This window comes from Anas platyrhynchos, chromosome 8, assembly GCF_047663525.1.
Source record: "Anas platyrhynchos isolate ZD024472 breed Pekin duck chromosome 8, IASCAAS_PekinDuck_T2T, whole genome shotgun sequence".
Lineage (NCBI taxonomy): Eukaryota > Metazoa > Chordata > Aves > Anseriformes > Anatidae > Anas > Anas platyrhynchos.
In genome coordinates, this window is record NC_092594.1 from 39,657,064 (window position 1) to 39,801,242 (window position 144,179).

The 144,179-nt window shown below is 38.7% G+C and overlaps 3 protein-coding genes and 2 non-coding genes across 23 annotated transcripts in view; 4 read left to right on the forward strand and 1 right to left on the reverse strand.

Moving 5' to 3' along the window:
- Nucleotides 1–2,587: 2,587 nt before the first annotated feature.
- SLC44A5 (solute carrier family 44 member 5) lies at nt 2,588–93,001 on the reverse strand. 2 transcript variants are annotated; one of them, XM_027462789.3, is made up of 22 exons: nt 92,238–93,001; nt 51,411–51,459; nt 47,873–47,946; nt 43,186–43,270; nt 39,439–39,523; nt 35,560–35,688; nt 34,712–34,772; nt 32,960–33,083; nt 31,674–31,757; nt 29,689–29,801; nt 29,094–29,225; nt 27,273–27,372; nt 21,670–21,762; nt 20,617–20,704; nt 19,136–19,398; nt 16,234–16,328; nt 15,732–15,835; nt 14,367–14,440; nt 12,385–12,455; nt 10,621–10,709; nt 9,884–9,968; nt 2,588–7,544 (listed from the first exon to the last, which is right to left on the reverse strand). In XM_027462789.3, the coding sequence occupies exons 1-22, from the start codon at nt 92,272–92,274 to the stop codon at nt 7,432–7,434; spliced, it is 2,148 nt and encodes a 715-aa protein (XP_027318590.1). In that variant the 5' UTR covers nt 92,275–93,001; the 3' UTR covers nt 2,588–7,431. The 2 variants fall into 2 exon arrangements, with proteins under 2 accessions (XP_027318590.1, XP_027318591.1); XM_027462790.3 differs by lacking the exon at nt 92,238–93,001 and adding an exon at nt 58,722–58,979.
- Nucleotides 93,002–102,198: 9,197 nt separating this feature from the next.
- On the forward strand, nt 102,199–113,854 carry RABGGTB (Rab geranylgeranyltransferase subunit beta). 4 transcript variants are annotated; one of them, XM_027462371.3, is made up of 9 exons: nt 102,199–102,334; nt 102,958–103,065; nt 104,095–104,292; nt 105,967–106,072; nt 107,399–107,451; nt 107,570–107,680; nt 108,034–108,159; nt 108,939–109,088; nt 112,906–113,854. In XM_027462371.3, exons 1-9 carry the CDS (start codon nt 102,332–102,334, stop codon nt 113,044–113,046), a joined length of 996 nt encoding a protein of 331 aa, XP_027318172.1. In that variant the 5' UTR covers nt 102,199–102,331; the 3' UTR covers nt 113,047–113,854. The 4 variants fall into 4 exon arrangements, with proteins under 4 accessions (XP_027318172.1, XP_071898050.1, XP_071898049.1 ...); XM_072041949.1 differs by lacking the exons at nt 102,199–102,334; nt 112,906–113,854 and adding exons at nt 102,404–102,839; nt 111,255–111,323; XM_072041948.1 differs by lacking the exon at nt 102,199–102,334 and adding an exon at nt 102,815–102,839.
- Nucleotides 103,225–103,307, forward strand: LOC113844411 (small nucleolar RNA SNORD45). Its single transcript, XR_003498996.1, has one exon. It is a non-coding gene; the product is annotated as a small nucleolar RNA SNORD45 (small nucleolar RNA).
- On the forward strand, nt 105,286–105,370 carry LOC113844410 (small nucleolar RNA SNORD45). The gene has a single exon (XR_003498995.1). It is a non-coding gene; the product is annotated as a small nucleolar RNA SNORD45 (small nucleolar RNA).
- A 1,346-nt stretch (nt 113,855–115,200) lies between the features above and the next one.
- MSH4 (mutS homolog 4) overlaps nt 115,201–144,179 on the forward strand; it is a 30,795-nt gene continuing 1,816 nt past the window's right edge. For 3 of the 15 annotated variants that reach the window (XR_011811118.1, XR_011811119.1, XM_072041945.1), the window contains exons 1-18: nt 115,201–116,563; nt 118,635–118,796; nt 121,981–122,144; nt 123,244–123,351; nt 124,470–124,585; nt 125,194–125,367; nt 127,302–127,474; nt 127,927–127,994; nt 132,833–132,907; nt 133,225–133,289; nt 133,761–133,930; nt 135,340–135,476; nt 135,913–136,016; nt 136,811–136,935; nt 138,750–138,974; nt 141,269–141,387; nt 141,920–142,048; nt 143,531–143,757. Coding sequence is in view for 10 of the 15 variants with exons in the window: in XM_072041945.1 (XP_071898046.1) it covers nt 116,047–116,563; nt 118,635–118,796; nt 121,981–122,144; nt 123,244–123,351; nt 124,470–124,585; nt 125,194–125,367; nt 127,302–127,474; nt 127,927–127,994; nt 132,833–132,907; nt 133,225–133,289; nt 133,761–133,930; nt 135,340–135,476; nt 135,913–136,016; nt 136,811–136,935; nt 138,750–138,974; nt 141,269–141,387; nt 141,920–142,048; nt 143,531–143,731 (2,832 nt within the window). In the remaining 5 variants the exon portion in view is untranslated. Of the gene's footprint in view, nt 116,564–117,512; nt 117,559–118,634; nt 118,797–121,980; nt 122,145–123,243; nt 123,352–124,469; nt 124,586–125,193; nt 125,368–127,301; nt 127,475–127,926; nt 127,995–132,832; nt 132,908–133,224; nt 133,290–133,760; nt 133,931–135,339; nt 135,477–135,912; nt 136,017–136,810; nt 136,936–138,749; nt 138,975–141,268; nt 141,388–141,919; nt 142,049–143,530 lie in introns of all 15 variants that reach the window. The other 12 variants (XR_011811116.1, XR_011811117.1, XM_072041939.1 and 9 more) reach the window with 10 other exon arrangements.

A 144,179-nucleotide genomic window follows, 5' to 3' on the forward strand; every position in this document is an offset into this window, starting at 1 on the left:
GCTATACATGATTACCTGAACCCAAAAGATGATGTTGTACTTGAGCATACACAGTGCTTTACTATTATTGATGTTGTTGTTATTTATCACTATGGTCAGAAGTGAGCTTGAAGCTTTACAGAACAAAAAGCATGGAATGAATATATATATTTGCTATATTTGCATCTGATCAAAGTGTTAAAAAAATAATATGCATGCTTTCATGAAGATTTACTGTAAAGCAAAAGTGTCTTTTAGCTCTTCCAAGCAATAAGGAGGTCACTCTTCTCTGCAGGGCTTGCTCCTCCTTTGGTGTTACGTGGCCTTTGTCAGCCCAGTTGCTGAATCATGTTCAGGAAACACTAGTATCCTTTTGAAGAAAGTTTTTACAGTTCTATTATGTAGTTTATAGTATCATAGAATATCTCAAGTTGGAAGGGACCCACAAGGATCATCAAGTCCAACTCCTGGTTCCACACAAGCCTACACAAAAATTCAGATCATATGACTAAGAGCACAGTCCAAATGCTTCTTAAACTCCGACAGCCTTGGTGCCATGACTACATCCCTGGGGAGGTTATTCCAGTGCGTGACCACCCTCTTGATGAGGAACCTCTCCCTGATACCCAGCCTGAACCTCTCCTGCCTCAGCTTGACGCCATTCCCTTGGGTCCTATCACTGGTCACTAAAGAGAACAGATCAGCACCCGTCCCTCCACTCCTCCTCGTGAGGAAGCTGTAGACCTCGATGAGGTCTCCCCTCAGCCTCCTCTTTTCCAGGCTGAACAGACCAAGGGACCTCAGCCACTCCTCAGCCACTTCCCCTCTAGGCCCTTCACCATCTTCGTTGCCCTTCTCTGGATACTCTCCAACAGTTTCAAGTCCTTTTTGTACTGTGATGCCCAGAACTGCACACAGTACTCGAGGTGAGGCCGCACCAGCACAGAGTAGAGCGGGACAATCACCTCCCTCGACTGACTAGCAACGCCATGCTTTCAGTCCCTAGTTGAGACTAAACTTGACCACATCCAAACCTGCAGGGCTGATCCATTTGCCTCTCTGTATGCTATTTACCTTGTCACCACTTAAATTTTACTTTTCCAGCAGCTGTCACTGGTAAACATCCACTTCCTGAGGCACAGAAAACTTGAGACTCGTGCACAGCAAAACATTGCAGTGCTGCTGCAAGCTGTGCTGTACGAGAAGCACTGCTCTCCTGCTGTGGCCACTGATCAACGAGATTGCCGACTGCACAACACAAACCTACCAACTTTACCAACAAAAATGCCAGCGTTTAACTTTCTCTAAGCAATAGCATCCTCCGGTGTAAGCCTGATACATTGATTGTTTAGCCTTAAATGACATGCTGCAACTCTGAAATAAAACCTTCTTGTGTACCCCATGAATCTGCTGAATGTATCTATTTGCCATTTAGTCACTGAATCCCAAACAGATTGCCATGCTTTCTCCACTGAGGCATCTCTGTCTCCTACCACAGCAGTTGCCACTCTGAACGAGATGACAGCCATGCCCAGTTGTCCATCATATCTTTTTTTGTACTAATTCAAAAACTTCATCTTGCAATTTCATTGCACTGATAGCTCAGGGCCAGAAGCATCCTCAGAAAAGACTCCACACATATGGAATGACTTACCATCCATACCTTAATTATTAACCTTGAGCTCAAGTTCTGCTTTTGTCCTGGCTCCAAATAACTGCTCCAGTGCTGCTGTGCTGCCTCTGCTGAAATCCATCCTCATCTCTGAAATGCTATTACATTTTATTATTTCATTTCATTTCATTTTTTCATTTCATTTTTTTCCTGTCAGACAGAAAAATGTACTGCAGGCAGAGAGACACTGCCCCTTTTCCCCTATTTGTGGCACTGGGCCACTGGTGAGACTAGCACTTCTGGCTTGCTACAGCTACATCTGTGATTTCAACACCTACGGCAGTATTTCCTGTGAAAGCTAAGGGGCTCAGTCAACGCATTGCACGTGATAAAAGTTTTGAGGACATCACACAATGACAGCAGAAAAACATGGCTTTCAGCGAGTCTGCTAAACCCCCCCAAAAAAAGAGTTCTATCAAATTACAAGGTATGAATTTGGCTGATTTAAACTTTGTCTTGTCTGGTAAAACAAGATTTCAAAACAGGTACAGCTAAAAAGTCATGTATTATTCTTCTGCCGTTCAAAAAAATGTAAATCATAAAGAACAAACGATCCCCAAGCCTTTACAAATAGCATTAAGAATTTCCACACCTTAAGGCGCGGCGGAGTGTGGCCTCTCCACGCCGCAGGACGCGACTCCCACCCTCAGAGGCAGTCCCCGCAGCGCCGAGCCTGCCCAGCGCCCCGAGGCGGCTCCCTGCGGTGCCTCCGCTTCGCCGGTCGCTTGTGGCCGCCCCCCCGCCCCCCCGCCCCGGGCTGCCCGCTACGCGCTCGCAGCGCAGCCCATCCGTATAACACCCCGCTCCGCTCCGCGCCGGGCCGGGCCGGGCCGGGCTCTGCCGCCGCTGCTCTGCGGGCTGGCGATACCCTGCTGGCGGCTGAAGCGGGACCAGCGCCCTGCCTTGCACAGCGCTTCTCATAAAACAGGCGTACTCTGCTTTGTATCTAAATCTTTATTAGAACAATCCCCAAGAGCTGTAAAACAGTGAGTAACAACAAAATTAAATATTAAACGCTTTAGTTACCAAAGGTATTTAAACAATAGGTTCCTATTTCTGCATAGCAGAAGCAAACAGGTTTTAGAGCTCAAACTGTCATGTGCTCATGTTAATTTGGTTTTGGCAAGATAATAATATAACCTTAACAATCACATTAATTAGTGAAACACACAGTAACCTCCCTTCCATTTCTTAAACCTTAAATAGACTTTTTGTGATTTTACAACTCTATATGTGGGACAAATGCTTGTGGACTTTCTGTAACAAACAATTTTAATAGTAGTAGTAGTAATCATATACACGAAGAAACATTTATATTTCTTATTTGATTACAGCACAGTACAAATTACTTATTACCTCAAAAATCGACTGTATAAAAAGTTAAAAAAATTGGAATAATTTATAAAACGCTTCCAGAACAACAAATTATCATTCTTAAAATGGAGAATGAATTTTATGCTTGGGAACATACAAATAGATGTATTACAGTAGGATAGTATTTGCTAGCTTTTTTATTCATCTAAGTAGCAACAGCCCAGTTCTCCCTGCAGTTACACAGGTACAATGAGTAAGATCATTGTAACTGAAAGCAGAATGGGCCATACCCAGAAGTTCGTTATACCATAAATTAAAGGTATAAAAAATCTACTACTAAAACTGGAACAGTCTTACATTGTTTCTAATTAATTATTTGCAACACCACAATTGTCATATACTTTCTCCTGGACCACACAGTATACTTCCATGATCCGATGACAGCAACAGGAAAATTGCGTATGCTGCATTATGCAGGCTAAATATGCCTCATATTTTTTTCTGCAATTAAATTTTTTTATCAGTTAAATTCAAATAAAGAGAGCATCTGTTTTCTAGCTAGCCTTTTCTGTTGTGTAGTTTATGTGATGTGAATAGACCTAAAAATATAAGCCAGGTAAAATAATAGCCAGTTAAGGCACTTTGTCAAAGAGGATACAGTTGTCCAGGCTGAGAGACCTGAAATTGGTCAAAAGGAGACATTCTACATTACAGAAGACAGTCTCTTCCTCCTAGTTACTTCTGTGATAACCAATCTTTAGACTACTTATTGACTGTTCCAAAATAAGCTTGATATTGTGTCTGCCAATTCAGTTTACTGTTCTACTACAGAACAGGCAATAACAAAATATTTCATACTTTTCAATAGTAATGTTTGAAAGACTATTCAGCATCCTTATAACACCCAATTCACAATAATCAACTGCTGAATAATACTTGGAAAAAAAAAACCTCAGTATGAAAAATAATTCCATTTTACTTTTTTCTTTACTTTTTTTTTGAGTTGCATTTTTGTTGTTTTTGTTTGTTTGTTTTTTACAAAATTTGAAGGCTTGACATTAAAACTTTGGTATAATACATGCAAATAAAAGCCATCCATTAATGCGTCACAAGGAGACACAGTGAATCAAACCATAACTAAAGCAAACATGATTGCGTGGATATGACAGTGGGTATTTTCTCCTGTCTCTTGGTTTCTACATTCTGCTTGTTCAAGAGCCACAAAAAAAAAAAAAAATATTAATGTAAAAGGGTCTTTCTGAAGAGCCATCCTGTCTTTGTAACTCTTTCCCTAGGAGGAGAATCACCCAGTCAATAGCTGGGCAGGACCGCAGAAGACCCACCACCACCTGCTGAGGCCCTTGCAAACCACAGGACCACGAGATCCAGGCTGTCAGTTCCTTAAATTTTGCCACTTACTGGACTGTACACACAGAATAATAACCAGCCTCACTGTACAAGGCTGGCCCATGCCTTGTAGAAATTTTATCACTGACTTCCATGGGCTGAGGATCAAAGACTATATAACATACTTTACTGTGTTGTATGTAGCCACGTGTTCCACTTTAAAGTGAAGAACGGAATTCTAAAGTTTATACTAAAAAGGTAAATGTCCAAAAACATGGCCACCAGTCTACTAGTACCCATGGTGGAAGTCTTCAGACACTGTCCCACAGGATTCGTTAGGAACCATTATTATAACCTCTTCTTAAAACTTTTTTTTTTTTCCAAGTAAATACTTGCATTATTTTCTACTTAATTCATTAATAGCATTTTATTTTAAGAAGCCAATTTTACTATTGAATTATTATGATTTATTTACTCAGTTTATTGATTACAAAATTTGCATGGTATTGCTTTGTATTTTCACAGTTCTCTTAACTATATCATTAAGAAAATGGCTTTTAAATTTTATTCTCATAAATGATGATCATTTACATTCTAAATAATTAATTTTCACAAAATAGTGAGTGGAACAATTTATACACACACATATATTTACTGTATATAAATAATAATGCAATTTAAAACTTTCACTTTTAGAAATTCCTTTAGTAAATGCATAGGTTTGTTACAAAAGTCTTCTAATTAAATAACTGTACACTATTTCTGTTATGTTTTATTCCTAATAAACTCTATGGTTACATTCATATGATAAAAAAGCATACTGTATTCAGAAATACACTTTTTCAGCTGAGATCCCAGTAAGACATTGGAGTCCAGTAGAGAAATATAGATCACTTAATGCAGCCGCTTCAGCTGCAAACTAATTACATGGTAGGTCAAAAATGATAATAATTAGTGCATGGACCATAATCACAGACCAGCAGCTTATCTAATCATGGACTGGTGACACATGCCTCATAAAGTTATTGATTTAATTCTCAGACAAGATTAGAACAATAGGGGGTTGTATATTCATTGCCACACATGTGATGAGAAAGGAATGATAATGTCAGTGAAAACCACTAGTCTATTTTCTGAAGTTATGTTTCTCAGCCGTTTCTGTAAGTTTATGGTATCTCAAGTGGGGTTCTCAAAAACTGAAGGTTCCTACAGTCATTAGCTGTGTTTGAAACTATGTCTTTAGTTTACGTTATTTAAGTTCAAAAATTAAACACTCATTTCTGCTTCAGGGGAAAGAGCTACAGTGGCAGCTGGATAAGAGAATGCATAGATGCATCCTGTCACTTTTACCTCCATTCACAGGATTTCAAGATTCTATCATGCCCATGACTTCAAGAAGATGGGTGGTAATCATTTGTACATTAATTTAACCTCAAGCCTGTTGCATGAAGGACAGTTGGAGCCATAAGTCAGGGAGCAAAATCATTTTGGAATGTGTATTGTTGATAAATTTCCCCAGAAATTTGAATTCAAATAATCTGGAAAAGAATTTGCCTTTCTCTTTATGACACCAAAGGACTCCTTGGGCTGGAAAACTATTTCCAGCAGCTGAATTTCTGTCATAGATTTAGGAGAAGTATGCCACATGACAGTCCTGGTAAGTGGACTGTTATGGAATACCTTATTCAGTACTGGGGAAACCATGAAAACTAGGAGCACACCTGAATATAGTTGTTTCCTTGGGTAGTTACGAGATTAAGTTAGAACATTTCCAGCTCAGCTCATGGCAGTAACAAAGTCGAAAAGTATTCAGAGAGAGCGTAAGACTAATTCTGTGAACAAAGATGTTACTAACCTCAGTGATAGTTCTACTAAAGGGAGGTTCATAGACCTGAACAGAATGTTAATGTGATTTTTTGGAAAAGATTTTGTTCTAATAACCAATAATCTTCTGGAGCACTGAATCTTTTGGAGCATCTTTTGGTAGCTAATTAATCCTGTATCATATAAGACTCAAGTTCAATGTCTTATCTTCACATCTTACTGAGTGAGCCACCGAAAGCTTAGAGAAAAGTGTGCAGAAAGAGCACACTTGGCTCTTAGAATCCACATGGTCATTGCAATGTCTACAAAGAAGCCTTTGTCAGCTGGGCAAATGCAATGAAGTTCCTCGTGTACATACAGAGCTAAGACTTTCCTTCAAGGAAAAAAAAAAAAAAAAAAAGCCTGAATTTGGTTTTCCTTTCAGTGCAGCTCAATGTCGTCATAATGTAGAACATAATCAGAGTTCAATTAAAGATAGGGGATAGTACAAGCACCTCCCTCTTACACATCAGCTAGAAATGATACATTCACTACCTGGGACCAGATGAAATCCCTTTTCTGTGAACCACAATTCACTTTTTTTAAGCACTAAAAGACCATTTCTCAATTATATCATCTTTTAAGTACTACTCATAGAAAACTTCACTTAAATCAGTACCAACTGTAGTCTTCTCCAATTTCCTTTGGTGGGACTACATGATACTATCATTTCTTAAAATAGTCATGGATATGACTAAAATATTACTACATATTTCAGTGTAGGGCATCATTAATGCATGTATAATCACAGTTTAAATAGCTGAAAACCAGCATGTACAAAAAAATACAATCATAGCACCATATTTACAAATTTAGTAGCATCTCCTGGTTAACCAGAGAGTCTCAAACTATCTTTTTATGGCTAATTAGGTTACATTGTAGTGCTTTCAAAAAATTGCCTGAATATCTTTTACAAATATACACTTATAAAAAGAAATCTTATCAAAACTGCTGTCATCTAAGGCAGCAACTTGTGTTACAAAAGTTATTAAAACATTATTATAGACTTAGAAAAGCTTCAAATTTACATTTTCCTTTTCATAGGCACTCTATAAACTAAAACGTGGCCTTGTTTCACAAGCTTAAGTGTTTAAATTAGTTAAATATTACCAATGTTGCTGATTTTTTTTAGATGTAAGCAAAAGGAAAAAAGAATCACCCATTAACCAGAAGCATCATGTACTGTTTTTACTTGTGCCTTTTATACATATTTTGATTAAAATTGATACTGTTTTGATGTTGAGGTTTACTGTATGTTATCCTACTGCCTTCTTAGGGCTCAGTTCCTTCTTCCCTAGAATTCGGTGAAGGCTAGCTGACATGAAGTAGGGTTTTGCTGTAGATCCATCATTTCTTTCCAGGTCTTCACCTGAATTTACACAGCAAAAGCAGCCAAAGCAGCAAACAGCAGTGCAAACAAATGCAAACACACACACAAGAGAGAGAGAGAGTTGAAGGGAGACAGCAAAAGAACCAACATTTAAAAAAAATCTCAAGGCAATTTAGTTGTAGTGCTAAATTGCTGAAGGACACCAAAAAAATTCTGTTTTCTCAAGGCAGAATTTATTTTACACAAAGCAAAGACACACACATTTAACCATTTTTAAATGACAGCAATAAATCCTTTTTATTCTCCATTTCTTTGTTTTGGCATTATAAGTGGAAATTTTCAGGAACACTCATGTTTACACACTGGTGGCCAGTTTTCCTAAAGCAGCTTGACATTTTGTCCTAAAGGGAAACTTGGATTTAAGCACTTTTTAAAATCGGACCCTTCTTCATTAAGATGAAATTTGTTTGAAAACCTGATGCCGTGAGTGCACAATATCATATAGGATTTCCTACTGTCCAGTACAAAACGGAAGCATGGGAAGTAAAACAGAATATGAAATTAAAATAATGAGATGGGCACATAACTACTTTTAAGGGACCTTTTTATTTTTTAAAGGACCTTGAAGATCATCTAGTTCCAACCCCTCCCTGCCATGAGCAGGGATGCCACCCACTGGATCAGGTTGCCCAGAGACCCATTCAACCTGACCTTGAACAACTTCAGGGACTAGGCATCCACAGATTCTGTGTGCAACCTGTTTCAGTGTGTGGTGGAGCAGATCTCCACACTGCAGCCCATGGAGGAGCTCATGATGGAGCAAATGGATCTGGTCTGAAGGAGGCTGTGGCCCAGTGAGAGCCAACATAGGAGCAGATGATCTCATGGGCGCTGTGTTGGAGCAGTTTGCTCCTGAATGATGGACCCTGTAGTATAGATCCATTTTGGAGCAGTTCTTGAAGAGCTGCTGTCTGTAGGAAGCCCATGCAGGATCAGTATGGGAAGGCTGGCATCCCATGGGAGGGACTCCACATTGGAGCCTGAGAAGAGAACTGCACCTTGACAGTTCAGTATATGACAAAGTATTATTTCAGCCTGACCACAATCCCCATTCCCCATTCTCCTGCACCACCTGGGGGGAAGAGGTAGAAGAATGAATAGTGAAGCTGAGCCAGGGAAGAAGGAGAGGGGTGGAGGAAGATGCTTTTATTTCACTTTTAATTCTTACTGCTCTACTCTGTTATTCAGTGATGATATACTCCATCTTTCACAAGTCAAGCCTGTTTTTGCCTGTGACGGTACTTGGTGAGTGATCTCCCTGTCCTTATCTCAACCCATTAGCTTTTTTCATCATATTTTATTAGTTTCTTTTCATCATATTTTTTCATCGTATTTTCCACCCCTGTCTCTGTCCTCCATTGGAGTGGTGCTTAGCTACCTATTGATGTGAAATCAACAATGTGACTGAATTATTTGGCTCTGATTCCTTCAGAAAATGCAGCCATTACTACAACTCTACAGAAGTCAAGACTGAGACTCAGGTGCCATTGTAGCACTCAAACATAATCCATTTGTATCTTCATTCTTAACACCCAAGTATAATTGTCAGTATCCTGCACAGATGGCAATACATGAACACACGTGTCCAGATTTCTCACTTGCCTTGCAATTGATGTAACCACCTTATTGACTAGAAAAAATCATCATGATTCCTTGCTTTGTTTGGTGGGAACACTTCTAAATTTTCACAGAGGTAAGAAGTGAAATACGGATACTCTACAGTAGGCTATTCTTTCTACTTATAGCAGTAAAGCTGCATATGAGGATGCCAAAAAAATGTTTCTGACTGATTTTGTTCCTGTGATTGACACCCCGGTATCTCCAGAATTTATCCTAACTTTAGTTCCTAGAGAAGCAGAGTTAAGAAGGTGAGTGTTTAAATATGGTTATGATTCAGAGGAATATATGCTACTGTAAGAGGAGAATCAGTGTTATCATGTTTATTTTACCTCAGTGATCGCTGTGGATATGATAAGACTGTTACTATTTCAGTATTCCCTTAGTACATAATAATTTGTCAGTTGTGAGAACAATCACTGTCACGTAACTTTCACTTGGACCTACCAGAATGACTTTCATCACATAAATTAGTATGTTTATTTCTTTAATCCTCTAAGTCTAGAAAATTGAATGTGTTCTGTAAGAAGTATATCCTCTTCTTATAATTACATCCTAATTTGAGATCAACTGATTTCTTTTAAGATGATTCTGTGATTCTATGATTTTAGTATTCTCTGACTGGAAAAATTGAACAGTAGTCCCTTTGAGAGTGCCACAGAACGCTTTCAGATATTAGTGAAACAAAACTCAGTACTTACAAAAGCAGAGGAAAAGCGTATCGACACACATTGCATAGACGCTGAAGAACCCGTGTGCAACAAGGTAGGAGCCAATAATGACAGTCTACAAAAAAAAAAACAAAGCACAATAAAACCCCAAATGTTAGTTTGTCATCAATATGGCAGTATTAACACAAATTAGAAGCCTAGTCTGCTAAGCAAATTTTGGTAGAATTAATTGCAGCTCCATAATTCTATCAGATGTTACTACTGATGTGAAAAGGTATTACAGGTTCAAGACGCTGTATCCTAACATGCAGTAGCCACCACTTTTTCAGCTGCCAAATTGGAGCCATTTCAACTCCAACAGAAATTATATGCCAAGAACATTCTGAACTCCTTCAAGATATTATTCTAAAGAATGACTCATCCTGGAGCTGTTCCAGAGTTTGTGAGGGCTACAAGGAGAAAGAGATGCATCACAGACCTTTTTCATTATAATACCCCCCTGTCATTGGTGCCTCATCACCAGCCTTTGCTATCTGGAAAGTCTGAGCAAAGCAGATGTGAAAACTAATTTCTCTGAAGGTGCACAGTCATTGCAGTGATACTACTGCCTGAAGGACCCGCAGGAGTAGAGTATAGCAGTTCACTCCTCACTTCAGTGGGTAGTATGTCACTGAGAGCATGACAGGAGCTGTTACCAGAACATGCCCTGTCTCGTCTGAGCACCTCAGGTTGCCTGCAGTGTTCAGAGGATTAGACAGTTGTCTTACCAACAATGGTACCCAGTAGTAATTTAATGCTGGTGCTTCCTGTGCAAAGATCGGTATTCTCTGTGTGAAGAAAAAGAATGCAAGAACACCTGAAAGAAGCACAAAAGGTTAGTGATTCCTAGGGCTACTCTGATTTTCTAACAGCTAAAGAATGGATGAGAAAAAAACAACAGACAGTAGATCCAAGGCTGGTTTTTACAAGAGCTTGTCAACAATTTATTCCTCCATACTAACGATCTCCTGGATCTGTATTCTGAACAGGAGAGAGATAGATGTAAATTAATCAATTACTTTAAAGATATCCATGGGCCCAAAATGACTTTAATCAATTGGTTTATTTCATCGTTCTACTGGATTTAATAAATAATGATGAAAAAGACAATAGAATGGAATAATAACTAAGACCACCAGGTGGATTTTTCTAAAATAAGGAAGAAAGAGAGCAAAATCCTGCTGCTTTAGATTTCATTGCTTGAAGAAATACTTAACTATTTCAGATTAAAAAGAGAAATGACAATGCTATTGATAAACAGAATAATAAATTTAGAAGAGAACAATGCATTTAAAACAGAAACAGACAAAAAGATTTAAATCCACTACATCTTAAAGAGAAAGAAGACATGAATGAATTTCAGTATTTTATGGCTAGCATTTCAGAAAATATGTTTCGAATCAAATTTGCTGCCCCATCTTGAAAGTCACACAACAGTAATGACAAAAAAAAAAAAAAAAAAAGATGTGGTCCTGGCATTAATTTTCCATTTCTAGTAAAAATATCGTTCATTAGTAATTTTTTAAAGTATACAGAATACAAAATATGTATATTAGTGTAACAATATTTTGAAACTGCTGTCACACTTTAGAAAAGCTGTAATTAAATACTGCCAACTTGAATTTCTGAAAGTGCTTAAATTTTTTAAAAATCTGTTTTTTATCATAGCAATTTTCAAAATTTTCAAAACATATTTTTTGATATTTTGTGGTAACAAAGAAAACTCTATGAAGATGTTAGAAATATTCTATTTCATTCCTATAGCTTGGACATTCTTTTGAATGGGCTTTTATACAGCAGAGCTTCAGGCCCATCTCCCGCACATCTGTACCATCGCCTCTTGTATGTGTACTGTCTGGTACCAGCTGAATGTCATGTGCAAGTTGGCTTAGTTCTCACGGAGGGAGAACAGATTATGACTGACTTACTGGATGTGAATTTGATTTGATCCAGCTATGATGCTTTGTCTGCAGAAGTCCTTGTGCTACTAACCCATGCAAACACAGTAAAAGCAATTACAGAAATCACAGGATCATAGAATGGTTTGGGTTGGAAGGGACCTTAAAGATCTTCTAGTTCCAACCTCCCTGCCATGGGCAGGGACACTAAAACCCTCCCACTAAACAAGATTGCTCAAAGCCCCATCCAGCCTGGCCTTGAACACTTCCACAGAAGGGGTATCCACAACTTCTCTGGGCTACCTGTCCCAGTGCCTCACCACCCTCATAGTAAAGAATTTCCTCCGTATATGTAATCTAATCCTACGCTCTTCATCTAATTGATATTATTATGACCATACAGAGAAAAAAATGGGAAAAAATATATTTGTTTCAGTTCAATCTTGCAAATCTTTGGATATGGGAACAACTTCCCAAATAGTCAGACCAAGGAGAACCTCCAACTGTTGACTAAGCATATATGAATATGGGAGGCATACTTGTAGGTAGCAGAAAATAAGAACATACAATTTGGAAAAAAAACTATTAGCTTACCTACACCACCAGCAACGAGAATTTTCCCCAGGAATAAAAGAAAGTCTGTGACTTTGTCCAGAACTGCGACTCTGTTCAGCAAAAGACAAATGATATATAACCATCATAAACTGGACATTTGTATTCTTTTTCCTTACAACTATGGGTAATTGATGAAATGTGGCCAAGAAGCTGTTTACTGCTGATTTAACAGACTGACAGGATAACAATGCAGAAGAGCAACACTGATATGGACTTTGTTATAACCTAATGCTGTGAGGCAAAAAAAACACTGAGCCTTTTGTTGAATTAGGCCTTAGTGCAGCAACACTGCCACAGCACTTGGAAACTGTTCATTGCTCTTGATGATAAAAAAATAAAAATAAAAATAAAAATAAAAATAAAAATAAAAATAAAAATAAAAATAAAAATAAAAATAAAAATAAAAATAAAAATAAAAATAAAAATAAAAATAAAAATGTATCTTTATTTCAATCTTTTTTTTTGGGTCACAGATAAACCAGCCCAGAAGAGGCAAAGTACACACCATAACAAAAAACAATGTTTGTGTAGATTGCTGGTATGTCCTCTTTTCACTTGGTCCCATCTGGCCACATTTCATCACTCCAGATCATGCCAAATCTACAGAAATATCTTAAGATATGGTACAACACTGAAGGTAGGAGGCTGCAAAGCAGAGGGACAGTCACAGATGAATGAATGGAGGTAGACAGAAAAATTGACAGTAAATCTGCAGCCTTCACTGAAAGCAACAGCAGGGAGTTTCTGCCTGAAATCCTGCCAGCCTGTCTTACCTTAAACTTTAGGTAAATAACGGAATGGAAAATGAGCTTTGCATACTCAGTCTCATGACTACACTGAATGCTATGCAGATTGCAGTATACAGTACTGACTACCGTGAAAAATAAACATTGTTACTATTAAAAAGAACAAATCATAATTAGCCTGTCAGAGTTCAACAATAGAAGCAAAATACACAAGATAAAAAAAAATCTATTCAAAACCATAAAATTATATCCCTATATTTTAGTTGTTGCTTTTACTGATTAGAACAGAAGCACAAAGGACAGTGAAGCAGTAGTTCTGTGAGGAAACAAATGCAGCTTCTCTTTCCTATTGCACAAGCACTACACAATGTGGCCAGCACTGTTCTGATATGTACTCAATTCTCACATCTCCAATCCTTTCCTCCTTTTTCTTAAGCATTGTTTCCATTTTGCTGTCTTTCAGCATCCCCTTCCATTCCTCTCCTCCTCCCAGTTCTTCACTAAATAAACTACCTAACCTTTTTTACTGCGACTCTTCCTTAGATTGTCTGCTACGACATCAATATGGCCTGCTCCCAAGTTCTTCTCCCATTCTTTTTTGATCCCACAGTATTACAGGAACAGCCAAGAACAATGAAGAAAAGTACTGGTGAGAACAGGGAGTTTGGCAGCAGTCTTGATAGTGGGGAAACAGACCTGGGGAGTTCCCAGCATCAGGGAAGATCTGGTTATGTTAAATACACTGTTTTTGAGTCCCTCTTCTTTCTTGCCACATTTTAACACCCCAGGCTTTCTGGAGCAATCTATAGACTTTGATCTTTCAGTTTTCCTTTTTGAGAGAAAGCAAGCGGACAAACACTCAAGAAACACACAAACAACAGATTATGAGTATTGCATTGCTGTATACCCATAGATCTCCTCTCAGCGACTCCATTAGTTCCTTGGAGGCACTATTACAATCTATTGGGTGCTTAGGATTTTAAACAAGCAATCAAAAAAAACTGCTGTATTAGATCAACTTTGTAAAGGTTACTGTGCCAGAGAGCTTGCTCTTACACACTGGCTTTTAGAAGTGATGGTCGTGTCATGGGACAGAACCAGCTTACATTAATAATTGGAGTAGAGGTGGGAGAGGAAGTAGGCTGTGTTGCTGTGTCTTCAGCATGCAATACAGAGAATCCTGACATTTCCAAGGACTGAGAGATGGCCCCTTACCTCACCACATTTCGCATGAGCAGAAAGAATGCCTCCTTCGCTGAGGTGCAGAAGTTTTTACCATATATGGCAATCTGCAAAACAATAGTAGTTGTTAAGTGTTTTAAATAATCAGAATACCTTTTTGTATTTAAGAATCATGTTACATGTAATGCATACTTCTTTTTAATCTGTGGCCATGGAACACTTAGGAACATAAAGGAACAATCCCCCAATCACCTGCTATCTATCAATGCTTCCCATCAAGCTGCAACAGAATATCATCCATCTTTTCCCTCCAAATCACCTGTTTGTGAGCATGCTACCCCTTGCGATCTTGCAGGCAGCAGATTCAGTACTTAGTTTTCCAAGCGGAGTAAAGATGCTACTTGCTGAGTGATTCTTCTCACTTAGCTAGTTACCCATGTAAGATTTATAGCCAGCGGAAAGGAACAGGTGCTTGTAGAGCAAAAGTGAGTTGACCCATTTAGATATTGACTTAAACCTGACTCTGTTCTTGAGAATACATCAGCAACGCCAGTATCAAAGTCAGTAGATTTACATCAGCATAAAGCACAGCAGCTAAAGCTAGACAGGAACAAAAACATTTTTTCTTTCTGGAATAGTGTCCACAAGGGTGAGATATTCTAGAAAACTTCTTCTGGTTCTAGTACAGTCAGTTTGCCGACTGTAAAAAAGATACTCAAAAAGAATACTTCTTCTTCAAGACAGCATTAATTTGAAATATCTTTTATTAGAACAGTGGTTTATAATAGATTCATTACAGCCACTTCCTTTGAGATAACATCTGTGACTGTCATTTTCAATCACTTAAATTGTTTCAGGTCAGAACATCCTAGGGTTAAATCTGTGTATGTCTATTTAGGTGAAAATCTGGAATTTGTCTTCAGGAAGCTGAAATAACAAGGGTTATTTCAGAGTAACATCACTGCTGCTGCTAGTAGACTTTGTGCTTTTGACTTCCAGGAGCAAATACAGATACCACGTGCCTTCTGACTTCCTTATTCAAATCCTGCCACCACAAAGAAGTGTCCAACATGCAATAAAAAACAAGATAACATTCTTGTTGAAATCAGGATTTCACCCACTGATTCAGAGAGGAAGTTAACCAGTTATGCCATCCTTTTCCACTTACTTTGTGAGGTATGGAGTATGGAAAAAGACAGTCAAGAAAAGGCTGAGCTTAGAAGAAGGAAAAAAAATCTTACTTTTTCATGGTAGTACCACATGCATTTCCTGAAAATGCCTATAAGTGCCATTATTTATTCAGCATATTCTAGTACTGCTGGCTGTTGACCAACTAGAAGTAACTAGGTTATTCTACCATCCCAGACAGGGGAGACCACATGCAAAGACAACACATACCATGATGTAGGCATTTCTGTTTATAAATTTTAAGAATTTTTCCAAACACCAGAAACAGCATTTGAGGCAGCAGAGTAGAAATCTAGTGAAGGAGTTCTGTGTACCTGAAAAAAGGAGAGAGTACATCATAGAATTCGCAAACAGTCTTCAGAACAAAGAAATCTATTCAGAAGAAATTCTTACATTGTGGCAAAACCAGAAATATTTCTTTTCTTCTATGTTCTAATATTTTCTTTCTTCTATGGACTCTCTTTCCTAACCTATTTAGCTCACTAGCTTTCTGTTAGATCATATTCACGTCCTGAATGAATTCTGCATTAAACTCCCAATTTACTCAATTTGAGTAAATCAGCACACATTCATTGATTTTGAATTGAACTAAAATGGCTAGTGCTAATGTGGAATTCATCTCTTTTAATTGCTCAGATAACATCTTGGGAAAGTCATGAAATCATTTACAAAAGGAGTTCTTAATAAGCTAGAGCAGATTCATAAATCTTACCTTTCAGTTTGTGATCCAAGTATTCCAGTATTACTCTAATAAGCTGGACAATTGCAAGAATTAAGGCTCCAAATGCCAGTGAACCTGTATGGTATCTGAAACAAATTAAACGTTATTTAATGGCTTGTATTCACAGCAGTTGCCTCTAATTATACTTTATGTCTTAATCACAATGACATTGCTAAACATTCCCTACCATCACAAGCTATCAGCTAAAAAGGTAAGTACAAAGCCTGTGTTAAGCTGTAATCACAAAATCACGGAATTGTAGGGATTGGAAGGGACCTCCAGAGATCACCAGGTCCAACTCCTCTGCCAAAGTAGTAATGACTCCTTTATCTCAGGTTGCTTAGAGCGTGCGGTGCAACTTAGATCACTACAATTCATTCACTTTTACTCAATCCCTTTGAGCAGTTTTGGAAAATAAATTATTCTAGAATAAAGTCAATCCTAGTCTGGACAGAGTATCCATGGCAGATAACTATAGGAGCCTAATTATAAGGTAGATTGTGAATCAATTATCTCATAATGTCAAGATAGGCGTTACATATCAAAAGATTATTATGACTATGTAAATCTTATACCTATGTTTTAAAAGTGTTTGTTCCTTAATTGTTATTAGTAAACTAGGCACTTCATGAATCAGGCCATCCTTCTTTAGGTGGACAGGAAGCACCAAACATTTAATAATCATGGAATCATTAAGGTTGGAAAAGACCTTCAAGATCATCTGGTCCAACCGTCACCCTACTACCAATGTCACCCACTAAACCATTTCCCTAAGCACCATGTCCAACCTTTCCTTGAATACCCCCCCCAGGGACAGTGACTCCACCACCTCCCCGGGCAATGCATTCCAACTACTCTTGCTCAACTGCTCTTTCTGAGGAGAAATGTCTCCTAATTTCCAACCTAAACCTCCCTTAGTGCACCTTGAGGCCATTCCCTCCAGTCCTATCACTAGTTACCTGCGAGAAGAAGCTGATCCCCAGCTCCCCACAACTTCTTTTCAGGGAACTGTAGAAAGCAATAATGTCACCCCTGAGCCTCTTCTTCTCCAAACTAAACAACTCCAGTTCCCTCAGCTACTCCTCATAAGACTTGTGTCCCAGGCCCTTCACCAGCTTCATAGCCCTTATCTGGACACATTCCAGGGTCTCGATGTCCTTCTTGTAGTGAGGGGCCCAAAACTGAACACAGTACTTCAGATGTGGTCTCACCAGGGCAGAGTACAGGGGGATGATCCTCCCTGGTCCTGCTGGCCTCTAATGACCATTAGGTTAGGGCACGGAGAGGGGGGAGCACAGCAAAAATAGCGGAGTGTGCATCCTGAATAATGCACTGCCTTGCTCCTCCCATGCCAGTCACAGGAGATGGACTGTCCCATGAAAGGCTCATCTCCACAAGCACAGGGGCACAATGTCAGGTGGGGGAACCCAAACGATGCACTCAAAAGATGGCCTGTCCCAGAAGAGCCATCAGCCCCATGGCTGAGGTGTGAAAACCATCAAGATGAATCAATGGAATTGAATTCTTTGAGCACTTTTTGGACTGGGCAGTGTTAATGACTAGGGATATTGGACAAACTATGGGATACAGGGGAAGAGAATTAGAAGATTTTGGGATAGCACAAGACTTACTATGGGATATTTAGAGGAGGAATCAAAGGCAGGTTAAGAGGGGAATCATTGTAGTTTGAGGAGGAATAAATGTGGGAAAAAATTAGGAATAAGGGGATAAAATGTTGCATGTAAACAGCTACACATTAGTACGCCTTCTGTGGCCATGCACTGCACCTGATCAGCACAGTCTGATCCACCTTATTAAATTGCATTTCTGTTTTCATGGGTGAGGGAAACTTTCTGTGTGGATGTGTGTGGGGATGGATTTTTAAGTGCAAGCAGCTTGACACAGACCACACATCAGAGGGCCAGTGGAGCTGTGATGCCAGCACCTGAAGCAAGTAATAGTATGTGAGTGTGATTGCTAGTGGATATTAAGGTTGATTAACAAGTGAGTAGCTTAAGTAGCTTGGGAGCCAAATATGTTTGTCTCTCTCTGAAGGTGAGACCACAGGAGGAGTTGGCTGCCAGAGGTACCTGAAGGTCCTGGTCAACTGCTGGAGAGACCATTGGGTCTGCATGTTAACTGAGACCTGTTTGTGTGTCTGTCTCTAAGAGAAAGTCACCTGGAGAGGCTGACTACAGGAGGAACCAGGAGTCCCAGACAACTTCCAGAGAGACCATAACGTCTGGGGGTTATAGAGAGTGGTGTGTGTGTTTCTGTGTCTGTGTATCTTTGTGTCTGTCCGTGAAGGGTGGAGTCTGTAACAGCAACTGGAGTGGGGCCATGGGCCTCAGGGTCACATAGACAGCTGCCAGCAACTCGGGAATTAGGGGATCCAGGAGCCAGCTACTGGATAGATCAAGTGTCTGAGCCAGGCTACTGGTGGTATATGCACCTTATATTATATATATATACAATTGGGTAGAAGTCCATCAGTGGGAATTACATATACTAACAGACCATCATCCTTAACAGTCAGGAGTCCTGATCAGAAGGGAACAGGATGAAGCTACTGGGGCTAGTGCTGCTTGTGCAAGTGCTCTGTGTGCAAGTCTGCTGATTTGCACGGTCAGCTGTGTATATATTTGTTGTATACATGTGTCTGGGTGTCTGCACCTACTGGGAATAACTGCTCTGCCTTGTAACTGGTTGAACTGAGGGAAAGCAAGCTGCAGCTGCCTTGCCTCTACTGGGCTAATGGATTTGGCATTCCCCTAGAAATTACATTTTCCTGACTAAACATTTTCATTTGATATTCTCCATTTGGCTTACCAAATTGTAAAAACAGCACTTGTTGAACACATAACAAGGATGACATCCAGCTTCATGGTCTTACCTTATTGCCCGTCCAAAGGAAGAGAAGAGTGGCCACAGTGGAATATCAGCTGGTTTTCGAGAGGCCCAGTAATAAGAGGCAAAGGCACCAGCAAGGGTACACTGACCCAGTGCAATTGCAAAGTTTACCAGCCAGAGAAAAACAAAGGCATTAGCTAACTGAAAGATGAAGATGTACTTATGGTACAGACTTTCTCCTCCATAAAATGCAAAAGTACACTGAGCACCTGGACATAATTTGGTAACGTTGGTTGTGTTAAAAGTCTGTATGGAAAGAAAAACAGAAACCAGAATGATAAGCAACGATTTCCATGTAGAAAGTCTCTGAAATTTAGTGACTTAATAAAAATCACATCATTCTGTTTGATGTTTCATTAGCTTATTCAACACTGCACTCCAACAGTATGCAACCTGTTTACATATTTAGGGGGTTATATTAATGTCTTATTCAGGTGCTTAACTTTAAACTAAGGAGTTAGCAAACAGACCTGTTCACCACGTCTGAAACCAACAAAAATGGAACATGAATTTCAGAAATCTACTTTTAAGACAAATACAGAATCATAGAATATAGCAGCATAGAATCACAGAATGGCTTGGGTTGGAAAGGATCTTAAAGATCATCTAACTCCAGCCTCCCCTGCCATAGGCAGGTATGCCTCCCACTATATTGGGTTGGCCAAGGCCTCGTCCAACCTGGCCTTGAATACCTCCAAGGATGGGGCATCCACAACTTCTCTTGGCAACCTGTGCCAGTGCCTCACTACCCTTACAGTGAAGAATTTCCTCCAAATGTCTAATCTATATCTATTCTCTTTTAGTTTAAGACCATTCCCCCTTGTCCGATCATTATCTACCCAAGTAAAGAGTTCTTCTCCACCCTCTTCCTAAGATCCCTTTAAGTACTGAACGGTCACAAAAAGGTGTGCCTGGACCCTTCACTTCTCCATGCTGAACACACCCAGCTCTCTCAGTCTTTCTACATAGAAGAGGTGCTCCAGCCCTCTGATCATCTTCGTGGCCCTAATATGCTTCAGTTTCATTAAGGAAAACCTGCTCAGCTTAAAAAAATATATATATATTATTCATTTGAAAACTAGAGGCCAAATCTACATCTTGGTAAATTACCACATTTGAATTAAAATGAGCAAAGGACAATGAAATAGAAGCCTCGCAAATTTGAGAACACCTATCAAAAAAATCTGTATTTCTGTGTCTCCCTCCCTCACCCTGTAAACTATTAATACCTCCCTGTCTCATGAGACAGTTTAGAAGAAAAAATAGTTTATATCTGTAAATTGCTTTGAACAAAGAAGTGTTAACCTGAAGAACTATTTGCAGATTTAACATGAGGAAACATTATTTAAAATAAGCATGTTTTCTACTAGCATTGCATCTAATAGGAATTAAGAAATGCAATTAGTATAACATTTATTATAAATAATAAATAAATAAATAAAAGTAAATATTAGTTACACTTACCTCTGGGTCACAAGTCATGTTTGCATACTTGCACAGTGTTTGATTAGCCATTACTTTATACACAGGTTCTCCTGATGTAGCTAAAAAACTTAATTAAATGTTTTAAGGAGGAATCACACAACTGTAGGCTTTGAGCAACTTAAGACTCTGAAGTGGGGAACCACTAGCTCTAAAGAATATGTGCAGATAACAGAAAAATTGCTTTTGCTGTGCAGATATGTACATGAAGGGCTGAAAGGTATGATGCAATATTCTGATTACTCAGAGAACTAAGGCAAACTCCAATCCTGAACTATGATAATTCCTGGCCAGAATGGGCAAGGAGAATAACCTTGAAGGTTGTGTTAGTCTCTCTTGCACACCTACTTATGGTAAGGCAGATTATACAGTGTGTATTTGATGGTTCATACTTTGGTGGAAGTAGACACAGAGCAGAAGAATAAATTAACATTGTCCTGAACAGCAAAATCTGGCATTCTTAGCACGTGAAAGAAGAAAAAAAATGTTTTAAAAAAGCAATTTTCTCCCTCTCTGATTTCTTGCCAAACCCTTGCTGTTCCAGGAACAAACAGTTATTGCTGTTCTGCAGTTTAGAGAGGACTAAATGCATGATATATTCTCATTCCTTTCCTATACTTTTCTGAACAAAAAACACCAGCAGCCTCCCCAGCTAAGAGACCATTAACATTGGGCCTGTAGAGCATGCAGCACATTAATGGCCATATTTCCTCTTTGCTGAGGGCTTTTTTTCACCTTTTTTTCACCTGTAATACACTACATACACCTTATGTAGTGTACTAAGGCCTTGCATGATCCTCTATGACTTGGCAAGAATTTTAGTCCAGTTCTTTTTAATGAAATTAAGTCTACTGTCTGATTTGTACATCAATCCCAAATTTGCAGTGAGGAACAATCCTGCATCAGTGGAGCAAGTGCTAAGTGACCAAATAGCCCTATTGACATGGGTTTGGTTAAGGTGATATCACAGAGAATGATTTTTTTCTTGCAGAGCAGAAGACTGTTCTCCAGAGATGTATACAGACAGAAGGATACACAGCTGTCACAGCCCAGTAGGAAATGCAAATTGCAATGAGTATGAAGGTGACAATTGGGTAGAACAATGTAGACATTATATAGCCAATAGCCCTATGAAAGAAAGAAAACGTCACGTAAGCTATAACAAGATAAGCAAAAAAAAGCTTTTTATCAGCTTCTAACATCATCCTTTTTACTTTGAGCTACTTGTTGATAATGGTAGCATAATCTAGTGCTGGGATCTCAAAACACTGCAGGTACTGCCTTCATATATCTTCACTTCAATATTTCTACCACTCTATTGGCAGCAGTACAGATGACTTCACTTATTTGCCATGTTTGAGCCTGTCTTCTACTTTCTCCTCCTCCATTACCGCTTCACAGATCCTGCTCTTTCCTGGTCATAAACCCATTTCAATCACATCTCCTTGCTGACTGCTGCAGACATTATCCTTTATTTCCATGTCCCACTCTGATCAGATCCTATGCTCTCCCTTCAGCCCCTACATAGCCTGAAATTACCCCTTACTGCTTCGTATTTCGGGATATTGGTCCCATTGTTCCTTTCCTGTCTTAAGTATTATTTAGTCTGGGTAAAGGCACTGAACTTCTCTTCAGAATTCCAGGACATTCCGACACCTTCCCATGACTGTGACTTTCCTCATGCTGAGTTTACGTGGTAAGGGCTTGGTAGCAGGAGGGCTGCAGGCATGGCCTCTGTGAGAAGAGTCCAGAAGCTGCCCGATGTTATGCACCAAAAGGGACCTGCCGCTGACCAGAGTTGAGCCAATAAGCAACATTGATTGCACCTCTGTGAGAGCATATTTAAGAAAGGAAAAAACTGCTGAGCAACAGCAGCTGGGAAAGCAAGGAGTGAGCAACAGCCCTGCAGACACCAAGGTCAGTGAAGAAGGAGAGGAAGGAAGAGCTCCAGGCACCTGAGCAGAAGTTCCCCTGTGGCCTGTGGAGAGGCCCTTGGTGGAGCAAGCTGTTCACCTGCAGCCCATGGGTCTCACATGGAGCAGATCTCCACGCAGCAGTCCGTGGAGGAGCCCATGGCGGAGCAGGTGGATGTGGCCTTAAGAAGGTTGCAGCCCATGGAGAGCCCCTGCAGGAGCAGGCTCTGGGCTGGAGCTGCAGCCTGTGCAGAGGAGCCCATGTATGAGCCCATACTCTGACAGGAGCTGCCACCCATGTTGAAACAGTTAGTTCTTGATGGATGAACCCTGTGGTACAGACCCATACTGGCGCAGTTCTTGAAGAGCTGCTATCTGTGAAAAGCCATGCAGGATCAGTTTGGGAAGGATGGCATCCCATGGGAGGGACCCTATGCTGGAGCTGGGGCAGAGAGTGACTGTGAAGGAGTGGCAGAGATGAAGCATTAGGGATTGACTGCAGTCCCTGTTCCCCTGTGTTGTTCAGGGGAAAGAGGTAGAAGAAGGTGGATGGAGGAGAAGGTGTTTTTAGTTTGCTTTTAGTTTCTTACTGTTCTAGTCCAGTAGTGATAGGCAAAAAATTATATTAATCTCCCTATGCTGAATCTTTTTCCTTTGAAAATAATTGGTGAGTGATCTCCCTGTCCTTATCTCAACAATTGAGCCCTTCCCATCACATTTTCTCCCCTTTTTTCTTTGAGGAGAGGGAGTGAGGAAGTGGATGTGGTGGAGTTTAACAGCGTGACCAGCAGGGCTAGGGAGGTGATCGTCCCCCTGTACTCGGCTCTGGTGAGGCCGCACCTCGAGTACTGTGTTCAGTTTTGGGCCCCTCGCTACAAGAAGGACATCGAGGTGCTTGAGCGGGTCCAAAGAAGGGCGACGAAGCTGGTGAGGGGTCTGGAGAACAAGTCCTACGAGGAGCGGCTGAGGGAGCTGGGCTTGTTCAGCCTGGAGAAAAGGAGGCTCAGGGGTGACCTTATCGCTCTCTACAGGGACCTTAAAGGAGGCTGTAGCGAGGTGGGGGTTGGCCTGTTCTCCCATGTGCCTGGTGACAGGACGAGGGGGAATGGGCTAAAGTTGCGCCAGGGGAGTTTTAGGTTAGATGTTAGGGAGAACTTCTTTACTGAAAGGGTTGTTAGGCACTGGAACAGGCTGCCCAGGGAAGTGGTGGAGTCACCATCCCTGGAAGTCTTTAAAAGATGTTTAGATGTAGAGCTTAGGGATATGGTTTAGTGGGGACTGTTAGTGTTAGGTCAGAGGTTGGACTCGATGATCTTGAGGTCTCTTCCAACCTAGAAATTCTGTGATTTTCTGTGAGTTCAGCTGCTCAGCAGGGTAAAAACACCATTCTTGTATGTGCCATAAATGAGTGGTGCTGGTGTTTGGCTGTTGGAAATCAGAAAGAATAATAAGCCTTGCAGTGTTTACAGCTTAAGGAACCCCTTTGTACATCGTCTGATGTCAGACGATGTACAAAGGTAGACTGAGTCATCGTCAGTCTACTAGTACTTTTTGTGGCTAGAATGTAAATAGTGAGCAGGAACTTAAGCATACTAATTGCTACTCCACCAGGGACTGTTCCTCTGGGTACCATGGTGTCTCACAGGCTAATACCTTTACCTTGGTATCTCACTGGATGTGATGGTGGAGTGCATGTTTTTTGTTCACTGAAGCTTACAGGTTGGTTCCCTTTACACTCATGTACCTCTTCCCACTTGTCTAAGTTTTCTTTCCAGTGACCCCATAAGCTTATAACAAGCTTTTTCATCTCTTACTATTGCTCACGGTTTTTCCTCTTATAACTTGTGGTACTTCTGATGCCATTTGCTTTATAAGAGGCAGTTTCCAAAATACAAAAGGAGACAAACTTACTCAGCTTCTGCTGCTAAACTAGTAAGTAAATGCAGGGGGTGAGTGAACGTGGGGAATACAAGGGAACTGTCACATGCAATCAAGATGTTAAGATCCTGAACATGTCAAATTCCATCCTAGTCTATGCATGTAAAAGTACATTAAGAGTCACAAAGGAAGACATAGCTTTTATGCTTTCTGAGAAATAATCACAACATATTAGCAGTGTTCAGCATTTAATAGGCCTGTTTGTTGCTACTAAAACCACAGGCTGTTACTTCAGCAAACTGACTGTTAATTGTTTCTAACTTTGGATTTCAAGTCAATTATTTGTATTATAATTGCAACATTTTTAAAAGAATAGTTAAACAGTATTGAGAAACATAATTTGATTTCCAGTCATTAGCAACTTATTTTTCGTCTTCCTGAATACAGAGCATGGTTTCTTAGGCTTACAGTAATTAAATAGTTTTTCTTAGAATCACAGAATATCCTGAGTTGAAGAGACCCACAAGGATCATTGAGTCCAACTCCTGGCTCCATACAGTAACACCCAAAAATCAGACCCTGTGTCTGAGAGCATTGTCCAAACACTTCTTGAACTCCACCAGGCTCACTGCCATGACCAAGGGGTCCTTGGGGAGCCGGTTCCAGTGCCTAACCGCCCTCTCAGTGAAGAATCTTTTCCTAACACCTACCCTGACCCTCCCCTGTCCAAGCTCCACGCTGTTCCCTCAGGTCCTGTCACCATCCCCAGTGAGCAGAGCTCAGTGCCCGTCTTTCCACTCCCCTCATGGGGGAACAGCAGGTCACGAGGCCTCTGCTCAGCCTGCTCTGCTCTGGGATGAACACACCAGGGGCCTCAGCTGCTCTTCACACCTTGCCCCCTAGACCCTTCACCATCTTTGTAGCCCTCCTTGGGATGTTCTCTCATAATGTCTTATGTCCTTCTTAAATTGTGGTGCACAAAACTGTATACAGTATTCAAGGTGAGGGCTGCACCAATGCTGAGTAGAGCAGGACAAGCACTCCCCTTAACCAGCTAGCTCAACTGTGCATAATGCAGTCCAGGATACACTCGACTCTTTTGGATGCCAGTGTGCACTGCTGACTCATATTCAACTTGACATCAACCAGAACCCCCAGATCCCCTTCCTTGGGGCTGTTATCCAACCTCTTGTCCCTCAGTCTGTACATACAGCCAGGGTTGCCCCCTCTCAGGTGCAGAATCCAGCACTTGCTCTTGTTAAACTTCATACTGATGGTGATTGTTCAGCCCTCTAATTAGTCAAGATCCCTCTGTAAGGCCTGTTTCACCTCATCTGTATTCACGAGTATAAAAATATCATCTTCAAGTGACCGTTCTATGCTGCTGAAAAACTATAGAATGTTACTACTTCTCAGCAGGAAGTTTATAAAATTTCTGAAATCCTCCTACCTGTCAAGACTACAAACAAAAAATGTTGCAGGGTATTGAAAGTGTTCCCAGGTTTTAATGAACAAGAATTAAAGTACATAGTTTAGTGCTGTCCAGTTTAACTGTTATGCCCTAATTGCATAGTAGCATAAGAAATCAATATCTGACTGCATACAGAAATTCATTATTTGTTAATCCTGTCATAAAAATCCCAGATCCTGATTCCTGAAGACCACAGTGCCAATGGAGATGGCAGAAAACTGTAAGCAAGTGCACATAGATAAACTCAGAGTTAAGTCAATGTACTCTAACGACAGAGCTCTACTGCTAAGGAAGATGCTTTCAGTAGTTGCCAATCAGACCTTTGCCTATTTGAAATGAAATTCAAGGGCCTGATCTTTCAAGTCCTTTTCCCTTTGTTACAAACAGTTTTAAAAATAACTAAGCATATCCCCAGGGAAATGGTCACAGTGCCAAGCCTGATGGAGTTCAAAAAGAGTTTGGACAATGCTCTCAGACACATGATCTGAACTGATTTATTTATTTATGCATGTATTGATTTATTTATTTAGGGAGGTCCTTTGGGGACCCAGGAATTGGACTTGATGATCCTTGAGGGTCCCTCCCAACTCAATTCTATGATTGGCACTGTATAACATAGGAACTACTGCAAAGTCTGTAATGATTTCAGGAAAAATAAAATGAAGGGGTCTCCTAAGCCTTCAGGTTAAAAATAAATAAATAAATAAATGCTCTGATTTCCTATTTGCTCAGAGCTGAAAAGAAGTATCTTGGACTGAGCTGTTTTGCAATGTCTGGTAATGGAAGTCTCCTTTTCCCTCTGCAGATTTATGCATGTCTGCACAGTGTGAAAGCCAGGATCTGGACTCAGTGATCCTTGTGGGTCCCTTCTAACTCAGGATATTCTGTGGTTCTCTGGTTCTATGGATTGGAGACAGAAGAAGACAGTCTTTTCTAAATAAAAATCACTGTAAAAAAAAAAAAAAGCACCAAAACTCCACCACCTGTATGTCATTTTGGAGACAGTCCAGTTACAGAGCGAAGTTGGCAGCAAGAGGTCCCCAGGCTCCTCCTATTATAATGTACTGCATTTAACATTTCAGCTGATACACCTGTTTGTACTCAGGATACATGGTACCACTCGCTGTATATGTGCTCTTACGGCATGAAACTGAGAGCTAAGAAATGTCTTACTGCAAAACAGAAAGCTCTTACAAACACAACCTCTTTAAGAGAGAACCAGCATTCCATATACTGCCTAATGTTCTCAACATACCCAGTGTTGCGCTTTTACTCTCAGCTTTCTGCTCTTTGTAGTGCAAGATGAAACTCAAGAAGAATATACCCTAGAGATCGTTTAATAAAGTTAAAAGTATTTTAAGATCAGACAAACATACCTACTACCTTCCTTCAACAGTGCAATAGCAATCCGAATCCTATTCCTTAGGAAGATCAGCATCAGTATTATTATGACCTCAACAACACAAAGTATTATCACTGTAAATAAAGAAAAATAATAATTTATCAAGAATTGTAAATTGCTTTTTTTCCTGCCTTGCATTTTACGCTACTGCTCATGAACTCCACTAGATGCTCTGCTACAGCAGTTCTCCCTATCATTCACTGCAGCTGCAAATCTTCAATTCTATTTCACAATTTTGTAAGTGCCAGTGTAGGGCAATTCTACATGCAGGGAATTAAAATGTATAAGACCCTGACATCAGCATTTGTAATTTTAGATGAAAATGGAAGATAGCATTCTCAGGCAAAGATAAACATGCACTGTAATATGACCGTACCATTTGCCCTTAAATACAGCTTACCCATAACAAACCATATTTTTCATAAACAAGCATTTTCCATGTTAATACTTGACTGCAGCTAATTTGTAGTGTCTAAATACAGTAAATAAAATAAAAAGGAGACGATGAGTTAACTCTCATGAAGAGTGTGTTTCTTTCATGCTTTTTTTTTTTTTTTTATCTCCCTGAAAAATTTTATATCTCCCAGACAGAGATATACACAGATACTCTTAAAACATGATTACAAATATTATCAGCATTCCTGGCCATCAGAACTGCAGGTGGCAAGTAACCACTGTGATGCTCAGAGCCACAGATTTTGTTCTGAACGAAGTTTTTATAACATGCACTTTAGCACCTATTTTGATGAAGTTCCTCATGAAGGAAAACACAATGAGTTTTCTTTAAAGTTGGTCTCATTTCATTTCAATTAAGTTAGTGTGATTTCTCCCCTAGTGAAAAAATGAAACATGATGAGTTCTAGACTAGGACTGAGAGGACCTATATTTTCATCAAGGATATTTAACTGGTTTGCTGGGTGATTTTGGACAAATCATTTGGACAGTTCCTGAGTACCTCATTTTGTATGTCTGAAAGTGACACTGACCTCTAGATAAACTACACATTGGCTGCTAAGAATCAGGCAGCAGAAGAGACTGGAGACTTACAAGGAAAAAACATAATACAGTCCAAAGGCCCTCTAGAGATAGAATACTAAAAAGATTTGCCTCAACAGTACATAGGAAAATGCCTCACAAGCTCAATGATCCAACAAAAACACAAAGCAAAGAAAGGAGATTTAAGCAATATACGGTTCTATTAATTCAGATAACAGTTTTTATCTAGGCTATGTCCCATTCACCATCCCAGTTACACTGTCCATGTGCCTTCTAATAGAGTTGTAACTGCAGTGCAATTAATATTTGCCACATATTTGTTCTCTCTTCTGCCCCTCCTTTCCTGGGGAGGAATGTGCACGCTTTCTTCTTCCAGTAGAATTTTATTTTAAAAAGAGATGTGTATGACCCTGTAAGAGAAGGCAATGAAGCACTCTTGAAAATAAAGATGATGAAATTTGTGAAGGGTCGTTCCACAGTCTAAGTGCAGCCTCCAAAAAAAAGCAGTGATCTGATCATAAGGAGTTCCACAAAGATGTGCATAGTTACTAATCTAATTTCTGTGTCTCTCCCAGAATCATTATTCACTGCCATCACCAGTGTGATTGCAGTATTTCCCTTTCCAAATACACTACTATCCTTTCTAAAACCAGGTATTTTGCACAATACAAAGAAAAAGAATTCTTACCTGTCTGAATGACATGTTTGAAGGAGCTTTAACAAGGCAAACACTGCAAAAAGACAGTGATTGATTCTCCTGAATATCCATTAATTGATACAGGTTTTAAAGGGCACTTACTAAATGCTAGCCATGTTTGCCTCAATTGTAGGTACACTCTGAAGTCTGTCTGGAATCCAATATCGTAAACAGTGAGGTCAGATCCAGGTATGCCTTTGAGATGATCATACTCCCAGTAACAATGCCAGATGCCTTTTAAGAAGCAATTAACACAAAAAGTGTGCTTCTGAAGAGCGCAAAGACAAGTTTTTAAATATATATACATATATTTAATATTTAAAATTAATTTAAAAAATATTTTTACAAGCCAAGTGTTATGTCCTCAACATGTCAGTAAACAAAAATCAAAAATGCATTACCGAGAAATTAGTGAATTATAAAATCACATGTACAAAAAGAAATATCAGTGCAAATGAATATACATTAAGCTTACCGTAGGTAAATAATTCAGGTTACTATATCTGGTGCTAAGTGTCAGCACAGCTGAATTCTTACTACGTTTCACTGTCATTTAAGCATTTCTCACTAAACTGTGTCCAAAACTGAGCATTACTTATCTCAGTTGTACCGTTTAATTGATATAATTACTGGTTTTCCTTGCTCAGATTTAAGCAATAAGGAAAAATAGCCTCAGAAACTAGAAGATTATACCTACCATAACCTATAATTCCAATCACACCAAAGATGAAAATCCAGAAGAGAACCCCAGCTGTGAACCTCAACAGCACAAGGAAGAGCAGACTCACAATCATTGCAATGAACAACCCACTGGAGAGATAGGAGACAGAAACATGGGGGAAAAAAAGTGTTAGAATCTTCCCTTTCTTCCATGCCCGTTACTCCAAGTGAAGGTCACTTTGTGTCACATGAGAACGACTTTTAAAACTGTATTTCAAAATCTTTGTTATGAAATACATCCTCTTGGATATCATCTGCTATTAGAAACCAGTAGCTTAGATATGATGATCTCACAGGGCACAGCCAAAAATATTTGTATACACTAGGTTCTCAGCTCAGCTGAATGGGACTAGCACCAAAAATGACTTTTTAGTCATTTACACCAGCTGAACAACTCACTGCCTTTCTCAGGACATGGTGTAGTCTACAGCATAGAAAGTTGAAGTAGAGGACTACCTGTGTGGGAGGACGTTACTGTTTTTTGTCTTCCATTAAAAATCCCTACTTGGAAACGAACACTTTTAATAAAGTGACATTCTAGGAGCTTTCCTAAACAAAGATAATTAAGGTTAGGAAGAAAAACAGTGACTATTTACCCATCAGAACAGGGAACGATCAGGATATTGTGATGCATAAAAAGAAACTTGTAAGAGCTGACTTATATGACCTATTAATGGATCCCCTATGAAACATATCTACAGACTGTTTTCTTTTTCCCAAGTCTGCACTAGGGAAATATTTATTCTCATTACACTCCCAGAAGGCAAGTCAAAAAGGAAAAAACAACTGTAAAAAGTCTTTTTACTTTTAGGTGAGGCATTCTAAAGCAATGTGAATAGTAATTCCCCTTCAACAAAAATCCAGCTTAGATGATTTAGAGAACATTTAATTTTTCAGAATTTTTGTAGGTGTTGTATCAGAATTTTGTATTGAGTACATACTCATAAAAATTTAAAACATCTTGCCTGTGTTTGATAACTTCCCTTCTGAATATTCCCAGTATTATTAGCCAGTTACCAAAGACAGGATGTGGGACAGCATGATAATACAGAGTCAAAAACGCTGAGATGTTTTGGGCCAACTAAGCCAGATGGGCAGAGGGACAAGAAATCACCTTATATTTTAAGTCTTTGTAAGCTAGTGTTACATCCTTGCCCCTAAAGTCTCCCTAGTGTGAAATGGCTTGTGGTGACTGTTTTGTTTAAAACTCAGAACATGTTCCTCAAAACAAGTTGTAGTTTTGGAGCTTATGGTTCTATTCTTGAAAGCAGTAGGCTACCTGTGCAAGTACTGACAGTACCCTGCTTAAATCTCTTTAGAAATACATGAGTCCTAGTAACACCAAAACTGAGAGCATGGTAACAACTCTCCTCAACAGACAGTTTGCCTTAAACTGAAGCTTGAAGTAGTAGAAGTAGCTCACCACTACTTCTGTTTCAGTGCTGTATTTATATTGACTGGTGATTAGTGAATATTAATTGCAAGACAAAGTTAATGTTATTCCATACCTTTTGTTCTTGACGTTGCTTTGCCCACTTAATTGGCACTAGCAGATTTATAATAGATTTAACTATACATTGAATTGGCAGTATGAATTTAGAAATTGTGTTTTATATAAATACCAATGACACTTGACACTTCAAATTGGTTTGAAAGTCTGTAAGAGTTTCAGTTTTGGAGTTACCACACAGATGGGTCCTGTAACATACCACCTCCCACTTTTCCTCATAGGATATTAAAACCTACTCCACATCAATTGACATTCTATGTATATATGCTGTGCTATCCTTACCTTATGTATGAAATCATAACATTACCATCATGTGATGACAGGAAGTTACAGTTGCTCCTTGAGTTTAAAAGTAGGATTGGTAACAAACACATACATGATCCATATTTTTTCATTTCCTGTACAGTCCAAAGGGTGTTTGGAAGAATTACAAATTCCCATTAAAAACTTACATTAGTATCCAATACCAAGAAATGGCATAGTCTTCAAAAATTTTCATTCCAACTGATCGTGCATCCAAGACATTATTGATGCCGCTGAGAAAAGATAAACCAAAAAAAAGGTTGCTTTGGGTAAAATAGCAGAATTTATTTTAACAACAAATAGGCCCAGTGAAAGAATTTGAAATATTGCTAGTAAGATCATATTACTATTCTCCTGCTTCATTTCTCTAACTATACCAACATCAATCAGAATCATGCCAAAGAAAATTCTTCTGAAGTTAAGAATCCTCAATAAATAAAAAAAACTGCATTAAAAAGTCTATACTGTTCCTGATAGAGCTTTACTAGAAAAGCTCTATGAGTGCTGATTATCACCACCTTTATCACCATAATTGCTTATTATGTCACAAGAAAATCATGTATTACTAAGATCTGCATTGTGCTACAAGCCACACAGTTGTGACTCCAGGACTGCTAATAGCAGAGAAGCAGAAGAGAGTGCAGTGAAGATAAAGGTTGAATTTATGGAATTGTTTTCCTATCTCACAAAGTGCTTAGCCACATTCATGTTTTCCTAAAAGGAAATTAAAGATTTGGTAAGACTAGACAAAGTGGTTGTACATGCCAGAAGAAGGGAACTTTACAGGTGTGGGTGTTATCAGGGTTGGTAAGGTGCTGGAGTTTGGCAGTTTTGGATTGAGAGGCATGAAGAGGTACCCCTGTTCTTCAGACAAGATGAGGACTCACAGAAGCTGGAAAAGTTCAGCTGTTCAGTATTTTTTTCTCATCCTGGTTAATACCCAGGATTGGAAGTGCTAGCTTTCCATCTGCAAGGGAGGTGTTACCATGCATCAGAGCACAGTACATCACTTTTTGACCATTAGACATATTATTAAAAACTGGGGGCACCCTTAAGAGGTGAAATGCCCATAGTAAAAACCATCATTGGAAGGAATAGCCAAGACCAAGAGGGTTTAACTTTATGCCTTCTTTAGCTTTCTTTAACACAAATTTTTGTTAGGAAAAACAAGAAAAGTGACTTAAAAACTGAAAACCAATCACTTTGAGACAATCAAACTAAAACTTTTAGCTCCCTGCTCATTTTTTATAACACAATGATGGTTTCCCTTACTAGAACTATGCAGCTGCCCAGGCATAGAGACCATTTACTAGTAAATCTTGCCAGGTTACCTTCAGCCATTTGCTACAACAGATTCCAATTATTTTTTCAATTCCTAAATTATTTTACAACCTTGTAATGCAGCAAATTAGAGGTAAAGAACAGTAAAACCTACTTTGCAGCTTCCCTGAGATCAGTTACATTTCTTGTTTTCCCTCTTCCATCTCTGAACGTAGTCTGATTTGCCACAGTTAGCACGCCATTCTTTGTTGAAAAGTCTGGGAAGCATCTCTTAAGAACTATTCAAAATATCAAAGCAAAGGATGCATATTACATTTCATGATGAGCTCCACTTTCATCACCTGTTTTTTGCAACAAATTCTAACATATTTAAATAATTTCAGATTCATAGTCAATTGTTTTACACTTCATGATCTATTGACGCATTGCATTTGACAAATATTGGAAGAACCATTATATTCAAGATAATGTTTTAATGCTCTGGGGCTTTTTGTCCTATGTTTGTATAAGTTCAGGTATGATGGGAGCATAGCTTTCAACTGGCAATTCTATGTGCTACTAAATAACAGTAACAATATCTGTAGCACTTTAAGAATTTGTAATAAATACAGAACTTACTCTCTGCCGGTATCTAGGCAGCTTACAAAAACTGCTGCTTCTCAAATATGTCATTTACACAGCAATAATCAAACCAGCCCCTGGGGACAGACTCAGCATAACTGGTCACAAATGGTACTAGCACCCAAACCAAGACATAGCAGCAAGCGTCAGTGCTTCATGTGCCAGATGACCTGCCGTACCAAATATTATCACTAGACATCCTTGGAGAGGAGAAAATGGAAAAGGCAAACTAGGTGGTGATTGTAAAAGAGAGAAAAGGAGAGATGGTTACATACTTTCTTTATGTTGCCTTGGTCTTTGGTGCAAGAAGTCCTGGTTTTCATTTTTGAAAGGAAGAGCGGGTCACTCCTTCTACACAGCTGAACTTAAACTTTATATAAGAATTCTGTGCTTTCTTTATTTAGTTCTAATATAAACTGATGTCAGAGTTCAATATTCAGTCTAGACTATCTATTCTACCAATTACTGTGAGGATATAATTAAGTAACATGCCTCTCCTGTAATCTTTGCCCCCTATTGTCATCTAAAAGAAGCTAATAGCTTTGCAAATTAATTTTCTGCCTTTTGGGTGAGCACATCAGTTTCAATAAAAATTCTTATTTTTATTAAAGAGAATCCATGTTTCCTCTTGTTGATAACCTGCCCCCAATTTACATGATGTCTACTTTAAAGCATGGAAAAATAAACAGCAATTTCTTATTTGCATGAGTTTCTGGGTCAGTGGCAGATACTCTTGATATTACACTTCTGTAGCTGAGATCTACTCTGAGATCTGTGGTTATCTACTCAGAAATACCTGCTGACCAGAGTGACCAAAACATCTTTTGGCTCCTCCGTTACTGATCTGTATGCCATGCAGAGCCAGCATCATAACAAATAATTGTGCTGCATTGTAATTGTGCTCAAGTATCATTTGAACTTTAATAGCTGGCCATATGATCCTTCTTACATTCATGATACTTTCTTGATGCCAGTGGGGTTGCTTGCTCACATATTTTAAAAGACACAATTTGAAGTGTAGATCTTTTTCTATTAGTGATGATTCATGAACAAAAAAGAGCTCATCTTGACCTGATCACATGCTGAATGTTCACAGACAGCAGTAAGAAAAAAAAAAAATATTTATACTTTCAAGCTGTTTAAAATTGAATAATACATGTAGTCACTATCAGATAACAGACAGCTCTTAGGGAGCTTGCCACAGACTACTTTTCAGATCAGAGTTGTGCTTTAATGTGAACGCTAATACTCTGCTAAGATGTGTGTAAGAAGTAGAACCACTCACAAGGCCTGCTTGGAATGATCATCGAAGGACAATCTTCATCACGTAGAACTTGAGCAACAGACTAAAAGAGGAAAAATAGGAATGCTGAATACATAACAGAATAACTAAATGCTTTTCATTTCTCACCCAGTCTGAGAAAATGTCCCAAACTGGGTTTTGTAGCTTCCTCCCTGAACTTGACTGGTGGAGCTGCAATACACATTCATGATGTGAGAATCTAAACTGTCAGTGTGATTTGGCAAAAGACTATTTTCCTTGCCTTTTCTGGTGACAAAAAGAAGAAAAGACCTGCTCATTTTATATCTTTATCTAGGTCCAAGGTGACTGGGCAGTTGTTCCTTGCCTCCTCTTCACTTTTTCTCTTAAAGTAGAGTAAAAAGCTAATACAATTTTGTTGATTCACAAGGTTTTTTAAAGACGGAAGAAATACGGCAGTATGCTTCAGTGCAAAATCAGTTATATCAAGGATAGATTAAATTTTCCTAGCTAAAAAACATTGACTATGCAGCTGTAGATGATGTAGCAGCCTTAAGAACTCAGCTGAGACATATTCTCTACTGCCGTGGAGTACCTAACTACTGGAGACTTCCTTGCCACAGTACTGCACCTACATGGGTAGCTGCAAATATTCTTGCAAGCAAACAGTATCCACTGAAAGAGTGGGGAATTTGGTATGCATACAATACCTAAGCCTTGATTAAATCAGTATCAAACCATATATACAGGACAACTCCTTATATGGTGAAACAGAAATAATTCAAAGCTCTGATGTAGCCCAGTAAAATCATGCATATTACATATTGCTTGAAGAAAAAAATGTATTCCATCACCTTTGTATACATACACACCTTGCGAGGATTGTTAAAACCAGGTTTGCAGAACTGCTTGAAATAATTCCACTGATCTGGTTTATATCTGTAGGAAGCCTGAACATCAATATAGGTTGCAAACCTGTCTGGGCACTTTGAGACACAAAGCTACAAGAAAAGAAAAAAAAATGAGTAAAGATGCACTGGGAGCAGAGAAAGGTAATAAAAGTCAATGTAATTAAAAAGAAAGAAAAAGGTCACCTATAAAAGTGCACGGTTTTATGCAATTGTCTGAAGCAATACTGTAGCATGTAGGAAGGGACACGAGTTTTGCTTTTGAATCCCCAGATGAATAATTCTAAAACTGTTTGATAGAATACATTTCAAAGTCTCTCCACATATCTGGCAAATCAAGCCGCTCTCCATATCTTCTTAGGTTCTACACATTCTGGTACATACACAGAGCTTTAAGTCTAATCAAAACAAAATTTCTGTTTGAGCACAAGGAAAAAATTGGGGGCCCTCCTCTGGTGCCATCAGTAGTAGCATATATAGAATAATTGAATCAGAATATTCTGAGTTGGAAGGGACCCACAAGGATCACTGAATCCAACTCCTGGCTCCATACAGAAGCACCCCAAAATCAGACCCTGTGTGAGAGCATTGTCCAAATGCTTCTTGAACTTCACCAGGCTCAGTGTTGTGACCACTGCCCTGGGGAGCCTGTTCCAGCACCCAAACCACCCCCTCAGTAAAGAACCTTTTCCTAACACCTAGCCTGACCCTCCCCTGTCACAGTTCCATGCTGTTCCCTTGGCTTCTGTCACTGTAACCAGAGAACAAAGATCAGTACCTGCCCCTCTGCACTGAGGCCTCCCATCAGCCTCCTCCTCTCTACGCTGAGCCAACCAAGGGACCACAGCTGCTCCTCATCTGTCTTGTTCTCTAGGCCCCTCAGCATCTTCATAACCTTTTTTAGACCTTCTATAATAATTGGTTATATGAGCCAGGTGGTGCAGCAGCTATTTTCACAGGATATATGGCATTTCTTTCCATTACATTTATAAGGAGAACTTCACTTTTTTTTTTTTTTTTTAAAAAAAAGTCTAATGCAGCTGAAACTAAACTACCCTTCTACACAATTTCTTCAGTCTAATACATCTCCACAAATAACGTTCAATTAGGTGTGTATCACTCAAATAAAGGTAACATTTTATGACTGACTAATGACAAATCTCTAATTACAAAGCAAGTGAGGTTAACATTCCAGGAATGAAATTCACAGTGCAGCAGGTACAGCCAGTATAAATAGGATTTATATGTGAAACTTAGGGAAGGCTGGGGTTTGATGAATGTATCCACTCAAGAGATTCTGATTAGGTAATGGAGAAGCAGCTGCCCTAGAACACAGGCTCTAAAGGCTTTCCTGGTCACTAGAATCATGCAAGTGTACAGCTATGCTGACCTCTTCAGTGTTGCTTATTGCCGTAAGTCAGTTTGAAGTCCATCTTCTTAGGAAATTTCAGCCTTTTCCAGAAGGCTGTTCTCTGTTTCCAAAGCTGTGCTGTCCAAACACCCTTTGCAAAGCTTTGCTACCCAAGAACCAGAGAGACGACATTTGCAGTTATATTTCATCTCAAGGGCATTCTGCCACATACAGTTCATCTAAAGGAACATTGGGAAAATATCTTGGGTTAATCCTTAGATTAACAGGCTAATCCTTGGAAAAGGCTAGAGGCTAGATGCTGTAAGAGGATCTTTCTTGATGAGTACTATGGTCCTGTGGACTACCCAGAAGGCAAGGAACAAAGAAAGAAGAGCTTTTTCCTTGTTGGACCAACAGGTGACTATGAGTATACACTTTACCATAACCTCAGTTTCCCACCTATGAAACAGGCTATGAAATGTGTTGTTTGTGGGTCCAGTGAACTGTAATAACAGTTTGCAAATCCAGTCTTACTCTAGAACTGAAGCTCTTCCCATGTCAGTTCTTGTTTGTTTTGTTTGTTTGTTTGTTTTTGTTTGTTTGTTTTTATCCTGAACTATTTGATGAGAAAGGGACAGGAATGAAAGATCTCTGCAGTTCAAAAGAGGTATTATCAAAGAAAAGTTTCTTCAGCATTTTCGCAAAAGACCAGGGTATTAAACCTCTGCAGCACCAAACAGCATTCAAGAACATTCTCAGCTTTGGAGATATATGTCTGAAAATAAACATAGTAACTATTTTCCCTCCCTCAAACTCTGTTTCAAGAAGTATTCCACCTTTCTTAACTCACAACCACCACCAACTTGACCACAGTACTAGCCAATTCCCACACAATGACTCAGTATTTCTAGACAGCCTGAATTATTCCAGTAACAGAAGAGTCCACAGGCTGCAGGGTAATAGTGCTGGTGTCTGATTGTGGGTAGGTGGGGAATCCCGAAACAAATCTGATGATGATAAAATTTCCACTCTGTCAGCACCTGAATAGTGTTAAGAGGGTTCTTGCTCTCCCTTCCTGGAGATATCCATCTCTTCAGCTGTATTAAATAGTCCATACAGTCACACTAACTGATCGGCCAGAAAGATCTAGCAAGGACTAGGATCAGGAGTAAGGACAAGCTGGAATTTAACCACTTCAAAATGACAGTGAAATAAAAAGATAATTAACATATGTAAATTGGTTACTATCTAACAGCCCTCATCCAAAGTAGCACTGGATTTCACTGAATGTTGTCAAGCTGACTGAGACCAAATTCTATCACCTAGTTCATTTATATACTACAATTTCTTTGGCAGTGAGGGTGGATCAGAACAGTCCTGCTCCTAACTCCCAACTTAATCCCACGACATAATTTGTTGCTTTCCAAAATGAACCAATATAACTGTTTGTACAATTGAATTATTGAAACATAGAATCACAGAATATCCCAAGTTGGAAGGCACCCACAAGGATCACCCAGGCCAAATCCTGAGTCCCCAAAGAACCACCCAAAAAATCAGAGCACATTTCTGAGAGCGCTGACCAAACGCTTCTTGAACTCTGGCAGGCTCAGTGCCATGACCACTTCCCCAGCAAGCCTGTTCCAGTACCTGACCACCTTCTCAGTGAAGAACCGTCTCCTAACACCCAGCCTGACCCTCCCATGTCCCAGCTCCAGGCTGTCCCCTCGGGTCCTATCACACGTCACTAGAGAGCAGAGATCAATGCCCGTCTCTCTGCTCGCCTTGTGAGGGAGCTGCAGGCTGCCATGAGGCCTCCCCTAAGTCTTTTCTTCTCCAGGATGAACAATCCAAGTGATTTCTGCTGTTCCTCATACATCTTGCCCTCCGGACCCTTCAATTGCTCAGCAAAATAGGTCAATAAAATGGTCTAATTTTAAAAAGATCAGAAGAACAATTTTAACCCACATGAGGTCAGTGACAGGGATTATTTCACAGCTTCACAGTAATTTGCAGCACAGTTAAAAGAGTACAAACTGTGGCATTAGCCAAAAATAATCTTTTTTCAATTTTGAAAGCACCATAAGATCTAACTATACCCAGAAACTGCTCTCACTGGGGATATGTACATTTTCTTGTACACATCCAGTTTGGAAAATCCTTGATGTTAATCAAAATTATTTTTTGCATACACTTACTACTACTGAACAGCTGCCTGTGATAAATTTATGAATAACAAGTTACTTTATCCAGCTAGACAGACTTTTATTCAATGCTGATCCAAAATAGCCAATCTTGTACATTCCTATTTATTTTCTTCTGACCATCACAGGTGACAGATACTGTATGCTATACATGTCATCTGTAAAACAATCATATAATGTTTCACAGGACATGAAAAGCAATTTTAAAATCCATACAAATGTATGTCTAGTTCCTAAGCACCACAACTAAGAGGCAGGGAAAATATCTTAGCTCTGTATTTCACTCACCTGTGTTGTAGGGCACTGTAGATTTATTAACACTACTGGGCTGGCACATTTCAGAATGTTAAAGTAAAACAGAATGGTCTTGTTCCTATGAAGAGGATACAAGATAATTAATTTTATAAATATGGGTGCTTACAAATCCTACCACACCAAAATTCATAGCATAAATTAGTATTTTAATTCCTTTATTCAGAATGCACATATTGCAAACACAAGACAAAAAACAAATCACAAACAGATACTGAATGTTCTTTTAAACCAGAATCTTTTTTTTAATAAAGAATTTTAATTTTGAACAGTTTTTCCACGGCATGAGTTTAAGCTGAAACAACCCTAGGTACTACAAGAGTTAGAAGGTGTCTGCAGTTCTGCATCTAAAAAGGGAAAGACTGTTTGGTAAAACACCTCTGCAAAACTCTGTGGTTCCTTTGCTTGTGCTGAATATATTGTGTATGTACTGCATATTAGAAATGTTAAATTGTAAAAGCTGATTATATTGCTGAGCAGAAGGTGGCACCAAGATCAATGAAACTGCATATTAAAAACATTACATTGTGAAAGTTGATTACTTTGCTGAGCAGAAGGTGGCACCAAAATCAATCAAAAGCTTTTATGGTTGGATACTGAAAGCAGATAGCCAGGAAACGGAATGATTGTAGAATCTCAAAACAATGCTCATAAACCTTTTTTTTGATATAAATACAGGACAGCCTGAGGGTTTTGCACCCCACAGTCCCCACACTTGACAATTTCTGGAAACTGGGGCCTTGAGGTAGCTGTCACCTCAGTTTGGATTTATTGAAAACTGGTGACTCCAGGGCCTCGATTTCTTTCTTGTAGTGAGAGGCCCAAAACTGAACACAATACTCAAAGGACTTGCCTTTCATGAACCCATCCTGGCTGGGCCTGATCCCTCGGTGTTCCCGCATACATTGCATGATTGCATTCAAGATGACCTGTTCTGTCACCTTTTCTGGCTCCAAGGTCAGGCTGACAGGCCTGTAGTTCCCTGGGTCCTCCTGATGACCCTTCTTATAGATGGGCATCACATTAGAAAGTCTCCAGTCATCCAGGACCTCTCCGGTTGACCAAGATCACTGATAGATGATGTAAAGCAGCCCAGCAATCATATCCACCAACTTCCTCATCTCCCTTGGGTGGATCCCATCTGGTCCCATGGACTTGTGACAGTCCAGGTCTCTAACTGTTTCCACCTGAACTGTGCAGGGGGCTTCTGCTTCTTATGCTCCCAGACTTCCAGGTCGGGAGGATGAGTACCCTGAGGATAAGTAGTCTGGCTAGTAATGCATATACTCCCCTGTAGCCTGTGATGTGCAAGAAAACACAATACAACACTGTCTGAGCCAACACTGATGCAAACCGAGGCAATGCAACACAGAAAGAGCTCTGCCTTGGGAATAGGATGGATATATTAATAATGAAGTGCTTTTGGGGTAATCCCCATTCTAGGACATATACAGTGAGCTGCTGAATATGGTTATGTCTACAAAGCCATTATATAGCAAGTTTTGTATATATAGCAATCATACATTCAAGCTCCTTTTAAAACTGAGATTAGGTCAACTGCCTGACATTTTAGATGCTTAATTTGTTTTTAGTGCAGTATGTTCTATTATGTACTGTTTAACAAAACATGTACGTTAGCAAATACAATTCACTAGTTTTTATTTCTTCAAATCAAAATAATAAAATTTTGGACTGAAATGTCATTTTTCTCTGATAGTTTCTTGTGAGTATTTACAGTCTGTAAACTTCTCTAAGCCATTAATGAAATCTTTTTTTTTTTTTCCAGATGTGTTAGCCCACTTGCTGATATTACCAGCAGAAAACAAAGATTAAGCATATAGGTAACAAAAGGAAACAGCCACTGAAAACTAGGTCTGAGTCCATTGCAGTGAAACACTATTGTATTCCATGTTTACACTATGCTCTGTAGAAGGCAAAACAAGCTTCCAGATTCCATGAAGATTAATGGATGGTTTACAGTGGAGTATGAAGAGGCCTAAAAGATACTCTCATGATAAAGTTCCACACAAAGATTCTATACAAAGTAGAATTAACTTGAATACATGGAATTCATTAGAGTTCAGCTCTGTTTTTCTTTTTTTTTCCTTTTTTTTTTCTTTTTTCACGAACTGTGAGTGTTGGCTTATCGGCTCCTCTTTTCTACTGCTCAGTGAGATTGCTGGGGATGCCTGTTCCAAGCAAAAAATTCAAATCACAGAGACTGTCATCACTTCACAATTCAGAGATCTCAGATTAAGCCTTCAGGGACTTTGGAAAACCATAGTTATGGGTTAGCCTTTCTCACTTCTTATGGTATCCATAAAGGACTGACAAGCACATCCCACACCTCCACTTTTGGGAACCAGAGGGACTTGTTCAGAGGAGCCTCCTGGCAGGCCCTAATGCTAATATTGTCATAACACTCCTCCTTTTCTAGTAAATTATATTGTGTAACTTTTGGCTTAATTTTTTATAAAGAACTCCTCCATGTGGCAAATAAAATACAGACTGGAAATCATGGTGTAAGAAATAAATGAAGACTTGAATAACAAAAAGAAAGAGGCAATGAGAATGGGTAATCAGAATTAAATCTGGCTACATATCACACACAGTGCATGGATGCTGTATACCCCAGACCACCAAACCTATTTAGCTGCTGCTGCTTCCCATAGACCAGAGAGGGGGCAAAGACAGAGCAAAGAACAGAAGAAGGGGAACACTTTTACTCCTACTTCTTTCTCTTCATAGAGGAAGAGGACTCTTCTGGCCACTCGCCAACAGCTGTTAGAAAGAATCTTAGTCAGAGAGTGCAACAGGTCTTGTCCTCTTACAGTCCCTAGCATTTGTGTTTCCTCTCTAAAAAGAGCTTGAGAGGATACAAAGTACTAGCTCTTCCTCTCTCCTGCTTGCACTTCCTCTCTACTGCTCCCCCCCTTTTGCATTTGCCTTTGGGCAGTGCCTTCATCAGCCTCTTTTTTTTTTTTAAAAAAAAAAAAAAAAAAACTCTTAAATTTTGTTTCATAAAAAAGTTTTAGATTTTCAGAGGAAACAATAATGTGATATCCTTCTTTCCCGAGCAGCTATTTTCATGCAGAAACACTCTGTTGATATTAACTAATAAATTTAATTCTTGTAATTTCAAATCTAAGAGATTAGGAAATTGAGACAATTAAACAGAGCTGTTTGGCTGGTATATCCGAGAAAGGTATGGCTACAGCTGCCTGACCATACATTCTGCTCTCCACTATCCCCAGATAAGCAGTAGCAGAAAACAAGACCTTTACCATATGCTCTTTTATGGTATTTGGAGCTTATTGAGAGAAACTGAGAACCTGGCTACAATGCTTTAAGGACTACTCTTATCCAAATGTGGACAGAAGAATTTCTCATATGGTTATTAAATATCCTAAACTTCACAGCCAGAAGCTGAGCCAGCTAGTCACTTTCAATGCAATCAGTGATGCAATCAGCTATATTTATACTTTACCAAAAATATTCTTTGAATGAGAACAACAGCACTGCAGTAATAACTCGTGTCTAGATTTGCACCGAAGGATTAATCTATTTATGAATTTTATTTGGAATAAATACAATAAGAGGAAATCAAGTGCAGTTGTCTCTTCAGCTTTGCACAAGAACCAATTGCACAGAGAGGATTTGAAACCTCACTTTTTGTTTGTAGTGTGTAAGTCATAAAGATAGGTATTTGGATTTAGTACTCACTCATTGAAGGTGTCTTTTTGACCACAGAACTGCCCATAGCTGTCAGTTGGATAAATCACTTTCCTAGGATCACCGTGCACCCAAGCTGCAAATACACATATATCTTTTAACATTACAGTAAAGTGTATAGCAATAACTTGATAGTAGTTGAAATTTACTAGCATGAAAACGTCACCTCTCATGTATCATTTTAATTTTTGATGATTGCCTCTGAAGAGTATTGATTTGTAGATTTCCTAGCAAAAAAAAATAAATAAATAAAAACAGAACAAAACAAAAAAAAGCTTCCTTAATGGCTAGCCAATGACTAGTCTTTGAACTACTGACTACCAATTGCTGATCTGCCTTTAAGTCACAGAAATTTCATTTTTCTAAAGCATCATCTGAAAGTAAACTATAGTTCCAGAATATAATTCCTTATCAGTACCCTGAGCTAACACACTAGAATCAGGTTGCTAGAGAACACTAAAAAAATCCTCTTAACAACCATTTCCTTGTGTCTGTATTATTTGTAAAAGATTGCAGTTATTACGAAGTTTTCAGTCCCAGCTTTCCCTCTCTTGTGCTAATACATTACTGAATGCCAGAAGCCAAACTTTATGTTTTGACCTATGTATACTACCTTGAATTTGCTTCTCTGTAATTACACCATTTTCTCTCCACTTTGTGGCATTAAATTTAGCCAACTGTGAAACTGTCATTTTCCTCAAGGTCACTTTGGTGAGAATAATAGCGCTTATTATAACAATTATTATATGTGCAGTAGAGACAGAACCTATACAAGATCTCAGAGCAGCAAATTACAAATCTAATGGAATGTTTGGAACAGATACGCAACATAGTTTTGTTGACTTTTGCAAATAGTTATAATAACGTCCACCAAAAGAGAATCTGTAATGTTACTTTTCACCTTGAATGGTTTTAAATTACCAAAATAAATCCCCTAGTTTATTTTAACATATCTCATTTTGCTTGTGTTCCAGAATTTGTAAACTTGTTGCCTGGTAACAACCAACTTCTGAACTTCCAGACTGATCGCATTTCAGATTAACTGTGGTATTCTGATGCTCACAGAAAGCTGAAGTGCTTCACTGGTGTTAAACCCCATTTATTTTTTTCTTTGTTAAACCCCACTTACTTATTTCATTAACACTAGCTAATGGGAACATTCAGGAGACATGAACTATCAGCTCTCACCTGTAGGCAACTGAAAACTCAATTACACATATGTATGCATGACATCACACAGCTCTCTGGTGATTGCACTGTTGTCTGTTGGTTATGCCATGTACACTTTCTTCCATTGTGACTCAGACAATAAGTAGTGTTTCCTTATACTTTAGTAAGACCTTACTTTTCAGAAACTTAAAAATCTGGGCTCAAATGAATCAAGCTCCTATACAGATCTGAAAAGCCTTTCAGACCTTATTTGTATGATGTTAAATGACTCTTCTACATCAGTGTTTTCCTAGGCTAAAAATTAGTGTTTTAAATTATTATTTTATTTGACATTTTATGAAACAGGAACCAGTGGAGATAAACCCCACCATGCCAGTTCCAAAGTACTGATGAGAATTTAGTAGCAAGACTTAAAGATCCTTTGTACATATAATTTGGAAGTAGCTGCTACAGCCAATAATACCCCTTACTAAGGTAGCATTTTAAACCTGGAATTATTTTTCATTCCTCAGACAAACTTGGGAAAAAGGAGATAAGCAATGTAAAATAATTGTTTGCTGTCTCAGTGTATTGCTTATATACACAGCAATCTTTTCCTAAGGATCTTTCCATTAGAAGGGTCAATGTGATTCAGGCTTACTTCCTTCAGTCTGTTTCAATGGACTAATATAGCCATCAGGAATAAAACTGCTCATTAAATTAGCAGGGCAGTGTATCATCCTCTCACTCTTCAGTTGTAACAGAAGCTCTGCTGAAATCTTTCAAAAGTCTCTTTTTCACAGGGTTTGTGTCAATCCTTGGTCTCAGGTTTCATCACTCATTGTTTTCAGTGTATTCTCGATTACTAATAGAAAATAGTAGAATATAAATGATGGAGCATACTACTCACTTCAATAGAATTTCTGTACAGACTGTTCCTGCTTTGCCATCACCAAATTTTCTAAAACTTCTCTTACTTGGCAGTAGCTGTCCTGTATGCCTGAGGATTCAGTCATGTTTTTAATAAAACAATATCTAAACTAATTTGATTTAAAAGATAGATTTAGCACACTTTTCTTTATGAAATTCCACCACTGGAATCAGCTGCTGGGTCAACAGAGGAAGACGCTTCTCAGCTAAATTCCAAAGTGAAACAAAAAAGAATTAGTCTGCTTTACAACATAAACATTTAGCATTTGATTAACTCAGCAGCAGAAGGAGAAGAGAAATGACCAGAAGCGAAAATATGTGCTTCTTTCACTGGCTGTGCCAGGCCTTAAACATCAAGATTAATAAACTTATTTCTCTGTCACTTTTTTTTGCAAACTGAGGACAATGACAGTGAAAAAATCCATGTCATAAATACACCATTTTTTTTCTGGCATAAGCAGTGCAGAATAAGTATCTAATTCAACAATTCTGACTGAGGGAAGAAGGCTATTATAAGAACTAGTTTGACAGAGCAGCATGTTTTGTGTGTTTTGCCGTACTATTGGTGACCCACTATCAAGCACTAAATGAAACAGAATCCAGTCATTCGGATTTTTTTTCCGAGCACATTCTAATAGTTATAAGGCTGTGGTCTGAGTGCTGGCACAAACAAAAATAAGATGAAAAAAGAAAATTAAAGAACAGCTGAACCATATTACACAGTTGAGCCAACCCCCAGAGCAGCAGGATGACATTCTATGATAGCACCATTTCATTGTCAGGAGGTTTGCAGTTATGTCAGCACTTTTACTGATGTGGAGCCAACACACATGGACAGTATCAAAAATACCTATTGCCTGTCAATCTGAATGTCTATCAGGTGTACTCCTCTTTTTCTGTGCTCTAGGGCTATGTTGTTGGTTCTAAAGGATGGAAAGCTCCCTGTCAAGGAAAAAATGTGATTAGAACAGTGGCATCTTTTGATACTTAAAAAATAACCACAAATCTGTTTATACTATCTGCTTCATTTCCTCTACTATGTACTTTCAAAAGGGCAGTCTTTCATATTATTAATTTGCTTCTCTTAAATGTATTTTTTAATGTTTTAATGTGTGCAGAACCTAACCTGAAAATTGAGAAATTGTTCTTACAGATTTTTAACACAAGCAATTTAGTAATGCTTTGAAGCAGGTAATGGCACACATGATGCAGAATTTGTAAATCCATGCTGAATACACTGAAGTTGTATAAACATCCTTTTGAGCAATACAACAAAAGCAATTACTTCAAATTAATCTGTCCTTTGGAACATGAGGCTCGTTTCCAATAGAACTTATTTGTTGCCTTTTATGTATATCTTTCTGAATCAAAATCATCATCAATTAAGAGGCTAACTTCTGTAAAATATCACCCAGATAAACCCATGGTCTCAGAAATATGTATGTAGTGTTAAGCCAGTTCCATAGGAAATAAAATTACATTGTTAAATTGGCACTATTAGCTCATCTGTGAAGTTAACAGAATGATACAAAGAGTAAATCATGGAATAAATATTTCTATTCAGTAAAGTCATTTAACAGCAGCCATCATTGAAGCAGGACCAAGAAAGACCAGTATCAAAAATTATCATGTTTCATCTTTCAAGGAGATTTAACTACCTTTTACTTAGACTACATTTAACTCTTCTTGAAACATATACCTAAACAAATTCTACTCCATTGTTGCACAGATGTGCATACAGCTAAAACCTATGTGCTGTATACAACGTTGAGAGCAAAACTGGACTCAGATTTTCAGTCACAGCAGCTGTGTGATAAAGCTACATTTATTTATTGCTTATTCCTCAAGGTAAATTTAATAGGAATCCAGACGGGTATTCACACAAGAAAATACAGAAATGTACTTTTTATTGTTTCTGTAATAACACATAAGGCACAATTCATGACTAATGAGTTGTACTGAAGATGACCTCTTATTTTGAAATAAATTAGAGTTCAGCAAAACATACAGATACACGGCAAGTACACTTTCACAATATTATTTGTGTTTTCACATACAGGCATTTATACAATTCTCTCACACAAAATAAAATGGGTATTACTAATGAATATCCTAATATGCAAACAACTCTGGATCTCATAGTAAATGAAGTTACCTCTTTTACTTCCCCATTCACTGCTCATATAGGTTCTTTTGGTAATCTACAGAACAAAAAGCCTCTGAAAACTAAAGTGTTTATCTCTATCTTTTGCTTTCAGCTTAATGACAAATGAAAGGCTTTTTCCACCACAGTTACTTTATGTTACCAAAATTATCAAACAATGTCATTTTTCTTGAATATACTTCATTTTTAATTTTTTATCATAAATACATGGATTTGAGTGTCTCCCTAACAGACACTGAATGTTAATGTTAATTCATGATTTGCTTCTAATGTAAATTCACGATTTGCTTCTAAGCAAGGTATTACTTATTGAACTGAATGCTTTATGTAGATATAAGCAAAAGGGACATGTCAGTTAAAAGCACTGATGTTCACAAAGCTGCTTCTCCTGGGTATGAGAAAGCACTACTACATACTATACCTGTTTTTACTTACCCACAATTCCTAATGCAATGTAACCCAGAATGACGACTATGAAGATTACACAGCAAATAATGTCTGTACAATGCCTAGGGACAGAAAGGAACACTTTTTAAAAAATAAGGTGTCTAATATGACCCTTTGAAAACAATGAGTGCCATAGGGTATTCTCACATCGTAATATACTACATAAGCATGTTTGCATCTGCACTTACTATTTTCTGAAGTCTTACTCACAAAATCACATGTGAGGTGTAAGGTCCTGCTTTCACTGCAAGACCATCAAATAAATATATACGTCTTTTGAATTGTAGACAGAAATAAAAACATATGGAAGAACAGGCTTAAACATTCTTAAAACAAATGGTATGTTAAAACACTGAAAACGTGAGATCACTTCTGGTTAAACAATATGTTGAGATGATGATCCAGCACAGCTTACCTGCATTATAAATAGGTTATGATTGGGAAAATAACAGTGGAAAAAAAAAAAAGCCGATATCTAACTACCTACCCTGATCTCTGCACAAATTTCTGACTTTTCTGACTTGTTTGTTTGACCTCATTTAGTGCAACCAAAACATTCTCTACAATAAATAAATAAATAAATAAATAGATAGATAAATAAATAGATAAAATCTTTTGGAGCGCCATACCTCTATTTACAGACAAGCTAAAAAACACATTCTCCAGTCTGAAAACTAAGAAGTCAGTATTCAATTCAATTGCTGTTTTTAATTTTTTGGTCTACATATCAAGCTCATTCAGGCAGAGGAGTGGAGATATGGATCACTACAATCATTTTTTTCCAGCATCTGACCCTGATCAGAGTCATTCTAGAGATGTAATTTATATGACACATGAACACTTAAGCAGGTAGGAGAAGGGCAAGTATGCACTTACAGAGACAACAAATTCTGAGGTCTCCAGTTACAGTGACCAATTTTCTCTTTCACAAGCTAACTTCACAAGTTTTTACTTCTGAAGATGTGTGGCAGCAGGCCTCACTAGCTAAGAAATATTTGCAACTAATGGTCTCACCAGTCAGCACAATTTCATTAACAAAAGAGTAAATTATTTGTAGAAGGATGTACTGTCTTGACCTTATTCATCTGAAGTATTTCAATCACTGTTACTTACCATATTCTGTTTACCTGACACAGTTTTGGTCAAGAGCAGGTTGTATAACCTAAAGGTACGTAAAATCTGTAGCTGCCTTGCCTGGGCAGAGTTTGCATAGGCAGAAGACTTCAGTGTTGCTCTCTACTCTCTCTTACAGCTGTAGCAATAAGCTGCTTCTGTTCTGACCTGATCAAAGCTGTATCCTGTTTTTTTGTTGTTTTTTTCTTGATATAAGAGTGAGCAATAATCACTCCAGGAAGTCTAACGTGTTCTTCATGTTAAAGAGTGTCTTCATAAACTGAGCAATATTTAGTTCTGCTTGAGAGTCTATGTAAGGAGCCAAGTGGATGAGAGCTGAAGACTGCAAATAAGAAAGTATTTTTGTGATGCCAGCTATTGCTTTCACAAATCTTTTCTGTCTCATATGATTTCAGTTAAACTTATCATAGATCTGGTGTGAGGAAGGAATACATCTCCAGCTGGGGGTCAGCCTCTTCTCACAGGTAACTCGTGATAGGACTAGAAGGAATGGCCTCAAGTTGTGCCAGGGAAGGTTTAGGTTAGAAAATATGAGACATTTTCAGAAAGAGTAGTCAGGCATTGGAACGGGTTGCCCAGGGAAGTAGCGGCATAACGATCCCTGGAGGTGTTCAAGGAAAGGTTGGACGTGGCAGTTAGGAACATGGTTTAGTGGGTGACATTGGTAGTAAGGTCACGGTTGAACCAGATGATCTTGAAGGTCTTTTCCAACATTAATGATTCTATGAATCTGTGATTGGCAATCCCAAGTGACCAGAGGGATATCCTATACTATATGACGTTGTGCTCAGCAATAGAAGCTGGCGAGAAAGAAAGAGAAGGAGGGGACGTTCATAGTGGTTGCCTTTGTCTTTCCAAGAAACCGCTACAGATGATGAGCCCTGCCTTCCTGGAATTGGCTGAACACTTGTCTGCTGATAAGTAGTGATTGAATTCCTTGTTTTGCTTTGCTTGTGTGCACGACTTCTGCATTACTTAGTAAACTGTCTTTATCTTAAACTATGAGTTCCTGCATTCATACCTTTCCACTGCTCTCCCCCATACCACTGGAGGAGTGGCTGAGCAGCTGTGTTTATCTGCCTGCCAGGATTAAATGACATCAGTTTCTCTCCTACAGAAAAGTGGGAAGTCCCAAAGTCAGGAGCAAATTCAGGGCAAAATCCTACTTTCCTCCTATTGAACTCAGGAATATATTCTGAGAAGGCATTTTCTTCACAGGAATTAGCTAATCCTTATTTGCTCAAAAGATTGTCATTTGTTAATCACTTCATCTCAGTAACTGGAAAAAAAATGAAATTAAAAAAAAAAAACATAAACATTCATTGTCTTAAAAAGACAAACTACTTAAAGGGTATGTCTACAATGCTACATGTCTACTGCACAGTTCTGCACTGATGACCCTACACAGTCAGTCAAGTCTTTTGGGTGTCTTGCAAAAGCAATATGTTGAATCTAAACCCAGATGCACCTCATTGCAAAGTAAGCTAAGTATGTACCAATTTAGGAATCACTGCCTTATGGTCTACTGTACAATGAGGTCATACCCTCACTGTATAGGGAACTGACCTATTTTGTAGCGTTTCCAGTAATATCATCTCACCAGGGAATTTATGATAGGCACTGAATAAATGTGGCATATCAGTTATGGGATGGTTTTATGTGATTTTGTTTTTTAAAAACTGCTTTGGAATGGTAGAAAGTGATGAAATGGTAGAATAGCACATATATATCTCTAAAATTGCAGAAAATGTCATGGCAACTGCACATTCATAATAGCAAGGAAAAAAATATAATTTTTACTAGCTGTATCATGCAGTAGAGAACCATTGAATGGTTTGGGACCTCTAAAAATCATCTAGTTCCAACCCCTGTGACATTGGCAGGGACACCTTTCACTAGATCAGAATATAGTAACAGTAAAAATGTTAAGCTGTCCAGGCCTATGATCACAGAGTTTCATCCCTCTGTTCAGGAAAACCAGCTGCAAACTGAAGAATAGAGTATGTCTGGTTTCCAGTCCCATACTATATGGAAACAAGACAGACTGCATTATCCAGCCAAGGGACCACAGAATATAACAACACTGCAGACTGCACAGATACAGATTGTGCCACCAGTTCCTGCAGGCTTAGTAGTATTTGATAACTAACAGTTCTGCTTACATCAGCTCAAGTTAAGACAGTAGGTACTAGACAACACAAAGCATAGAGAATTGGCATTTAGGTTTAAAGAACTAAAAGCATACATATAATATTCCTTAAGTGTGGTAAGGATAGTCTTCTGGATTAAAAAGAACTGCAGAATCAAATTCACAAGTTTTGTAAATTAAATGTTTATGCTCTGTTCACCACAAACCCAACTAAATGAAAATAGAATGACTTAAGATATTTACCTGTTATGAATAGGTCCTCTGAACTTTGGGTCAAATTTCCTTGGTTCACCTGCATTTAAAATAAAACAACATAAAAGCATGTCCTTATTAAAAATAAAACTTACATAGAGGGGGGAGTTAATAGCAGTCTTTGAAGAACGTCTTCTATGTATTCCTATTTACTCAGTTCTATTAAAATAATTTCATGTCAGCATTATCAGTAATTCACCAATATGATTACCTAATTTTGGTAGAGAAGATCAAAGCTTATTTTCTTCTAGCATAAAAAAATGAGGGCCTTTCATTTACCATATGATAAGTTATTTCCAATGTACATCCTATCACTACACCTATGCATAGAGTTCACAATATAAAGTTGCTGATATTTGAGAGACAACAGTTGTATCTCACAGCTGCACACAAAGTGTGTTTGGCAGCAAGTAAATGAACCTACCTCTCTGGAGCTGCAGGCTACGCCCTTCTGATTTTTCTCTAAAAATCTAATGACAGTCTGGAGTCACTTCTGTACTTAAGAACTAGATGATCTTAAATGTCTCTTCTATGATTCTGCATTATACTTCCACTTTTGCAGTTATTCTTATTTCCTACTTCTTTGGTTACAGGACTTTATTTTAGATACCAGCATCACAGGTTTGCCCTTGTTGCATTGGGCTCACCAGATGACAAGAATCAGGCTGGAGATTGCAGAAATTCAGTGCTGACTCTGCTCCAAGCAGGATGTCAGACTAGAGACCTCCCAATTACCTCAATGATTCTGTGGTTATAAGTAATACAGGAAGATGGATCAGATTTTTTGTTGTCCAGCATCTTGCTGTTGTGGTTTAACCCAGCCGGCAACTAAGCACTACACAGCCGTTCGTTCACCCTCCCTCCTCCCTCTCTGGGATGGGGGAGAGAAACAGGAAAATGAAGCCTGTGGGTTGAGATAGGGACAGTTTATTAAGATAGAAAAATAATAATAATGATAACAGTACTACTAATAATAATGTGTACGAAACAAGCGATGCACAATGTAATTGCTCACCGCCTGCCGACCGATGCCCAGCCTATTCCTGAGCAGCCGGCCCCCCATCCTGGCTAGCCACCCCTATATATTGTTTAGCATGACATCAGATGGGATGGAATACCCCTTTGGTCAGTTTGGGTCAGCTGTCCTGGGTCTGTCCCCTCCCAGCTCCTGCTGCACCCCCAGCCTGCCCACTGGCAGGACAGAGTGAGAAGCTGAAATGTCCTTGGCTTGGTGTAAGCACTGCAACAATTAAAATATCAGCGTGTTATCAGCACTCTTCTCATCCTACGCCAAAACACAGCACCCTACCAGCTAGTAGGAGGAAAATTAACTCTATCCTAGCTGAAAACAGGACACTTGCCAACATTACTATAACGTCTTGTATTCTCTACTGCTATTTTGATCAAGAAATATTACATTCAGTAGCTTCAACAAATAACATTTGTTTGCTACAAGCTCTTGGTGTTGAACATCCTGGGGAAGAAATGCATACGTTCCTGAATATGTTTGTTGCTTTGTATGAACCTCAGAAGGTCATATTTGACAAGACGGTCAAGTCAGGACCTTCCTAGAAACAGGTGGTAACATCTAGCCTGAGTTTACAGGTGAAAGGAATCAACTGTGATACATTTCTATGGATGGCTATCCCAGTTAGCATAGTTCCAATTGATCTTCTCTACAAATAAGCAAACCTTACTGAGAAACTACGAAATACTAGCTCCAATCTGTGTTTCAATTGTGGACTTGAATACAAAGGCTTACAGTGTGATTTCACTTCGGAAATAGTAACAAAAATTTATGGCAGAGTTTAAATTTTCCTTTTCAAGTTCCTTCTTTTGTTGTGGGTTGGAGTTTAAGCATATTACTTGGTTGTCTTTACTCACAGATCCTGAGAGATGAAAAAATTGCCCTGCATGGAGTAACACCATCTTCCGTTTTAGTTTTTAATTACTAGCAATGTTCTAGTTTCAAAAATATTTGCTGTACATTGGCTACTGAAAGGAAGTTGTGGGGACCTGGGGGTCGTCCTCTTCTTGCAGATAACTAGCGATAGGATAAGAGGGTATGGCCTCAAATCACTCTAGGGGAGGTTCAGGTTAGAAATTAAGAGAAATTTCTTCTCAGAAAGAGTGGTTAGGCATTGGAAGAGGTTGCCCAGGGAGGTGGTGGAGTTGCTGTCCCTGCGGGTGTTCAAGGAAAGGTTGGACGTGGTGCTTAGGGACATGGTCTAGTGGGTGACATTGGTAGTAGGGGGACAGCTAGGCTAGATGACCTTGGAGGTCTTTTCCAAACTTAATGATTCTATGATTCTACTTCATTTAAAAGACCATGATTTTAAAGCTATTCAGACTTCCAGGGTATTTTGAAATTCAATAATTATAAGGATTTACCAAACCAAATTATGTGCAGTGAAAAATCACTTCTTCGTTAGGATATCATTGCTACAATACAAATGGCTGAGTACTGTCTCGCTGCCTACTTAAGGATCTCTTCTTCAGAATACAATTAGTGTTAAAGGGTGTTGTTACCAGCCTAAGCTTTTCCTAGTCTACCAACAAAATACTTGGTTTTGTTCAATTAGAGAAGAATTCAGAAACTTATTAGAAGCAAAATTTACTTACTAACTCTAGACTTTGTTCTTGGTTTATATCAGAAAACCTTATCAAAATACTGGCAGACCAGCACAACAAACAAAGCAGATCTTGCAATTCTATTTGCTCTTTATCTGAGCTGTTCAGCTCCACCTCACTAAGCTTCTAAAACAAATACATTTTAACAAAGAGGTTGGGAAAGCTAAAACTTTGGAGGAGCCAAGTATGACAGAAATGCTGGAGAGTGGATGATTTAAGTTATTCTGTTACTCAGGGACAATGGAAATCCACCACGCTCCAGAAAACAAATGTTCCACACAATAGCTTATGCTGGGCCAAAGCCTGTATTTTCAAGAATCTATTCATATAACATTTTCTACAAATTAAGCATGTAAAAAATAACTTCTCTACAGAACAATTCAGAATCTGTTATAATACTTCCTACTGATAAATTCTAGGCATAAGGCATACTGAAGTGAGCCTTTGTACATAGCTCATATAGGACCCAAGTTTAACCTGTAAGAACACCAACACCAGATCACAAGTTCCATCAAACCTGTGACCTGTATTTATCAAGGGGCCATAGTGAACACCCGAGGAGAAATGCAAAATCAAGACTAACAGTGGTATTTCCCTAAAATTCTCTCTAAGATTATAGAGATTTGCAACTCAGCACTTTTCTGAACCAAAGACTCTGAACAGACTTTGTATTTAGTAGTTGTTGGTGAATTTCTTTTTATCTCATAAATCTCTTTAACTCACACACACTTTCAGAATCTGCAATGCCCTATTACAGATTAATGAAATATTGAAGTACTATCTCCTTTTGTTTGTTTTAAGCTTGCCACCAGTCAGCTCATACCTGTAGCATAGTATGCTACTGATAATTTTACAGGTTCTTACTATATTCCTCTTTATTAATCTGTCCTCCAGAGTCAAGAGTCCTAGTCTGTTTAGCTGTTTCTCATACATAAGTTGTTCCACACTTTTGGTCATGCTGATATTCTTTTTCTGGACCTTTTTCAGTGCTACTGTATATCACTGGAAAAGGAAGGACCAGAACTTCACAGGATATTCACAGTACATATTGGCTGTTATTTATAAAATATATAATGAGTTTTCCCATTTGATCTCAGTTCACTCCCAATAATTCTGTCTTACAATCTGTTTGCTTTTGAGGACAAACACTTACCAAACCATTCACTGACTCCAAAATCTCACTCTTGAGTGTCAGTAGCTAGCACAACCTCACTACTGGAGCAACCTGTTTTCCAGGGCTATTATATTTTCCGTAACAATTTGAACAACAACAACAAAAAATTAGAATGAACACTTAGAAATCGTGCAGGTGATAAGTGTTAATATGCTTCTGGAGACAGAATCAAAATTATTTTGATAAACATTTTAACAATTCAGTGTGATTTTCATAAACTGAAGGAAGTTATAAAGATGAACTCAGGTTACAAATCCATATAGAATAATTGCCTTTAACAACATCAATAAGAACAACCCTGAACAATTATGGCAGACTACAAAGAGAGAATGAGTCAGTAAAACAATGCTTTTGTAAAAAAAAAATTGCACAACTGATTCAAGAAGGGTGATCGTGACTGGTGAAGTCATTGTTCCTTCTGCTCGGGACATGTAAGACCTCAGCTGAAAAACTGTATCTAGAACACGGCACTAGAATTTCAAAAGATACGAACAAACTGGAAAGAGTAGAAGGACTGACTGAAAAGCAAGATACTAAGAAGTTTACAAAAAGAAGTAAATGAATGTAAATTTCAATGACTGTGATTAAGGGAGAGAGGACAAAACAATGGTCCTCAAATACTGTATAAAAATTACAGTGATCATTTATTTTCAGCTTCCTCTATCAGAGAAAGAGGAGGAAACAACTTCATTTATAGCAAAGATGGTTTAGATTAGGCATTAAGAAACCTTTCAGAGCACACAGGCAGTTAAATACTGGAATAAGTTTTCAAGCATACTTCTGATTTTCCTCACCATAAGCTTAAAGAACAGATTAGATAAACACCCATTGGGAACAGAATAGCAAAATGTACCATGTGTCAGCACGGAGATGGCCAAATGGATCTCTTGAGATACATACAGCCCCACATTGCTCTAATTATGATTACAGCCAGCCAAGACCTAGCACATCACAAACCTATTTGAACATACTTCTTCATCTTTATCTTTTCTAATGTGTTACATATTATTTACTTTTCAGATAGATACCTGATCCTCTTGACATTGGAACAAGCTAGATTTTTAAAAATATGATAGGCTTTCAGCAGGGAAACCCATACTTTTATTTTGCTTATAGATGTTTCTCCAGTCAGTCGGTGCTGTTGAAAGCCTGTTGACAAATCAATCTCCTGAGTTTCCAGAATGTCTCCATTAAATAGAATGGTTTTATAACATAACAAGTTGGGCAAGATACAAGTTTATTGCAGTGTCCTTCTCACTGTAATAAAATCATTACTAACAGAGTGTCTAACATTGTAACTAGTTCAAGTTTTGTTATTTATATCATACCTGATTCTGAAATGGAAACAAGAAAATCCATGTCAAAAGATGTATATATTTGTGGAACATATACAAGTGTAGGTGAACTTCATAATACTGATACAATAAAAACTAGTATCTCTAATTCATAGGCAAGAAAATAAAAACAGACAAAGCATTCCTGATAATGAGCTGTGATTCAAATGGAAACTTTCTTGTCCATCAAGAAAGCAGAGGGATGCTGTAACATAGTATTATTCACTAACAGCAGTATAATTATTGCAGCAAGGCAAACTTCTTCCAAGAACTGTTCTTCATTGTCAGAAGTCAATATGTTTATCATGGCACATTGCTGTGCAATGATACTTAAACTGTGCCCCTCTGTAATGCAACTCTTGACATTAATCCATTAAAGAATGTGGCAGTTTACACAGGAAAGAGTAACTATACACAAATTCTAAAGTACATTAAAATTCACTGACCAAAGTAGTCTGTAACATCACTGGAATATTCCTTACCAAAACATAAGCAGAATCACAGAACCACAAAATCATCTAGGTTGGAAGAGACCTTCAAAATCACCGAGTCCAACCTCTGACCTAACACTAACCAGTCCTCCACTAAACCATATCCCTAAGCTCTACATCTAAATGTCTTTTAAAGACCTCCAGGGATGGTGACTCAACCACTTCCCTGGGCAGCCCATTCCAATGTCTAACAACCCTTTCAGTAAAGAAGTTCTTTCTAATATCCAACCTAAACCTGCCCTCTAAACCTGCCCTGGCACAACTTTCACCCATTCCCACTCGACCTGTCAGCAGGCACGTGGAAGAATAGACCAACCCCCACCTCGCTACGGCCTCCTTTAAGGTAAATACATAGAGTCATAAGGTCACCCCTGAGCCTCCTTTTCTCCAGGCTGAACAACCCCAGTTCCCTCAGCTGCTCCTCATAGGACTTGCTCTCCAGGCCCCTCACCAGCTTCATCGCCCTTCTCTGGACTCTCTCAAGCACCTCGATGTCCTTCTTGTAGCGAGGGGCCCAAAACTGAACACAGTACTCGAGGTGCGGCCTCACCAGAGCCGAGTACAGGGGGACGATCACCTCCCTAGCCCTGCTGGTCACACTGTTTCTGATACAAGCCAGGATGCTGTTGGCCTTTTTGGCCACCTGAGCACACTGCTGGCTCATATTCAGCTGACTATCAACCAGTACTCCCAGGTTCTTCTCTCCCTGGCAGCTTTCTAACCACTTATCTCCCATTCTGTAGCACTGCTTGGGGTTGTTGTGCCCCAGGTGCAGGAACTGGGATTTAAATGCAGGAACTTTAAATCTTGGATTTAAACATAGAAACTGGGAATATACTTTCATGCAAAACAATAATAATAAATAAATCAATATGTTGTTTGCTTCATTCTCATTTTTTCTAAATTAGGAATAAAATCCCATACTTTTTTTTTTTTTAATTAATATCGTTCTTTTAAAAATGGAGAAGATTCTTCAGGGGTTGGGATAAATTATTTTATGTTATTTTAAAATAACATAATATAATAATAATAACATAAAATAATAAAATAACATTTATTTTATGTTATTAATAGTTATCTCCTGTTAAAAGTAAATCACTTCCTTAACTATAAAAGCCCAAAGATCACATTTAGAAAGCAAATTCCAAGCTTCAGGAGTTTGGAAGGTGTAAGGAAAGAAAGCAGTGATGTGGCATAACTACTGTAATTTTTTTGCTAGTATTAAAAACTGAGATTACAGTCTTTGCAGACGAGGCAGATCTATTTCACGGGCTGCTTAATAGGATACTTTTGTATTTTGAATTATAATGCCATTAATATAAATATTTCACAGGATATTTGATCTACCAATTCTGACTCCAAACAGCAAATTAAATTAAACATTGCACTTTATTACTGCATTAATTTGATAATTAAAAAAAGACTAATAATTACCTGTCTTAAATAAAAATTGGCAAACATATACTGTCTACCTTTGATCTGCAATTTAAATAAACTTTCAAATGTTATGCTGGAAAAAATAAGGATATTGCTAATAATTGAGGAAGTTATAAAAACAAACATTTGGGGCTGTATCCCAGTCTATTAAAGTTTATAGAAATAACCCAGTTGAATTAAATGAGATTTAGATCAGGCCCTTATGAATTGTTTTCTAAGAAAGCACATAAATTACCATGTTTTCCATAGTAGTTTTCTTCATCCCCATTCATGATCACTTTAGCAGGTTGTCTGTGTGAGATATTAACTGTGTTCTCCTGTGTTGGTGGCACGTTCTCCCCAGCAAGCACAAATACACAAAATTACTATTTAAATACAATTTAAAGTAAAGCTGATTGTCACAGAGTTCTCCGATCACAATGGAAATTCACAAAGGAGGCAGGCATTTCCTTAAGGAGAAAGATATGACTCAGTGCCTTGCCCACCTACTTCAAGCCAGTCTGATAGTGTGATTAAAGAGGAATGACTCTTACTAGCTCTTATTAACCTACACTATGTACATAGAAAGGGAAGTGTCTGCACTTGGAAACCACTTATAAAATGTCACATAAATAAATTTTCGGATTTTGACTTTTTGTAACAGCTAAAATCTCTTTTTTTTCTTTTTTCTTTTTTTTTTTTTTCTTTTTTTTCTGCTAGAACATTTTTTGTCTGTCAGATAATCATAGCCCATTATTTGACTGCAAGTATTTCTATAGTGAATGTCAATTTCAGCCATCAATGGATGAAGTTTCTATTTCTATCAGTTTGAGAAGTATACTAGCTATGGTAATTAATACCACAGCAAATGCAAATGAGAAATAGAGAGAGTGATTAGGTGTCTCTGCTGTATTTTTGCCTTTATGGGTAGACATCAGGCATTTGTGTATAGATTGCAGCCCTATGCATCTCATAACAAAGATAATTCATATTAATACATTTCTTTTTCACTGATGAAACTTCAGAAATTTCACAGAAACTAATTCTACCTTAGTCTACATCTATTAGCATTAGAGCATTTTGCAGCTACCTCTTCTAGCAACATTTTGGTTGTGAACCAATACTGGTTCAACAACGTGAGCCAGCAGTGTGCACTGGCAGCCAGAAGTGCAAACTGCATTTTGTGGTGCATTAAACACAGCACTGCCAGCTGGTCAAGAAGTGATTCTCCTGCTACATTTAGCATTAGTGTGGCCTCACCTTGAATACTGCATGCAGTTCTGGGCTCAGCAACATAAAAAGGATGCCAAGGTCCTTGAAACCATCCAGCAGAGGGCAATGGAGCTGGTCACAGGGCAGAAAAGCATGTCCTATGATGACAGACTTGCCTTGAGGACACTTGCCTTGTCTACTCTGGAGAAAAGAAGGCCAAAAGGCAGCTTCACTACTCTCTGCAACTCCCTGAGGGGAGTGGAGAGGGAGGTGCTGAACTCTGTTCTCTGGAAACTGATGGCAGGATGCATGGGAACAGCACAAAATGCAATGCGGAGGTTCAGACTGGGCATTAGGAAAATTTCTTTACCATGAGGGTGGTCAGACACCAGAACAGGCTTCCTAGATATGTAGTTGATATTCCATGCCTATCAGTGTTCAACAGGCATTTGGATAATGCTCTTAACGGTACACTTTAACTTCTGGCTAGGCAGCTATAATTAAACTGCATGTTTTAAATCAGTGTTTTCAAACTGTTACATTGGTAGATCTCAGAGAGAACTGAAACGTGGCATGGAATAAAATGTCTGAATGTTACTTCTGCAAGCACCATATTCAGTTTTCTGTGCAATATGCTGATGATTCACTAACCAAGGATAAGGTATCACACTGTCATCAATTATTGTGCTTTTGGAGCCTGTGCTATTGTAACAGAAAATACTCCTTAAATTTCACAGCTGACCCAATCTTTCCTCCTCTATACACGTGACTAGCTCCCCCAAAGTACAAGTCATGCAAGGAGATTTAAAAAAAAAGATTTACTCTGCCACATCTTAGTCTAAAATATAAACTGTTTGCTGCATATTCATTGTTGTCAACCATATCTGTAGAAGGTGTCATCATTCACTGAATTATTTTCTTATTGGAATATACATTTCATATTTCTGCATAGCACAGGAGTATAGAACAGATGAGTTAGAGCTAGAAAGTCTTAGCATTGTTGTATTAGATACTGTAATGCGTATATACTAAAATGAAATACAAGGCATTGTATTCACTATGTAAAACCAAAACATTTTTTCTTAATGAGCTAGCCAGCTCTTCTTTTAGTTACAAGCAAGCAGAATCCCAATGTGGTGATCCTGACCAGTGTGAAATTTCCACTTTCTGTGAAATATGATTAAAACACCAATTGTAAATTCTATAAAGTGAAATGCATACTGTTATATACTCATTCCTATATTAATTTTACAAATCAGGAATGGACTACATGCTGAAATAGCAAACATAAATTTTTTCAACCACATACTACACATTGACAAAATCTAATTCACAAAATCTAGTTCACAAAATATGCATGTGATATGCAGACAGCCAATTTTGCTATTATAAAACATCACAGCAATGTTCTAATGTTTACCGAATGAGATATTTAGCATAACCAGTATTAGTAACAGAGTATGGTAAGGATGTAATTGATCTTTTCTAAAATATTAACCATTGGTTGTATTCTCATGCTGAACTACCTCCCAAGGCTAGGCTTCCTGCTACTTTGCTGTTAGGGAAATGCCAAAACAAAAAAAAAACAAAAAACAAACAAACAAACAAAAAACAAAACAAAAAAAAAAAAAAAAAAAAAAAAAAAAAAAAAACACAAGGGGGAGAGAGAGCAGGGAGCAAAAAAAAAGCAAATGACTACAGCTCTGTGGTTCTACTGTTCTCCTACTCATTTGCACCTCTGTCAAAGGCTATTTCAGTTAATCTCATTATAACATTGTAATACAGTAACAGAAGGCCCTGAACAGACAACAGACACTGCTAAATACTAACATGTCAGTTTGCCAGTAATATATTACTCAACTCTGATAAAATGCTACTCCTGTTTAAATAACTATTAGTATCTTCAGGTTTCTTCCTTGGCGTTGGTCAACAATTACATGTGCATGTGGCTAGAATAAGCATGGCTTTTTAAGAGTATTTTTTTAGAAAGCTGTTGGGCTCTACTTGTGCGTGTTGCTTCCCCCTAGTGGAGTAAATAGATATGTTCAAGTAATTAAAAATCACGTAAAAAGTCCTGGTGAAATGATGCCACACAATGAAATGTGAGTTAGCAATATCACTGCATTAAATAATTGTACTAGAGTTTTAATGTCTTGATCCTATCTTACATGGTAGGGTAGATTATGCATCTGTCTTGTTTGTTGGAGACCCTGAACAGCAGGAGAGACCCCTTGCTCATTTCTTCATATAGCCACAGATGCATATGAACACTAGTAGCTTGAGTATTATAAATCAATGTAGTAGGAATCTGAAAATAAGTTAAAAAATTGCCTGCACATATGAAACATTTATTTAGGTTGAACAAAATGGTACAAGGAGAAGCTGAAGGGGTTGGGGAGGGTGTAAAATAATAAGAAATGCCAATATTAGGTCATTAAATTCAGGGCTAAAAAGGGACTCCGGGCTCTAGCAGTGGAATCCACAGCTCAGTGTCATTTAGGCCATCTAATTTGAAACAGAGGTCTGAGAACAAGGCAGAGGTATCCAGCATACTGAAGCACACAATGACCAACTAGCTAACAGAAAAACCCTGAATAAATAAGCACATTTTCGGCTCAATCCTCCATAGGGGTATTGGGTATTTCTGGGCAAAATCCACAGCGACTCTTTGCTGGAGTGTCTATCATAGACAAACAAGGCATTCTTTCCCTAAGTACGCAAATGCCAAAAGAGATGATGGTGTCTGTCTCCTACTGTACAAACGCACTCCTCCCACTCAGGATGCAAGAGTTCTAACTTGAGCCCCACTCTGCAGAACAGTGGGATGGAAGACATTCCCTTAAGTGGGAAAAGCACTCTACACAGCTGCAAGTGTCACTGTGTCAGAAAATGCAATTATGTATACATTCAGGTAGCTCATAGTGCTATGAGAACCCAAGAATCCTTCCCCTACTCCAATACCTGACACTTAACACACAGTCAAAACAGTAAGTTATTTCTTTCAGAGAGAAAAAAATATTTCCCCTTCCTTCCTTTTAATGTTTTAGCATCAACAAAAACAAAAAATCTTATAAAGCCATTACACAGCAGTAATTTTTTTCATGGTAGATGCCAAAAGTACTCATAATTCTTCTTACTAGAAATTCTCAAAATACAAAGCTTCAAAAAGATCTAACTGGTGGCTTGGCTTGCACTGATAGTAATAATGTAAGGGGAAAACTATTAACAGTAATGAAAAAACATTTCCTCTACCATATGACAACAGTAACTCATCCAGATTTCTAAGCAAAATATTTTTAACTTTTTTTTTTTTTCAACTTACAAAATCAGAACTGCAGAAATGAGCAATAAAAACCAGAACAGGCAAATTTTTATTAATGTACAGTCCAATACATTCTTAAATAAGCTACAGCCAAGGGAATGACTCTTCATGGTGCTATACATTTGCTACTGCATTAGACTAGCATAAATTCATTCCCTCTCTGGAATTTTCAGAAAGATTAACACATAAGGAAAAAAAAAAGTTGTGGTTCAACAGCAGAACAAATGACATTAGTTGAAATGTCTCCTACATTTTCTAACCACTCCCACACAGTTCTTGCACTTCATTTCCAGATTCCCATGCTCCTTTCCTCCTATAGTTGTCCATCAGCTTTCCACTACATCTTTTTTTTTTTTTTTTTTTTGAATTTTGGAATTTCATTTTTATCACTGCCTGACCACTACACCCCAGCCATTTGTCCATGGACAGCCACCATTGCGTGTTTTAGGGACTGCTTAGGGAGGCAAGAATCATTCAGGGTGTATTCATTAACTAGGTAGGCTGTGTTGAAAGCCAAATGATACTTGAATCCAGTACTACTTTGTAAGATCTTGCAGATACCAGTTCATGACTTATGAAAAATTGAGGGGTGCAGAGGGAAGAGGAGGTGGCAGATGGGGAGACAAACAGGCCACCTCATCACCTAGGTGTCCTTTTCTTTATACAGTTGCAAGGATGCAAGTCTTCACATGCAAACACCAGAAGTAACAGTTCTCCACCCAGATTCAGTCTAAGTTTCAAAAAGTGACTGCCACTGACTACAGTGGAGCTGAGGGCATTCAGCACTGCTCACAAAACAAGTATCACCTACTGAAGGCCATGATAAAAGAGAGGAAAAGAGGGAAGTTGGAGGGGTGGTGAGGGAATGAAAGACAATTGTTTAAGGGCCAAACTACTGTGCCAGTTTTACCCATCATACAGTCTCCTTTACTTCCCAAACAGCCCAGGCCCTAAGCGCTATATGCATACATACCATGGACAGAATCACCTGGGAGTCCTAAGGTCAGTGACAGCCCAATGGGGAATGCAGACAGTGTAGTTTTTCCAGTGTAGTAACAAAATCAAGAAATATGTTAGGCATAAAAAATGCAAAACTTCAAACAATGTTATAGCATTGTCCTAATTAGTCAAATATCTAAAGAAGTATGATGTTCTCCAGTTCATAGCCACAAGACAGACTGAATGACAACACATCGTATACCTAGTACATCAGTTCATCCATGAATATGACATTTTCCCTGAGGTAGCACTTGTACAATTGACATGTTGCCCATTTGACTAGCCTGATGTGATCACATTTCAAAGGTCCATATCTCACATTCTTCTGATACAAATGACACCATGGGATACTGGGCAGGTTTTGAAATATGCCAGTTGTCATGTTACTACCCACAGAAAGTAGGCTTGAAAATTTAGGCGTTTAATGTACTATTACTTAATCGATCACTCATCTGCAGTACTGCCAGGCCATCGAGAACAGTGATAGCAGGTGGGGGGTTTACAATATATCTCTAAACATCGGAAGTGTTTGCAGGCAGTTTGGATCACCTCCAGGACTTAATTAATGTTTGTATTTCAATGTGCTTTTTAGCTGTTCCCTCAAATTCTTCTGTAGAGATGAAACTTTGTTCTTTTGCCTCCTAACTTCCATTCTTCATTCTTGTCCTGGAACTACTGCAGCTACAAGTTCCATGGAATTTCCAAGCAAAGACAGCTATTATGCTCCCAAAATGGAGTCAAGTGTGTGTGAAGAGTACTTCAGCACATTCCGTGCTCACCTCAGACCAAACTTCATAATCTGTATGTGAACAAAGTTCTCGCTGAAGTCAAAATTTAACTACATCACAAAACAGGATAGAGCAGTTGCAAGGGCTGAGAGAAGTCATACTGTTTAGCCTTGAAAAGGAAAGGCTCAGAGGGTATCTTATTGCTTGATGGGAAGGAGTAAGGAAAACAGAGACAAACTCTTCTCAGTGGTTCCAATAAAAGGACAAGAGACAATGAACACAAACATAGACACAAGAAACATAAGAAAAACGTTTTTATTGTTACAGTGACTGAACACTGGAACAGGTTGCTCAGAGAAGTTGTGAAATTTGTGGATGCTCAAAAGCTGGCTGTGGAAAGCCCTGAGTAACCTGTTCAAGCTTTAAGCAGTGGAGTTGAGCTAGACAATCTCCAGAGGTCCCTTCCAACCTCAACTATTCCGTGACTCTGTAAGACATTTTGTCCAAGTGAGATTGGGCACAGAAGACTGGTTTAACTGTAGAAAAATGCAAGCTAATATCATACCGTTTTTTTTTTTTTTTTTATGTTACTGTTTTGGTAAATATCTCCTTTTATCAACATGTTTATTAATTAAGCAAGCTAGGAAGGGTATTTGGCCTTGAAATGCTCTCTCGTGCTTTAGTAAAACTGCATCTAAAACATAAAGCCTTTGATGATGCTTTAACTGAAAAAAAAAAAAAAAAAAAAAAAGTTTAGAAATAAGAATCAAATGCTTTCTACCAAGGATCAGGAAACAACAGAGGTTTCAGCTTCCAGGCTACTTCATTCCAGTTGATCGGGGTTGACAGACTGATTTTTTTCTCATAGCTGATTCTCTAGCCCTAAATGCACTATAACATTACACATCATTACAACCTTTTCTAGTTTGCCTTATGATGTAAAACGCTATACCAGCTGAGGCTTTTTCTATTCATCTTTAAAATAACGCTTTAATTACATGAAAATAGGTTTCATAACCTCAGAAGGAGGATATTACAACAGTCTTTACTTAATAATAATTACATTACATTACTATCTACATTATGTATCTTACATTAATAATTACACCACTTTACTGTTTCTACTGGGAAATGAAATACAATTATACACATTTTTCAGATAGAAAAATGTCAGATGAAGGAAACAAAAGCTAGATTATTCTGGACCTTGTGTACATCGTCTATCTGCCACTATTTCATTTGTATGAAACACATTCACTAAATTTGCAAGAACAGTCAGACCTACAACCTTCTGAATAAACCAGTGTCTAATTCACAAAAGCCATTCTGAAATTGCACTAATCAGAGCCTAAACAGTAATGCATAGTTTTGATGATCTGTCCTCCTCTGTATAACCAGCCATTTCTAATAGTAGTGATATAAACTAATAGCCAGCACTTGCCTGTTTTTGGCTAGCTGTATTTGTCCAGTGAACTAATATTTTGTGAAAATTAGACGTCATGAATGTTGTTAAAATGCTCAACACATTAAAAAAAATATATAAAAAAATCATTCATTTCTCATTTTGTTCCATAATTCAGAAATGTAACTATTGTTTCATTTTTCAGTCATAATTACATATCCAGCTCTCAGAAGACAAAAGCTGTAGATAAGGTTCTAATGTTTTAGATTTTAAGTGTGTCTTGAAAGAAAGTTTTCAGAAGTCCCAATTTTCAAGCCAGCTAACCTCTCTTTTTCTTATTTTTTTATTTTTTTTCCTTTTCTTGCTCCTTGTGTCTTTGTGACTCTATTCCTGGCCTTACACAAACATGTACTGCTCTTTCATTTCAGCAGTCCTCTGGGAATGTGTCTGTTGAGCATGTTTAGTTACTGATGAGTTCACAATTACAACCAAGACCCCAAAACAACCCTCAGCTCTATAGAAAGTTGTAATTTATTGTTAAGGAGAGATTAGACTTGTAATACTCCTCCACAATACACTTTTAGGACTAACAAAATCTAATCCACTTAATAATTAGCACTTCGGTGCATTTTGACCTTTGATAATGACTATAATTTCCTGTTCACAAAAATAACTGGTTATGCTTTAGACCAATTACCATGTTAGGCAAAAATAGATTTGTCCAGAAAATGAATGACTCGCTGATAAGATTAAAAAGTCTTATCATTAGACATGTGCTAATTCCCTTTCTATTCTGTATACAGATATACACACCTTGTAGCAGTACTCTTTTCTCTTTTTTTTTTTTTTTTAATAATAAATAATTATATACAAAAATATTCAAATAGAGATTTGGTGTCTCATGGCTATTGTTGCTTTTGTTGAAATTTGTATAACACTGTACATAAGATGATCATGAATGTCTGCCTTTCAGAACAAAATCTACAGACAGCACAATGTCTGGTATAATGAACAGAACACCAGCTCTCCATAGTTGTTTTCGAACCATTAGATATGTAGTTACAAGTGGAGTTTTTAAGATTATGTTAATTAGATCCAGTATTTTAATGGAAAGCCACATTTTCATTGTTTTTGCCTTCATCTCTGACACTACTGCCATTTACTGTAGGATGTGTTCTGCAGTGCTAACAATGGCTCTATGTATATGGAACAGTGAAGGCATTCACAAAATGATAACACAGGCAGATTCACTTTAAGAATTTATTTGAGCAAATAATCACTTGCAGTTGCTCAGAAATGGTCAAAAGTGACCCTTTGTTCCAAGTTTTTTCTGCTTATTAATAAAGAACAGACTTCCACTATTTTCTCTATTTTGTCTTTATAAAAATTCCTCTGGAATCAAAAGCTTGAGTTTAAACAAAGCCAAATGTGTTCTTAGACAAAAGGCAGCAATTGTAACTACTGATTTTTCTGTCCCTGTAGACCCTTAAATGCATAAATTATGCCAAGTTGGTCTGCATCCATTGAGCCAGGTTCTATTCCTAGGTAATAAGACTAAAAATTATTAAAGTAAAACAATTTTCTTTCTTAAACGTAATTTCTCAGTATTTCCAATATACATGATTAATGAGATAGTTACAATGAAGCAGAAAATAATGTCTCCATACAACTAATTATTAGGTGCTACAATAAATAATAATTATGATTTGAATAATGAGCGGAATAGTATTTGAATGATTTTGAATGTAAGAGGATAAAGTCTGAAAAACTGCATGTTAGCTAGTCTACTGAAGTACCAATTGGTGAGTCTTTAACCTGTACATAGGCTGACTTGCAGTCACATGCTGCAGAGATGTACACCCAACCCTCTACACAGAGTGCTGTGCATTTTGATAGAAGTCCCTATAAAAATAATCTCCCTTTCCAGATGCAGGTGTCAAGTTACTTTATAAAGCACCTAGAGCTAGCTCACATTCCACCTTCAGTTTCAACAGCAAAATACACAAAACTCAATTTATTATAACTGGTTTTAATGGATTTAATGAGGCAATTAAGTACATGTAGGTATTAGGTATATTAGGTACAATGAAGCTGATGAATGGACTAGAAAACAAGACATATTAGGATCAGCTGAGGCAACTAGGATTGTTTAGTCTTGAGAAAAGAAGGCTGAGGGGGGACCACATCGCTATCTTCAACTTGGTAGGAGGTTGTAGTGAGGTGGGTGTCAGTCTTTTCTCAGATGACAAAGGATAGGACACAAGAAAACGGCCTCAACTTGCCCCAGGGGAGGTTTAGATTGGATGTCAGGAAGAATTTCTTCACAGAAAGGGTGGTTGGGCATTGGAATGGGCCACCCAGGGCAGTGGTGGAGTTGCCATCCCTAAAGGTATTTAAAAGACGTGTAGATGTAGCACTTAGGGATAGAGTTTAGTGGTGGATTTGGTAATGATAGGTGATGGCTGGATTTTATGATTTTAAGGGTCTTTTCCAGCCTAAATGATTCTATGATTCTGTTTTCTCATACTATTGGCATACCAGTTTAGAATGAAAACATCTGAATGTAAATTCATGGACACAGTGGCATAAATAAATCAGTCCTGAATGCTCAGTCTAGACTGGAATGATTAAAGAAGTAAAATCCAATATTAAGAATTATTTATTACATGTGGATCAACCATAAGGTATGTAGAATTAGTGAAAATGTAATTAGACAAGATAAGTCATGCAGTACCATTTCTACAATACGTTGTACCATCTAAACAACATGCTGTTCAAAAGAAAGGTTCCTCAATGCTAACCCAACCCAAGGTCCATTTCTGTTACAGGAATGGTAGCATGGGCTTTAGTAATATCTTAAGAAGAGAAGGATCCAAAAGCTGGGCAGTATGTCAAACACAAATGCTGGTTCAGATCATCACACAGCTAATATTCAGCAATGAAGATGCTTCTAACACACTTCACTACATTAAAGTTTATAGAAGTAAGGCAGGCTTCTGTGGCCAGTACCTCTATTACTGGTGCAATGAAGAATTATACTTTGTCTTTCCCACTGGTACACTTACAAAGTGCTGTGAGGACATATTTACTTACAGAAAGGGCAGGTCCTAGCACTCTTTCCATGTCCTCTAACTACCATGATTAAATTAGAATTGAGCTTACAGAATAGCTTTGTACATGAACCTAACCTCTTGAGATCTTGAGGGAACTGCACACCAACATAAATTTCATAGCCTGCAATCTGAATTTGCCTTCGATGCTGACCACCACACTGTAGCATTAATTTTGATAATCCTCTGGTTGAGAGTAACAAAAGGTATTGCAACTCTAAAATGTCAGTGTGTGAAGGGAAGATTTTACAGTATGTAATTATAGCAAACTTTTTTCATTAGTATTCTATTTATCCACTAATCTCTTAAAAAAAAAAAAAAAAAAAAAGTAATCAAAGAGAAAGATACTACTATATCTATACTATATATGTGAAATACGTTAATTAAAATTTATTCTTAACTCTCACTAAATATTCCAAATCTGCAAAGAAAAACAAAAACTACTACTAGCAATTTTATAATGATTGTATTTTACCTATTTTATTTGTTTCCATGTGTCTGTGTGCATACACATATGTATAGTTAAGTAATTTTTGTTAATTATTAACAATTAAATAATGTAATTGGAGAGATTTTCTTCACTGTGATTCTGATATGCAAGATTTTAACACTCCAAGGTGACATGTATCCATGTATCATTGCACGATACATGGCAACACTTGCATCACCTACACTTAGCTAGCAGACAAAACACTTCCTTTCTACCAGAAAGGACTGTTCTGTTAAGACAGCAATCATATACATATGTTTGCTGGGAGAGGCTCAGTTTCTGATCTGAGACATAATTGACTTAAGAACAGGTTGAGAGATGATTGACTTAAGAAGTAGGACTCAAGGGTCTTGCACCCTAGCCACCCCACTCCAGATCTCTTTCCTTGTGCTAATGGTAGTGTTCTTGCAGGTCAATGGGAAGTAACAGCCAGGTTTGATCAGAGTGAGAAATACCTCAAAACGAACAGGTTCGGTTAGCAGCTGGCTCAACTTTCACCGCAAGGCCTCACAGAGCTGTTCCAGGACATGAGGAAACAGGTGCATACAAGCATGAATAATAGCACCTCAGGTGATGTATGGCAGCCATGTAAGCAAGTCTGGAGATTAATGGATACACTTTATGGGCTGATGATGACAGAAATACATAGACATACTCCTACATCCTTTGTGTTTCACTGAACAGATTTGCTTCAGAAATCATTATGATGCAAACTTCTCATTGCCATTGTGTTAGGGGAAATATACAGTATCTGGGGCCTGATTCTGGAACCATTTGATCAGGAAAGTAACTCTGAAGGTAACTGGAAGAAGTTCATACTTCTATCCAGTTCCCAGGTAAATTACTGCCCCCAAAATATATTCTAGGGGTTTGGCTTGTTTTTAAAGAAAGTGAATACATACTCCCCAAAATTCTCTTTTTTTTTCCTTTTTTTTTTTTTTTCCACCGGGACTATGGTATTGCAGAATTCGGTTTCTATTTCCAAAACCCACATGTAGTCAAACACTACTTCAGTTACAACTACAACAAATAAAGAGAAACAAAGAAAAAATATGTTGTAATACTGTAAAGTAGCTCAAGATAGCACATATTCTATGGCAACTATAATCCTTTACTATTGTATTTGTACCTGATTTCTTTTTCTCTTTTTTTTTTCTCTATCATTTATGTTCATTCACATCCAGTTAATAAAGACACATAAAATAATGCTGAAATTGTATATTTGCTTTAATATAGCTTAGTTTCTTTTTACAGGTATTAAACTTAGAATTTAGCAAAATCTCCTTTATGTGAACTTACAATGCCAGTGATCTCTAGTCTAGATCTGAAGTCCCTAGGCACATTCCTGATAGAAACTTTATTGTAAAACACAACTCTCCTTTAAGAAGGTCAGTCATTTATCAAAGTAAAAGACATGTTAAATAATAGTCACTTGTCACTTGTTGCCTCAGTCAGATGCCTCAGGTTCTAAGAAATGGCTGACTCCAATATGTCCATCTGGTTGTATCTGGAGTGACAAATAAAATAAGAATTACTACTAACAAAAAAATATATATTTTTTCGGTTAATATTTATACATTACATGGGTAGACATGCATCAATAGCACAAACCATGTAAGCTAAAGGCTACAGCAGCCCCTGAAAATACACACGGTTAATGCTAAAAGATCTAAAAGGTTAATAAATGTTAGAATTAATGGTACCTACTTAAACTTGATCAGGCCTCTCAGTGTAAATGTAAGTGCAACTCTTAATAGTTATACTGTGATATTCATATTCCATCTGAGGAAATATTTCTTCTATCCTCTTAATTATAGCCTAACTCAAGAAAGTATTTAGAAATGGGTTTAATTTTAAGTATACGCTTTCCTTTTAGCATACAATTACCTGTTATTCCAAATTCATGACATTTGTCAGAGTCTCAAACCTGGTTTACCATGATATCTTAAATTCACACTGACCTTATAATTTTCATATGAAATTTCTATAACCTTTATTTGACTCTTTGAGTGCTTGACAAACGATTCCAAATTTATCAACTACCTACAAGAGTACAGTGGTCCTGTCACTATTTTACTGATATGAAGCAGATACTTACAGATTTCTGGTTGATCTACCTTTTTTTGAACATCATAGTGGCAAACTGGCCTACTTGAGATATTCAGGTATTTATTATTTATTACTGCAATTTTAATTTGCACTACAGAGGAGAAAATGGGAAGAAAAGAAGTCTGAAGTTTACTGATATCAATGACAGTTTTTTCATAGCATAAGTGAAACTCTACTCAAAAGTTAATCTGGGTCTAAAAAGTTGTGTTCCGTATTTTGGAGTCCACTGAGTAAAAATGGTTCATGATGTCAGTGATCTTAGGGAAAAAGACTTCAAGGAGAAAAACAGTGGCCTAAAAACTAGTTTGGAGAACCCACCACTGAGCATCAGCTGATGCAGTCAGAAAGACAGATATAGAACCAAGAAAAGCCTTCATGGGAACACAAATAAGAATAAACTAAATGATGGTTATTCATATATCTATGCATAATTCAACATGAGAAAACTAATAAAGATTTTTAATAGCTAAAAGGATCATTTCAAAAGCAGTGTTCGACATTTGATAGAGATCACACTGGAGGTGCTTGAGGCACTGGGACAGGTTGCCCAGAGAAGCTGTGGGTGCCCCATCCCTGGAAGTGTTCAAGGCCAGGTTGGATGAGGCTTTGAGCAATCTGGTCTAGTGGAAAGTGTCCCTGCCCATGGCAGGTAAGTTGGAACTAGATGATCTTTTAGGTCCTTTCCAACCCAAACCATTCTATGATTGCAAAAATAGATATGCAAGCAGAATCCATGCCCTGAAGAGCTTAAAAGAAAAAATGATTCTACATGCCATCATTTTGTTCCTCCATGAAGCTGTGTTAAGAACCATAACCATGGTAGAACAGAAACTCAGCAAAATTATTTACAATATTCTCTGTAATCTAATAAACTGATAAGAAAAATACAATAATACAGACTTTTTAAAAGCAATATGAAAAAGTACTACAGCAGAGGTACCATAATATTAAAAGGGATAATTCTAACTTTGTATCTTATTGAATTCAGTAAGAACTGTGTGAGAATGCATGTGTCGAATTTAGGAAGAAAACTAAGGATGAAACTGATAGTTCATGTATAAAAAAAAAAAAAGTGGCTGGAGTAGCTAATCTTGGAAAACATTTCCAGACACATGAAGAACAAGAAAATCATCAGGAGCAGTCAGCATGGATTCACCAAGGGAAAGTCATATTCAACCAGTTTCCTAACCTTTTATGATGCAATGACTGGCCTGATAGATGAGTGTAGAGCACTGTCTCCCATAAGATCTTCATAGACAAACTGTTAAGTATGGGATGGATAAGCAGACAGTGAGGTGGACTGAAAACAGGCCGAAAAGCCAGGCCTTGGAAATAATCAAAAGCCATCTGGTCCAGGGCAGCCTGCTCTGTCTGGGTGGCCCTGCCCGAGCGGGGGGATCAGACCCGATGATCCTCAGAGGTCCCTGCTAACATCAACCAGTCTGGGATTTTGTGACTTTTTAACAGATCTTTTCTGCATATCTTTCCCTTTGCTCTTTCCCTCAGTTTTTCTTGCTTCCTCTTCCTTTTTTTCCTCCTTACCTGAAGTCCCTTAAGGTCTTCCATATATTTGGTTATTTCTTACACTGTATTATTACTTTATTTTCATTGTTTGGTTCATCATTGTACCTTTAATATCATGACTAGTGCCATTGTCTTTGGCAATAATACATTATCTTTGAACAATTTCCTCTTGCCTTTTAATGCTCTCTGTTCAATCTCATGTGAAATTGCTTTTTCCTTTCCACACACTCCTTATCTGTTCACAATATTTTGAGTCAAAGTTTGCTGGTAAAAATGTCCCTGTTACTAAGGTTGGTCTCTTCATTCACATAAACAGGACAGACAGTCCCAAAGGAGAGTGAGGAGCAAGACAGGTTTGCTTACTTAAGCTTAATCCTTGTCTGTGTTACCAATTTTTGAGGACAAATTTGCTGATTAACGTAAAAGATTCTCATCAATGAGCGATGTTAGGCCACATCCTGGGAAGCAGGGCCTCAATACGCATAGTGGTTGTTTAGGAGGACAGACACTTCCACAACAAGAGCCCCCCCTCTCCCCCCTTTCCCACCTTTTATTGCTGAATATGACATCATTTGGCATGGAATATCCATTTGTTCAGTTTAGGTCAGCTGCCCTGGTGATGTCTCCTCCCCATCACTTGCCCACCCCCAGCCTGCTGGCTCTTGGCTTGGAAGGGAGTCCTGATGCGATGCCAGTGCTACGCAGCAATAGACACAACACCGGTGTGATACCAGTGCTGTTCCAGCTACAAGTGCAGACCACAGCACCGTATGGGCTGTTGCAGGGAAAGTTAACTCCATCCCACACAGACCCAGCACAGTGTGTCAGAGTCCACTAGTGTCAGAGTTTAATACTCCCTGATCAAAATATTCTAGATATTCCCCAATAGTAGAACTTTAGGATCACCTCTTTGTCTTGAATGTGCCTCAACATTGCTTCCAGGAGGATCTTTTCCATTATCTTGCCAAGTACAGAGGTAAGGCTCACTGGTCTGTAGTTCCCTGGGTCCTCCTTTCCACCCTTTTTAAAGAAGGGTAGAATTTTGTATATTTATTGTATATTTCAATATACAGTTGGAATAATGTTACAAATATGATTCCTATTACCAGTGTCCATACATTCCACCAACAGGATGCCAAGCATCCCCAGTCACTAGGAAAGAATATGTGGGTCAAAGCCAGCTCAAGCATGATGGTTTCTTCAAATCTCTTTTGTTGGGTGGTCAGTTTTTATACTTGATAATGGGCTGAGACACATATACATTTTCCCATGTTGCATGCTGGTCTGGCTAGCTCAGAAAGATATTACTGTCTATGATTTATCTCAGAAAAGGCCACTTAAACAACTCTGTGACCCACTGTATATCAAAAACAAAGGTTACCCCAGAGTCCTCTTTGTTGAGGCAAGATCAGCTTTTCTAGTGACAAGTTATGCTCATTCTTTTTGTTCTTCCCTGAATTCACTCTTGCCCATCTTTTCTGAAATATCTTCATCTGTTGGGGTCTGTTGATTGGTCACATGGGATTCTACAAGTCTGAATCAGAAGAGCATTATCTACACAGAAGATTACTCAAGTAATACACATTCATCTGTTGTGAGACAATGGAAAGTTGGTAGATTCATCAGCCATTTCACAATCTGTAGTGTTTTCCATTAACAGATGACAAAACTCACAACAGCTGACCTCCAGTGTAAGCGTTCACACTAGAGCTAATTAGCATCAGAACACTCTCACCATTATAAATTCCCTAATTTTAAACCACTGTGTTTGATGACTTAGAGGTCATTTATGTGCCATTACACATTGTGAAAAGACAAAAATATGGTTAATATAGTTACAGAATCACAGAATCACAGAATTTCTAGGTTGGAAGAGACCTCAAGATCATCGAGTCCAACCTCTGACCTAACACTAACAGTCCCCACTAAACCATATCACTAAGCTCTACATCTAAATGTCTTGTAAAGGTTTCCAGGGATGGTGACTCCACCACTTCCCTGGGCAGCCCATTCCAATGTCTAACAACCCTTTCGGTAAAGAAGTTCTTCCTAAGATCCAACCTAAAACTCCCCTGGCGCAACTTGAGCCCATTCCCCCTCGTCCTGTCACCAGGCACATGGAAGAATAGACCAACCCCCACCTCGCTACAGCCTCATTTGAGGTATCTGTAGAGAGCGATAAGGTCGCCCCTGAGCCTCCTTTTCTCCAGGCTGAACAAGCCCAGCTCCCTCAGCTGCTCCTCATAGGACTTGTTCTCCAGGCCCCTCACCAGCTTCGTCGCCCTTCTCTGGACCCACTCAAGCACCTCGATGTCCTTCTTGTAGCGAGGGGCCCAAAACTGAACACAGTACTCGAGGTGCGGCCTCACCAGAGCCGAGTACAGGGGGACGATCACCTCCCTAGCCCTGCTGGTCACACTGTTTCTTATGCAAGCCAGGATGCTGTTGGCCTTCTTGGCCACCTGAGCACACTGCTGGCTCATATTCAGCTGACTATCAACCATCACTCCCAGGTCCTTCTCTGCCTGGCAGCTCTCCAACCACTCATCTCCCAGCCTGTAGCTCTGCTTGGGGTTATTGTACCCCAGGTGGAGGACCCAGCACTTGGCCTTGTTGAACTTCATGCAGTTGACCTCAGCCCATCGGTGCAGCCTATCCAGATCCTCCTGCAGAGCCTTCCTACCCTCGAGCAGATCGACACACGCACCTAACTTGGTGTCATCTGCGAACTTACTGAGGGTGCACTCAATGCCCTCGTCCAGATCATCGATGAAGATATTAAAGAGGACCAGCCCCAGCACCAAGCCCTGGGGAACACCACTAGTGACTGGCCTCCAACTGGATTTGACTCCATTTACCACGACCCTTTGGGCCCGGCTATCCAGCCAGTTTCTAACCCAATGAAGCGTGCACCAGTCCAAGGCAAGAGCAGCCAGTTTCTTGAGGAGAATGCTGTGGGAGACGGTGTCAAAAGCCCTGCTGAAGTCAAGTTAGACCACATCCACAGCCTTTCCCTCATCCACCCAGCGCGTCACTTTGTCATAGAAGAAGATCAGGTTCATCAAGCAGGACCTGCCTTTCATAAACCCATGCTGACTGGGCCTGATCACCTGCTTGTCCTGCAAGTGCTGCGTGATGACTCTCAAGATAATCTGCTCCATGAACTTCCCTGGCACTGAGGTCAAACTGACAGGCCTGTAGTTTCCCAGGTCAGTCCTCCAGCCCTTCTTGTAGATGGGCGTCACGTTTGCTAGCCGCCAGTCAGCTGGGACCTCCCCCGATAGCCAGGACTGTTGATAAATGATGGTAAGCTGCTTGGCCAGCTCCTCTGCCAGTCCTCTCAGTACCCTTGGGTGGATCCCATCCGGCCCCATCGACTTGTGCACATCCAAGTGCCGTACCAGGTCACCAACCAGTTCTTCGTGGATAGTGAGGGCCACATCCTGCTCCCCATCCCCTTCCAGCAGCTCAGGGTACTGGGTATCCAGAGAACAACCAGTATTGCCGCTAAAGACTGAGGCGAAGAAGGCATTAAGCACCTCCACCTTTTCCTCGTCTTTTGTAACTAAGTTTCCCCCCGCATCCAGTAAAGGATGGAGATTCTCCTTAGTCCTCCTTTTTGTGTTGATGTATTTATAAAAACATTTTTTGTTATCTTTAACAGCAGTAGCCAGATTGAGCTCCAGATGAGCTTTGGCCTTTCTAATTTTGTCCCTGCACAGCCTTGCAACATCCTTATAGTCCTCCCTAGTGGCCTGCCCACTTTTCCAAAGATTATAAACCCTCTTTTTCTCCTAAGCTCAAGCCACAATTCTCTGTTCAGCCGGGCTGGTCTTCTTCCCCACCAGCTCGTCTTTGGGCACATGGGGACAGACCGTTCCTGTGCCATTAAGATTTCCCTCTTGAAGAGCGCCCAGCCTTCCTGGACTCCTCTGCCCTTCAGAACCGCCTCCCAAGGGACTCTAACCAGTGTCCTCAGCAGCACAAAGTCAGCCCTCCGGAAGTCCAATACAGCGGTTTTACTGGTCTCCTTCCTGGCCTCGCCAAGAATAGAGAACTCCACCATTTCATGGTCACTCTGCCCAAGACAGCTCCCAACAATCACATCCTCCACCAGTCCTTCTATGTTTGTGAAGAGAAGGTCTAGCGGGGCGCCACCCCTGGTAGGTTCACTAACCAGCTGCGTCAGGAAGCTATCTTCCACACCCTTCAGAAACCTCCTAAACTGCTTTCTCTGGGCTGTGTTGTGTTTCCAGGATATGTCAGGGAAGTTGAAATCCCCCATGAGAACAAGCGCTGAAGATTTTGCAACTTCTGTCAGCTGCCTGTAGAACTCCTCATCTGTCTCCTCATCCTGGTTCAGCGGTCTATAACAGACCCCGACCAGGACACTAGCCTTGTTGGCCCTGCCGATCCTAACCTAAAGGGACTCGACCTTGTCATTCCCTAGTTCTCACTATAGGCTCTGGCTTCCAGTTACTTACCATTTTAAACATATTTTAAACATTTTCAGCTTGACCAGTTAGAATTTGGTATGCCAGTTCGGTTCCTCCCACCAAGACTTTCAGGAAAATCTCTAGCTAAACTATCCAAACATTTCCAAAAAAGATCTGAAAAAAATATCATTTTAATCACATTGAAATGTATTTTCTTTGTAAATCTGTAGCACTCATCATCATTGAAGTTTAAAATTTCCAGGAAATATGTATTATGTCAAGGATACATCTGTTTGTATCCCAGAACATCCCCAAGCCTTTAGAAGGAAAATACTGTATTTCACATGCTCAACAGACAGCATGCAATCATGTAATGAAAGACTATATAACTGTGCATATGCATTAGGGTGATACTTTTGGAATACGAAGGAAACCTTAATTCCAGTACTTTCTATCTTTTGAATATTTGATTTCACTGGTGTTAATGTAGTAGTAATGTGGTAGTCTTTCACTTCAGTTTTTGTGTAAATGTGTTTCTCTTCAACAATGAACATTTCAGGACCCATTTACAGATGACCAGACTCAATAATCAGTTGCTATACAATCTGTATCTTAATACTGAGAACATAACACTCCCACCCTGCTTCCTGGCAACCAATCTGTTGGTTGACTGTCTTCATTGACTGTCAATGACTGTCTTAATTTGTCAATGACTGTCTTCAATGACTGTCTTCATTTTGACAGCTGAGCAATGGAACAAGCTATTCCAAAATCCATCTATGGACTAAAATACTGAATCTAAAGCATAGCAATTCTGTAAATTCTTGACAAGCTATAACATGACTTAATCTTAACTATTAATTCCGGCTAAAGAAAATAGACGCACTCAAGTACTCTCTAACTGAAGAGTACATTCCCATCAACTGAACCCAAATGAATAAAACTATAACCCTAGAAAATAGTACAAATGAGTACTTGGTAGTTATAATGCATTATTACTTGGCTTTGATTTTCAGAGAAAAGACTAATTAAATAATTCCTGAATGCCTACAAAGAAATAGAATAAGCCCCACTTGATTTCTTGACAGAACCATGTAGATAATGAGCAGGTATCAGCAAAATGAAGTTTAAGATGATAATACATATACCATGAATGCTTTAAAAAATGTAATAATGAACTTGTTTGAAGAAAAAAAATGTTACCTAAACCACAACAATTTCTTCTTACTAACAGACAAAATGAATTGTCTGATATTGTTTGATAACAATGGTTATCAAGTATGGAAGTCAATACTTATCAGTCCTGTTTGTCAATTATTTTACATCAAGATATAGTCTCTGTCTCTCTCACTATGATTTTGTTCCCTACCCTGCTAATCCCTACTTTAGTCATTACCCAGTTTCTGCTGGAACAGCAAAACAATTCTGTGTTTTCACATTAAGAATAAAAGCCAGTATTCAGATTCAAGAGGGAAAAAAAAAAAAGATACTTTCTTCACCTCTTTGTCTGGATTTTTTTCCCTTTGAAAACTTCCTACTCACTACAGAATTCCAGCAAAACCCATAGTTCACATTCCACCCTACTCATATGTCCAGTGTTTGAACTAGTGCAATTGTTTTTCACAGTCCATCACCAGAAATAAACAAATTGAACCAAAAAGAGTTCTGAACGTTAGGTATTGAGACATTTGATACCTCTGATACTTTGTCAGGAGATACTGGCTGTATCCATACAGTTGCATTTACAATTATTATGAGTGCATTAGTTGTTTAAGAAAGTGACTGGAAAAATGGTCTTATTATATTTCCTGAAGTATGAGCTTCTCCTTATACAGTCTACAAGTTTTATGTCTTGAGCAACATACAACTTATTAAAAGCAAACTGAATGAAAACAAGAGGCTTCCCTTGTCTATTAAATGGTTCCTGATATTTTCTATAACTGTATTGGGTTTATGTGGCAAAGTTTTGGCAGCAAGGGGGGGATGCAAGGGTGGCCTCTGTGAGAAGTCCAGAAGTTGCCCCATGTTAGAGAAGTCCCAGAGGGACCCACTGCTGACCAAAGCCAAGCAAATGAGCAATGCTGGTTGTGCCTCTGGGACAGAAGATTTAAGAATGGGGAAAAACTGCTGCATAACAGGAGCTGGAAGAGAGGACTGAGAAACAGCCTTGTGTCTGCAGGGTCATCGACACCAAGGTCACTGCAGAAGGAGGGCAGGAGGTGCTCCAGGTGCTCCCAAGCTGAAGTTTCCCTGCAGCCTATGGAGAGGCCTATGGTGGAGCAGGCTGTCCCCCTGCAGCCCATGGGCACCACAGTGGAACAGATTTCCACACTGCAGCCCACAGAGAGGAGCTCACACAGGAGCAAGGGATCTGGGGGAAGCTGCCACCCATGGGGGATCTGGGTTGGAGCAGTTTGCTCCTGATGGATGGACCCCATGGTACGTATCCATATTGGAGCAATTCTTGAAGAATTTCTTGAAGAATTCTGAAGAATTCTTGAAGAATTCTTGAAGAATTGCTGCCTGTTGGAAGCCCACGCAAGATCAGTTTGGGGAGGATGGCATCTCATGGGAGGGACCCCATGTGAAGCAGGGGCAGAGACTGACGATGAAGGTGCAGCAGATGACAAAGTGTTATGGACTGACTGCACCTCCCATTCCCCTGCACAGCTCAGGGAGAGGAAACAGGAGGATGAGGATAGAGAGAAAGGAGGTTTTAGTTTTCTTTCAGTTCTCACTGCTTTACTGTTATTTATTGTCAATTAACTAATCTTTTCCACACTGAGTCTGTTTTGTCTGTGTTTGTATTTGGTGAGTGATCTCCTCGTCCTTATCTCAACCCACAAGATGTTTCATGGTATTTTCTCCCTGTCCTGTGGAGGAGGGAGAGTGAGAGATCTGTGTGGAGGGCACCTGATGGCTAGCCAAGGTCAACCTAACATGCTAACCAACATGATAGTCCATGGCAACATTAGTCATACTTAGTGTTTTTACAGGAAGATTTTCTCCCAGCCAACATGTTTATAGATTTAAAATTCAACAGAAGATTTGGAAAAGATGTGCAAATAGGTTTCAGCTCTATAGAAAATCTGCTGCAATGTGCTTTCTACCTGCAAATGAATAATATCACCTCCAACAACTTGCTGATAACGTTTATCACTAGCGAAGTTCTGCTAAAAGTAAATGGCAGTTTTCACTGCAGGGAAAATTGTACATTACAGAGAATTCACAGCTGGATGTCAAGTACAAATTCATACTGGTAGAAATCTTGTATTCTAAATATGATTATGGTGAGGTCACCAACAGTTACCTTTTAAAAAATTAGAGTTCTGATGGTGACATACAATGCAAATGTAACACAAAAGGAAACATCGAATTCCCAGTCTTGCACTCATGTTTATTTTGCTCTAGGTCAGATGTGTACTGTTGAAATTGTACTGTACTGTTGTTTTTATAAATTATTTGGACGTAGGACTAGAAGGTGTTTTGCACAAATTTGCTGATGATATTAAACTGGGAGGAGCTGTTGACTCTGTTGAGGGTGGAAAGGCATTGCCGAAAGATCTGGACAGATTGGAGAGCTGGGCATGAAGTTTAACAAGAGCAAGTGCTGGGTCCTGCACCTGGGAAGTGGCAACAACAAAACCAAGAAACAGTTCTTCCTCCAAGAGAAGTTACACGAAGTAATGATAATTTGGTGGTATTTAATGATTATCTATGATAAAATATATTTAATCCTTATTCATCATTATTTGCAAAAGAAAATGTCATATTACTGTGTAATGCAATACAACAATACCATGAGCTCTATTTGTTAAATCTATAATGAGAAGCACAGAGAAGTAATTTATCTACAGCATATTGTACATTAACACAAGTCTGCATTCTTAATTTTGCCTGAAATAATATTCTTTTCAGAAGTGCCAAATTTTAAAAGTGCTACTTTTAATTGTGCAAACTTTTAAGCAGCACATACACAGTTTGAAGCACTGACCAAAGACAAATCTAAATTCACTGGAATCTTGTCCTAGTGTAAAGAAAATCTGATATAGTGCTAGATGTTATTATGATAATCTAACATTACTATATGCATAATATTAGTACAGTAACAGCAATGGTCTCAGTTCTGCCACACAAACATATATAAACCACTATATTCACACATGAAAACGTTTCAATGGTTTGGGTCTACAGCTTTAATTTCATTCCTATTTGCAACACAGTTGTATAATGAGTATATAATATTTATAGAGACAGCATCCCATATAAACAAAGAACAATTATGATCAGGTTACAGATCATTACTAACAGCTCACTCATAATTTGGAAAAAAAAAATAAATATCTGTCTTTAGTCAAACTCTTTCTTCACAGATGCATCACCTAAAGAAGAAACATTTGATGCACTGACATATATATGTATTGCTATCTCTAATTCTGCAGCAGAACATTTTAAATCTTTTTAAAGGAAAATGAAAGTTTCTGTTGAAGAAACGGGAATTTTTTGTGGGAAGTTATTCTTATTTTTTGGAAGAATACACTGTTTTCACAATTTATATTACCAGGCTTTGTGGAGTAACTTTCCCGAGTTCTTCATTTTTAGGAACAGAAGGGTACCCTCTCCTTTTTACAACAATGTTGTATTATTGAGTTACTGTATGATCTTTACTTTTTTATTTTACTATTATCTTCAATTCAAATTCTTCTCTTTTGAATTTCTCAGTTTCCTAGATGATAGGAAAAACTGGTTGATTCAGTTTTAAGTTCTGTTTTTTCTAAAACGTGAGAAGTATCTGAAAGTGTAACATATCTAGTTGGGAAAGATAATCTGATTGTTAAATAGATATATACTATCATCTATTATTTAATGTTAATATTTATTAGCACTTATGTAGTAATATTTATTATCAATGAGTTGTATTAACCATTAGTATTAGTATTAACCATTAGTAATCAAACAATCTATTATTAAATAGTATTAAATCATTAATATTTATTAGAATAAATATATATTATTATTTTCCTAAACCACAAGAAAATAGCCGAAGTCCAGATGGTAATGTACAGATTAGAAAAAGCTTGACAATTGTTTTTGGAGACAAAAATAGCTATGAGAATAAGGTGTTAGCTTACATTTTGCCAGTCTCTTTATCAGAATCAGAATCGTAAGATGAAGCACCTATTTTCTAAACTACTTATCTTTTTCAATCTATATGGGAACAGAGTTTTTACAATGTTGGTAAATCTGTGTTGAGCCCTAAAGCCCTAAAAACTGTAGTGAATTGGAAGTTTGGGCCTCTTGGCAGCTGCATGGTTTATTTCCTTCTACATGCAAAGGCACGTTTCCAGGTATACTACACAGCTTCAGTGATAATTCCTGGCCCAGAATTCTACCGGTTTTATTTGTTTGTTTGCAATGCCCAGTTAGAGATTCACTTGTTGCAGAATTGTGTTTGTTCTTAAGTAACTTTCATTGATTTAGCTTTCTGTTTTGATTTTCAGTGTCCCAAAGCACCACTTCACTACCTACATATTTTTTGATTCCACTTGTTGAAAAGGAAATCTTTCATTGCAAGGGGATAAGAAGAAAAAGCCAACAGTTTTCAGTAGCTGTTTTTTTTTTTTTACTCTCTACAAATAAGCTCCAGGACAGATGCTGAGATGGACGTTCTCCCTCAGTTTGGCGTTCTAATACGGTGGCTAGCCTCAAGCTTGTGGAAAGATGTTAGACTAGTCTTACATTCCTGTTGTCATTTGTGAAGAGCCTATCAGAATAAATTAGCAAGCATGTACTTGGCCTGAACTTCATAAATAGAAATGCAATGTATGTGCATATTACATTACTTGTTTTCCAAATCACACTGTATTTGTGGCTTTATTAATTCTGTATTGATGTTTTGTCTCAGTTTAGTTCTCAACTCCCATGAACCTGGATAGATGCCAGAAAAATGTTAGCAAGGAAATATACATATATTATACAATATACATGTATATATTACCTACATATTTTCCTGAATACATATATATAAATGTATATATCTAAACATTTTATTATCTCACAAATTCCCATCAAACCTTCAAATTGCTAATGGGGGATAAATATTACTACAGTTCAAGAGTATTGCTCACAGGGAGATAGCACTTTTATCATTTTACTGTTTATAGCAGTTGTTTAGATGCTAGCACAGATATTGCATTGTACTGAAACCAACAGAGAGGGGTATTCACAGACACAGCTCGTTGCCTTTTGTATGCTACAGCAAAGCAATGGCAATGAAACTATTTATCATTCTGCTGGGGAAAAAAAGTCTAAAAATAAACAGTGTATTTTTCTACACTGTTAGTCAGCTGCTTTTTAACATTCAGATCACATCCAAGAAATTCTCTCATAGAAAAATACAAGTGATAAAAAAATAATAATTTTACTGTAACACCCAGTACAAAACATACTAAATAATAAGTACCAGAGCTATTATTTAGCATATTCACTTATGTCAAAGTATAATGATTATGAAGAACACTAATTCAGCTACCAGATTTCATGGCACATCAGCTTGTACAAGTCTAGATGCTCTATGTGCAATTGGCCCAGAAGGAAGGTGTTAACCTGAAAAAGATACTTGCTTTCTTCTATATATTACATGCTATGCAGCAGAGACAAGGAGAATTTTGGCCAGCTCATCTGCTAGAGCTCCTCTTTCTGGAGACACATGCTCCTAAGGTATAAACACATTTCCACCTTTACTATGTCAGAGTCACATACCAAACCATATACTTTAACAGTATTATCTAGCTCCTGGTTTAAGAAATAGACACAAGCTTGGTACCTTCTGCTAGAGAAGTAACCCACTGAACATCTTTTGAGAGCTTTAGTCATCGGTCATTTTCAGGGAGATGACTTCTTCAGGCCAAACTTCCATGTCCTGGCAACTGCCTGAGGTTTTCAAAGGCATGGTTTCAGGTTTTAGTACATTCAAAACAGCTCTGACTTTACAGTAACTGCTCAGAGTATACTCAAAGAGTACAGTTACTTGTTGTAGCTTTCTTCAGCACAATCTAGGACAGAAAGGATGACTTCACTTATGTGGATCAAGGTTGAGATGACCAAATATTGCAGTGTGGCCTCCCCTGAGTTGCTAATGACAGTCAGTAGCATCCCATCCTTGCCCACAAGAACTCCTTAGAATTTGTATGGGAACAGAAGTGAATTTCTACATCAGCAGCAGGCTGTATTGGAGTATCCAGGGAGAATTTCTCCTGGCTGCCTTTATTTGTGGATGCTTGCAGCAGTCCAGCTGCTGTAGAGTGCCATAGCAGCTTAATGTGGTATGAAAAAAACATATCTGATGTTTCGTAAGGATTGCAGTTCTATTATTCAGAATAACAGGCATAAAGACATACATTTATAACCATATTTCTATTTTTATACCTTATTTATTTATATATGTATTTGTACCTTTATGAAATTCCAAGATCATAAAAGCTTGGTATGAACAAATTCAGACTGAACCATATGGAAAAAAAAATAAAGCAAAAACATTAAGAAAGTTTAAGTTGCAGAGGTCTTTGGTTTGAAATTACACTCAGTTAATTTGAGGATTTGTTGCCTAAGATGACTTAAGTATCTAAGACATGCATGTAACTCTAATGGCTGCCAGGCACTTATTTCCTATCATCCTAACAAAAGTAAATCATTGTTTTATAATAAACATTTTTTTTTCCCAGTAATTATTTATTATGCTTGTTACTGCTTTCCCGCTATCCTCATAGAGTTTATGCACTCTATATGATACCACCCTGAATGATATCCCATTTGTTCATTAACGTTAGCATAGTCCATCTAGTACTGTGGACTAGATCGCCCATCTTGTCTACTAATCTTCTCCATCCAAGAGGCAATAAGGGATGAATTTTTAAGCAATGAATATTGCAGCAGTGCTAAATGCAGTCTTCTGTGTCCTGACCAGGAGCTTCTACAGACACTGAAAAAGGTAGCATGGATATAAGCATCCCACATAAATGCTGTCTTTCATCAGAGGTTCTGGCTCTCAAATTTGCTGAGACTGGACCACCTCCCAGGTAAGTGATCAGAGAAAATAAAGTTGTAAGGAACTTTGAAGGGCTATTGTAATTGTCATCTGTTTTCTCTACCTGTGACTGAAACATCTTCAAAGTCCCTAATGAACCAGCATAAGTTCAGCAGGAAAAGAGTAAATGCAAAAACCTTGTTGTCTAAGCTTAAGTGCAATGTACTTGTACAATGCACAGCCATTATGTCTTGCTTAACTGTCACTGTAAAAGAAACAGTTACCAAATTTGGGCATGTGTTTATCTTCATTGTATTAAACAAAGCAGAGATGTTTGTCATCATACACCTTGTTCCTAATGTCATACACAGGATCTTATGTTTAAGTGCTTTAATAGTTCTAAGCCAATTTATGTTATCCTGCTAGATGGCTCTGTATTAATGCATTAAGCTGATACAAACATAGTCTATCCTTGTCACAACCTCCAGATGCTACGGAAAAACGTCATTATATACTCACACAGGCAGATTTTGTAAATCTGGCTGCCTCTGAGTCAGGCACTAGAGCAACAGGAAAAACAATAGTAAATACAGTTAAGCAACCACGAATGTTATGTACTTTTGCACTTCAGAAGCAAATACACAGTAAAAAAAACATTTTCACATCCAAGTGATAATCATTTACCTAGTAGGGATTCACTGCAGGGTCTACAGAATAACCCATGACATTCAGCTGCAAAAATCCAGTGCCTACCACCAGGTATGTCTTCCAGTGACACAGAACATATCCAGTTGTCTGACATGAATGAAATCAGATCAATTAACTAATGGAAACTGGAAATAACAGGAAAACCCTGAGAAGTGGACTAGTAAAGAAGAACTTCAAAAGATTATGCACATTAAATTTGTACAAATTCAGATTCATATCTGAAAATAAACTTGTTGCAGCTATCATTCTTTTCCTGGACTAAGTTATGTAGATAAGCAGACAAGAAAAGGGTCTTTCCTTCTAACTGCTCCTAAGAAGTAAGAGCACGTAAAAAACTGTCATATTAACTATCACTCACTGGAATATTTCATGAGCACGTAGTTTATACATGTAGAAGTTTCATTTTTTCCCTCACTAAAATATAGGCTTGCTTTTTGATACACACACACACACACACACAAAAGTTACATTTTAAGCAGTAAGATTGTTTTTATCTTTTGGAAGCTAGAACAAGACTTCCTCCAAGTCTAACCTTTCCCAGATAATACTGTAAGAACAATGTAGTTCTATACAAATTCAGAGTTATTACTAAATGCTGACATCTGGATATTAGATGACTGTGCATACAACAGCATAGTGACCCTTTTTTAGGAGTTGTCAGTTGATTTTATCATTTATTTTGGCAACATTGTTTATCATTTTGTTTCCAATAGTTCTTATGCAACAGAACACTCGTGTAACACGAGCTTTCCTATCCCAAAAAATTGACAACCCAAAAATTAAAACAAGGACGACAGAAAATGGTAAATTCTCAGGAAAATATATCAAAGGTAGCCCTTAGCCAAATCTTGAAAACAGGTTTATTTTTATTTTTCAAAGCTAGTGATAAATATTGTTTCTAAATGTCCTTAAATTTATTTCTTGAAAACACATGCAAAAAAGTGAGTATTTAGGAGATCTCTAGTATAAGCTGACACAAGTTTCCCTCTACAGAATAGCTGTATTAAAACTGGAAGTTCATTGCAAAAGATCTCTCCTTACTTTCAGACTACTCAATTTTTACTGTCACCTGTAGTTTCACAACAAGCAGTTTTCCCTACTGAACCCTCCTAATCTTGGAGGTTTGTTCATATTACATTGAAGATAGGTAACCTTTTGCTATTTTAGTTATACTGAAGGTACCTTTTGCTACTCTAACACTAGTAACAGGATGAACCTGTCATTCGTTGCTCTGTCATGTTTTATTGTATTCTACAAAATTGAAACATTTCATACAGTATCTCACAACCCTAGTCTAATTAGGTAAATTAATTCAGACTAACACAGGATATGAATTGAAATGTAATAACTATTTCAGACTGGCCACTTGAGTGTGCTCTTATTCTACATACTGTTATACTGGTTTGGAGTAACATCTTACATCAGAATGAGTGTATCCATACAGGATGTTAAAGTTTACTATTAATTTTTCCACAGGTGCCTTACTTTCTCTTTCCCCTCCACTTTCCCACGTAGGCAAATCCAGTGACAAGAGTAAAAGCGCTATCGCACTATCTTTTCAATTTACATGTAAGTGGATGAAAAGAAGGTTCTACTTTCATATCAAATCACAGATTATAGTCATGTAATACAGCACTGGCATTGCTAGTTTGCAAGGCTTGAGACAGAAGAATGAATGTGTGGCTTGTTTTGTTAGAACTTACTCAATCACCTTCTGGTTTGCTTTCACTTGATTTAACTGCAACAGCATTTTTTCTTCTGATGGCTAATTTGTTTTATTTTTTCTTATCGTTGTATGAGACAGACAGGGTTTTATACAGATAATAATAAAAACTAACTCCTCTGTGCAGAATGAGATATTTATGACTCTAACAAGCACAGAATGGTTTGTGTTGGAAGGGACCTAAAAGATCATCTAGTTCCAACCCCCCTGTCATGGGCAAGGACACCTCCCACCAGACCAGAATGCTCAAAGCCCCATCCAACCTGGCCCTGAGCACTTCCAGTGATAGGGCTTCCACAGCTTCTCTGGATAGCTTGTTCCAGTGTCTCACCACCCCCATAGGAAATAATGTCTTCCTCATATCTAATGTATATCTACCCTCTTTTAGTTTAAAAATGTTACTTCTTGTCCTATCAATACACTCCCTGATAAAAGAGTCCCTCTCCAGCTTTCTTGTAGGCCCCCAATACATAATGATGTAGTGCAAAGAAATAAAGGCCTGGTATGACAGCAGAGGCCTTGAGAAGTAGAGACACAAGACAGTACAGTAATACAGAATTTTGGCATGGCATGACAAGAGATGGGACAAAGGCTTAGCACTGGAGACCCCATAACTACAGAAAAAGGACCTAAAACACGCACTGCAAAGCCTAGATGAAGTGGTCCAAATTTATATCAGAGAATTAAAGGTTTGAATCATCTGGATCTGAGTTTCACCTACTTCTAACACTGCTGGGTATATAAAAATCTTAGAGACATAGAATCACAGAATGTTTTGGATTGAAAGGGACAATAAAGCTTATCAAATTCCAACCTTCTGCCATGGGCAGGAACACCTCCCACTGGATCAAGTTGAAATCTGAATAAAGCTTTGAATCAGTTTTCAGCTTTAATATGAACATCACCCATTAATATGACACTTGAACACCAGAAGGTGAAATGAATTGCATATAACGATACGTGACAATTTACCAGAAGGGGATAAGGAGACTGTCTGTAGCAGTATCACAGCCGAAAGGTCCCACAATATAGCCCATTCTCCTTAGACTGAAGATGTCCTCCTACCCACAAACTATATATGTGTAGTTGGATAAAATTAAGAAATTAAAAATGCAGGCCAACCCACCAGAAATAACGTATCTTGATAGAAATTTTCTTAGGTCATGAAAAGGTCTTCCAAGAGAAACAGAAGGACCTTCCTCAATAGGGAAATTAAATATTTTTTTTAGGGAAAGAAAACAAAAACAAAACAAACAAACAAAAAAAAAACAACTTGACATGATCACTTCACAGCAGCAACTAGGAATTCCAATTATAGACTCAAGTATTGGTTGCACTGGTAAAAGAAATTATAGGAAAGTAGTTCCTCATAGGGAGGCTCTAAGTGTGCAGATATTTAAGAAGTACATTAGCTAAATCATAGAACAGCTCGCGTTAAAAGGGACCTTAAAAGACCATGTAATTCCAACCCCCCTGCCATAGGAAGGGATGCCACCTACTAGATCAGGTTGCTCAGGGCCTCATCCAATTTGGTCTTGAACACCTCCAGGGATGGGGTATCCACAACCTCTCTGGGCAACCTGTGCCAGTGCCTCACCACCCTCTAAGGGAAGAATTTCCTCCTAACCTGTAATCTAAATCTCCCCTCTTTTAGTTTAAAACCATTCCCTCTTGTCCTGTCACTATCTGACTGACTAAGAAGTTGCTCTCCGTATTTTTTATAAGACCCCTTCAGGGAATGAAAAGTTGCAATAACATGCCTTCTCTTCTTGCCCAGGGCCTTCTCTTCCCCAGACTGAACAGCCCCAGCTCCCTCAGCCCTTCTTCATAGGAGAGGGGCTCCAGTCCTCTGATCGTCTTTGTGGCCCTCCTCCGGCCCCATTCGAGCAGCTCCACATCTTTCTTGTGCTGGAGGCCCCAGACCTGGATGCAGCACTCCAAGCGAGGCCTCGCAACATAAGAGTAGAGGGGACAATCACCTCCCTCAGACTGCTGCCCACTCCTCTGATGCTGAAGCCCAGGATGCAGTTGGCCTTCTGGGCTGCAAGCATGCACCGCTGGCTCATGTCAAGCTTATCGTCCACCAGAACCCCCAAGTCTTTCTCTTCAGGGCTGCTCTCAATGAGTTCTACTCCCAGTCTGTACTCATGTCTGGGATTGCCCTGATCCGGGTGCAGCACCCTGCACTTAGCCTTGTTGAACCTCACTAGGCTCACTTAGGCCCACTTCCCAAGCTCATCCAGGTCCCTTTGGATGGCTTCCCTTCCTTCTGTTATATTGACTGTACCAATTAGTCTAGTGTTATCTGCAAACTTGCTGAGGGTGCACTCAACCCCATTGCCTGTGTTGTTGGTAAGGATATTAGCCAGTACTGGTCCCAGGATGGACCCCTGAGGGCATCACTCATCACCAGCTTCCACCTGGACATAGCATCATTGACCACCACCCTCTGGGTATGACCTTCAAGCCAATTCCTTATCCACTGAATGGTCCACCCATCAAATCCATCTCTCTCCAATTTGTAGACCAGGATGTCATGTGGGACCATGTCAAAGGCCTTACAGAATTCCGTGCAGGTGACATCAGTCAGTCTTCCCTTGTCAACTGATGCACTCAATTCCATCACAGAAGACCACCAGATTGGTTAGAAATATTCTAATTTCTTTCTGGGTCGCTTTAATTACATAAAGATTTCTTTTCTTTTCTTTCTTTTTTTTTTTTTTCCCTATTTTGGACAGTTTGATAATCAACAAAACCACCACCATTATAGTAGTCTACTATTGAGAGGGATCGAGATTTTTATTTTGCATACAACATATTTAACTAAATATATAAAACTAACCAGCTTTGTCCATCAGGTCCAAAGAATGAGGAAGCCAAACTATGAATATTCTTTTTTTAGATAGATCGCAGTTCAGACCACAGAGATGAACTATAAAATTGAGTTTTCCAAGTAGTACACATGCCACACAACATGCCGGTGATATCAAGGCAAACACTGTTTTATCAAACCATTATTGCCCACTTTTATACCGCAATTACAGTCAGCCTTTGGGACTCACAGAAAACAAGCCTTGTTTCTAAGGGGGTTTGCACATTCTGCAGATTTTTTTTTTTTTGGCTATCAAAATCTCATGTATATTTGGAAAAGGAAACCGGTTTTGTAGCAATGCTTTCAAACAGGCTAAGAAGCTTTGCAAAACCAGCCTCCTCTGTGGCAAACGCATTAGCTTCCAAAGAGCAATTAGAGCACGGCTCAAGCACTGCGATGAAGTTCTGCCCCCGGTGACCTTCTCCTACGCGCGGGCTGGCAGGATCCACTGAGGGCACGGATCTTGCTTAGTCCGGGTACCTCTGCTACGGCCGCAGCGCTCCCAGTCCCCAGCCCAAAACACCGGAACCCTCCCTACCGGGGCCACCAGCGCAACGGGCTCCCGCCGCCAGGTCCCGGTACCACGGCCCACCAGGGCCCGCGGCCCCTGCTCCCACGAGCCGGGCGCCGCGCTCCCACCGGCCGGGCCCTTCCGAGAGCGCGGCACCTGCCGCCCGCCGGCCTGCCCGCGGGCCCTCGGCAGGGCGTGAGCCGCAGCCTCCTCCTTCCCAGGACGGGCTTCTCCGGCGGGCGCGGACAAAGCGGCCGCACAGCACCTGCTCTGCTGCAGGAAGGGGAGGAGGAGGTTCTCGCCCTGCCCGCCCCCATCTCTGCGCCCGCCGGCTCCCCTCCCCGAGCCCAGCCGTCCCGCCTTCCTCCAGCCGGGCGAGCCGCAGCGCCGGCAGAGAGCTGCACCGGCGCCTTCGGGGGCTCCGGCTGCCCGGGGCCCGCATGACCCCCACGCACGTCCCCAGCATCTGCCCAGGGAAACCAACTCTCGCCGCTGGCTGCACGACGGATCCGCTCCGTGAATAGGCCGGAGGGTGGCACGGGATCCAGCTCTCTTCGCACGAGCGCCCGCTCCGCCTCTCCCCCGAGCACGGGCGCTTACCGTAGGGAGGCGCGGAGGCTTCCCCCTTCCTCGCCATCGTCTCCCGGCGCCCTCCGCGCTGGCAGCGCAACCGGCAGCCCGGCGCCTGCGTCCGCCGCTCAGCGCGCTCTTTGTTGCCGTGAAGGCATGAGAGGAGGCAGCGGCCGGGCAGCCTCCCGCTCCGCCCGCGCCCCGCGCCGGCCCACCCGTCCCGCCGGCTCCACGGCCGACGCCTGCGCCGAGCCCGCGGGGGCGGTGCCCGAGCCGTGGTGGGGGCGGCGGGCGGAGGGGGGGCGCCGAGGGCAGGCGTGGGGGCCGCAGGACGGCCCGCAGCCGGCCGCCTGCCCGCCGCCCCTCGCCGGCCCCGCCTGCGCCCGGCCCCGGCGGCGACTCGGGCAGCCGGTGGCAGCGGCCGCTGTCCCTGCCGAGGCCCGCGGGCTCTCCCCCGCCGCCTGGCGCTGCCGGGAGGAGCGCTCTGCCCCGCGGAACGTGACGGGCAGCAGCGGCAGGATCGGCTCCGCTCGGCTGCGGCGGGCGCGGCAGGCGCCCGTGCCGCAGTCAAGGCGGAGAAGGCTCCCCCTTTCCTGGCCCGTGCCCGTAGCCTGGAGGTTTTGCCGCTGGTAGGACCTGGGCCGTCCTGAAGCCGCTCCTGCCTCGGCCTTGGCCTCGCCGGCCCCGGAGCGGCCGCGGGAAGCGCCTCCCGCCCGCGGCCCCCGGCGGAGCTGTCCGGGCGGCCCGTGCTGAGCGGCCGGGCGAGCTCCCCTAGTTCGCAGTTCACAAAGACATATCAAAGCACATTACCTGAACTTTGGATTAAACTAGCTGGACATGCTCTAGGAGTGCATCTGATGAGCTCCAGACCCTCCCTAGGGGGTATTCAGTGCAGCCCAAAGCAAAAACCCTCCCAAATGCTTAGTAGTACTTGAATCTCACTATTTTACCCTATAAATCCAATAGCATTAGTCCGCATTATTTCCTAACAAAGGAGACTCCTAATGCAGAACGAATCCCCTGTGAAGAAAGGCTGAGAATGTTGGGGTTATTTAGCCTAAAGAAGAGAAAGCTCCAAGCAGACCTTATAGCAGCCGTTCAGCATTTAAAGGGGGCCTACAGAAATGATGAGGAGAGACTTTATCAGGGATGGTAGTGACAGGACAAGGGGTAATGGTTTTCAACTTAAAAAAAAAAAAAAAAAAAAAAGTAGGTTCAGTTAAATATAAAAAGAAATTCCTCACCATGAAGGTGGTGAGGCACTGGAAGAGGTCACCCAGAGAAGCTGTGGATGCCCCATCCCTAGAAGTATTCAAGACCAGGCTGTGCAAAAACCCCATCCAACCTGATCTAGTGGGAGGTTCCATGGCAGGGGGGTTAGAACCAGATGGTCTTTAAGGTCCCTCCCAACACAAACCGTTCTGCTATTCTATGATCCTAATGTGAACATTCCTTCAGTGTACTGATTTAGTCAGTCTCTCAGACTTAGGAATGTCTTCAACCCCATTCCAAGCTCTCTTTTAACCTCAGTGCAGACAACATTATTTACTTAATGAAGGGTTGTGGATCCTAATCTAGAAGGCACCTAGAAATAATGTCTCAATTCTGAGCACTATAGAATTTAAATACCGTCCTGCAGCTAGTAAATACATGTAGTGTGTAACATCCTTACAGGTGTTCAGGTACCTGACTCAGGCAGCCAGAGTTGCTTAACACCTATGACAGTATATATTTCCTATGACATTAGCTTTTAATATAGATTCTGAAGCCATCTACCCACCTTTAGAATTTTGTTTTGTGTGTAATTTTATTTAGAATGCCCATAGTAAAAGACATGCTGTTTACCAAAATTATTATTTTTTAAAATAGGTTGAATATGTTTCCTTATACCACGGGGCTGTTGTAATGATAAACCATCTAAGGCATACCAAGTTAATGGAATACAGAAACCATATAAATAACAGATATGCAATATATGAATAGAAAGTGTATTGTTTGGTATTTAATTCTCCACACCACAGTCAGAAACATGACCTATGGAACAGAACCCTATATACAAAAAGGAGCACAGAACACAGGCTTGAGTGCTGGTATTTAAAAGCCCCATAGCCACACAATCCAATGGTACAGTGTACTTTAAACTAGATTTAAAACAGGAAGTACATAAAAAATATTTATGAAGCACCCAGGTAGCAAAAAGTTAAAAATTATGCCTATGACATTTCCTCAATTACCCTTGAAGTACAGGGAAAAAAATCCACTGATATTGGAATGAAAAACCAGTAGTCTGTGCACTAAGTTGACGCTACTGACACGACTCCATTCAGTAAAGACCTGGAATTGTGCCAGGATAAATGCTATGCAACATTGCAACCATCCCCTGTTTCATTAGTTGATATCTATGAAAACAAAAAAAAACAAACAAAAAAAAAAAAAAAAAAAAAAAAACACTCTTACACGGCTTGCTTCCTACTGAAGTGATTTTGCTGTAATAAGTACCAATTCAAGAGTTGTAACAGTCAGTAACAAAACAAGACGTCAAGAATCAAACATACCAAGACAATAACAGTGCTAAAAATATTTGGGTCACCTTACTTTGAGCTGTTTTGCAAAATAAAGCATTATCCAAAATACAGCTCCCAGAGAAGTGTCTTATATTAGAGTAATTAAATTTATATATATATATATTCCAAACAAGGTCATTCACAGAGACATCAAAGAAGCTATTTCTCTCTTGAAAGCATTATTTTAATAAAACCCTAGGTAACATTGCTTTATTGCAGTGAAGCAATAATGTTCAAAAGACTGTATTTTATACATTGCAGTTAATTTACAAAATCAGTGCTTTTGTTTCAACATACAGCCAGAACTGACAGCATTCATAAACACATTTTACATGGCTATCAACATGATATACACATCACTACAACATCTCAAGTGTGTTAAAGTTCATGTTTGTACTAAACTCAAGTTTTAAAAGCCTAGCTAAGCCAGTAGACTTTGTTCTTCTTTAATAAGGAGTTGGTAAGTTATTGGAATGAGACCAGTCCCAGGTACATGCTGTGGTTTGTGCACAGAATGGAAAATTGTGACAGACAGGAGCTGAGGCTGAGCAAAACCCATGCCCCAGTCCCAGTCATGCCCAAGAGCCTGGTACATATCTAAAATATAAAGTTCTGGGTCCCTATAAATCGGCCACAAGGACTTTTCTGGTAACAGGGCTAAGATGTAGGTGGCTGGAAACAGCCCAGGAGACTCGGTATACAGAGAGCAAATGGGCTGTCTCTCGCCATCAGGCCGCCGCACTTCGCAGGCGTTGGAAGGCGACGGAACGCGCCATAGCGTAGGTAAACGCCACAGCTGGCAGGAGGGCCTCAGCGGCCACGGCCGGGCGCGTACACACCGCGGCACCCTCGCCTCCGTCTCCCCGCCGCCCTCCGCCGCGGCCCGGACCGCCAAGAGCCTGCAAGCCCCCACCCGACGCTCCAGGCGGGGGCACTGCGGGCTTGCCGAGGGGAGCACCGCGGCGAGGCGGCCCCGGCCCCGGCCCCGAGCCCGCGGACCTTCCGCACCCGGGTCTCGGCCGGCGCGGCGCTGGCACCCGCGCTCCGAGAGTCCCGCCCCGCCAGGCATCGCCGGGAGCTGCCCCGGCCGCTCGGCCACTCTTCCCGGGATGCCGGCGTTCAGAGCCGCTCGGGAGGGCGGTCGGGCCGGGCCGGGCCGGGCCGGGCGGCGACGGGATGCGGGTCCCAGGGAGGACGAGAAGGGACCGGGCGCTGCTGGCTGGGAAGGGCCGCACGCCGCGGCAGCGCTGGAGGGCGAGGGGCCGCGGGACAGGAGCGCCTTCGGCGGGGCCAAGGGCAGAGCCACGCTCCCTCCTCGACCGTCTCGCTGCCGGCAGTCACTGCCCACTCCTGGCCGTGAGGAAATCCGCGCTCAGTTCTGTTTTTCCTGCCTCTGCATTTTGATCCGTTTACAGCCTTCATGGTCTCCCATGCTCTATTCTTTAGCTGAGTTGTTGCACAGCCCTGGGACTCTCCGTGCACCAAAAGGCATGCTGTGAAGTGTTTAGAAAAAGATGTGTAGGTCTGGTACGCTCTGCTTCCCACTTACATGGCGGAGACAGCTTCAAATTGTCAGGGTTTACAGTTAGAACATTTTATACAATGCATTTCTTTAAACGTGCTTAGCTGTTCTACCTATGCTGTTCTTTTATATGTGCGGTATATAAAAGTTGCTTTTCTGAAGTACTGACATTCCCCTATAGAGTAAAAATACTGCTTATACAGAGAAGTTACTGAACCACCAGTAACCTCCTAGTTTAAAACCAGAAAGTAAAAATGATTCAAAACTCAGGTAGTACCTTGTTTAGTTTCTACGCTGGCCTTTTTTTTCTGGTTTCCTCATTTCCAGAGTCATTTGTGAATTAGGTAAAAGTTGAAGGGTCCTCACCCAGAGCTCACCATCAACAAGTGTGGCCTAGCCCCAGGGTGACACAGCCTAAATGTCAAAAGTGTTTCCATGACAGTGTCATTTATGGAATAAAGCTCCATCTCAAGACAGTTGAGTGTTTCACAGATCAAACAAAATGCTTTAGGAAGGGGAAGCCCACAGACAGTTAATGCGTACCATAGGAGATTGGTATTTCAAGTCCAGCTTCCTGACATATTACCCCAGCAACAAACTGTTTTTGACAACTCCTGATTTTTTGTCCTGAGTTATGTGATGGAGAATCAAGGTTAGTGACCTTACTTTGTTGTCCTATCTTTTTCTGTGATGTACAGCTTTGTGAACAACTTCAGTAGTTCTTTTGACATTAAGGTAATAAAGATTGCTTCACTTGCATGTTATACATGCAAGTGATTGCTTCACTTGCATGTCCTGTCATACCCTTTTTCCTGACAGGAGGTTATTCCAGTGGTGATCTTGTCACTTTAATGGTCACATTTCTGATTGTGACAGAGCTTATGTACTAAACCAAGGAAATGCTGTGGTAGTTGCATTTGAGTGTCACTAGTAAACTTGTCATTGAATCTAAATGTCCCACTGAGTCAAACTATGGGAAAGGTGACAGAATAATAGATCGTCACCCAAATCTTACATGTTAAAAACTGATCCTTTGTCACTTGGTCACTTGTGCCACTCCAAGTATGAATCCCACCTGTCCAATTCATATTTCTATTTGTGGGGGGAGTGATGATTTTTTTCAGAGTAACCTTCAGTGTTAACCTTGCATACGACTCTGGCAGGAAAAAACAACAGATGTATGTTCTCTATTGTAAAGTTGACAGCATCTTTCACATAGACATATCACCTTTAGCACTATTTTGAAATCGGTACTTTTTCTAGTTTAGACAAAAATATCTGATGGCAAAGCTATGTTTGACTGTATCAAGGGCTGTTCCTTAAAAAAAAAAAAAAAGTGAATACAATCATCTGTCTGTTTTTTTCAACATCATCTTGTCTTTTTCTATATAAGGTATAAAATTCTGAAGCAACAAGGTCTCTCTTGTTTCTTGTTTTGTCTTCTTCTCTGTAACAGTGATAGTAGTGACACAACTCGAGTAAGAAAGCAAGATACCATTTTTCAATGGCTGTGGTTCGTGAAAACTCCAAATGAATAACGTGTTGCCTACTGGAAAACGCAGTCCTGAACTATTAACAAAATCACTTAGCAGTTCAGCGTTCAGTTATGCCATAGCTTCTCCTTCTATGCCTAGCAGTGGTCTTCCTGCATTTCTTCTTTTAACTTTACAGATGTTTTTAGGATTTTCTGAAAATACTTTTTTTCACTATGTTGAGACGCATTATAGCCTGTGTTCTTCTTAACTTTGTAACCAACTTGGATTTTTTGTTTGTTTGTTTGTTTTTTGGTCCCGGAAGTGGTGGTTTGGATTGCCCTGGAATTGCCCTGGAAGGAACTGAGGCTTTTCTCTTTTCTCATCGTCTGACAACTGGCAAAATTAAAGATAATATGGAATTCTTGACTGTTTTTTTTTTGTTTGTTTTTGTTTTTTTAATAGAACTTACGAGCAGAAAGAGTTTCAAGCTGCTGCTCATACTAAAATTGTTGTGGAGGACACTATTCCTGTTGCTGCACAATGCGACAAAACTGGAGAGATGAATCTATCATACAGTACAGGGAAAATACATTTTTATCTTAATCTGAATAAAATTTAAAATGTTAACTGTGCTGAACTGGAAGGTAATTTTTCCTACTTCAGTATCCTCTCCCACTCACAAAATGGGCTTGTGAACTTGGTCTTATGAATTCATACACACCAGAAATCTGTGGTAAGTAAACATTCTCTTTAATCTGTAAAATAAAACAAAGAAAAGGCATTAGATTAGATTTACATGGGTAATTACGGATTCTACATAAAATGGTTGCATATTAATAATCCAAATTTAATCATTAGGAAAGTTAACATGTATGAGTATTAGTAGGTGTGGATGTAATCAGGATGATTGCTAAATCATCGTGATTTACCAATTCATAAGCAGATTTTCTACCATGATTACAGCTGCCTAATGTTCCCGTCATGTGCTGCTTCAACTGATTAGGCAGAGAAATTGCAGGTCATATTTTGATCTAGTCTCTGACACAGACTGGAGCAATTTAAGAGTTTATTCAAGGACAGTTTTCCTGTTTAGATTAGGCACACTATAGCAGTACTTTGGCAGTGCTTAAATGTATGAGTAACCATGAAAAAATGTTAAATGATTCTCTATTTTGCATTTATATTATCTGAAAAAGAAAATGGGGAACTGTCTGTAGGAGTCTTTTTTTCAAGACTCATCAGTCTTTTATCTTCTATCAAAAATTAAATTAACAAGGTTAAGGAACAAAGAGACAAAAGGAGCAATTGTGAAGATCACATTTATTCAGCCACAAATTCTAGGGAAACTTAAGGGTGAAATAGCTGGACTACTGCAGTGCAGAATCATTTGGTTATTAAATGAAAACTTACAAGGGGCAAGTTGGACACCATTGCTTTAAAGGGCCTCCAAGAGAGATCTGGAAAAAATATGTACTAGTAAGCCTGATAAACCACGCAAACTAAGTGCAAGTATGAAATACAGAAATATTGGACACAGATAAATGTGATGTGCTAGAGAAGGGTTTCTGTCAAAGGAAGTCATATCTCATAAAATAATTGGAGTTTGCTGAGGCAGCGAATGAATGTGTGGACAAGGGATGCTTGGTTGATAGAAAATGCTTGAACTTCCAAAGTGAATTTGAAAAATCATCAGGTTTTGTAGGGAAAAGTAAGCAGCATGGCTTTTCTTTTTGGTCTTTGCTATTTGGAATATCTACAAATAATCTGGAAAAGGAGGTCAACAGTGAAGTGATAGTATTTACTGATAATACAAAGTTATTCAGTGTAGGAAAAATGAGGCTGGTGCAAAGAACTGCAGAAGGAAACTTTGTAACTATTTCTTCCAAAGGACTCTTACGAAAATTCTTACAAGTAGTCAAAAAAATTAAAGTTGTACATTTTTACCATTTTGTGCAACTTGTCCCATATTAATCTCACAGTAGCCGTGGAACTGTGGAATCTTGAAACTATCTGTTACTATTGTCAGAAAACTGTATTTAAAAAGTTTGCATGGGAATGTCTTATTAAACAAAGTGCACAATCAAAAGGTTATGGGGCAATGTGTTTTTCATAATTACTCTGAGTAAATCGCTGGTATGTTTCACTTTAAACCCATTTTAGTAAATGAAATATTCCCACTGTAGGTGGTCTTGGCTGTAGCAGATTTGAAGTGTGCCTTATTATGGGAAGAGTTAGCTTATGGATGAACAAGGGTTCAAACTGCTATTGAAGCAAATTCCCTAGGAGAAAGTTCAACTTTTTCTTACCTCCTTTAAGCTACAGTCTGTGCACTTAAAAAAAAAAAGATTAATTAATGGTCTAAATATTTTATTTCAGCAAATACAAGTAAGCACTGCAGGAAACGAGCAGCAGCAGAAAAAACACTTACGAAGAATGACAGAGGAACCAATAACACATGCAAGTATAACAGCTACGTTGTAGAATGTTCTTAAACTTTTTTTTTTTTTTTTTTTAACGTCTACTCACAGCTTAGCCCATTTTGGTTTGTAAAGAAACAGTAACATTTGTAGAAAGTCAAGGAATATTTAATCAGACACATTCAGTAAGCAAATAGTAAATAGTACCTGGAAAACCATCCTAATTCACTCACCAAAAATTAATACTTTTTATTTCCCTTTCAAGCGGAGATGTAGGAGTTTAAGAGAAATACAAGGTTTGTATAAGCAGAACTTCAACTCAAATGGGAATGAAACCGTATTTGTAAATGTTACAGAAGAAAACATTATTAAACAGTGAGGGTGGTTAAACACTGGCAGAAAGTTGCGCAGAAGTGTTGTGGAATCTCCACCTGCGGAAATACTCAAAACTCAACTGGATGTGGTCCTGCTCTAGGTGACCCTGCTTAAGCAAGCATAAGGGCTGCACTAGATGATCTCCAGAAGTGCCTTCAAACCCCAACAGGGGTCAATTCATTTGCAATTTCTCACCAAAACGTTCTTGCTTCAGTGTGGTCTTTCATCCGTTACCTGAATTCATCTGTTACCTGAATTTAGTGCTACATGATACAATTGTTGTCCACAGGTATGAGTTTTGCATTGCTTATTTCGCAGGTAGGCCTTCTGGGAAATTAGTTCCTTAAATAATTTTTAAGCATTATAAATCATCCTATTTACCACAGGAAGATTAACAATGTAGCATCCTGGTTAAGCATTATACATAATTTTTCTTGGATGGTCTCAAAATGCTGTTGCAGCCCGATATGGTTCTGTCTCCCACATGTGCCTTCAAATCAAACATAGAATGGCTCAGGTGGGAAGGAACCTTAAAGGCCATGTAATTCCAACCCCCCTGCCATAGGAAGGGATGCCACCTACTAGATCAGGTTGCTCAGGGCCTCATCCAATTTGGTCTTGAACACCTCCAGGGATGGGGTATCCACAACCTCTCTGGGCAACCTGTGCCAGTGCCTCGCCACCCTCTAAGGGAAGAATTTCCTCCTAACCTGTAATCTAAATCTCCCCTCTTTTAGTTTAAAACCATTCCCTCTTGTCCTGTCACTATCTGACTGACTAAGAAGTTGCTCTCCGTATTTTTTATAAGACCCCTTCAGGGAATGAAAAGTTGCAATAACATGCCTTCTCTTCTTGCCCAGGGCCTTCTCTTCCCCAGACTGAACAGCCCCAGCTCTCTCAGCCCTTCTTCATAGGAGAGGGGCTCCAGCCCTCTGATCGTCTTTGTGGCCCTCCTCCGGCCCCATTCGAGCAGCTCCACATCTTTCTTGTGCTGGAGGCCCCAGACCTGGATGCAGCACTCCAAGCGAGGCCTCGCAACATAAGAGTAGAGGGGACAATCACCTCCCTCAGACTGCTGCCCACTCCTCTTTTGGTGCAGTTGTAATTAACAGCATGGTCATATCGGTTTTAAGTATGAAGCAAAGGTTTGTTTGTTCATTTGTTTTTTGAATGAATGAACGCTTCCTATACCTGTCCTGTGGTAACCCAATACTCGCATTTGCTTTTCCGTAGAACCGAGGTGCCGGACGGAAACCGAAGTTATTTCTAAATACTTGCTGTGCTTACCTCGACGCAAGAAAGTGCGCGGTTGGAATGACCACGCTGCAGATTTACGCCCAGCGTTGCTTCAAGATAACCTTTGGCTGCGGCGAGCCCGAACGCCACCGCCCAGACGCCAAACCCGGCTGCCTCAGCCGACCGTAGCGAGAGCCGGCCTCGGCCTCGGCACCAGGCGACCGCCCCGCTCCGCCCCGCCCCGCCCCGCCCGCGGGTCCTCGCCGCGGCCCTGCCCGCCCTCCACGGGGACCGGAACGGCCGCCGCCCCGCCGGGAGCGGCCGCGCTAGGCTCGGGCAGCTGAGGGTCTCTGCGCGGCCGGCCCCGAGGCGGCGTTGCCCTGCCGTACCCCTGGCGTGGCCTCGGCCCGGGCGCGCGGGGCCGTTGGCGCGCGGCCCGGGCGGCAGCGCGCGGGCAGCTACCGGGGGGCCTCGCCGGGCCCTACTTGATGCCCCGCCCCGCGGCGCAGCGCCCTTTCCGGCGCGGGCAGCGAGCATGGTGGGTGTCGGGCGCGGCGCGGCGGCGAGCGAGCCCGCGTCGAAGGTGGCGGTGCCCTTGGGGTGGCGCGCGCGGCTTCCTGGCAGCGCCTCTGCTCGGCGTTACCGCGGGGCCGGGGCGGGCGAGCGGCCTTGCGGGCTTCGGGGCCGGCGCCGTTGGCGCTCGCCGCTCCGAGTCCGGGGGTGTCGCGGGCCGGGAGCGCGCCTGGCGCCCGCCCGAGGCGGACCCGGTGATGGCCCGGCGCCGAGCGCGGCAGGGCTGCCCCGGGCGGCGGCCCGGCGCTGCGGGCTCTCGGGGCCTGTGTCGGGCCTGGGAATCGCCTTAGGGGCGCGGCGGCCTTCCGGCGCGTGGTGAAGGGCTCGTTTTGCCCGTTGAGTTTATCGCTGGTAAACTGACGGCCTTCCTTGGCGTTATTGAAAAAAAACTGTTAGCCCCCTTCCTCTAGGAAGGATTTAGCCGGACGGAGAAGTGCCAGGAGCGAGATGGGATCGACCCCATGCTCAAAGTACACCAGGAAGTATTGCTTTCTGCTACGAGTTGACTAAGCTATACCTAAACGCCAAGAGATGCTATAATGTCTTGAACTGGCCATACAACTGACCCTTTGTTGGTACTTTCTAAAGGGGACACCGCAGAAGGATGTTGTAATAAAACCTGATGCCCCGAGCACGTTACTTTGGGAGAAACATGCAGACTACATAGCTTCGTATGGGACAAAGAAAGATGATTATGTAGGTACCAATTTGTTTTAGCACAGTTGTGGTTTTATTAACAGTAGTAATCAGCCTTATTTACTCATTTTGAGTATGGATTAAATGTGTATTCACGTGCCAATTGTTCACTGCCCTGCAATCCAAAGTGTAAGGAAAAACGCTTTATTGATTTTCCCAGGTCTGTGATGAGTTTTGGCATGTATTATCTGAGCATAAATCTGAAGATTATTGATTTAGCTCTAGAATTACTCTGAGACCTTGGAAGCGTACTACTTGTTGCTCCTTCTTCCTTTAGAATGCACAAGGAGTATATGTATGTTTGCATGTGTCTGCGTCATAGGACAGTGTACTGAGTCTTAGCACAGCACGGCTTTATGCTGACTGGGCTTGATGAACACTTCAACTAGCATCAATTCTGTAGGTGTCAGTCATTGGATGCAACCCACGGGAGTTGGATTCCATTTGGTGAAAAATGTCAATAACTGCTTATGTTTGGGAGAAAGAAAAGTTACAGCTATCTTTATTGTCCACAGAATACCTTAACATTGTTCCTGTAGTTATACATGCCACCTAAAAAAACTGCACGAAAAGAGTAATGCTTACAGGTAGTATAGGTGATGTAACCAATGTTTAGGTAAAAAGTCAATTTCTAGTGAAAGTTCAGGTAGTGGCACTTGTCGGGGAGTTTCATTAAATGATAGATTTATTAATTTTGAGACTTGTTGGGTGGTGACTTGAGTGGTAGCATGGATGCCAAGATAATAATGCATGATCTGAAGTGAACTGGTGGCTTACTACTTGAATATGTTTAACTTGGCATTTAGCTTGATGGCCATAAACTAGAAAATCTAGGGAAGGAGGTGAATGAAGTATATGCACAAACATACCTAACATATGGAGTATGGGGGCTTGCTACATACGAAGTTTTTTATGGGATGGAAAATATTTAGCATATTAAAAACTGTAAATGTTAAATGTACTTTCATTTCATTTCCTATTTTGATGATGTACTTATCTGATTAAGAACTAAAATAAAGCACTTCTTAGGAGTACTGTATGTCGGAGTATTTGAGGATGAGTGGTGTTTACTGGGGGCTGACAGCCATGGATCTCATGGGACAGCTGCACCGAATGAACAAAGAAGAAATTCTGGATTTCATCAAATCTTGTCAACATGAATGTGGTGGAATAAGTGCCAGCATAGGTCATGATCCTCATCTTCTGTATACCCTGAGTGCTGTCCAGGTAAAAGTAACAGGGTAACTGTAGAAACAACTGTTTGTAATTAATAATTTTAATGACGGCAGATTTAGGAGCCAGGTGCTATTTGATATTAATGGCAAAAACTATTTCAGTACCTTATTTTAAAAAAGTATAATGAACAAAATATTAGGATTTAGCTGTGTCACTTCTTTAAAAATTGTCAGATTTGATGAAGTTGTGATGGTAATGTTCATTTACTGGTGACTTTGCATTCTTGAAAAATTATGTAACAGTCATCTTGAAATATTTCTTAGCTATAAGTTTTGCTGTAATTCTGTATATAATTAATTCTGAATTTTATAAGCTCTCAATAGAGTATATTGAGATGTGAAAGATGTGTATGGCCAGAGTAATTATTTATATATATATATATATGCTCAAAAGCGTGTCTCTTACTGTTGCGTGTATACATATATATACATGTATAATACGTACAGTTGCTACGTATTACAACATAATTAGGTAATATTACACAAATGTGTTTTACATAAAGGTGTCTAACTAGCATGTTTACATTTTAGTACTATGCAAATGACATGTTATAGTAGCTAGTTCTCACTGTGTTCTTCAAATCTGCTTTTTTTCTGTATAGCTAAAACGTCATAGCAGTCTGCTACACGTTTTATCTGATGCATGCCCCTTCCTTGAGGAAAAAAAATATTGTCAATCTTTTTTCAACATAGCAGTCTCCATTGTAGATTTAATTTCTCACCATCTAGTCTTTTTTCCTTCTTATGTAAGCGGCAGCAGAAATAGTATGTAGAGGTTCAAATGCTTGTAAACAATTGCTGGTTTGCTTGTGCAGTATACTTCTAGTCTAGTCTCAGGGAAGAGATATTTATATAGTGTTACAAGTAAGTTAACACTATTTACCTGGTTTACGTTATTAAAACATCCTGTTTTAAGAAGAAAATGTTCTGGGTTCTATGGTGTTTGATTTGAAACCCATAGGTAGGACAGAAAAATGTGTTCTTGGGTCAGTGATGATTGTTGGCATGTATTATCTGATCTAAAGTTGATGTTTATCACCACTTTAGCTCTAGAATTACTCTGAGACCCAGGAAACTAGAGTTTCTTTAGGCTGCAGCCTTTGAGCTTTTCCAAACTCTCCGATCAAATTCCTTTCACAAAGCCTAATAAGGTAGGCTTTGAATGTAGGACTTTTTTTTTTTAAAAAAAAAAAAAGACAACAAAACCAAGCTAACTATTAGAAATTAATCTCTGCTAGCAGGCTTTGGCAGTAAGTGATATTACTGGCTGTTTAAATTGCATATATACGAATAGCAGCGTTGCACAAACTGCATGCTTAGGAGTCTAGGGTGTTATCCCATCACAGATTTCACCTATAATCAAATAAATCTGTTGTCTTACATAACGCTAACAAAAATAAATAAACCTGGTTATGCTTTAAAAGGGTGAGCTGGAAGTTAGAAAGTTACAAAGCATGGAGTTCAGCTTGAATTGTCTATATTTTAATTTCAGAAGTTTTTTGCTAGTGATAGATGAACTGCAGAGCATCAAATCTAATTTTAATAAATCTTAGCAAGTACTGCTTATAATCAGTTAAAGTCTCTTACAAGTCCAAAAACTGTTTTTAATAAACAAGTTTGAGAAACCTTTGCTTCTCTTTGATTTTTACTGTGGCTTTCTTTCCAGATTCTTATCTTATATGATAGTCTCCATGTCATTGATGTAAATAAAATTGTTGAATATATACAGAACCTGCAAAAAGAAGATGGATCATTTGCTGGAGATAAATGGGGTAATTTTTAGATCTTTAAAATTAATCAGATAGGTTGACATGTGTAAGTCTACGAACTTAAGTGACCTTGGATGATGTTTTTGCTTGAACACTTATTTCCTGAGTTATGAAAGAGGAGGTTTTGTGAAGAATGAAGTCTTGTTTTATTCATTTCTGAAGGATTCTACACTTGAGTTTCATTCATATTTAAAAAAAATAAATAAAATTAATTTTTTTCCAGCTGTTAAAGTAGAAAACCTTTGGGCACTTCTAACTGACAGTACTTTCATACATCGGATACACTGTTCCCTAAGGAATATTTTATGCTTGCTATTTCATAACTCACTTATGACCTTTATCTGTCGTACATTTTTCACCACATGAGAATGAGGAAAAAAGCCTGCTTTTTTTGTTTCTGCACATAAGTTACTTATGAACAAAGCTGGTAACTTTTAAGCTGTAGCATAATCATTTAGTCGCTTTAAAAATACTTATTCCTGTGGAAAGCTTAAGTTGTAATAATAGGTTGCATATCATTTGTTACTGTTCTAGTAAAATTCATCAGTTAATATCACAGTAGTATATCTGTGCTACTGTAAAGTTAGCTGTTAGGCTCTGTGTTAAAACCTATTGTACTTTGCTGCCTCCTTTTGGTTAAAGTACTGAATCAAATTTGTGGAATGCACAGTGGGTTTGTTCAGAAAATGCAGTTACAACTGAAGAAGTGTGATACCTGATGTAGTACAGAACAGTATGGATTCAGTTTACTAGTTTGTAGATTTTTTAAGAAACTCCCGTATCAGTTTGACAACAACAAAAAAAGGGCATTTGTTAAACATTTGTGCCTGGATTACGTTTTAAGTATTGACTTAAAATACTAATTTTCCACTGTGTGTTTTAGGAGAGAGATATTATTACAGACTTTCTCAGCAATAGGTGTGACTTTTTGGTTTTACTTCCAGGTGAAAGTATGTTAAAGAAAAATTTGAAGTTCTAGTCACTTCTGATCTAATAACAAAAATGATGCCTACTTACTCATAAGGATCAGAGAGCATGAAATGTTGAAGGCAAATCAAGAATTGTCTTTTTCTTTTTGAGTTCATTGCTCTGTCATTATCCAGTAGGGCAGCAGAGAATTTGTTTGCTGTTCTGTGCAGTAAACAGATCATTTGACTTGTAACATGCACTTTGTAAATTGACGAAATAATCATGGGTTGTAAAAGGAAAGAGTATGGGGACATTTTGATTGATCTGTGTTTCTGTTTGCATATTTGTTCCATATTTTCCATGGTGATTTTAAAAGTACTGTTAGTCATAAAAATGTCATTCTGAACTTCTGTATTTTAGGAGAAATAGATACAAGGTTCTCCTTCTGTGCTGCAGCAACTCTTGCACTTCTGGTAAGTCCTAAATCATCACATGAACAAGTACAATGTTTTATTATTGGTGTATAGCTGAAGTTTCTGTTGATCAGCCTGGCTGAACATACAATGTATTAGTCGCCTTTGTGACTTGCAGGGAAAACTGGATACTATTGACGTGGGGAAAGCCGTAGAATTTGTTTTGTCCTGTATGAACTTTGATGGAGGATTTGGCTGTAGACCGGGTTCTGAGTCACATGCGGGACAGGTAAGTTTTATTTTACATGGCAGTGTTTTAAATTAGTGAGCATCATGTAGTACCTGTAAGTGCTTGGTTTTTGACATCTATCATTTTTTATTGATGCCAATTGATGAAACTGTATTGTTTCTCAAGTGTTCATTTCTAGTCCCTTGGTTAAATTAAATGAACAAATAGGTAGATATGAGAAGCTAGGTTTACTTTAATGGAAAAGTAGAACTTTTCTAAAAAGTGAAATGTGCTTATTTTATGTCATGTTTGTATCATGTTTGCAGGACTATATTCTTCGAGATCTTCCTGCATTTAGTCTTTTAAAGTGTTCAGTTTTTAAATATACAAAACACTTATGTCTGTAATTTTAGATCTATTGTTGCACAGGATTTCTGGCTATTACGGACCAGTTGCATCAAATAAACGCTGACTTGTTGGGTTGGTGGCTTTGTGAACGTCAGTTACCTTCTGGAGGTCTCAACGGACGACCAGAGAAGGTATTAGGTGGCTTCTTCTGTTTGTTCAAGGCTTAATCGGGACTATTTTTCTAAAGCTGATGGCTTTCTGGGAAATGTCATGACTTTTTATGAAATGTTTTGTAAATTCCTCAAAGGATTTGATTCTCCATTTTGTCAGTAGCGCTTGCGTGCTCCTTTGTTATTTATAGTTTAGGAAAGTATGCACTAAATTATGTCTTGCTGACCACTGCAACCAGTGTCATATTAAATCAGTGTTTGGGTATTTTATGACACTGGGAGTGATGCCTTCCATAGGATTTGTACAAAAAACAGTGCTTTACTGGATGTTAGTCCTGGGTATAATTGTGTTTCCTGTCACAGTAAGGAATTGGTGTAACCTGGAATAATCTCCACTGGCAAAGAGCAAAGAGACAACTTCCCCCCCCCCCCCCCCCAAAAAAAAAAAAAAAAAAAAAAAAAAAAACACAAACAAAAACAAACACACAAACAAAAAAACAATGGTTGATAGGAAGATTGTTCTTACTTACAAAAAAGATGCTGTAGATTTTTAGCCTTTCCCACACAAGGTGAAGACTTCCACACATTCTTGTGCTTTCTTGGAAAGGCAAAGAGATTATGTAAAAAGAGACTGCATTGAGTAGCTTGCTTCTTATACACCCAGAGAAATTCTTAAGTCTTGTTTCTATACAATGTTGTTATGATAGCACAACTAGGAGTTCACAGAATCACCAAAAAAAAAAAAAAGGCAACATCAAGTTTAAAACAAAATTGAATAATACTGTTTCTCTGTTTGTCAGTTACCTGATGTATGCTATTCATGGTGGGTTCTAGCATCTCTGAAGATGATTGGTAGGCTACATTGGATTGACAGAGACAAACTGCGCTGCTTTATTTTGGCTTGCCAGGATGAGGAGACGGGAGGATTTGCTGACAGACCAGGAGATATGGTAAATAATCCTCAATTAAATAAAGTTTACTTCATAGAATTTTTAAACTTAAAAATCATGTTTTATGTTTGAATGTAACTTGTGATCCAGGTTTGAGCATTTTGCAGAGCTGCAGCAAATGCTGCAGTTGGGAAAGGATAAGGTAGCATTGCTTTAGAAGGCTTCCATGGGGAGCACATGCAATTTTTATATTGCACTTGCTCTGAAGTATCACTCACTGAAGGCAGCTGCTGTTCCCATAGCGTATACCACACTGTCTCACAAGACCACTTAGATCTTGCTAAAAATACTGGCTTGATTTTTTTTAAACAATTTGCAAGCATCTAGAGACCACAAGTTGTCTTCAAATCTCGTGGTGCTTTTGCCTGATCCATGTAAGTCAGTGCTCAGAATCCCTAAATGCCACCAAATAAATCTTCTCACTGTCATTGCCCTAAGTGAGGGAGGAAGAAACTTTGATACCATTAAGAAGATGCTGCTGGTATGGATTTTCTCCTTTTCTCTGACCCAGTACTCTCTCCTGAAAGAGCGATTATGTTTTAGCTAGTCTGTTTTCTGTGGTTTCAAGTAATCAAGATAAATAAAATTTATTATGAGATTGTAGTGCAACTACTCTAGAACACTTGGCTGCTTATTTGTAAAAGGTTGGGGAAAATCTTGGCTATTTTTATTACAGCTGTCAATGTCTTTTCTCCACAAATGCATTAACATGGTTAATAGTTGATGATCTTAGAGGTCTTTTTCAACCTAAATGATTCTGACTCTAAGAACTGGAGTAGCTTTCTGTTTCTTTGTGAGCTGGTACACCCTTCCCACTTGGAGGAGAGAGAAACCTCTTTAACTCTGGTCTGTCATTTGGAAAATATTTTGGTATTGTTAATCATAGAATCATAGACTATCCTGAGTTGGAAGGGACCCTTAAGGATCATCAAGTCCAACTCTTGACACCGCACAGGTCTACCCAAAAGTTCAGACCATGTGACTAAGTGCACAGTCCAATCTCTTCTTAAATTCAGTCAGGCTCGGTGCAGTGACCACTTCCCTGGGGAGCCTGTTCCAGTGTGCAACCACCTTCTCTGTGAAGAACCCCCTCCTGATGTCAAACCTAAATTTCCCCTGCCTCAGTTTAACCCCGTTCCCACGGGTCCTGTCACTGGTGTTAATGGAGAAAAGGTCTCCTGCCTCTTGACACCCCCTTACGAGGAAGTTGTAGACTGCGATGAGGTCTCCCCTCAGCCTCCTCTTCTCCAGGCTGAACAGGCCCAGTGCCCTCAGCCGTTCCTCGTACGTCTTCCCCTCCAGGCCTTTCACCATCTTCGTAGCCCTCCTCTGGACACTCTCCAACAGTTTCATGTCCTTTTTATACTGTGGTGCCCAGAACTGCACACAGTACTCGAGGTGAGGCCGCACCAGTGCAGAGTAGAGCGGGACAATCACCTCCCTCGACCTACTAGCGATGCTGTGCTTGACGCACCCCAGGACACGGTTGGCCCTCCTGGCTGCCAGGGCACACTGCCGGCTCATATTCAACTTGTTGTCTACCACGACCCCCAGATCCATCTCTTCTAGGCTGCTCTCCAGCGTCTCATCGCCCAGTCTGTACGTGCAGCCAGGGTTTCCCTGTCCCAGGTGCAGGTCCCGGCACTTGCTCTTATTGAACTTCACGTGGTTGGTGATCGCCCAGCTCTCCAACCTATCCAGATCCCTCTGCAAGGCCTTTCCACCCTCATTCGAGTCCACAACTCCTCCAAGTTTGGTGTCATCGGCAAACTTGCTCAAAATAGCTTCTATTCCTACATCCAGATCGTTTATAAAAATATTGAAAAGTACCGGCCCTAAAGTGGAGCCTTGAGGGACCCCACTAGTGACCGCCCGCCAGCCTGACGCAGCGCCATTCACCATAACCCTTTGGGCCCTGCCCGTTAGCCAATTGCTCACCCATCGTATGATGTTTTTATTTAGCTGTATGGTGGACATTTTGTCCAGTAGGATCCTATGGGAAACCGTGTCAAAAGCCTTGCTGAAGTCCAAAAAAATCACATCAGCTGGTTTCCCTTGGTCCACCATACGGGTGATCTTATCATAAAAGGAAATCAGGTTAGTTAGGCAGGACCTACCCTTCACAAACCCATGCTGGCTGGGACCAATGACTGCTTTGTCCCCCAGGTGCGCCTCAATAAGTTCGAGAACCATCTTCTCCATGATTTTACCAGGCACTGACGTGAGACTGGCAGGCCTGTAATTGCTAGGGTCTTCATACGTCTAAGGAACTCGCAGAAAGACTCTTCAGAATGCTCCAAGAAAAGCTTGGTACTTAATGCTTTTGTGGCTTTGAGATTAAACTTATTTCTGATGTGCTACAAGAACAAATTTGCAGAGTCTTCGGTATCTAGTGCTGTCACCTTTGTGTTTTTTTGGATATTATTAGTCTTTTTTATTATTTTTACCAGTCTTTTTACCATATCTTGTTGAAATATGGGCACTTCCATGAAAATGTCAATGCGTACAGATTTTGGCACTGCCCCTGTAGGATTTAATTCCTGACAGATCCTTTTTAAAAAAAAAAATAAATAAATCTAGATCGTAGCATTTAACATTGATTGTATTTCAGATTTTGAACCACTTGTCATCTTAAGTTCCAAGCAACCAGTTCTTGGTAACTTAATTTAGCGGTAGTACTTAACTAGCTCTTATTATAATTCAGCAGGTTATCCTGTTTGTATTTTTGCTTGAAAAAAATGCAGAAAGCAGCGGAGGATGACAGCAGTAGCTATACTTCCTAAGAATAGTCTGTTCATAAATAGGTAGAATTTGTCATTTAATTTGCAAATGTATTGGTTGGAAATAAGTGCCTTTCTAGGCCTGCCCATCTGTACAAGGAAAGTCTCTCACATGTCCTCAAGTGTACTTGATTATTATTTTGTGCACTTTTTTCTTAACCCCCTTCTATAATTTTGGGAAGAAACATAAGCATATATGTCTGTATGCTTTGGCCATAACGTGGCTGTAACATGGTTGCAAAACTACTGAGGAACAAGGCTTGTTATGCTAGTATAGTTTCAACCTTTTAGGCTGTCATGCAGTTGGGGCTCCTGTATATGGCTGTAACATTGTAACTAGCTCAGTTTACTGCAGCATAGAACCTTTGCAAGAAGATCTAGAAGTTCCATTAATACAAACAGAATGTATGGTGCACCATGTATCACAGGCAATTTTGGATTTGATCTCATAGAATGGCTAGTTAACTCCACTGGCAGGATGCTTATGCAATGAGACTGAGTAGTCTGCTGCGGTTAGGTGATGATGCATGCTTTTGGGGAAACTTCATAAAGTGAAGGAATACTTTGATATCAAATAACTGGTGCACTTTTCTTTCTCCTTCTTCGTGTTTTTTCTTTTCACTTTTATAGCATAGTAGGTTGCTGCTCTCAATTTTTACAGCACAGCTCTTTATTCAGAGACCATTAAACAGCATTATACTGTTGCTGAAGACCAAATGGGGAATTTATGGAAGCAATACTTGTAGATGATTGTATTTGCCTATTAATTTTTTTTTGTATTTGCTTCTGCTATCCGGTTGTTAACGGAGACATGTCTGCCTCTCTGGGTAGATCATACTGTCTTAACTCTGCATACTGTGGGAGTTGTGCTGTTGTATGTTGGTGGGCAATACAAGTGACAGTTTGCAGCTGTGTAGTGTTGTCTTCCACCATACAGGCTTACAGTTCTCTTGCTAACAAACAGAAGCTTCATCCCATACAAATGAAGAAAATAATGATCTTTTGGAAATGGACACAAACTTTCTTTTTTCTCCCAGGTGGATCCATTTCATACTTTATTTGGAATTGCTGGACTATCCTTACTAGGAGAAGAACAAATTAAAGCTGTCAATCCTGTATTCTGTATGCCAGAAGATGTCCTACGAAGAATAAATGTACAGCCTGAGCTTGTGAGCTGAGCCTCATAGAGACAGGTTGATGATGCTCTGTTTTGGTTTTACTGAGTGGAAGTCATCTCTGAAGCTTGTTAGCATATTATTCTTTGAGATGTGTTTACTATAGTAAAGCAGTAGCTTTGCTGTTAGCTTTGTCACTTTGTAAACTGTATGAGAACAAGCTTGTTCTAATAACCTGAGTGTAACGTGTTCTTCGGTTGTATATATAGAGGTGTAGAAACATTTCTAACCTTTATTTAAATATATGGACCTTGGGAGTTTTTATTTGAATAATCAAGTCAAAGCAATAGTTTGGTTTAATTTCTTCTGTTCCTGCAATATCAACCATGGTAGTATCTGTCTTTACATAAGCATATTTTGATGGTGGATCACACAAAGCACTTTAAATGAATATGGGGAAAACCCCTTAAGCCATGTATGTAATGTCACACATGCTGTATTTAATTCTGCCTGTTAATGCTTGCTATCACTTTTATATACTGAGATGCAAGCTTTTACTTCTGATAGTAATTGATACCAGTGAAAACAACAACAAGTTCTATTAAATAAAAACATTTTCAGTTATTGATAGATGAAATCCCTTTAGGCAAAATTTCACCGCTACTTTAAATGGAAGATACCTTGAGTGTACATATATTGAAAATCACTAACATTAATCATTCTAGAGAAAGTCTTTAGAGGACAGTGACTTGCAGCTGAATATAATATTGTTCCTAAATTTGTTGCTGTTGGATTGAAATTCTGCTTTTGTAGATTTTGAAACAACACTTCATTATGGTGTAATTGAGAATAAAATTAGCCATGGGAAATATTTCTCTGAAGGATGAAGTCCTTTTTGTCTTTGCAGAAACCTGTTACTTTACATCTACCACACATTGGCTGAGACTGAACGGTATTCTGGTACACAGTAAAAGGTAGTTCTGTAGAAGTCTTTGATAGTCTCTGTCTATACATGTATGCTTAAGGGAGGTCTAAAGCTGGTTCAACAGTTTTAAAACCAAGTGATTAGTTTTATCTAGCCTATTCACGTTAGCAGAGAGTAAGAACAGAAATAGACACTAACTTTTTGGTAGACTTCTACTTGTACGGCAATTCAAAGAGAATGAGTTCACATATGAAGAGAATGTTCACGTTTTTTTTTCTAAACCTTTATTTCTCCAAAATCTTTTAGATGAGGTTTAAAAACAAAACAGAAGCTCTTTACTTTTAGCCATCCAGTTTCCTGATGAATTATTTGGTCAAAGGCTGGAATTTATTCAGACTTTGGAGAAAAAAAAAAAGTCATGGTAGGCTTTTTGTTGAGTGCAAGGGAATAAGAGCACTGATCTTTATTTGTAAAGTCAAATAGAAACTTAAAAAGTCACATTCCAGGTTACCTTTGCAAGTACCAATTGTTCATCAAAGTGGTCACTCTTCAGTAGATAGGAATTTGCTAATTTTTCTCCCATGATGTATAAATATAATAGAATTGTCTTCAGAATTTCTAGTGTAATGTAGACTGAGACACCCTGGGAATTAGTATGTGGGTGATACTGCATGACAGTGTAGAACACTAGGTTGAAATCCTATTAATGTTGGAATTTTTCTCTGAAGGAGATGTGGTCAACTTCAGTTGTTAAATGAACTGTAATTCTTGAAGATCTCCTTAAACAGATTACAGATTAAAGAAGATCACATGTACACAAACTAAAAACTTAAGAGTTTTCTTCCATTTTTTACTTCTTTATAAATATTCAGTATGCAGAAAGTGTCATCACTTTTTTTGTGCAAACAATCACTTTTTTGCTAAATGTACTGTGGAAAAATACCTTGCCCAGTGTGCAATCTTAAAAAGACTTAAATATGTAATTTTGGTATAGAGTACATTGTTACAAGTCTACCTCTGTTTTGTTAAATGTATTTCTTGTCTGAGCTTATGTACTTGCAAACACTGCAATAATTAATTTGCTATTCTCAGTCTTCAGTTGCAGGTCCTTTATTAAAGGCTTTCAGAAATTTGCACTTTCATAACATTTTTTTCTGTGTATTTCTTTGTGGGAATGTCCTGACATATCTTCATATTTAGTCTTTAGTACTGTGGTGTAGCTGCTAATCCTAGCAATAATTATTTTTTGAGTGGCTGCATGAGAATTTCCAAAGGAATAGTGAATAACTTAGCTACAACAAATGTCTCTAGATCTGTTTATTAAAAGAGTATCTGGGGAATAAAAGTCAGCCATGGTCAAATCCAGAGATGATGCTTTATTCTAAAGGTGCCACTTTTTGGTTAGGCGAAGTCAGCATTGATTTGTGACCAGGTGGGGGAGGAGGGGGGGGCATGCACTGCACATTGCTTTTGTTTCTGCTTTTCTTGCTATGCACTTGGAATTCTGTCTGAGAGGAGACGGTCTGTCAAATGCTTGCTTCTGGAGCCTGAATGTGAATGGGAAGTTAAGTGTAGGACTTAAGATGGGCAGCAGCTGGAACTGTGGATGATGCTGTTTATCATTTGCAATGAGACTTAAATTTCTGATGCTTGAATTTTTTAAGCTGTGGCTGAGAGCACACACCTGTCTGGGGCAGTGCTTTTCAGGTGTAAGCAGAGGAGCAGCCACTGCTTGCAGTCACTGTAGGATATGTAGATATAACCAACTTTTATTTATATTTTTTTGTTTTGGTTTGGATCTTTTGATATCTGAACTCCGAAGGGGCGCTATTTTTGAAATTCCTGCTAAAATGGCCTCAAAATGTATAGTCTGGTGAAGAAAGAGGGAGAAACAATGCTTAAATGCTCTACTGCTGTTGTAAAAAGTGTAGAAACTTCCCTCCATTTCCCCCCCCCCCCCCCATGCCTTTGCCATCCTTTTATTGGCTGTATTTGTGTATGTTTAATGAAAGCTGTTGTATGGCTGCAACTTAAAACTGACGCTGTCTCTTGAACGGAGGAGCCCCGTGTGTGGCACGCGCCGGGGATCATCCACGTCCCGCCGTCGCCCTGGCGCGAGCGGCCTCGGCGGTTGGGGGATGTACGCATGCGCAGGTGGGCCGCCTTTGACGCCAGCCTTTGACGCCATTTTGGGAGAGCGTGGTGGCCGCGGGTTGGTCTTCGGCACGGAGCCTCCTCCCACGGTGCCCGATCCAGGCGGCGCGGCGATGTCGAGAGGAGGCAGCGAGACGAACGCGTATGGGCGGGCCGTCGTCTCTGCCGCCTCAGGGTCCTATACGGGCCGCTGCTCTTCCACGTCAGGGCTGGGCGGGCGAGTGGAAGAGCCGCCCCGCTATACCCTGGGCCTGCTGCAGACGCCGCGGAGCGCCGCGGACAGCACCGGCGACTTGTCCAGCGGCGGGGCGAAGCCGGGTAGCTCCAGCGGCGCGGGCCTTGCTGCCAGTAGTAGCAGGGTGAAGCTGCCGGTTCCCGGGAGAGGAGGTGGGGTGCGGTGCGGTGTTACTATCTTTATCCGGGTCTTTATCCCTATTCCGTTTTCTTCTGTGTCTTCTGTTTGCCTTCTTGAGTCGAGCTTCGGAAGATCCTGTACGATCGGTAGGTAAGAAGGTGTAGCACTGTCACTTCATCTTAGCCAGCCTCTTCTGTGTTGAGCCGTCAGAAGAACAGAGGTGTTCGTCACTCTTCTTTAAATAAACGTTATTTTTTGCCTAACTTTTTGGATATAGCTCCTGAGGTCTTTTCTGGGCCAATTTCAGTGGTTTGAATGTCACCACAGTGGTTGCTTTTACTAGAGGCCTGCCTGAACCAGTTGGGTACAGTTTTTTTGTTTTTTTTTGCCTAGTCTTTGGAATTGGTAGAAGTGCTGCTATCCTTCGCATGCCCTAAGAATGTTGTGGTCCTGCAATATTATGCTGGTGTTTGTTTTCCTTTAGATAAAGCTGCTTTTACACCCTTTTGCTGCCTCTCTCTAGGGACAACACCCCTGAACAGCTGCTGCATACTGTACATATATGCATCAAACACTTCATAAGACTTGATCCTACTAGCAGAGTCTCTGTCATGGCAGGCTGGAAGAAGTGTCGTTTTCCTTCAGTAGAACTACTCAAAAAGAACGGGGCATTTACTGAAATGCGTTTTGAAGTACATATGTCTCTGTTACCTGTAAATAGGGATGAAGGTAGCACATGGGTTTTTAGTAATCGGTACACGATGGGTGGTGAATCCAAAACAAATAAACAAAAAAAAAACAACAAAAACTTGTGATGCTAACTTGAGTAGAGCAAAACTTATTTATTGAATATATTTTTGTTAAATATTTGTGGGTGGTTTGGAACCTCTGGTCTTTAGAACTACCTTTTTCACCACATTATGCTAGGTTCAGTATATTCAACATCAGTAGCTCTTCTGCTGAACGTCTGAGTGAAGTTCTGCCAAGATCTGAGCGTGTGATAATTTTAAAAATCATCTGTATGCATTGTGATGCAGATTTGTCTACTTTTTAAAAAATAAAATTACAGTCTGATTTAATACTGTCTGGTTTCAGGTGTATCACAGTGACAACTTTGTAAGATTTCTTGCAAATAAATATGGTAATGTAAATATTTTTATACCAATCATGATAAAATATCACATAGTTTATGGTTCATTTAACAAAAATCGGTAAGTACTTTGTCTTTTAAATCAATTTTAATGTAATAGAACAGAAACATTTGGGTTTGTATGCCTCTTAATACCTGGAATTTCTAAGTGGAAAAACTCTTACTCTATATATAAATATATAAATATATATAAAGTAAGATAAATATATATATTAAATCTTAAGTAGAAATTGCGTGTGTTAGATTACCAATGTAATGTTGTATTTACTCATCTCAAGAGAACTGGAGATAAGTAAGAGAACTGGAGATAAGTAAGATACCTGTACTAATTTACTGAAATTAAGGAGTGATTTGAGAAAAAGATATATTGCAGGATTTTAAAAAATATAAGTCAATCTTAAGATACATCTGTAAAAGAAACCAGATGACAAATACATGTATAACCTAGGTTACTCTATGAGTTGGACTCCATGAATTCGAAGGGAGGTAAATTCAAAGGAAGGAAATTTTGAGCTTGGTTATTTATTTTCTTTTACTGTCCTCTCTTAAAAGGAATATTTAGCTTTTTTCTTTTTTTTAAATATATGTATTTTGACCTTTTTGAACATTGGAATTTTCATAAATGCAACTGTGTAGTTTCAAATACAGATTTTAAAACTGATGGGCAAATGTGAGATAGTGTTGAATATTACAGCATTCTTTCATAAATCTAGAACTCAGAATTTGAAATTATGCATTGTAAAATGACTTATAGTTTCAGTTCAGCAATGTAAACAAGGATTTTTGTTGCTACTGCAGCTACAGTCATTGTGGAAAATAATTGCGTCAATACCAGCTGGTTTCAAAATAAACTAATTTTTATTTAATTGCATACTTCTACTACTGTATAGAACTTTTATAGAAAGATATTCATGTGTATTATTTGGTTATCTTATAGTAAGAAAAACAAAGTTTTCTGAAGCGTACATGTATTCTTTATAAGAAGTGACACAAATGTTCTTTTAATTTAACTGATAGGCAATGTAATGTGTCTGCTCTCAAAAGGTTTTTTTTTTCTTTCCCCTCAGAATCTTATCTTGGTGACAGAAGTTCTTGTGCAGAAAATGGTAGCATGTTGAATTTCACAAGTTCTTCTGCGCAAGGCCTGAATAGCACATGTATAGGAAAATTACCCCTTTCTGCTAGTAGATCTGTTTGCAGAAGCCGTACCCCTCATATGGGATATTCAGGTAAAACTGACAGTTCTTAAAGGAAGTAGTTTAACGTGTATCTCTAACATTTCATTAAACACGCTTTATTTTTTAATGTGATTATGGTGAGATATGTGAAGATTTTTAAAACACAAAACATAATGTTTCTTGTATTACAGAAAGTGCAAAATACTATTTTAGATACTTAAGATGTCTTGGCATTGCAAACTCCTGTCACGTAGTTTGCATTCATGTATAAGTTACCAATGTAGTTAAAATCAAGATTTTTTTTCAAGCTGTACAACATTCAGTTAGTCTTGTGGACGTGTTGGTTTCTGTTGTGACTGAACTAAAGAGTGTTTTTTTTCCAGGGTTCTTTTTAGGCTTGTAATGCATTGTACAAGATACCATGAAGTAATTCTTGAGTTTCTTCATGCAAGTTTTGTGCATTTTACGTGGACATCTCCAAGAGTATAGAACATTAGATCTTTAAAAGAACACTTTACACAGTAGTTCATTGGGTGAATGTTTTTAAGTGCTTACGAACAGTCATCTTACAGGGTAACGGTGCCTTGTGTCATGGTGTATTTATCTCGTAGTGCTGAAGTAATGGTATTCAAAGTTAGTCCTTTCAGTCTAACCTTTGTCAGTTCAATTACTAATGATTATTGATGGTTATTTAATGGTAACTCTGAAAACTAGTTAAAAAAAAAGACTGATTTTTTTAAAGAGTGATTTTTCAAACATCCATCTATTCCTGGTAAGATTACAAATCGGGTCTTCACTCGCAACTGAATTGAATTACTTCATTGCACAACTGAAGTAACATGAAGTTTGTCATTTCCTTCAGCTGTTGTGAATCCATTTTTTTTTTGGTGACTACTTCAGGAATTGGAGACCAGAGTGCCTGTGACTTTGAAACCCATAGAGCAGATTTCTCTTTCATCTTTATGCGGCTTAACAATTAAACAAAACTGTATCTTCAGTCTCATTTTACTGTGCAAGCGTGCGTGCGTATATGTTTGCATGTGTGTGTCTATACAATTGTTTATATTTGCTGTGTTGTATGTGAAACTCTTGACAAATCTTTCATTAATCTGTATTGGAGAAAGTGTATCTAAAATAGCACATTATGAAGAACATTGGTCACTGCATTTTTTTTTTTAAGTGTCACAAGCTAACCATCTTCCAAATAAAATTTTTGTAATTACCGTACTTAATTTAGAAACTGTCATCATCATCACCTTTAGTTGCCATTAAAAGAAGAGTAATAACTGTGATGGGGGAAGTCACGAATTGTCCTGGGTAGGACATTCAGAATAACAGTTACATTTTTGGTAGGCCTCAGGTGAAACTTTGCAAGAATGCTGTTGCTGACGTCTTGTGGTCTACAGAACATAGGTAGAGTAAATGAAGGATGAAGACTCAGCTGTGTGCAGCATAAAAGATTTTTAATTTTATTACTAATGCTCAGGTGACAGCTGGTTGCAGATCAGCCTTTTAATCGTCAGTTTCTAGATAAACTCTGATTCTGCTTGCTTTTTGAGATTCCATGTAGGATTAGTTTTGGTTGTTGGGGTATAAACTGGGTGCACCTAGAAGAAAATGGCAGGTTTGGTATATTATGCCTTCTGAGCAGGACCGTTCTGTTCTGAGAATACTTACATTCCATTGGTTTTTGAGAGCTAATTCTGTGAAGAACAGAGGAAGGTAATTGTGGAAAAGAATGTAAATGATTACCATGAAACAGATACAGATTATTAGTGTTTCAGATCAATCAATATGTATATGGTATCAAAATCCAAGACTGTTTAGGTGTTTTTATATAATTCCTTGTATATGCAAGTATCTTTCTTATTTTGCATATGTTAGACTTAGTAGTTAATTAATAATTGCATCTCTTCTGAACATTTAAATGAATTCATGAGGAATTAGTATGTAAATAATCTGTTCTACTCAGCTGTGGTAAGGTTTAGTTTGTCACCTATCTGAAAGTTAAGAAGCTTGAGATCATGAAGCATCTGCTTTTTATGGAGCGGTAATTATTTCAGCATTGATCAGCAAGTTACACTTTAGCATTTAAAAATTTGTTTCAGTTTCTTATTAACTGCTTTGGTGAAATTAATAATTGTTCTTTGCATCTGGTCTTAAAAGAATTTCACGTTAAAAAAAAAGGTATAGCTACCTTATCTCTACAGCATTTTCGAATATGAACAGCGTAGTCTCACAATGGTTGAATATATTGGAACAAAATGTTAGTAGCTTCTCCAGTCAGATTTGAAAGGATGTAAAACCACTTTGCAAATGGGGAACAAAATTAGTGGAGATGCTAAGAGAAGTACTGTATTTGTATTTTTGATCTTTCATAGATTAAAAGAAATGCAGTGTACCAGAGAAAAAGGGCATAACCCCTGTTAGTTAAATCTCTTACTTAGGGAGTGCTGTAACTTAGCACTTAACAGCAGTGCTTCTCAAGTAATGGAGCTTAATGTGGTACTGGGAGACTCACTATCAGATAAGACATATTGTTGCACAAAGGGAAATCAGGGATTAAGTGGTAGCATCAACTCATTTTGCCTGACTACTTACCTCCCAATCCTTACTGCAGATAATACCTCATCTCTGAAACTAACTGCCTCACTTTTTGGGCTTTAGGCACAGAAATATTAGTGCTAGAAGATAAGAGTTGCATTAGTGTTTTTAATCAGTACTATTTAAAGTTCAGTACAGTATGAGGAGTTGTGGGAGTAGTGAGATGAAAGAATGTGTTGAAATAAGCAACAGGACAAGAGGAAGTGGCCTCACGTTGCGCCAGGGGAGGTTTAGGTTGACTATTAAGAAAATTTCCTTAACTGAAAGGGTTGTGTGACATTGAAGCAGGCTGCCAAGTGAAGTAGTTGTCACTATCCCTGGAGGTATTCAAAAGATGTATAGATACTATGTGGTGCTTAAGGACATGGTTTAGTGGTAGACTTGACAGTGCTAGGTTAACGGTTGGATTTGATCTTAGAGGTCTATTCCAAGCTAAATGATTCTATGATTCTGGGAAGTTTGGCTCCAGTCAACTATACTTCATTAAACCGTAGTTGATCACAAATTAGCTTCACAACCTTGTTTCAGTGTTCTGGTTCAGTCACAGCTTGCTCAAGCTTGGAATGTTGAAATATGATTCTACGAGTATAAAGAGGTCGGTTATAACTGAATATATGCAACTGTTTTACAGTTACATCCTCATCTGCAGTCTCTGCTCATACCACTGCATCAGTTATTGTAGCTGTAGTAGAGGGAAGAGGCCTTGCCAGAGGTGAAGTAGGAATGGCCAGTATTGACTTAAAAAATCCTGAGGTGATATTATCACAGTTTGCAGACAATACAACTTATGCCAAGGTATTGTTGCATACTTAATTTTTGTATATCTTACAAGCTGACTACTGTGGATTGCTTGCTTAAAAAAGCTGAACGATCAGAAATGAAACGTAGTCTTTAGAATAAATTTCTCAAAAGCGAAAGTAACAGGTTTTAGAAAATTTGCAATATTTAACATGTCTCAAGGGCTACTGTTTTCTTTAATATGCCTCAGATTTTAGATCAGGAGAGAACATTTTACAAAAGAAAAAAAAAATCCTTCCATAAAGAGTAGTGTGTTCAAACTGTGTGAAAGTGAGTTGCCTTTTGTTGAAGAGTAATTTTTTGTGTAATTTTTATGCTTGTTCACCTTTCCATTGTTATGTGTCCCCTCTTTCATATCTTAATTTTGAAGCATGTAAAATACAGGCTTTTTTTTTTTTCCACATTTCTCCCTTGACAGTTTGTGGATAATTACATAAATGAATCTGACAGACATGCTTAATGATGTTTTTTCTTTATTTATTTGCTAACAAATAGAAGAGCATGTAGTATTCTTTAAATCCCTACAGCAGGTATGTATCACAAATTAAAATGAAATTTTATTTAAATACGGGCATTTTGAGCTATATTGAAAGAGAAAAAAAAGCGAGACTGAGAGAAAGTATACGAGGAGGTTAGAACAAAGCTGAAAACAATTCTTAATCAAAAGATTAATGTTCAGACCCATTGCATTTCTTTGACTTCCAGAGCTCCATTAACTTTTTATCTGTAAAGGCAGAAAGCCAACAGCTGTTGAAAATAAGGTCCTTTTCCCATCAGAGCCATGGAGCAGAGTTTTGGATATTTATCTCTTGCTTCGAACACAAGTATATTTTTGTGTTCAAATAACAGGGGAGAGAGAACCTCTAATTTTTTAAAATATAGTTTTATGTATATTTTTGTATATCTACAAATACAGATAGATTTAGTTTATTAATGTAGAAGTTAGTAGAAAGTTAAGTAATTACTTACAAGCCTGGAACTGTGATTTTAAAATATAAAAATTCTATAGTACTTTATTGCTGATACATTAAAGTGTAGAACTGTTTCAGATTATATAGGGATTTTTATTGAACTATTTGGATTTTTTCTTTTTCAGGTTATTACTAAACTCAAGATTTTAACACCACTGGAAATAATAATGCCAAACACTGCTTGTGATGCAGGGAACACAAAATTGTTTGGTTTGATAACAGAACATTTCAAGGTAGCTGGTAAATTTTATTCCATGTTTTAGAGCTCTTGTTAATCTCTTTTATATGATTGTTGAGTTCTGTCTTCCACAACTTCTGAAGCCTTAAATGCAGTCATATTTTGCATGTTTTCTATGATTTCTGACCTTTTCTATGCTATTTTTTTTACCACGGTAAAGAATTACCCAAACACAGCTCCAGCACTGCTTGTTCTAATCCTTAGAATTACAGAGATTATTACTGATTAAAGCAGTATTACTGATTAAAGCAGAAAATTTTGAAGTTGCATCATTGAAGTAATTTTAACAATACCAAACCTAGGAAGGATTCAGAGATGAAAAAATCAAGTATTTTCCTTTACTCCTATTTTGTTATTTTTTACTTGATAAATAGATGGGCAAATACATCACTGAATAGGAGGAAGAGTACTCACAGGGTGAGATGAATTAGTATATGTATTTTATGAGTATTAAAACCTCAGAACTGTAAAAGCTTTACTGTGTTTCTACTTGACTTATTTCCATGTCTACACTGTTGATGGTTTCCTCACGTAAGACCTGCTTACTGGCTTCCCTCCTCTTTTTCTTGCGTAAATCATTCACAAGTTACACACATGCATTTATATTAGCCTGTACATTTTTATTTCCTTTTAACCAGTGAAGGCTTGATAACGATCCCTTGAGCTTAAACCTTAGAAAGCGAAAACTACAATTTCATTGTCAGCATCAATGCAAGTATTAAAATAATTCTTCCCTAGAAGTCATTAATTCAATCCAGGGTTAAACTCAGAAGTTTGAGTAGCTAGTTCTTGAGAGGAAAAGTTGTATCCAAGAGAAACCCTCTTAATTTTTTTCAGAATCTGGTGTATGAGCCTTTTTAACTGTACTAAATAAAAGAGAAAGATAGATGACCGACAATAGTATGACTTGCATAGGGAACATGTAAGCAGTCATGACAAGACTTTTGTGACTTGCCTTCTGCTAATGAACTGCACTGAATACTTCTGTAAAGACAGATTGCTGAAATCAGTTGATATATTTTCATGGAAACACATACCTCTAGACAAATAGAGAAGCCTATCTGATGAAATATTCACTTTAGCTTTTCAACCCCCTCCCCCCCATCTTTACAGAATGTGACTTTCACAACTGTCCAAAGAAAATACTTCAATGAAACAAAGGGATTGGAATATATAGAACAGTTGTGTGCATCTGAATTCAGCACCATTTTCATGGAGGTTCAGTCAAAGTATGTATAGATAAGGAAAAAACACAGTGTCCAGATAAGTTTTTAACAGCTTTTTACAAATCTGTAGCTTGTTGCATTCTTGAAAGTTAGAAGGTATTAAGAGTTTTTTTATTTTACCTTCCAGTATTTCTGATGTATCCAGAAACTTAAATAAAAAGACTTCTTTGAGCTTTCACAACCTTCTGCTTTTCCCTTTTCACTCTGTCCTTAACGATACACCTTAACAGCTATGATTGCATTTCTTTTTGACCTCAGCAAGTATTTTCCTTGTAGCAGCCATTTTCAGTAATGATACTTCGTCCTGAGTCTTCATTTGAAGTCATGTGTAACCGCTAAACTATGTATGTGCACAATGCTAGTTATATAATATGGATTATTAAGTGTACAGTGACTCAAACATTCATGAATACTTGATTTACATGCTTGTATGTGCACTTTATATGGATAAGTACAAACTTAAAATATATTGCTTTTTCAGTGCTCGCAATGCCAGTAGTTGTAAAACAGCAGAAGTGTAAATGTGATTTCTATAGTGCACAACTTGTTTTCTTTTTTCTGGTAGTTAAATAGTACTATTCAAAATTCATTAAAGATTATTTCTTTCCAAGGTACTACTGTCTTGCAGCTGCTGCAGCTTTGCTAAAATATGTTGAGTTTATTCAAAATTCTGTTTATGCTCCTAAATCACTCAAGGTGCATTTCCAAGGGAGTGAGAAAACAGCTATGATAGATTCATCATCAGCTCAAAATCTTGAACTAGTAACTAATAATAGAGATTCTCGGTAAGAATATTTAAGTTTTCAAATTACAATTTTATAACGTTGTATTTCACCAGATGTCCTTGATGTGTCTGTCAAAGAGCTATCCATTACATTTATTTCTTTATGACAGAACTTACCATTCAGAGTTTTTAAGAACATACAGCACAGACAATTCTACAAGTGAATTGGAGGAGAAGGTATTTTCTCTGTTGGATCCTTACATCAAAGTCTATATTTTATTCAGAATTATAAGTGATGTTGATGCAAATCACAGATTGTAGCAATGTAAAAGCATCATTTCTGCAAGAAGTTGAATATGTTGGATTAAAATGTCTAGATTTTACTCATTTTACACAAGGCAAATAACCTAGACTGGAAAGGTTGATTTGTTTTCCTTTAGCTATAAGGAATAGAGGCAAACGGAGTAATTTCTATAATGGTGGACATCTGTGGTACATGTGCGCACTTGGTTGTGCAGTAGTTCTTCCACAATGAGAACCATATTTATAGCACTTTCCTTTGCTGGCAGTTACTTGTGTTAGTCAGAAGAAGCTGCAAGGCTTCCCTTCTCCATACTGTTACACTTCTAGTCAGAAAGAGGAAAAACTCAAATTGCACATTGTAGCCTGTCAAGGGATCCACTTCTGTTTAGTTACCACCCTGACAGAAAAAGGGGAGCCTGGAGATTTCTCGCTCTACAGGTGTCACTCATAAGAGCTTTCCACTTGAAGAGATGTTGTCCTTGCTCTACTGCTGCTGCTCCTTTTTTTTCCCCTTCTTGTGGGGATCACAAATTACACTGGTGGTTGTATTGTTGAGAAGAAATGGGAGGTAAAGTTTCTTTCTTTTCATCACTCATCCCCTCTTTTTCTGCTCCGTTACTTCATTTGTAATTGCAGGAGCCAGCTGCTCTGAGATCAGTACCTTAGAGCAGTATTCTCTGAAAGCAGCTCCTAAGTCCACAGGTGGTTTTGAGACAAAGAAAGCCCAAGGAGGAACTGAGCAGCAGTAAACTGCTGTCGGCTTCTCTTTCTTTAGCAGTATTTTTGCAGCCATTTTTGCTGATCCACTGGCAGGTTTGAATTGGGCCATGGGCAACTATTTTCGTTACACAGATCTTACTTCTAAAGCCTGAGGTTAGATATCATTGTATCAGATATTAATGCCTGAAGTTAGACATCATTGTATGAGATATTAACAGGTAAAAGTTACTAGTAAAGACACACACCGGAAAGACCTAAATCAAGTTCTTATGCCAATGTTAATTCAGTAGGGGCTTATCTCATTATTTGTACCATATAGGGAAATGAGTCCTCAGAATTATAATTGTTTAAAAGTATGTAATGTTGATAGTATCCCAAATGTGGAGCTCCTCTTTGAATTCATTCAAGTTTTGTCATGAGTTGGATGTGTAGCATGTAGAAGTCAAGAACTTGAAAATAACTTTTATAAAATTTAAGCATGTTATTTGGCTCCTCTATTGACTGGAAGTCGGTTACTTTTAAAAGAAAACAAAATCGTGTCTTTTTTAACTCTTATACCTCTAAGTATATTTAATCATTCTCATATATGTATTTTAACGAAAATCATCTTATCTCTGGTAATATTCTCCTTTTGGAGGTTTTGTTTTGTCCTAAATTCAAGTAGTTCCATTGAGAGGAAAAGTGTGAACTGAAGTAGTAATGGTATACTACTACAAAAAAATTAAGAAATACTGTATACAAATGTATTTTTGTGCTTTGGGAAATGATGTAATGATGGCTAATGTTATATTATATTCCATCTTAATTCCTGATCTGCTGTTGTTCATAAAATAAACATAGTGAGTAGGGAGGCGCTAAGTACCCCAAAACTAAGCCTCAAATTTGTAGGATACTTTTAACTAGAAATGTCATTTGATGTTTACCATCTTTACTTTTGTGAGTGTATTATTCTCATGTATTTTGTTTCGAAAGGAATGGTCACACACTTTTTGGTGTCCTAAATTATACTAAAACTCCAGGTGGAAGTCGAAGACTCAGATCCAATATCCTGGAGCCACTAGTTGATGCGGAAACAATTAACACAAGACTGGATTGTGTTCAGGAATTACTCCAGGATGAGGAGCTGTTTTTTGGTCTTCAAGCAGGTAGTAGTTTATTTTTTAATACATAACAATATTTTTATTTTAAAATACTTTTTCTAATCTGCGAAAGTATATGATACGACTTAATCTGTTTGAAAAGTATATTATTCTGGTTTGTGAGGTAATATTTTTATAATGGACATTTTTTTTTTTAAGTTATATTTATTGAAATACACTGACATTTTTCTTGACTATTTTTCTAAGAAATGTGAACTTATCTGATAAAGTGCATAAAAGTCAGTAAACCAGTGAGGTGTGGTAAGTGTAGTTATGACAAAATAATTTAGCTAATTTTTTTTTTCTTTTGGTAAATAATTTATGAAAATAGGACAAAAGGAAAACCTTAGTGTAAATATTACTAAGCAGTTACTTGCATTTTTTAAAGAAACAGATTTTTAATATGATCTTATTACAATGACATTTAAGTTTCTGATCTGTTTACTTTTGTTTTGCAGTTATCTCAAAATTTCTGGATACAGAACAACTGCTTTCAGTTTTGGTACAAATTCCAAAGCAGGATACAGTATGTTTCAAAATATATGTTAGATGATCAGTTATCTGGATATAACATGCAATATACAAATGTGATATATATAGATATGAAAAAAGGCTGCACCTTAAAAATTGACTAATGTTAACATAGATTTAGATTGTATCTTATTTTATAGCAGTTGAAGGTTCTCAAAGGAGAATGTTAGGAAAATTCAGGTTTGCTGCAATGTTTCATCTTACTTCATGCAAATTAAACTTCAGAAGTTTTCAATCATTCATCACTCCCCACGTTTATTCTTCATAAATGTACATACTACCTAATAGTGCTAAGATAAGAAGGAATTTTCACATCAGCATGAAAGAAAAAACTGTATAGTGGAAATACGGTCTTTTATTTTTGGAGGTTAATACAGTTTTTGATAGCCTAAAGAAAACAATGCATTTTTCTTACAGGAAATTCAAAAAATAGTGAGTTTTCATGTAATATAACTCAATAGAAATTACTACTTATAACCTAAAAAAAAAACCTTGAAAAAGATTCTTGAGAAGCACTTTGACTTTGCTCAACTGTGCTTATAATACAGAGATACAGACAAATGTAAATCTGCATTCAGTTAATAAATGAATTGTGTAAATCTATAAAGCCAGACTTACCTGTTAGTTTCCAAGCTACAGATGTTGTATGAGTTAAGCACAGCTTTTTCACTGGGGAGTTCAGTGTTTTCCTTTGAACAGCAACCAGCTGACAGAAAGTAGCATGTTCAGTTGTACAGCAGTACCAAAAAAGAAGTTTCCTTTGAACTGACTTCTCTAATATGCAGAGAACCTTACGGCTCAGACATAAAGAGAGATACCCAGGTTACAAATAGTGTCTTGAAGTTCTTTCTGCCTCCGGTTCTCAGCTTGACCTATGCTTTTCTGTTAACAAGGCATAATAAATGTTTTGGAGAACTGAGTACGCAGTTTTCTCAGTTTCCTGGCTTATAGATTCAAGGAATACTCTGCTCTTACGTGTTGCCACAGTTCACACATTGCACAAGGGAGACTAAAATGAGATGCAGATAAAAGCATTTATTTGTAACAGAATAACAAGGCAACAAAGCCATAAATGCTTACAGCAACAGTGTTTAATTGAAAGAAGAGCAATGCTTTGATTACGTTAAGACTTCAGAGGGAAGGTACCTTATCCCTTATCCACTTGACAATGGTAGGCATGTTTCAGTCTGTGTGAGTTCTTTATGCGTGCTGTATCCATTAGAGTACATTAAAGAACTTAACTCACAGAAGGCTTCCATCACAAATCACCACTGGGAGAATTAATGAATATACCTTCCGATTCGATTTCCCCTTTTAAGTCTTTTAGGAGCTTGAGACAGATTTAATCTTCCACCTTGAAGGTCATGCTGTAATGTTTTTAACTAGGAGACTGTTGTGGTTAACTGCAGTAAGGTTTCTTTACCTTCAGTATGCCAGTGTGTCTTTTTCAGACTTTTTCAGACTTGGGTCAGCTCCTGTTCTTAACTACTTCATAAACAAAAATTACTGAAGCAGGGTTATAAGTGTTTTCCTAGCAAGTATTGGCATTTTTCAGTGAAATGTAGTTTTTTTCATCAGATCTCACCTCTATCAATCCATATGTTACCACATGCAGTAGAATCATCAAAGTAGGATAAATACATATGGCTTACATGTAGCTCTTGGTTAAGGCCAGACACAACAGTCAACTACAGTGGGCTTGAGATAACTGAATTTCCACTTCTGTCTGCTAAGCATATTGTGATCCTACCATTGTAAGTTACGTTGGCCTGTTGCACTTTAGGAGATTTCTGTCTGTGCTGTTGAGGTTTATACTTGCCTGTGTTTATGCCAGTATGCAAGCATCATGGAGCCTTATGTGTTTTTTTACCTCTCAGTTTCTTTTCAAATACTGCCTTACCTACTTAGATAAATGACTTGTCTAATGCCAGTTAAAGACTTCAGCAGGACTGTAGTAAATGCAGGTAAGTCTTTTTAATGACATATTCCAAAAAGAGAAAATGTATTGCTCACAGCTTTCCTTGTGGAAATCTGTAACTTGAACGCAGAATCAGCTATATGGCTACAACTGTCAGACTGAATGCATTTATGTTTATGTAGGACCACGTACACAAAACTTTTAAGTGTGATGTTTTCAGTCTTGACTGGCTCCAGTATAGCAGAGCTTACTATTCATCCAGCAGGCACATTCAATCAAGAGCTAGCTCAGTTGCTTTTATGAAATGGTAAATTAACCAATTCAGTATGTTCCACTCCCACTCTCTATAAAAATTTCCATCACAGATGCTCCACCAGTCAACAGGTGAAGTTGCTTATCTGAGAAACCTACAGTTTCAGTCATTAGAAATGTGAGTAGTGTGTTCAGCATGAGCATTCTCTCATTCTAAGAAGGACCATCCATTGACAATCTTGCTGAGATGTGCTACCTGAGGAGGGGGGGAAGGCAAATTTCCTTAAAAGAATGTTTAGTCTCAATCACAGATCCATGGAAATCGGATCAACATCCAGCTTCTGGTAGAAGTGAGGACTGCTTTCTCTGGATTACCTGATCACCCGTCTGAAGAACAAATTCAGTAGATGTTATGCCTGCTGAAGTTTCAGGCCCATGAGAGATTAGTTCCTTCTGTCTCAGGGTGAAGATAAGCAGTATTTTTGGTTTTGGTGAATTTCCAGGAAATAAAGTTAAACTAGGGCTGATATACTGCCATAGCACTTAGATCGATAGGACATAAATCCCTAGTGGCAAAAAAAAAAAAAAGACAAGTGCTTCTCTGAATCTTTGTGTTTTACTTACCAGAGTATGATGTTCAAAAAATAATGTGAGACTGTAAAAGATAGGCTTGCACTTCAGTCACTAATATTGAATTAGAGAGAATATTATATAGGAGAGTTAGTCGTGATGATTATATTCATTTCCTGCCTTTGATGCTGAAGTGTACCATGTATAAAGCCACGCTTTTAAGGCTGGTTCTATTAAAGTTCCTGTAAGAACTCTTTTGGTAAAGATACATTTCATTTTGATATACTGGCTTTTCATATATGACCATCCATCTCCTTTTGATGTCAAATTTTGTCATGGGACTTAGACCCCATGTGTTCCGTGGATTACGATTCCTCCATTAGTACATTAACATTGTTTAATCTTCTTCTATCTTCTATGTAAAACTAGTTTGTATAGAAGGTAAGATAAAGCAGGATATGCTCCCTACCACAGGAGTAAAGTTTATATTATACTCAGATGTGACAAAATTGTAATGAGAGCCTTACTCAGAGATTCATGCTAAAAACTGACACTGGATTTACTTTGGAACCAAACAATGTGCTTATCAGTTTCTAAAATTCCTCTCTGGCGAAGAGATGCTTTTTTTTTTTTCTTCTTTTCAAAGCACTATCTTCTCATATTGATAGGATGAAATACATAAAAATGCATGGTTCCTCAGCTTTTGTATGCAGTTTCACATACTGTTTAACAGTAACAATAGGGGAATAAGCAAGTACGCATTCAGATGAAGGAAAAATGTTATTGTCAAGGTAACTGCTGTTATTCAGGTAGCTATTCAAGTTAAACTGTGTGTGTATGAGATTCCTTCCCCCTTGTCTCTATTACCCTAAAAGTTTCTGAACGGGTGTAAGATTTTTTTCATGCATGTGTGTATATAACATACATGTAGAATACACGTACACAATGTATATATGTGCGTATACACTTTTTTATTCCCTTTCATAAAATAGCAGGATTATAATTTCCTTTAAGTCTCTTATCTGAAAGTACAAGAGCATACAATGCAGTACATATGCTATGTGATAATGACAACAGCAAAATTATTTTCCAGATGTGTTAACGGGACATACAAAATAGGGTAGAATATATATGTAGGGAAAAAAATCTCGAGCAGTACTTTCTGCAAGCAAAAATACTTAACATTCATTGATTTATTTTTTTGATTATGCATAATGATTTAAATGTCCAACGGAGGGCAACAAAGATGATACAGGGCCTTGGAGCATCTTCTCTCTGAGGAAAGACTGAGAGACTTGGGTCTGTTCAGCCTTGAGAAGACTGAGAGGGGATCTTATCAACGTATCTCGAGTATGGGAGACAGTGGGATTTGGCCAACCTCTTTTCAGTGGTTTGTGGGCATAGGACAAGGGGCAATGGCCAAAAAATGGAGCACAGGAAATTCTGCACCAACATGCAAAAGAACTTCTTCACGGTGAGAGTGACAGAGCATTGGAACAGGCAGCCCAGGGAGGTTGTTGAGTCTCCTTCTCTGGAGATACTCAAGGCCCGTCTGGATGCCTACCTGGGCAACCTGCTCTAGGGAACCTGCTTTGGCAGGGGTGTTGGACCCGATGACCTTTTGAGGTCCCTTCCAACCCCTACAATTCTGTGTGAAATATGTCAACCAAAACTATGGCAAGCAAATTGGGTTATATGTTTTTTTTTAACATTGATGAAAAGGACCATGCTTCTTAATTATGCATGTAGTGGCTTTGAAAGAGTCTGTACTTATGATGTAGGAGATTCAAAGAAGCCTTTGCAGCTTGGGTTAGTGAAATGTTCTCAGAGTTGATCATTATCAGTGGAGATGTAAGAAAAATACCAGTTACTGCTGGGCAATTTACAATAGCAGGCAGTGTAAAAATTCTGTAAATGTTTTTTATGCAGTTATACACCAAGCTGACAAAATGACCTTATAAAGTATTTTAGCAATGTTACTTGGAGATTAAAAATACAAACTTGTTAATAGTCACAATGTGAATTTTGCTTTATCTTAAGTATTTTCTTTAAACAGACATACAAACCTCTAATATTTGTAAAATATTTAACAGGTTAAAACTGCTGAATCAAAAATAACTAACTTAATTTACCTGAAGCATACTCTAGAACTTGTGGAGCCCCTAAAAGTAAGCTCTGTCTGTAATTTCTTTTTCTGTGTAATGTACAAACCAGTTTGCCCTTCTTTATACATGTTACACTGGTTAGATTTACTTTATATCTTGCAGAACACAGTACTCTGCCAATGTAGTCTGTCAACTCTTAAGCCAACTGAAAGAAAGTACTTGAGCTCAATACTACTAAGAAATAGATTCCTGTTGTTACCTGAATATGATTTTATAGCATAGATTTACCTGCTCAGGTTCTGTAAGCTGCTTATCCAACCGCTGTCCACCCTTTAAAAGTGCTATGAAAAGAATTAACTGTTTGTGTTCATATTGTACAGGCTGCTTTAAGAAGCTGTAACACACCACTGCTAAAGGCATATTACAGTTCTCTTGAAGATAGAAGGTATTATGATGATAATTTTTTATCTTTGCTTATTTCTAGTTACAGGCATAGCTCTATTGTTTTGACTAAAAGCTGACATCAACTTAAAAACAATTTTTTTTCAACAAACAAATGCAGGAGAAAAAAGCAAAATGGAAAACTAACCAGTGATACTGCAGTTACTGATGAGCTATACTCTGTTAGAAATTACTATGAAAAGACAAAAGTAGTAGTTCCCTGCAGTCCTTACACTAATGCAAAAAAAAATGTTGCTTCTATAATTGAGAATTTGTATCTCCCGAAGATTTGAATACTGTTATCAATCAGACTTGGGTATATTTGTACTTCATTCTGAGGTGGAAATACCCATGAAATTTAGTGTTTGTTTTCAACAGTAGAAAATTTGCTTTAGTTATTTTTAATTTCAGAATGATTATGCAAATAAAAACTAAAATATTACATTGCTAATAAGTAACACTACTAATATTGCAGGTTTGGAATTATACTTGAAAAGATTACAACTGTAATTAATGATGATACAAGGTACACAAAAGGATGCCTGAGTATGAGGACACAAAAATGCTATGCTGTTAAGCCAAACATCAATGAATTCCTTGACATAGCTCGTAGAACATACACAGAAATTGTTGATGACATAGCAGGTATTTCCAAACCAAAACTTTTATTTACTTGCAATTCAAAAAACGTTGTATCTGGCATACAGAAGCCACATAATCGTGTTTTATGACCTTATGCAGAAAATGTATTTAGTATTGTTATAAACTGGTCATCATTGATGAGTAACTAAAGACTTTAGATACGTACATTCAGATTCTCCGTTTGTAGGTAAAAACTCAATTTCATTTAAATGAGGGTGAACAATTCTGATTCCTTTATTTTCTCCTCTTTATTCTCTAAAAATACAGACAAGTTAAAGTATAATAATTATTCCAACTAAAACAATTCTGTATAAAAAATCAAATTATTTTTATTAACTTAAAATATCTCAGTACTTTCTTCTTTATATTTTGACCAGCTTTGACCTATCTGTGGGCTATTTTAGCGAACTTATTAGGAGTTGGAAAGTACAAATTGAAGAAATTTTAGCATATTATTTTACTGTGCTTTATTAACGTTTGTGTTTATCCTTAATTTAAAATAGATGAAAAAATATCCCCTGGAATGGATTTATTTTTTTTTAGTTCAAAATTTTAGTCAAAAAAAGTTTTAGTTTTACTCCTAGCTAGAGGACCAGCTTTTTAGTTTTCTGTATAATTAGAAAAAATACAAAGTATCAGAAACTTTAGCATCCGTAATATGTTGTGAACCTCCTGTTTCCTTCCAGGATTATATTCTATATAGTACATGGTGAAAAATACAGATGTTACTGCTTTTTCTTTCCTAAACTTTCCAAAATTTGGTAGCTGCTAGGACTAAAGAGTGTGTCAACATCTGTGTTCCCCTTGCCTGTTTTTACTGTAATCAATGTGCTTGGAGAAGGAGTTTTTCTCTCTTTTGTTCTTTACCACATTATATTCTAAGCAACTCCAAGACTGAAATATCCAGAATGGCTTATAACTTTGTTGGTCTACAGCATGGGTGCTTGGAACACAAAAGCGAACAAGTTTAGAGCAACAAGCATCAGGAAACACACTAAATAAATCCAGCCTTTCTTCTCAAAGGAATGCCACTATTTGCATTGTTCAGAAGTCCCATAACTTTGTAGTACATCTTATTCAATCATGTAACAGTTTCCTCAATTCAGCTAGAAACAAGATTGATTTAAGGGTGGGATTATTAGTGAGGGGTGACAGACTGCTTAGAGTCATTTAAAGAACACGCAAATAAATCTGATTCCCCGCGTTTGTTTTTTTTCCAATCCATTTATGCAGACAATTTTTTTTTTACATTAATACGGTAATTAGATCCTGTAGATCCATTTTTAAGGCCTTTAGTCATGTTACTTACCTGACATGTTCGACCTGTGTAAATCACTTCCACAGTTTGTGCATATAAGTGTGTATGCATGCGTGTATGTAATTTAGTTCAAATCTTTATTTGTGATACGTAGGTATGATAACACAACTTGCAGAAAAGTACAACCTACCAATGAAAACAAGTTTCAGTTCTGCTCGTGGATTTTTTATCCAAATGAATGCTGATTGTTCAACACTGCCCAGTGGCCAACTTCCTTCAGAATTTACAAAGGTATCTGCACTAGAAGTGTTTTCTTCAAAATAGTTTTGAATGAGTAACTTATATAAAATGTATAATACACTAACACAACACATATTGTACAGTAATTTAAATAATTAACATAATTTAAGTGAATATACCTAGAAATAAATGAAGGGGTAATTGATACATTTTTTATAACCATGCTATTTTCAGCTATACTTAATATAGTAAGAAATATGCAATTACATGCAGTTATCTTGTTTGCAATTACAAAGTTTTGTATCTTGCTGAAAACTGCATTCTTTTGCGAGGATTTTTTTCCTAAGTAGACTTCTATGAAACGAAACAAGGCGTTATTTTTTCCCCCCTTTTTTTCCCCCATATTTTTCCCAGTTTGCTTTTTAGAAAATGTTTTTGGCTTCTGATTATGTGGCAAGTTCTTACTGTTGGTTTGAATTCCCCACAGATCACTAAAATGAAAAACACATATAGCTTCACTTCAGCAGACTTAATAAAAATGAATGAGAGATGTCAGGAGTCCCTGAGAGAAATATATCACATGACATACTTGTAAGACCATTTAAAATTAGTAAATTTTTGTGCTAACAGCATTTATTTTATCCCATTAACAGCTAATTACATGTTTTCTTAATGCTACCTTTTTGTTAAATTATGGTTACTTACAGAAATAATCCAAAGTGACACTGATCAAGTGTAGTACCTGAGAGAAAGGAAGGAACATGGTGTTAATTGTATTAAGATGATTACAAATACATAGGCATTTATTTAGAAATGTAACCTTTGTAATTATTTTTATGGATGAATTATCTGCATAAAATGGCACAGTAAATGTATTAATTTTTTAATGGTGAATCATTAATTTTACTCACTGTTGTATTTACAGTAGAATTACCTATATCTGTATTTTTGTCCTTGCTGCACGCTGTGTTGCTCTGTTGTTTCAAAAGACTTAATAGGTGTAACATTTCACATGAAGTTTATGAAAATTCTTGTTAGAAACCACGTTTGTTTGCATGAAGGCATAAGGGACTTAGAGTCATACTTGAGATGTTAATAGAATATACTTGACTCTACGGCTATATTTTTAGTTAATTCTTCATGAAGCTTTCTTACAAGCTGTTGGTATTTGAGCTATGTGTCTTGTGTCTGATAGCAGTAATTAATCTGATGTTATTGTATAAGATCTTAATATACTTCAAAGAAATTCACATATTTGCCTGCATTTGATAACCTCACATCCTAACATATGGAGTATGAACATTATCAACTGTTGCTTTATTTCCATAAGGTGTATAAAGTGACACTAGGTACTGTACAACAGCTAAATCAGTGTCTTATTTTAGAATCGTGTGTAAGCTACTGAACGAGATCTATGAACATATTCATTGCCTATACAAGCTGTCTGATATTGTGTCAATGCTGGACATGCTGCTTTCATTTGCCCATGTCTGCACTGTTTCCGACTATGGTAAGTTTCTTGTTTGATTCTGTCATAGGCTAATTAAAGACTCCCCTGCTGCAGGATGTCCGTGTTGTTTGTCTGGTTCTCCAATTGCTAGGCCCATGTCACTTACTCTATTTATATAGGACTCAGTAGGCTCTAAGTATCTTGGTCTATCCTTGCCAGTTTTGTGCTGATACTCTTCCTATTTCCATCCATTGGAAATGCATTCTGCCATTTAGATGCTGTAAGCCTTCATAGCCAGTCTTTTCAAATTAGCCAGTTTAAGTGTATTCTTTTCAAAAGTATGTCGTCTGTGAATGTGCTGAGTTGACCCTTCTGTTCCAAAAGGACACAAGATTATATTAACGAGGTCAGCCTTCTTATATCTTTAGACAAAATAGGGGGTTAACTTCTTTATTTGCTTCAACTTTTGTAACACTTTTACATATTTTTGGGGAGTCTTCTAAGGAATCCAAGATTGTGTGCTTACTTGCATATTATTCACCTCTTGGGTCAAAAGTTTGGTCATATTGCATCACTGTGTCATTCTGCTTCCCACCCCGTTTTTGCAATGTACAAATGAACTCATGGTCTTCAATTAGTGCTGACCTGAGATACCTATCTGTACAACCAATCCAAACCTGAGGTAGTTATCTAGAGTACAATGCTGTGTAGATGCTAAATCACATCAGGTCTGGAAAGCCATCTCAGTAAGTGTATTAGCTCATCATTACTGATGCTGCTCTGAAATTTCCGGTACAGGAGCAGAATTTGTTTACTTTGCAGTATCGCAGTGATTCTTTATGTGCAGATGATTCCATTCAGTAACTGGTACACTTGAGTCATTACAGCCTTTTTCACACCAAAGGAATCAGAGCACAACTGAACTTCAGCAGTTAATAATGAATACATGTATAAAGCTGCTTTGCTTCTCCTGTAAATCTGTACCTGCAGTTTGCACTGCCAGGCTTGAATGCATATCTGCCCAGAGAAACAGACTGTCATTTGTAGCTTTCAATCTCCTGTGCCACTTGACTCTCTCTCTTCTAAATCATTAAATGGCTAAAAGCCACACATGGTAGTTGAGTTCCTCAACGCTGACACTTGAAAACCTGCTTTGGCATTTCTTCCTTGAAGGTTGTTCCATTTAAACAGATAAGCTATTTTAACAATACTTCCTTGTTAGCCTGCAGTACTGCCATAGAAGTAGATGGAGAGGAGGCATGAGAAATGAATAGGTTGCGAAAAAGACTGTTTGGACAGAAATACATACAGATAGTCCCAGTATCAAATGGATCTACATGGGCATGGTATATACATGGATTATCAATATACTATATGAACAAAAATGAAAGGCAACTTCCTTGTTTCCTATGATTATCTAATAGTATATATGTATTAGTAACAGGTAGAGTTCATGACTTCCCTGTATTTTTTATGTTCATTTTTATAATTTATTTTTATACTGCTATATAGTAGATATAAAAATGAAACTGGGTTCCACATTCTCCATTTGAAGTTTCACTGTTTGTATTTTTCTTTATTACTGGAATTCTGTACTACTTACCATGCAACACAAACTCTATCTTAATTTAGAAATGAAGTGTTAGTTATGGGATTCTTTTTGTTGTAATAAATCTTGAAGGCTTGAAAGACGATCAGAATCTATATCTGAAAATAGCTGGTAATTCTTTCAAGTGCTCTATCTTAGTCTTGCTGACTACAGGAAAGTAAAAAATAGGGAATCAGGACCACAGAGTTTGACTTCTGTAAGAATGAATTTATTTCAGAACACACTAGTTTAGTAACTTAAAGGTTTCCATACTAACTCTATAAAGCTTTATATCCTTTTTCTCTTTTAGTTCGTCCAGAATTTACGGATACTTTAGCGATCAAACAGGGATGGCATCCCATTCTTGAAAAGATAGCTATGGAAAAACCTGTATCTAACAACACATACCTGACAGAGGGTAGCAACTTTCTCATTATTACAGGACCAAATATGAGTGGAAAATCAACCTATCTAAAACAGATTGCGCTCTGTCAAATTATGGCCCAGATCGGTGAGTAAAACTACACCATATTTGTAATCTTTTGCACCACTTTTATTGGTTTCTTGTTAAAAATAGAATTATTTTTGAAGCTTAATATTTCAGTTTCAAGAATAAGATTCTATCTAAATAGTAAAATATAATGTTTAGTTCTCTTGATGGGTGGGCCATTCAGTAAATAAGGAATTGGCTTGAAGGTTGCACCCAGAGAGTAGTGGTCAGTGGTTGTATGTCTGTCCAGGTGGAGGCCAGTGATGAGTGGCGTACCTCAGGGGTCCATCCTTGGGCTGGTACTGACTGTTTAGTATCTTTATCAATGACACAGACAATGGGAGTGCACCCTCAGCAAGGTTGCAGATGACACTAAGACGAGTGGTACAGTCAATACAACGTAAGGAAGGGATGCCATCCAAAGGGACCTGGACAAAAGCTTGGTGTGCCCACATGAACCTAATGAGGTTCAACAAGTCTAAGTTCATGGTGCTGCAGCTGGGTCTGAGCAATCTCAGACATTACTACAGACTGGGAGAAGAACTCAGTGAGAGCAGCCCTACAGGGAAGGACTTGGAAGTTCTGTTGGGTGAAAAGCTTGACATAAGCCAGCAGTGTGTGCTTGCAGCCCAGAAGGCCAAGTGTGCATCCTGGGCTGTGCCGAAAGAGGAGTGGGCAGCAGGTTGAGGGAGAGGACTGTCCCCTTCTATCTAGGTGGCCCTTGTGAGGCCCCAACAGGAGTACTGCGTCCAGGTCTGGGGCCCCTGGCACAAGAAGGATGTTGATCTATTAGCACAGGTCCAGAGGAGGTCTACGAAGTTGATCCAGAGGGCTTGGAACCCCTTTCCTATGAAAAAAGGCTGAGAGAGCTGGGGCTAGAGAAGAGAAGGCTCCAAAGTGGACCTTTTTGCAGCTTTTCAGTACTTAAAGGGGACTATTAAAAAAAGATGGACTTTTTGGATTCTTCTGGACAAAAGAGCAACTTCTTGCTCAATCAGATGACAGGACAAGGGGGAATGATTTTAAACTAAAAGAAGGGAGATTTAGATTAGAGGTTAAGAGTAAACTTCTTCCTTCCGAGGGTGGTGAGACACTGGAACAGGTTGCCCAGAGAAGTTACGAATGCCCCATCCCTGGAGGTGTTAAAGACCAGGTTGGATGAGGCCCTAGGCAAACTGATCGAGCGGGTGGCATCCTTGCCCATGGCTGGGGGATTGGAACTAGATGATCTTTAAGGTCCCTTCCAACTCAAGGCATTCTGTTGTTTGTTCCTGCCAGCTCTTGTTTTGCTGACAGAGAGCACTGCAGAGTTTTGTGTCTGCTTGTGGAAGCTTACATGGTCACCTATATATGGAATTGTGCCTGGTTTGTCTTTAGGAGGAGCACAGTTCCGTGCTTTCATTTGTTCGAGCACCCTAACCCTGTCTAGCCACCTTATGCTAGATTAATAGCATATGTCCTGAAAGTAGGCTGTGTACGTGTTAAGTCATCCAGGAAGAATAGATGAACCCAAGGATACCTCAGTTATGTGGGGAAACATTCTTGCAGGCAAGCAGAATTAATAGATAAATGATAAACTATTTCTTCAAATAAAAGAAGTAATAAATATTGCAAAGTTCTATCTCTAAAATTATGAAAGTAAAATACCTGTAAAGTCTCACTATCAAAGCCTCCTCCCTGTACTTTGGACTTTTTCGTGATTCTTACCTTGAAGGTGAAGAAAGGTAAGGCCAGTAGCACAGGAGAAAGACCTTAATAGGCTGATCCTAACTACTAGATTGAATTTACTTCACAGTGCAGAATAAAATTTGTTCAGTGTGTGTTTATAGGTGTAATCTCAAACAGCATGTTCTTCAGGAATTACTCTCAGAAACATGAGTTTAATATGAATAAAATCTGCAAAGTCTTCTGGCAAGCTTCCTGTTCTTTTGTATTCTATAAAACTAGTAAGTCTCTAAGTCTGGTAAAGCAATATAAATCTTGGTTTATCAAACTAAGATTTCGTGGGGTTAGTATCACAATGTCTACAGAAATGTAAATTAATTCTACAGTTCATTCGCACTTTTGCATTCATTTAGACTGACACACAGCTTCAGGCATATGATTTCTTAAGGTTTTGCTGATCAGATTCTTCAGTTATGGTATCTTTGTAATATTTTTTCTTATGAAGTAGTGGTAGAATATAATCCTACAAAACTTTGCAGAACAAGATACATTCTCTACAGTGCATAAGAACTAAATGTAAAACACTGATGTATTCAGGCAAGCTGGCATTTGTCACGCTGATATGAGAAAACTCTTACCTTGTTTTGTAGGTTCTTACGTCCCAGCAGAGTATTGTTCTTTTCGAATTGCAGAGCAAATTTTTACCAGAATAGGTATGGATGATGATATAGAAACAAATGCCTCAACATTCATGAAGGAAATGAAAGAGGTATTAAACATAGCTAATTCAGGGGCCAGGGCCCATTTTTACTGTTAATCTGATTGAAATTATACTAGTATATTTCTCCTGATAGAGTGTATTTTAGAAACAGTACAAAAATTCATCTTTAATCTCTTACCTAAATGATAAACTACAGAAAACATGCATATCTTAAATAAAGATACTCCAATTTGGGTAAAAATCGGTGTTCCTTTGGACAATAGTTCCAAAGTTTTCTTGTTATTTCTTGAGCCTTACAGAATTATTTTTCTAAGCCTAAGCCTTCTCACTTTCTCTCCCAAACTTTTGGGATATTTTGAGGAAAACTGATATGGTCAATGGAAAAAAGAAAGAGTGCTGTAGGACAAATCTTTGCTTGTTTAGAATTCACAGCTATTTGAAAGCTGTGAAAAAAAAAAGGATCTGATGAGTTCCGTTTACATTTAAGTTTTATCTGAATAATACAAACTATTCCTATTAGTAGCAGAGTTTTAAAAAAGATGCATTTCTAGGAATGATAACAAATTTAATATTTTCCTAGATAACATACATCATACAAAACGCTAATGACAAATCACTCATCATAATTGATGAACTTGGCAGAGGTACCAGTGCTGAAGAAGGTATTGGCATTTGTTATGCTGCCTGTGAATATCTGTTGAATTTGAAGGTAATTCTGAAAAAAAAAAAAAAAGGTTTAAGCCTTGTAATTATTTTATCATACTGGAAGCAAATCAGTAATCTCTCATAACTGTACTTAATTTTTTTTTAGGTATTTCTTGCCTACATAAAACATTTTTTTGTAACCAATGAATGCAAAGAGATATGGTGATAGACAAAAAATGCTGATGTAATCTGCACTTCTGTTCACTGGTCTCGTCTCTTTACAACTTGCTTGGAAGCTTGCTTTCTTATCTAGAAAAAGGCTAACCCAGTCTCTTTAGTTTTGCTTAGTTAGTATATGTATAACTTTGTATGCTTGAACATTAAAGTTGAACCTCTTTACGTGTCTGTTATCTTACCAGTGGATCTTCCATACAACTCAAGAGTTGATTACGGAGGTTAGAGGTTAGAGGAAAAGTGGAAGATGATTTTAGATGGGTTGGAAGTTTCTTTTATTACTAGTAACCTCTATTACTAGTTTTGTAATCAACCTCAGTTTGTTGTCAGCTTTTTGACACGCATAGATTCAGTTTCTTGTCAGAGTTTTATTCAGAGTACTTCTGTGATGTGGTCTAAAAACACACGCATTTTCTGTAGCTTGTACTGCTGGAATAGCGTTCCCTGAAAATATTAAGGCAACCATTTGACAGTCGTTCAAAATAACCCAAGTCAGATTTTAAAAGCATCATGGATTTTGTGTTACTTCTGATGTTCTTTTCCTTCTATTGAGAAAGGAGTGGGGGAATCCTGAATGGGAAAAGATATCCTTGCCAATGATAGAACTCATGGCTTATTTTTTTTCATTTGTTTATTATTTTAGTAATTTAAAGATGGCTTTTCAGAATTGTGGAGGGAAAACTGGACATCTGAGAGATCATTTTTGTTATTCACTGTAATGTAGAATCATAGAATGGTTTGGATTGGAAGGGAGCTTAAAGATCATCTAGTTCCAACCCCCCTGCTGTGGGCAGGGACACCTCCCACTAGACCAGGTTGCTCCAAGCCCTGTCCAGCCTGGCCTTAAGCACTTTCAGGAATGGTGCATCCCCAGTTTCTGCGGGTGACCTGTTGCAGTGTCTCACCGCCTTCTAAGGGGAGAATTTCTTCTGAATATCTAATTTAATCTACCCTGTTTTAGTTTAAAGCCATTACTCCTTGTCCTATCACTGTACTCCCTGACAGAGTCCCTCTCCTGCTTTCCTGTAGGCCCCTTTAAGTATTGAAAGGTTGAAAGGCTGCTATAAGGTCTCCCTGGAGCCTTCTCTTCTCCATTCTCAACAAGCCCAACTCCCTCAGCCTGTCTTTGTAGGATAGATGCTCCAGCCCCTTGATCATCTTTGTGGCCCTCCTCTGGGCTCACTCTAACAGGTCCATGTCTCTCTTGTGCTGGGGTCCCCTGAGCTGAGCACAGTACTCTAGGTGGGGTTTATTTATTAAAGGATCGTTTCAAAAATAAATTCTTTCTTTTTTTTTTTCCCTTCTTATTTAGGCATTTACATTGTTTGCTACACATTTCCTGGAACTGTGTCATATAGATGCTTTATATCCCAATGTGGAAAATTACCATTTTGAAGTGCAACATGTGAGAAGCAGTGCTATAAAGAAGGAGAAAATCGCGTACACTTACATGCTCTCTAAAGGATATACAGAGGAAAAGAACTATGGTAATGGATTCCACTTTGACTCTTAATAGAAGACTGGACAAATTGAAGGATTGTGAGTCAATAAATGAATGAGTGACAATAAGGTATAACTATGTTTTAAAGAGTTACGGAAATCCGTATGTTTCCAAATGCTAGATTCTGTAGTTGGATCTGTGATTTAGGTGACATTTAATCAACAGGAAACTAGCTACACATGATTATTGCAAGCCAGTGGTGACTGAAGACTCCAGATTATTCCAATCAGGTTTGAATTAACTAGACCTAAACTGCTTCTTTATCAGTATTTCAGCTGTAAATTTATTTACCTTTGGCAATACAAGGTCCGTTTTGGATGCTACAGGCCTAACTCAGAACAAAAAAAAACACGTATGTTTAGACAGCGTTCTTAGAGAACAGGAGACCTGTAGTAACTCAGTATTGCTTTATTGTCGTACTCGAGCAAAGTTACATTAAAAAAAAAAAAAGTGCAAGATC

Coding starts and splice junctions, on each gene's coding strand:
- SLC44A5 (XM_027462789.3), bottom strand. CDS start 92,274: ATGGCGAGGAAGGGGGAAGCCTCCGCGCCTCCCTACG. Junction 29,226..29,688: donor GATTGGAATTATAGGTTATG/GTAGGTATAATC, acceptor GCTTCTTAAAAG/GCATCTGGCATTGTTACTGG. Junction 21,763..27,272: donor CTGTTGAAGGAAGGTAGTAG/GTATGTTTGTCT, acceptor TTTCTTTCATAG/GGCTATTGGCTATATAATGT.
- RABGGTB (XM_072041948.1), top strand. Junction 103,066..104,094: donor GGACAAAGAAAGATGATTAT/GTAGGTACCAAT, acceptor AGCACTTCTTAG/GAGTACTGTATGTCGGAGTA. Junction 109,089..112,905: donor CTGACAGACCAGGAGATATG/GTAAATAATCCT, acceptor TTTTTCTCCCAG/GTGGATCCATTTCATACTTT.